The sequence below is a fragment of the Pantherophis guttatus genome, chromosome 3 (assembly GCF_059756535.1).
Source record: "Pantherophis guttatus breed Tessera chromosome 3, ASM5975653v1, whole genome shotgun sequence".
Taxonomy (NCBI): Eukaryota; Metazoa; Chordata; class Lepidosauria; order Squamata; family Colubridae; genus Pantherophis; species Pantherophis guttatus.
Genome location: NC_142065.1, coordinates 83,857,186 through 84,001,364, shown reverse-complemented (window position 1 = coordinate 84,001,364; position 144,179 = coordinate 83,857,186). Strand labels below are relative to the sequence as shown.

The 144,179-nt window shown below is 40.2% G+C and overlaps 2 long non-coding RNA genes across 2 annotated transcripts; one reads left to right on the top strand and one right to left on the bottom strand.

Annotated features, from left to right (window-relative positions):
- Window positions 1-57,685: 57,685 nt before the first annotated feature.
- LOC117677210 (uncharacterized) lies at window positions 57,686-62,079 on the bottom strand. Its single transcript, XR_004594694.3, has 3 exons — window positions 61,947-62,079; window positions 60,065-60,174; window positions 57,686-59,507 (listed from the first exon to the last, which is right to left on the bottom strand). It is a non-coding gene; the product is annotated as an uncharacterized LOC117677210 (long non-coding RNA).
- Window positions 62,080-69,037: 6,958 nt separating this feature from the next.
- Window positions 69,038-124,644, top strand: LOC117677357 (uncharacterized). Its single transcript, XR_004594770.3, has 3 exons — window positions 69,038-69,189; window positions 122,740-122,938; window positions 124,493-124,644. It is a non-coding gene; the product is annotated as an uncharacterized LOC117677357 (long non-coding RNA).
- The last annotated feature ends 19,535 nt before the right edge of the window (window positions 124,645-144,179 follow it).

Below are 144,179 nucleotides of genomic sequence, written 5' to 3'. Positions count from 1 at the left end.
GAGAACAAATCAAACAATCTCTAAAGTTCTCATAAGCCTAATGCATTCATTTTCACTAAAAAAAAAAAAGATGATAAAGACAAAAATGTGCTGAAAATTCCATCATCTATTTAAGTTATCCTTCTCTTTATATCTTGTAGGTCTCCAGGTTAAGAAGGGGCGTCAAACAGGTGGCCCCAGAAGTCGGAATGCGTCACACGCAGGCGAGGCCCACCCCAGCTCCGCGAAGGGAAAAACATCATGGAACATCACATGAAGGTAACGTGACCCCACGAGTTTGACACCCGTGATCTAGAGGAGGCGGAAAGGGGGGGGCTTTCTTTCTGACCTGTTTAATTAAGAAAACATCCTGTACAAGGGTGAGAGTGAGTTTAAAGCAGAAAAATCCATCCCCAAAATTCAAGCACAAAAGACATTTATGAAAATATGTACATTACTACGATCATCTGCTACTCATCATCTCTCAGAAGATGCCTGTTACCAAAAGCTTCATTTTCCATCTGCTGCCACATAGCATTGTTTTAATTTGCAGGTCCTTTTGGGGGGGAAAAAAATCCTAAAGTGAATGAAAACTGGAGGTAACAAATGTCAGTTAGAATGCCTTGACCACGAAGGTGTGATATTAACATCCTGCTTGGGATCTATTTCACGCTATTTATTAATCCACAATACAATAAAGAGGATGGAGATCTGTATATTTCAGAAAAGTTGTGTTTATTATTTATTCCTATTTATTACTGCTGCAGGACTGCCGATGTAGAAAGCCATTTGAATAGGACACTCTGCTCCAAAGATGCTGCTTTCAAAAATTCAACAAAAGAAGGGGTGAAGGGAAATGGATGCAAGATTTTAAAAAGGGGAAGAGTATGTGATCAATTTAGCTGTATATCTGAATTTTCCTTCAGGATTAGTTATAGTAGGAATGGCAGCAAAGGGGCTGGATCAACAACTAAAAGCAAAAAAACAGCTGTGCTTTTGGAACCTACCTTCCTGCTTGCTAAAACATCCTCTGACATATTTCCCACCAAAGCCTGCGTGTTCACAACATGAGCCGCTCACTTTCCCTATCACTTAGCTTGCAGCTACGTCCAAGAATGGCCTTAAGGAGGGTTGCAAATATAAACAGTAGCTTTTGAGGAAGGTTTCTGTAGGAAGAAAGAACAGGAGATGAGGAGGCAGCTTCACACATCATCAGTAGAAGTGGGAACAGGGCAACCTTTCGGAAGGAAAAGTCAACTGGAGTAGAGGAGTTGGAGGAGCAAAGGTCACAGGTAGGGATGTATGAGCTACGAAAGAGGGAAAAATAAGGAAGGGCTTGATAATAGGACAAGAGCAAGAATTAAGGGGTAGCAAGTTAGGGGCATCCATAAGGGGGTGGGGTCAAAAAATTGAAGATCAAAGCCCTGCCCTTTTTTTAAATATGAGGTGCACATTACAAAGGAGTGAGGCTTTGTCCATGCCAGGAGAATCTATCTCCTGACCTTATTAACTCCCCCCACCAATGGACATCTTGATAGGGTTTGAAAGAGGAGAAAGATTTAAAAATGGCTTGGAGCTTTTAAATCCAGATCTTGGTGAACTGAACCCTGGCCCCAGGCCTATTACTGAGAGGTTGCCTTTATATCCTTGTCATATATTATTTACCAAAGTGAACTCCTCCCACTGCAGTGATGCTTGTCTGAAATAAAACCATAGAGCAGTTGAAGCTTTTGTGGGTACTTCATTCTCCCCTTGTGATTTTGATACAGAATCCTCATATTATCGTCAGAGGCTGGATGGTCAGGGAGACAGAGAAGAGGACAATAATAAAGGGCAGATCAACAGCATCTGGTCTGTTTTATTGTCCTCATTAACAGGAAAGGATTCTGAGCCATTGAGTGTGTTTACTTTCTATAAGGTTTGTTAAAAGCCACTTACAGCTTTCTCTTCCATACTACATTGCTGTGTGAGACTTAGTTTTTACTGTATCTTCTAGAGAAACCATTTGTTTTCCCCCCCTTTCTCTCTCTCTCTCTCTCTCCCCTCTCTCCCTCTCACAAGTCTCCCCGAAGTCATTCTTGCTTCAATTTACATATCCCTAATGGAGGTAATTTCTGTATGATTTTGTACCTAAGCTTTTGAAATGCTACATTCTTTTCCAAATACATCTTTCCTCCATTATGGGGTGTTTTTTTTTTTTTTGTCTTTCCAAAAGGGAAGCACTTACAGGTTTTCTATCTGACTAAAGAAAAATAGGAACTAGTGGACTTCATGCTGCAGCAAATTTCATAAATTCGCTTCTACACAGAAATCTGTGACATATTTCTTTTACATCTCTGGGGGACACTGACAAATGATAAGAAGAACTAAGCTTGTTTGGATATTTCCTTCCTTCCTTCCTTCCTTCCTTCCTTCCTTCCTTCCTTCCTTCCTTCCTTCCTTCCTTCCTTCCTTCCTTCCTTCCTCTTCCCTTCCCTTCCCTTCCCTTCCCTTCCCTTCCCTTTCCTTTCCTTTCTCCTTTCCTTCTCTTCCCTTCCCTTCCCTCATAAAAGTATTACGATGGATTATTCCCTTCAGTCAGTAGAGCAAAAGGGATGCATTTCAGGGAAAGCACTAAGAAAACCAAATGCAGGGCCCTGACAGCAAACTGACCTAAGCAGCTGATCCCTCGGCGTTCTATGTGATTAATGGTCAGTGTCCAGAGCCTAATTGGTCTGCTTGCTTGTGTTCATGGAAATTAAATCCCTTGGCTATAATGCTGAGAATAAACCAAAAGGAAAAGAAAAGCAATACTGGAACTGACTTTATATCTGAATGTAATGGGGCCACCGGGCTGGGCTGCAGAAAATGAGATAACCACAAGATGGGAGCAGAAATGTTTTAATTTTCTTTTTTTTTTCTTTTGCTACCAGATAGTGGTCACCTGGATTTTTACAGCCCAGATCTGGTTCTCTTGGAAGTAGGATCTTGCAATTGTGATGTGCTTCAGGTTTTCCAGCAAAGAGATTTAATAGCAGGATAACAATGAACCAAGCAGGCAACCAGATTGTTGTGGTTGTTTTAATTAGGTGGCAACATTATAACTAAGTGGGATCACCTCATATGTTTGTATAAAACTAATACAATACTACCAATTTTATTTCTTATTCCATTCCTAATTTTATTTTACAATAAGAGATTTTGAATTAGTTACTAAACTTATACAGTATCCCAATGGTGAACATGATAGTCATTTGGCTTGTTTTTTTCCTACCATGGTCAGTTCAGTTTCCTTTAACATACAAGTGGTGTTTGCATTGTTCTAATTTTCAACTCCGGCAACAACCAAATGCAAGGACTTCGGCTCTCAAAATTCCCCAGTCACCATGGTGATTGCCCAAGCAGCCTGTCCATATACCTGGACAGTGCCCAAGTTGAAAAAACATTGTGTCTTTATTTATCCCAATGCCCATCACTTCTTTTCTCCTCCTGTTGTGCTGTAGCTGCTATACCAGGAACTCTGTTTATGAGTTGATTTTTTTTCCCTTCTTATTATTTTTTGCCTTTCGAGTCCATGTCGATGCCTGGCAACTGCCTGCACAAGTCCTGCAATTTTCTTGGCAAGATTTCAGAAGTGCTTTGCTATGGTTTTCTTCTTCCTAGGGCTGAATGAGTGACTGGCCCAAGATCACCCAGCTGGCTTTGCGCCTAAGGTGGGACTAGAACTCACAATCTTCCATTTCTAGCCAGGTGCCTTCATCATTTAGACCAAACTGGTTCTCCCAGAAATCTTATACGGCCAGGAACTCAAGCTAGTTCATTCCATCTTCCCTCCATGTCCAGATTTCCTGTTTTATCTTCCAACTGACTCTGCAGTTCAGGATACTCAGTTCTCACTAAGCTATTTTAGGTTTCTCTCCCCCCCCCAATTCCTTATGTTGTTATTCTGCCCTTTTTTTTTTTTGCATATCTTGGGTTAATCAGAAGACGCTTCTATTCCCCATTAATCTCTGTGGTCTCTTTATGACTCCATTCCCTATGAGGATTCACAGTCTGACTTTGCAATTCAAGAGTGTAATTGAGGCATTCATTCCTGATGTCACCTTTATTATGGTTATTTATGAAATGGACCCAAAGCCAGGAGCGTGTGTCATTTCCCTGCAGAAAGGACCCAGACTCTGCCCTTTTGGACATACTGAACAGCAGACGTAGTTTAAAGGAACCTAATCAGTCCATCCTACAATAAAATAAAGAGACCAGAAATGATATATTGACGAGTATGTTCTTCCCTAACCAGAATGCTACTAGTCAGTAATTTAGAACCGGAGTCTCCAAACTTGACAACTTTAAGACTTCTGAACTTCAACTCTCAGAATTCCCTAGCCAGTGTGTGGCTGGCTGAGGAATTCTGGGAGTTGAAGTCAGACATTTTAAAGTTGTCAAGTCTGGAATCCCCCGATTCAGGTAGTAGGCCGTGCCTCCTAGATACCTGGGTGTGAGAACTATGACCCTCCCATCTTGCTGACTGATTGATCATATTTGTATAGCCACCCATCTTTTACTGTGACTCTGGACTGCATACAAAACAATTTAAAAATAAAATTAAAACTAAGTTTTAGTTTTAAAAACAGAATGGCGGCAAAGCATACAAAGAGTGCATCATCATACAGCCAACTAACAGGCTCCAGTCTATCAAGTTTGTTGGCATAACCATGTTTTGAGGGCCTTCCAGAAGGCCAACCAGGTTGGGATTGGTTTCATCTCATGGGGAAGGATGTTACACAGGGTGGGGCTCACAGCAGAAAAGCCCTTCCTTCTCAGCCCCACCCAACAAAACTCCCTAGTTGGCGAGAGCTGTAACATTGCCTCTCCTACTGGACCTGATAGGATGTGTAGTTGTAAATAGTAATCCCAGGATCTTTAACCAGTGATTACACAGTTTAGCCAGCGTATCCAATAGTAAAAGATGCTGGTAGTTGGAGTATACCCACTTTTGGAGACTGCACACCCCATATCAGGGGTGAAATGCTCCCGGTTCGGACCAGATCACCTGATCCAATAGCAATGGTGGCGGGTGGTTTGAAGAACTGGTAGCAAAAATCCCTGCCCCCCCATGCCCAGCTGAGCTGCACAATCATCAGAGGCTTTTTTTTTACTTTTAAAAGCATTTTTCTACCTCTTCGGCCGAAAAAATGCTTTTAAAAGTAAAAAAAAAGCCTCTGATGATCACTAAGCTGGGATCATCAAAGGCTTTTAAAAGAAAAAAACCCTTTTTTTCACTAAGCTCAGCTGGGATCATCAAAGGCTTTTAAAAGAAAAAAACCCTTTTTTTCTTTTAAATGCCTCTGACGATCCCAGCTGAGTTGCCTGATTGGCGGAGGCTTTTTAAAAAAGCCTCTGCCGATCAGGCAACTCAGCTGGGATCATCAGAGCCTTTTGAAAGCATTTTTTACAACCTCTTCGCCAAAGAGGTTGTAGAAAAAAATGGTTTTAAAAGAAAAAAAAATTGGCCACGCCCACCCAGTCACATTACCTCCCCAAGCCACGCCCACAGAACCGGTAGTAACAAATTTTAGATTTCACCACTGCCCCATATATGTGACAAGCTTTTACTGCTAATTCTAACATCACGTTTATAGACCCTGTACAGTCATGTGGAATCTTCCAGATGTTTTGGATTTTGATTTCCATCAATTCCAGTCCAGTTTGGGGTGTGGGAGTTGTAGGCTATCTGTCTTTCTGGCACCAAGTGTTTTATGCCCAGGGAATACTAATGAAGTTACATTTCTAGTTACCTTCTGAATTCTCCTTATCTAAAATCTTCAAAACATCAGCCCACAGATACTCAGAATTCTATTGGACACACCGGCTGAGAATCCTGGGAGATGTTATCCAGCACTTGGAGGGCACCAGTTTGGCAAGTTATTCTGCATTAATTCAAAAGAGACATGTTTTTCCCTCCCCTCGCACCAAGCTGGGAAGAGACAGGTTTAGATGGAGGTTTTTAAAATGCAGCAGAACCTAATTAATTCAAACAGCTTTGTGGGCTTTCAAAACATTCAAGCAATCAATGGTTCAGCTAAATGAGACTGTTATTTATATCATGTCACATTGACCTGGGGCTACAAGAAAAGAGGAACACACTTGATGAATTAAATATCTACAGGATTGTGGAGATGTTAACACTGGGATAGGCCAAATGTCCATGGGGTAGTGAGGATGTTTCTGTGTTTTCCTGCAAGCATTCAACATCATTATAGAAAGAATTCATTTGCATGCAGAATGTAATAGCCTTTAAAGTCTGGGTAATGACATGTTGGTGATGGTGGGGCTACCTTAAGTCATTCTCTTCTCCCCTCCCCACTCTTCACATTATATAAAACAGCTATGAATTCTTCTTAGAATGTCTAGGAGAAGGAGGTATTTGCATGTACACCAGAAGGAGATTTATACTTATTTATTATTTATTTATTTATTTTATCAAATTTATATGCCGCCCTTCTCCTGTAGGACTCGGGGTGGCTCACAGAATAGAAACAACATAACAATAAAATAGTGCTAAAACAAGCCAATTTAAAATCCCCAGAAAAATTAAAACCTCGCGGCAGATCAGGGAATTTGCTGAAAAAGCCATGTCTTTAGGTCAGCGCGGAAAGTGCGGAGGTGGGGGGCCGTACTTGTGCAAAATCTGCTTGCATTTGGGTTTTTTAAAATTTATACGCTGTCTATTGATGTGGTTGCTAAGAGTTGACATTGACTTGATGGCACACAATCAATCCACCAACGGTGGGTTTCAAATTTTTTTACTACCGGTTCTGTGGGTGTGGCTTGGTGGGCGTGGCATGGCTTGGTGGGCGTGGCTTGCTGGGCATGGCAGAGGAAGGATACTGTAAAATCTTCATTCCCTCCCCAATCCAGGGTAAGGTTACTGCAAAATCCCCATTTCCTCCCGATCAGCTGAGACTTGGGAGGCAGAGAATGGATGGGAGCGGGGCTAGTCAGCATTTTTACTACCGGTTCTCCAAACTACTCAAAATTTCCTCCAGAACTGGTCAGAACCTGCTGAAACCCACCTCTGCAATCCACCAATGTATGTCTGTTGGTTTAAGGATGATTAGCAGTAGCCAGTTTCAGGTGAGCTATCCCTTAACATGCATCTTCTTGCCTGACCATGGGTCAAATTTATTTACTGGGAAGAAGAATAAGCATCATCATTTCCAGAATACCTGAAGCTCTGCTACACTGGGCCATTGTGAGAATAACAAAAGGATGGGCATTTCAAAAGTGCTTTATGGAAATCATGTGCAATTTCCATGCATTGCTATTGCCATCAATTGAACCATTAAAGTAAGGAAGTTCCATTTGGGGGAGATAATAGTTGTGGAGTTCTTGGTGTTGTCTGAGCTTGGTTGTTTGCTTGCACATATTTCATTACCTGACTATCATCAGTGCTAGTGACTGTGAGACTTGCTCCTTTTTCAGTAGCTTGCCCTCCCAGTGTTAGCGGGAATGTGGTTTTCTCCTTGATGATGGTACCTAATCAGGTAATGAAATATTTGCAAGTAAACAACCAAATTCAGAGAGTATCAAGGACTTCCACCCTGAATAGATATATTGCCTTCTATTGGAGATAATAGTTGGCATTTTCTCAAGGATTTCTATTGCCTCTGTGATTTTAGGTTAATACGAATCTTTGTTAAAAAAGAAAAGTGGCTATTCAGTAGTCATTTGCCTCCCAAATGTCTGTCCCGGATGTAACATCTATGAATGGTTAGGTGAATACTGAAGATCTAAAAAACAGAATGGCATTTAGCTGTAACAGGTACTGTAACCATGCTGAAACTGAAACTAATTCATTGCAAACCATTCAAACATCAGCTAGCTGCTGGCTGCCAACTTTCTCACATCTAGATTTGGTGCAACCGACTCTACAGTGTGTACAATAATTGCTTCAGGACATGCACCATCTTGCTGCAGAAGATGGGGAAGCAATCTCATAGCCTTTGCTCCTCACACACTGGAAGTTGTCATTCCCTGTTGTTGACAAGGTGTTCTTGAGCTGACACCTTGATAGAGCCATATTCAATGTTGTCAGATTGATGCTTAGCTAACGGTCCGGCAACTAAGCTGATGGTTGATCAGTAAGACATCACTGATTTTTTTTTTTTTTTTTTTTAGAATTAAATACAAAGCGCACATGCTGGGGAAGGACGCAGAAGAAATCTGTCTTCTTGCTGCCCCATATTTAATTTTTAATCTCTCCCTCACTCCACCCCCTTTTTTAATAATGACTAACTAACTGATTTTTATTCCCAGGAGTTAATAATAAAAAGAAACGCTGTTTGGTATAGCTAAGGGCTAAGAGTGGAGAAAGGAGTCCACTGTATACATTGTCTTGGAAAGACACGGAATATAAATCAAACACAACAATGCAGTTTCTTTTTCTTTTATCTCTTTCCTTTTAAACGGGGGGAACCATCTTGACTATTTTATGTCACCCACTCTCTCCTACTCAGAGTCTACTAGCAACTGCCTGATTTAGGCAAAATAAATCCAAGATAAATAGGTCAATAACTTGTCTCCATGTAGGGGTTCCAGCTAGCCATGGTGACTGATATCCCAATTGGCAGTGTTGGCTACAGAGAAGTCATTGCATATTTTTGATAAGTCATAATCGCAGCCTTCCAGAACACCTGCCTTATGCCACCTGCGTGTTTTCCTCCACATTCCATTTTAAGGAGCATTTTTTTTAAAAAAAAAAATTCTACAAAGCCTTTGTTTCCATTCTCTGTTGCTCCCGTTCTGTTGCATCTCAGCCTGTAATGGCGTCTAAATGCCCACAATTCAAGCAACCCATGTCTCCCGTTTCCCTTTTTCATCTCATCTCCACTTGCTGCTTCTTTTATTTTTTTTCTTCTTCTCATTTTGCTTGTGTGTTGAATTAAAAACTGTAAGCTACTTGGGGTGTGATTCATGCACCCTGGTAGCGCGACATATGTGATAATAAATAATGATAATAATTTTGTAGGATAATAATAAGATCACAGTGGAGATAAGACTGAAATTTCCTGTTGTTTTATATTCAACCCGAGGTAAATAAGGTTAGCGCAGCTTTTCATCTTTAATGGCTCTGTTTGCTGCAGAACCAAAAAATTTCACTTTGAATCACATTCTTGGGAGCTTCATCCAATTCATGCCACATAACTATTAAGTATTTTTGGTTTGTTCTGGTTTGTTCTTCTGTAGTTTCCCTGATGGGTAATTTTTTTAAAAACAAAACAAAATGCCAATAGCTATTATGTTCCTTCTTTGTCTCTTATGGTACTTCTAGGGCGTTCAGCTCCTCTCTCATTTGCCTCTGTAACATATCTGTCCATCTGAACCCATTTATGACTGCTAATACATTTTTTTCCACCTTCAATTAGCATTTTTAATGAAAAAAAAAATAGGATATGACCCTTAAGAAGCATATGAAGTTGATTCACAGTTAATTAATTAATTAATTATCCAAGTGTTATAACCAAACCCCCTTTTTGCCCAAACTGCCATGTGGCATGACACTGTTCTAAGCAGGTTTATTTGGAAAGAATTTGATGGGTTTCGTGGGAGCTTGCTCAAAACAAACTGGAACTGCAGTTCTACAGTACATTAAATGTTACATTGATAATAGAAGTAATGGACATTTTGAGAAGTTTTGCTTGTCTATATAGGTAGTCCTCGACTTATAACCATTTGTTTAGCGTCCGTTCAAAGTTACAATAATGCTAAAAAAAAAAGTGAACATTCCTCACAATTGCAACCATCACAGAATCCCTTTGGTCACAAGATTAAAATTCGGGCGTATTGCAACTGGCAAATGGTGACAGCCTCCTGCAGTCATGTGATTGCCCTTTGTGACCTTCCTGGCTGGTTTCTGACAACCAAAGTCAACGAGAGAAGCCAGAACCTCATGATTCACTTAACAACTGTGGTAAAAAAAAAGCCATAAAATTGGGCACGACTCATTTAACAACCGTCCTGCTTAGCAATGGAAATTCTGTTCCCAGCTGTGGTCATAAGTCAAGAACTACCTGTACACAAATGCGTCATCATCAGAAAACAGATAAGACGGGTATGCAAAATTATTGAGCAGTGTTCCAGAAGCACCGTTTCAGTGGATTGGTTACAGGAGTGTAGCTTATGCTTTTCTTTCAATTTGCAACTATAGAGCACAGTGGTCTGGGTGTGCTGATCCAGCTCCCAAACATGACAAACCCTCTGTAGTTAAATCAATGTTTCCTTTGTTAGGAGCGCCAGCAGCCCCAGCAAAAGGTCTCTCTCTCTCTCTCTCTCACATACAGCACGCTAACAAATCTGTCCGGCAGGGAAATTAATAGTTGTCTGCCAAACCTATTCATCTCTGCCCCCTGCTTTTTGTCCCCAGAGCTAGGGTCGGGCTTCGCTAGCTGCGGTGGCTCTTCCATCCCAAGGATTGGCCCAAAGATTTCCACTGCTCTCCTCTCCTCTGCCTTCTGAACAAATGCACGTCAGGCACTGCACCCAGCTGTTCCTCCTCTTCCTTATCAGCCACCTCCAGACCTGGGGGCTGTTGATTTTCTATCTGAGGGCTGCTGGGCAGCCCAGGTTCCACCTGTGTCTCTATCTGTGACAGCTCCATTCCCTCTTCCCCCTCGGAGCTCTCAGGTTGCCTTGATGCTGGTCCTGACTCCCACGCTGCCTGAGCTCTACTATGGCCCAATAGCATATCCTGGCAAGTTAACACTCATTATATTATCTCCAGTGGGTTTCTGCCCATTCTGCTAAAACTGGCAGAGTGGGCATACTCCAGTTGCCCTGAGGGAAACTGGGTCACCTGGTGGGGCTCTGGAAGCATGCTTCTCTGTCATGACACTTTTGTTATTAGAGATAGGGATGGTCCTATCTTGTGGGCCTTCATGTAAACATTGGGCTGCAGTATTGATGGAGTCAGCATAGTGGGTTGATGCCAGTTTTATCTCAGTGGTTTTTAGATATATATAGTTTTAGCTCTTATTCACCACCCAGAGCTCCTTCTGGTAAATGGAAGGCTATAAGTTTGTTTCCTAAATAAATAAAATACATTATCTTTTTTCTTTTTTTTTTGCTTTTCTGTCCTCTCAATGGGCAGAGTGGGTTGATAATTGCCAACAATATGGATCACTAACCTGGCAAGCAGAGATTTTGAAATCTTACTGACTGCAGCATTTACCATTCATAACATGGGGGCTGGCACAAAAAAACCCCCGAATTGTGTTTCTTTGAGGACACACACACACACACACACACACACACACACAAATACTTTCTGGCATGAGTTTGCTAAGGTTTCAGGCTGCTTACATAAATTACCGTTGACTTAATTTTTATGCATCAGGCAGAAGCTTTTAACTGGCTGTAGGAGAAGATTAAACACAGCCATTTGTAAATGTTGAAGACAGAATGTCTCTCCTATGCAATTGGGTTATCTAGAAGGAAATTTGGTGGAATGTTTTCTTGTGATGCTTTCCTCCCCCATATAATATTAGGGGAATGCTGCAAGTCATCAAGTCATCTTTCTCTTCTAAAACAAATGGTACAGTTTAATGAAATGTTATCTTTGTTGGTAATTTCTTGATGCAAAAGGTTCATATTATGTGTATCCAAAATAGATACCTTACAGAGACCCTAAACATTTTAGTTAAAATCCACACTAAATGCAAGCGTAGTAATCCTTTAAACATCTGCAGAGAAGCAGGTATTAAGCCATAGCTCAATTGTACTTTGACTTGCAAGCCAACATCATCATAGATGACTAAGATTATAATCAAATATGAAAAACAATATTATAAGTATTGGAGACAGGCAAAATTGGGAAGAACTTACAAATTACACAGTTTACACACATAATGTTCATTCTAAACTTCTATAATCATGAACTTCTATAATCATTGTCTATACATATCTGTGAGTCTTCCTGACCTAGGCATCTATATATCAGGTAGCTCTTTCCTTTGATGTTCACACATTCAACATCCAGTTCCATAGATATGGAGCTTTCATTATTCCTGTTTCTATAACAGCTTCCACATAATACAGCCATCCCCCATCCTGCAGATGCATGGAAATCCTTCGGAAGAGATAGATACCTGCCAGGTGTGACATTGAGAGACAGCAGTTTTCTATAGCATTTGGACAATTTCAGCCTCACCTGGAAAGAGTTTCTACCTGCCTATCTCCCATTTCCTCCAAATCTGATGTATTGGTGGAAGAAGAATGCGATCACAGAAATACATTGATCCAAAAGAGAGGAGGCATTAAATAAAAAGAATCAAAGTGAATGAAGATGCCATTTTGTGCACAACATGTATAAGTGCATCAGATGAAGGGCTAATGATAGCATTCAAACAGTTCAGCTCAGCTAGGGGTTTTTCTTTACTATTTTTTTTTCTTTAAAAAATACTTTTGTGGTTTAGGGTGTGGCATAAACCACGTCCACCACAGTTTTTAATGATGGCTTTTTAATATTGCACATACCCATAACAATTGATTAGTTCATTGATTAGGTATATTATGTAAACCAGGGTTATATGCATAAATACATATTTAGAAACAACTGTTAAAATTTAAATAGAAATATGTCTAACCATGATGACCAAGATTGCAACTTTGTGTCTTATTTGTTCTGGACTATTTACTGATAAGCAATTTCTGTTCTTTTTTTTTAATGGCTCTTCCAAGATTTGTACCACTACTAGACAATGTTTTAAACAGAGTGGTGTTTTTCTGCAGCTCTTCAAATTGAGGACTATCCTCTATGACATAGGACTATGATTCAACCTTTAAAATCAAGAGATTTCAGAAAGATCTTAGCAAAAAATCCAAAAAGGTTTGGCAAGATGTTACTTTTAGGAGTTACCTTCTACCTCTGAAGGAAGGAAGGAGGGAAGGAAGGAAGGAAGGAAGGAAGGAAGGGAGGGAGGGAGGGAGGGAGGGAGGGAGGGAGGGAGGGAAAGGGAAAGGGAAAGGGAAAGGGAAAGGGAAAGGGAAAGGGAAAGGGGAAGGAAAGGAATCTACAAGTCTCTTTCTCCAAGAAACATATCTGTAGCCAATTTATCTCAGGTCTGGGAATGTAGCCCCAGTTTAGGAAACCATCCATTAAGTTGCAAAACTGGAAAGTTATTCAGACCCTTACAGGTCCTCTTAAAGCTTAAACTATGGCCCTTTTATGACTTGTGGACTTCAACTCCCATAATTCCTGACATATGCTGGCTCAGGAATTCTGGGAATTCCACCTCTGTCTTAAAGGATAGAGAAGCACGTCCTTCTTTGTCAATCTAGAAAATGCATAAAGAAACACTAGCCTATTTACAGGAAATTCTGTGAATTATATATATATATATATATAATATATATATATATATATATATAAAATATATATATATATTTAAAAAAAGAAATCCTACCAGGATTAAAATGTAGTAGGAGCTATCAGTGATTACAAAAACATGCCTCAGAGTAGGCAAACACTTTCACCGAACCACTCAATCATCAATTCATGAAGTGTGTATATATAGCATCTACAGAGGGTAATGGAAATTTAGTTTCTTTCAGAAGGTGCATAGAATGCATTTTAATGGCTGCAGAAATAGCCAAGTTATATGAATTAGGCAGATTTCCAATTGGTGTTTTTTTTTTTTATTATTTCCTCTGCAGATGGGGAGAGGCCAGCCTTCTTCAGATGTTTTTAAAATATAACACTGGTCAGAGTTTAAGCTCTATTAAATTCAACAGAGCTTACTTCCATGTTGATACGTACAGAATTGAGCTGTGAGGGAAGCATACCAGATCAGTGTTTCTCAATCTACTCAACCTGAAGATGTGCCGAGTTTACTCCTAGAATTCCCCAGCCAGCCATGTCAACTTGAAGATGGCTGGGGAATTCTAGGATTTGAACTCCACACATCTTCAGGTTGAGAAACACTGCACTAGACTCAGAAGTGGTATTCAGCAGGTTCTGACCAGTTCTGGAGAACCAGTAGCGGAAAGTTTGAGTAGTTCAGAGAACCGGTAAATACCACCTCTGACTGGCCCCACCCCCATCTATTCTCTGCCCCCCAAGTCCCAGCTGATCGGGAGGAAATGGGGATTTTGCAGTAACCTTCCCCTGGAGTAGGGAGGGAATGGAGATTTTACAGTATTCTCCCCCTGCCACGCCCACCAAGCCACACCCACAGAACCGGTAATAAAAAAAATAGAATTCCACCACTGACTAGACTAGACCATGCTAAAGTAGATTGGGTATTTTGGGATTTAGTGTGTTGCAGGATTCTAGCCATTCTTAGCATACTATATGAACCAAGCCATCATACTGAGCCTAAATATGGTTTGCTTGGGCATCGTTGTATATGAACACAGCAACTGTGTTTACTGATCTGGTTTGGAATTAACAAATTGTAAGAAGCCAGCTATGAGATATCTCAGAATATTCCAATCATTCAAGGAAATACTTCCAGTAGTAGAATTCTTCCTCATGAACAGGTTGACATGTTATTCCTCCATCCTTGAGCTATATAGACAATTAAACAGGGATATCTGCTATCACAGGTGTTCCCTATACTGTCACAGATGCTATGTTGGCAAATGGTGCTGCCCATATTTATGGGGCACAAGACACACTAAGGTTAGGAATTAAGTGGATTCCATCTACTTTATTTCCCTCTGTTTCCATCAACTGTCACCAGCCAGTGGGAAAGTATTCACTCATCATTCACTTTTAACATCATTTGGAGCTATTGTAGAGAAGACACGACTATCAACAGTTGCCGCAATTAGTGAATAAATGCTTTTATCAAAAATCATTTGCACCAGACCAAATATCTTTTGTTTTTTACACTGGGATGTGTGTGAGAATAGTGTCATTCCCAACAATCAGCTGCTATCATTTTATAGTTGGGGCTGCCTTTGAGCGCATTTACCCAAAACACCAAACCAGGACTGATTTTGGAGGTAGCTTTTAACTCTCATCCACAAGAGCACTAAACCCATGTTCAAAACAGCCTGAACAACATCTGACAAGTACAAAAAGAGTTGTTTTGTGACAGGTAGAAAATCGGTGAAAATCAAGATTCAGAAATAAATAGATTGGCAGAGAAAGCATAGCTCCTTCCCCAGCTGGGATTGGCTTGAAATCCAGATAGGTAAAGGGGGAGAGAGGCCTATTTGAAAGAACTGGACTACCCTGTTGTCCCAACTGGAAGACAATGTCCAGAGGGATGGAGACATCTCTGTACCAGCTTATTGGAACCAATAATGTGGCTGATCTCTCTCCTTAAGGGTCACTTGACATTGTGCAAATCAGCAGTGATTTGGAACTATAGCAAAGTTGCCATGGTTTACTGTCTTCCAAAAAGAGAAAACACACTGGTAGAATTAAGGACAATTTAAGCTATCTCCTATATGGGTTTGGGAGGAGATAAAATCAACATCATGGGGACATGGGAGGAAAAGGAGATTGATGGACCGTGTTTGTTCTATGGTTAAGAGGCCCTTAGATACAGCCACTATAATAACAGTATTTATCATGGCTGCCTGAATAAAAACAGGAAAGGTATTAGCAAATGTAGGTGTCATCCACTGGTATTTCTGAACACCAATGGAAGTTTTCTCCAGGAGTGGGAGGACTGATTTTCATGGGGGATTGCAGCTGGAAGTGGAAAGGATAAACGTGGGTCCAAGAAGACCATTTCATGTGTTCTTTTAGAAGGATGTCTAATTGTGTCAAATGCATTTATTCCCATCAGACAAGTGAGCACAGAGAAAGAGAGAGAGCCAGTTTGGTTTAGTGGGGAAGGTACGAGGCTAGAAAGCGGGAGGCTGTGAGTTCAAGTCCCATCTCTGCCATGAAAGTCAGCTGGGAGACCTTGGACCAGTCACTGTCTCTCAGCCCAACCCACTTCACAGCCTTGTTGTAGGGAAAAGAGGAGGAGGAAGGTGCTTGGATATGTTCACCATCTTGAATTATTTGTAAAATAATAAAGGCGGGACACAAAAAAGTAACTATGCGTATCTAGGAAGAACTTCGTGGAATTCAATGTAACTGACAATATGTGTATGCTATAACACTGGAAATCTATGGTTGAATTCTTATTTCCTTAAAAGACTTATTATTGGGCAACTCTGGACAAATCACTCACCCTCCTATAATATGAGATGATGCTATTTATCTATCTTAACAATTGTATTAAAGAGTTCTGGGATAATGCATTAATGAATTACTGGGGATTGCTGTGTTAATCACGCTAGGAAAAATTGAACACAAATGCTGCTATTATACAGAAATTCTGCATGTTTGGCTGCAAGACATCACATGACAAATGAAGCTACTAGGAAATTTTGGGGAATGGCAGTCCGATCCTAAACATATGTTTGCAGAAGTGATGCTCCGATTCCAAAATAAATGTATATTTGTGCAGAATTGCAGCACGTCATGTTTGACTAAGATTTTCTTAGACATAGGATAGGAGTAGATATGCAGATGTTATTAATTACAATAATTATCCTTGGCTGGGCTGGTTTATGGGAATCAGAGGAGAGATAATAAGGACATATGTCTAATGCATCCTAGGAAGAATTATTCTACCACATTTATAATTTAGAAGCTGATGCTTGCTGTCACTCAAGGCATCCAGATGCTAGAAAAAGATCTGCCTACTCTTCAGACATAAAAAAAAAAATAGGTAGAAACTCAAATGGTAGCCACTGAAATGGTGAAAAGGTGGTTCACTTAAAATATGTTTCCATACATCAGTGATGGCAATCAAAAGTTATTCAGTCTGATCTTTGACTTTTCCACCAATATTTTACTGAGACACAGCATTTTTTTTCTCTGCCCAACATTTACCGACAATTTCATTCACAAAGGAAATGGCAGGTTTCCCAAACAAAGAAAAATACTTCACACCTTGTCTTACATCCATCTTTGAGATTCATGTTGGAGCACAGATTTGTACTTGTGGCTTGGCAAGGCCGATTTCTTGGCAATTCAGAATCTGATCACAACCAACACAGTTATTTTGTGCAGCGAAATATGTTCCCGGTTTCTTGAGCACTGTCTGGAGAATAGCGCAGCCACTAAAACTACCAAAGGTAGCCATTCCTTCTGTGAAGGATTTATGACCTATCATCTTTCAAGAGCAGGCATCCATCTCGCAAAAGGAAACGTGCAGATTAAAGCTAGACATGTCTATCTCGTTTCCTGGGTAAGGAGAGAACGCCAGTTCCAGGCACATAAGAGCATTTTCCAACTGAAAATGGTACTCAAACTCTGCAAATGCCTTCCAAACACAAACTGTGGCTATTCTATAAAGTTATGTGTTTGATTTATGGAGTGTTCTCAACAATATTTTCTGCAGAACACTTTGCACTGTTCTCTTTAGTCAAAATTCCAATAACAAAGGGTAAATCTGCAAGAGAACTAAACTTGCTTTCCAAAGATAGTGAAATTTCCTGTCCCATAAAATAATTTTGTCCCATTTTCCTTTTGTCCTTACCTACTCTGAGATGACCACTGGAATCAGACTAGTTCTTAAGAAAGCACACAATCTAGGTACAAGCACCCCCCACATCATATGAATTCTAAGGTAGTGCCTCTTTGTCAATTTAACCCACTGGTGACAAAATATAGTTAATAATAAATGCATGTTAATAGGTCAAAGGGCATTGGAACTCGGTGGACAGTAAATGTAAAAAGACGATGTTGATTCTTGCCAAATATCAAATATCATGCTTGATTATTAGCAGATCTGAGGAATATATTAACATGAATATATCTCTGCATTGATCCATCGTATTGTTCGCTTCTGGGTCTCCAATTCCTGATGGAACCTGATGAATCAGAATTTAAGAACAAAAATTATGAGCACCTGTTCTCCTCTAACTTTCCATCTAATCTCTCATTTGTGTCCATCTGAAATCCCTAATCTCAGTCCTGCCCTGGAATGGCATTTTGCATTCAGCCACCAGCAACAACTTCAAAAACTGCAAGAAGGAAGGAGGGCAGATTGGCCAACATTTATCTTAAAGAGTTTTCTAATTTCTTGCCTACGTAAAACCTTACTTTTCTCAACAACGAAATGAAATTCAATGGTGAGAAAAGTAAGTTTTTATACTTAGGTAAGAAAAGCCAAATGTTGTGGTATAGAATAAGTGGAACCTGGCTGTATAGCAGTAACTGAAAGTGGGATCTTGGAGTCCTTGTGGACAATCACTTAAATATGAGCAGCAGTAGAAGGCAGCCATCAAAAAAGCCAATGCAGTTCTAGGCTGCAATAACAGAGGGATAGAATCAAAATCATGTGAAGTGTTAGTACGACTTTATAATGTCTTGATAAGGTCACACTTAGAATATTGCATCTAGTTTTGGTCGCCATGATATAAAAAGATGTCAAGACTCTAGAAAGAGTACAGAGAAGAACAACAAAGATGATTAGGGGACTGGAGGCTAAAACATATGAAGAACGGTTGCAGGAATTGGGTATGTCTAGTTTAATGAAAAGAATGAATGAATTGGAAAGACAGCTTGGTGTAGTGATTAAGGCACCAAGTTAGGAACCAGGAGACAATGAATTCTAGTTCCCACCTTAGGCATGAAGTCAGCTGCATGATCTCAGGCTGATCATACTCTCTCAGCCAGTGGTGGGTTTCAATTTTTTTTACTACCGGTTCTGTGGGTGTGGCTTGGTGGGTGTGGCTTGGTGGGCATGGCAGGGGAAGGATACTGTAAAATCTCCATTCCCTCCCCACTCCGGGGGAAGGATACTGCAAAATCCCCATTCCCTCCCGATCAGCTGGGACTTGGGAGGCAGAGAACAGATGGGGGTGGGACCAGGGGTGGGTTCTAAATTTTTTTACTATTGGTTCTGTGGGCGTGGCTTATTTTGTGGGTGTGGCTTGGAGGTAATGTGACTAGGTGGGCATGGCTAGTTGGTCAGAGTCATTTCTGGAAGGTCCTCGCACTTACGACCAGTCCTCGCACTTACGACCCAATTCATTTGTTTGCTTTTAACACTGATCAGCTGTAGGGCGGCCCTTTGAAGCCCTGTGGCAAGAGTTTAAACAGTTTTTTTCCCTCTAGTCATCAGCTGGGACTCAGGAGGCAGCAATAGATTGGGGGTGGGACCAAATAAAAGGTAAGAATAACGTGGGGGGGGAGGGCGGGGGGGGAGAACCGGTTCGGTGACATCATATCGTCACCGCTACCGACTCGGCTGAACCGGGAGGAACCCACCACTGGGTGGGACCAGTCAGAATTTTTACTACCAATCCTCCGAACTACTCAAAATTTCCATTACCGGTTCTCCAGAACTCGTCAGAACCTGCTGAAACCCACCTCTGCTCTCAGCCCTAGGAAGAAGGCAATGGCAAGCCACCTTCAAAATCATTGCCATGAAAACCACAGTCACCAAGACTTAACAGTGACACAAAGGCACAACAACATTAATAAATTTGATAAATAAATCATCACCAGTGTTCACGTTTAAAGAAAACTGTTTTTTTTTTAAAGGCATATAATTATATCCTACCTTCTTTTAAGGGATGGTGCACAGGATAATGCTCTTTTATTGATATTGTGGTTTAGCCTAAGGCCACCTAGTGAACATCATGGCTAAACAAGAATTTAAAGCCAGACTTTTATGTTCTAATCTTAAAGAGATGTGACAGCTTTGCTAGAATATCATAGATAGCCCGAAGCCATATCATTTGGTTACAGGTAATATACAGTGAAATCAGAGGATATAACAAGAAGAAATGACGAGAGGGGGAAAAGTCACTTCTGTTTGTCGGTTTGGAAAGGCTTTGTTTCCCAGATGCTGTTTTTAATTTGGCACAGAATGAATGTCAGGGAATTAGATTTCAACAGGGAGATGCCCAGGGACACAACTGCCTCTTTTTCAACTGAACAATATCCAGGATTACAAACTTCCTCAAAAGGTCTCTCTGCTCAAGATCCAAGCCAGGCCTGATCTGTTCCATTGCTAATGCCATGAATTAAATTAAGCAACCAATATATTTAAAGCAGAAACGGAAAGGAGGGGGAGGTGCTTACGTTTGCAACCAGTCCTTACCAGAGTTAGATTTTTGGTGTCTTCCCCTTTAATTTTTTTTTTTAATTTGATTTATATGCCGCCCTTCTCCGGAGACTCAGGGCGGCTTACAATGCGTTAAGCAATAGCCTTCATACTTTTGTATATTTATAAAAAGTCAGCTTATTGCCCCCACAAACTGGGTCCTCATTCGGGGGTAGGTGTGATAACAACCGTAAAAGATTTAGCCACTGATGAATGCTCTGTAATAGACCAACTCGAGATGCAGAAGGCCTCTTGCTGCATATCTAATTTCCTACTTTCTCACTTGCTAAATGCTTAATGCCGGGTCAGAGTGGAGCTTGTCTGCAAAAGCTTATTGGCATCAACACCTGCTAATTTGAATCTCCCATTTTGATGCTCGGAGTAGCTGAAAATGCATACGGGATGCAACTGGAGAAGTGGCACATAGATTCTATCATTTCTTGTAGGATGAAGACCTCTGGGAGATGAAGACCTGGAGGAAAAGGAGAGCCATCTCATCATGGGAGGCTCTCCTATTCATCCAGATGGAGACAGGAAACGGGCTTCCCATCGCCTCCGCCACCCCAATTCCCTTCTCTCTGTCCAAATAAAGACAGAAGGCTTTGTACAATAGGACACCATATGCATCCAAATGCTCGCATGAGGATATGCCAAACAGCTCTAAACCACCAGCAGTACCAATTCAGGCTTAATGGTTTCTCTTTCTCTGAGACAAGAAACAGTATATAGCTGTTGCTGTTGTCAACAGTCCTACTGGATTTTCACAAACCCCACTTATCTTTCTCATGAGAAATACAAGGGTTGATTTGTAAGAAGCACCTATACTGTTAACTCGCTTGTACCCCAGTCCTTGTCACTGAGAATAATAAGGAAAAGAAAAGAAAAAAAACAGCAAGGACTCACAATTTTAGAGGATTAATAGATTAAAAAATAATTAAGCTTTTAAACTGGGCAATGTGCAAATATATTAGTGGATGAGGTTATTTACCATCACCTCCTCTTGATCTAAAGGAGTTGTTATTATTTTAAATGCTGTCCTTGTTGCATTTCCTTTCCCATTAATTCAATTCTCTTTCAAGAAGAGATTGGACTGCCATCTGTCAGGAATGGTGTAGGCAGGTCTCCTGCGTGGGCGGGGGTTTGGACTAGATGACCTACAAGGTCCCTTCCAACTCTGTTAATCTGTCTGTCTAATTCTTTTATTCCATCTCTTTCTCATTGGCAGTGAGATGAGATAGATAGATAGATAGATAGATAGATAGATAGATAGATAGATAGATAGATACTCTGTTTCCCCTAAAATAAGACATCCCCTGATAATAAGCCCAATCAGGCTTTTGAGTGCATGGCAATAAGGCCAAGCACTTATTTCAGGGTTCAAAAAATATAAGACAGGGTCTTATTTTCGGGAAAACACGGTAGGTAGATAGGTAGGTAGGTAGGTAGGTAGGTAGGTAGGTAGGTAGGTAGGTAGGTAGGTAGATAGATAGATAGATAGATAGATAGATAGATAGATAGATAGATAGATAGATAGATAGATACACATACAGTAGTTACTGAGGGAAGCATAGATCAGAGTGTTTGTTGGAAGCTGCATCATTTTGTCCCAGATTTTAGATTTCTAAAAAAAGAAAAGAAATTACAGTATAGATGTGGCAACTGCTCTGAATGTTACGATATTCAGTGCTTCTATTTCGTGACCTACACAGCTGGCTGTGCATATCTCCAGTATATTCCATGCAAAGTTTCTTCCCCTCCTCCTACAGTTAGTCAGTAAATGCTCCATAGCTCGCCTGTCATTTTTAGTTTTTGATTTTTTTTTTTTAAAAAAATGTTTTTAAATCATGGGGTTTACACTAACCAGATGAAGCTTCCCTTTTAGGTATGAATGGTACCTTTTCAACAACGTCAACACCAGCCCTTACAGCATGGATGTCAGAATAAAAGGAAAGATTTAAAATATACATTCTTTAGTGTAATTTTTGTTTTATTTTGAAACTTTTGCTGCCGATTTCAATGGGCTTCATCTCCGGCTGAAAATGCACTTCTATTTAAAATTTAGGAAGTGATTCAGTGTCTATTTGTATGCCAAAGTGGCCAGAGAGAGATGGAGTGGTAAGAAAAATGTATTAGCAGAAATCTAGATCACCATTAAATAGCAGCAAAAAGAGTCCCTGGGCTACCAGGTGGTGGCCATCAATATTTTTGCATCCTAGATTTGGTAGCTCTAGAGTGAGAGGTACTCAACATTTGATCCCTCTGTTACTTGGCCAGGGATCCCCAATGTCCAGGCTGTGGACCAGTCCCGGTCTGTGGCCTGTTAGGAACTGGGCCCTGCAAGCATATAATACCCGTGGGCTTATTTCTTCTTTCCTTTATGATTTTAATGATTTTACTATTTACACATTTATTTCTTGTTGGCTTTTTTCCTTGCAGATAACTTTTCTCTCTCTCCATTACTACAACTGTGTTCTTCGCTATAATATTAACGGGTTTGCGCATTGGAAGAATTTCTGTTCCACTTCTCAACTCCCAAATCAGTAATATGCAAGTAATCCCAGTCTACAGGTTACGGTTTTAAAGTATGGTCTTCTCTTAAAAGATCATATATTCTTCCCCAATGCCCTGCCCCGAATTGAGTAACAGTAACAGTGTTGGAAGGGACCTTGGAGGTCATCTAGTCCAACCCCCTACTCACGCGGGAGACCTGTACTAGGGATTCGAACCGCTGAACTGCCCCCCTTTCTGATTGACAAGCTCAGTGTCTTAGCCACTGAGTAGTAGCTATTTGTTTTCATGAGATAAACTATGAGGATAGACTTGGGGGAAAAAATCACTGGGACAACAGTACAAGTCAATATTCCAACATAGCAGGATTTGGGGACAGATTCAAAGGGTTTTGCTAGGAGAATTGCCAAAAGGGTCCCAGATGCAATAAAGTCAGATCTCTCTAACTACAGTGAAATCAATGGCTGCTCCCTAAAGATCATTATCTGCCAGCTTTGTTCCTACAACCCCTTGGAAAACAAACCACATTGTCTTTCATTGGCATTGAAGGTAGGACTTTCAGCTGAGAAAGGAATACAGCAGTGAAGAGCTATGAACATTCTACCAAGAAAAAAATAAATATTTACATGCAGAACAATTTACACACACACAAAATGAATATACATGTAAATAAATAAAATATATGAGAACCAGTTTGGTGTAGTGGTTAAGGAGTAAAGGCTAGAAACTGGGAGATGGTAAATTCTAGTCTTGCTTTAGGCACAAAGTCAGTTCAGTGACCTTGAACAGTCCTTCTCATACATACTATACATACATATATTTGAGTCAGTATTGACTTCTAGTGATTGCAGAGAGACGGGAAGAGAGAGAGGGGGGGGAGAGAGATAGGGAGAGGGGAAGGGGGAGGAGGAGAGAGGGAGAGGGAGACAGAGAGAGGGGGGAAGGAGAGGGAGGGAGGGAGAGAGAGAAGATTTATTCATGGAAATACTGTTATGGATAAAGTTATTGAATACAGATGCTTAAAATATTTGTATTCTTAAAAATCATACAGGTATTGTTAGCTAATATTCAGACATATTCTCAATTAAGTTTTTTTTTTAAAAAAAGATTCATATTTTTGATTTTCTTTAGTTCAATATCAGTATCTGCAGTTTTGCTCTCTGGATATTTATTGCATAAATAAAACATTTTTTTTAAAAAAAGGGAAACAATACACGTTGCCATCTACAGGAGGTGGAAGTGTAACATGATATAACCTGAAGTCAAAAATAATCTAGCTGCACTGCTGCTCCCAGATTAGGAAATTGGTGATATCTAGTTAAGTTTGACACTTGGTGACTCAGTGAACAAAGGCTCATACAGTATGTTCCAGGTCCCTCCCCCTCCCCCTCTCCCTCTCCCTATCTCTCTCCCCCCCCCTCTCTTCCCGTCTCTCTGCAATCACTAGAAGTATATCCCAGACTGCAAAAGTGCTTTTTGTCCCTTACAACTTATGGAAGCCATTCCAAGCTGTGGTGCTTTTCTTTAGCATATGCCTACTTTCTTAATCCTGCTACTTTAATTTGGACAACAATTTCTTTCTTTTCCATGATGTTCCCCTTTTCTCCTTCATTAAAAGTGTTCAGAATTGTCTACAGTGCTCCTTCACCCTCCAATTATTATTATAACAACAGCGTATGTTAAGGTAAAGTGAAGGAGAATGAATGGCTGAATAGAGCTGAATTTAATTTGAACATAGTCCTTATCAGAAGTGTTAAGACAGATAGACATCTCCCCAAACAAATAGAAAAATAAACAGGAGTGGGAAAGCCACAGTTCCAAGTTGGGTGATGCCCCCAAATTCATTTCATAGCCTCTAGTGCTTTTCAACCAGGCTGACAATTTTTAGAACAGTGATTACCGTGAACTGACATTTTAGGTGGAAACCGCAAAAAAGACTTTATCACAGTTAAGAAAAGAAAATGAAAGAAGTTCAGTTTCTACAAAGAAACTGGGAAAAAAACCCAGCCTCCCAAATTCTTGACTCTGCTATATAGATAAACTAGTCTCACCTTCTTTCTGTTATGAGTTGCCCATCGCTGCTATCAGTCTTCCTAAGATGGTTAAGTGCTCTTCTAGAGGCTGGAAAGTTGCCCACTCTTGAATTACACCAGTATGAATGAACAGTTTGGGACCTAGGCAAGCCATCAACCATGCATCAAGAGCTGCTCCTTAATGCAAGGCTTAATTTAGGCAAGGACCACACCCCTAGATAATGTCAGTTCTGATAATTTTGCAAAGGAAAAACACTGTAGAAGAAAGAATAACTCAAATCTACCTAGCAGAGGTGGGATAGAGGTCCTATTAAGTTTCATGTTGAGCCTGTCAGATGCTAAGCCAGGTTTCTCACAAATAGTACTACGGTACATTTAGTTTTATTCAGCCAGTTTAGATGAATTAAGTCCAGTTTAGATGATAAAATCCAATTTCAACCAGCTTAGAAACAATCAAAATTTGCTGGAGCCTTTTAATTTACAAGGAACACATTTTAAAGAAAACCAATCCCCCATCTAAAAAGGGAGACCTTTGAGCAGATAGGCAAGGTAAGAAGCTCCTATAAAATGAGAATGCAGCCTAGGGAAGGAAGGAAGGAAGGAAGGAAGGAAGGAAGGAAGGAAGGAAGGAAGGAAGGAAGGAAGGAAGGAAGGAAGGAGGGAGGGAGGGAGGGAGGGAGGGAGGGAGGGAGGGAGGGAGGGAGGGAGGGAGGGAGGGAGGGAGGGAAGGGAAGGGAAGGGAAGGGAAGGGAAGGGAAGGGAAGGGAAGGGAAGGATGGACTTTTCTTTCAAGGAACCTAAAATCTACCACCTGAACCTTTTTGCTTATTCACTTATCTACACAGCATGATTAATTTCCTATGCAGATATATTCCAGCAAATATTTCTGCTTGACATTATACCTGAAGTTTTTGCTGCGGGAAGCCTGGAGCTGTTGAAAACAGCAGCATCTGCCTTAGTTAGGGACAACATCTGGCTAGTTGTGTAATTATTTCCAGACCAGTCAGAACCTAGAAATCCCGCAGATGACAGTCAGGGTGTCTGAGGATTGGGATGAGAAGAGGCTTGAAATTCTTTCCACCTCTTCCTCCTATGGTTTTTGTGTCAAATGTCAGAAGCCTCGAGAAACATCACAGAATCAAATAGTGCCGTTTTAATCATTTTGTAAAACATTCAAGAACTCTGATTCGTTGGCAGGTAAAAACATTTCAAATCAATAGTAAATACGATCCTGACTCAAGATATTGGGAATAATTTCTATCAAAGCAGCCCTATGCAGGGATGCGATAGGATGGCACTAACTCAACCTTCCCCATTTGGTGCCTCCAGATGGGATGAACTAAAAGTTCTCAGATTTTGCCAGGCAGCCATGCCAATAGCTGTGCACTTGTGTGTAAGGCTGCACTAACCCAAACTAAAATGTATTGACTTTCTTTTACATATGTATCTACAGTACATGACGTGGACCCTTATACAAGACAGTTTGAAAGCAGATAAATAGCCTAACCAATTATTTTTCATTTAGAAGAAAACCGTAGGTTAGATCATGCAAAACCTAAACATATAATTTCATTTTGCAATGAAGATTCATTTAATCGCACTTCCCCCATCTCTTTTGCCACCCTTGACAATGGGAGCAAAACCAACAAAATGCAAGAGCAGATTTGCCATCTGGGACTTTCTCCACTGCCAGACATCCACTCCAGAATGTCTCCTTCTTTTCTTCCTCTCTACAAGCCTAGATCTTATGAACCGAATGGGCCAAACATTCCTTTAATAATCCTCCGTAATTCAAATCTCTTGGAACATGGCCACTGATTTTCCTCTTCCTGGTGCATTAAAATGTTGTGTACTCCACATTCTTCCTTGCCTGTGTTGAACAATAATGGGCTCCTATACTTGGTAAGACTCAGAAACTACACTGTATTTCACCAATTGCATTACAATTACAATTATTGCTTTCAAGTGAGACTTGCAGTATGCGGAAACAGAACTTGATCTTAAAATGGGGAACAGCTGAAGAAGCCGTAGGACTTCGCTGGATGCTTACCTTTCTTTAGATCGGTGGCTATAAATACCTGAGATGTTGTAATGTTTTCTAAACCTGTTATACTAAAATGATGCAAATTCAGTAAGAAATTTGCAAAAAAGCAACCAGTCCTTGCTGGAGCTGCCATGGCACCATTAAATGACTTCTTCCCTGGCTAATGCAAACAGATGTTGAAAAATGGCAAAGGCTTTAGAGGTAATAATTGGCAACAATCGGTCACTCGATCCCATCGTTTTTCTGCTTGTTAACAATGAAGGGCTGGTAGTTAAGAAGGTTGCTGACCTTCATGTAATATCTAATATACGTTTCATGCTATATGCTCATCTAGGTTATACATGAGTAGGTGAAACGTAGAGGAAGCTGCCTTCTACAGAGGGAAGCCATGGTGGGTCTATCTATCTAACTCAGTCCTGTCCGCTCTGATTGATAGTAGCTCTCCCAGCTCTATTTGAAAGCAGGAAGGGCCGAACGTGCAACCTTTTGCACTCAAAGCATGTACTCCAGCTCTGAGCCAGCACCCATTTTGAAACTCTGTATTGACAATCAATATTTTTACAAGGACCTAGGCTGAATGTCAGCAGGTTGTCTTAGTCTATTGCAAAAAGCAGGGGGTGGGGGGGTGGGAGAGAAAGAAACCCTCCAAAAGAGAAAACTGAGAACAAAAAAATTTCACATAACAACAGCACCTTTCATTGATGTTTCAGGTAAGAGGGATTCATTTTTATACTCTGTTCAAAATATAGCCGTGCAGGAAGGGTGGGTTGCAACCAATTAAATCTGAGGGAACTGAAATGAATGAAACAACTTGGATTGTAATTCTTGCCAATGGCATATATGGATTAAAGGTAAAGGTTCCCCTCGCACATATGTGCTAGTTGTTCCCGATTCTAGGGGGCGGTGCTCATCTCCGTTTCAAAGCCGAAGAGCTAGCGCTGTCCGATGACGTCTCCGTGGTCATGTGGCTGGCATGACTAAATGCCAAAGGCGCATGGAACGCTTTTACCTTCCCACCAAAGCTGGTCCTTAGTTTTCTACTTGCATTTTTTACGTGCTTTCGAATTGCTATGTTGGCATAAGCTGGGACAAGTAACGGGAGCTCACCCCGTTATGGGGCACTAGGGATTCAAACAGCTGAACTGCCGACCTTTCGGTCGACAAGCTCAGCACCTTAGCCACTGAGCCACCGCGTAGCCCTTATGTATGTATATCCTTATATATGGATTAGAGCTGGGCAATCTTTTGGAATCAGTTCCTAAAAGGTGTAAAGGAGTAAACAACAAACACAGTATGGCCCCTGTTTGGATCATAGGCAATATTTTTTTCAAATTTGGCAACTTTTAAGATGTGTGGACTTCAACTCCCAGACTACAACAACATTGAAAAATGTGACTTATGACCATTTTTCACAGTTACAACCTTTGCAGCATCCCCACAACCGGGTGATCAAAATTCAGTTGCTTGGCAACCGGTTCATATTTATGACCGTTGCTGTGTCCCAAAGTCACGTGATCCTCTTTTGCGACCTTCTGACAAGCAAAATCAACGAGGAAGCCCGATTCCTCTAGCAACGGGATTACTACCTTATCAACTGCAAGGATTCACTTAACTACTGTGGCAAGAAAGTTCTTAAACCGGAGCAAAACCACTTTATCAATTGTCTCGCTGAACAACAGAAATGTGGGGCTTAATTGTGGTTGTAAAGTCGAGGACTACCTGTACAGCAAATACAAAGATAAAACCACATGAAAATCTTCAAATGGTTAACAGTAAGAAAGGGGTACCAGTCCTTTTCTGAAAGCTGCGGCTATTGATAGGAATTCTACCAACTACGAAATAAAAATGGTCAGTGTCTTTTTAAGAGGGTTCAATTTTGGTCTCCCTTTTCCTTTAGTCCCACATTTGCTCCCTTAAGCCCTAGGTAAGCTTAGACGGCGAGCCTTTTTTAAATGCCAAATGTTGCCAGCAGCCTAAAGTCCGTATAGAAATGTCAATCATGGTGCTAGCTCTCTGATCTTACCTTTCTTCTTCAAATAATAATATTGCAAGGTAAATTACAGAACAGGCAAGAAAAAAAAATTGTTATTCTGACCCTGAGAGAGCTTTTCTTTTCAAATATACTTGATATGCTGGCATTGCTTTTCCTCCTTTAACATCCTTCTGCAGAGTCGCACAGGATCTCAAGGTAAGTGACTGGTGGACATATTACGGGGTCAGCTCTATCATTAGGCAAGGGAAATGACAGACTTGGTTGGTGATTCTACTACCAGGAAAGGCAGCAATTTTTTAAAAAATTGCAATTTGCAGGGAGTGCGGGAGATGAATGTGGGACTACTCTGCCCCAAGGACTGATGTCACTTCAGCTACTACAGGAGCTAGGCCCTAGTAGTGATAGTGGTGGTAGGGGGTGGCCTACCTTACACTGCTGAGAGAAGATACATTCATAGCTTACACAAAGAGAGAAAACATATGATCCGAACAGCCTTGCATTACTCATGCCAGCGAGGGATGGTAGCTATTCATCCCCGTCACTTATTTATTTGTTCATTAAATTTAATGTTCATTAAATTTATATGTTTATATGTTATATGTTATCGTCTCACTGTTTTACCGGTAATTGGGAGGTACGAAATCATAGATATAAAACCAGTAAAACTTTAAAGTTAAGTTTAATTATAATTAAAGCCCTCTTTTGAAGGAAATAGGCAGCTCAAAAGGGTAAAAATTAAAGTAAAAAATTAAAGTAAAATAAATTAAAATAAAAGTAAAATAAAATAAAATGTTTAAAACCAAGAGCACAGACACGGGTGAACATTTGTCTCTCACACCAAAATCGACAAAAGGCCAATTTTGAATATGTAAAATTTGATATCCCCCCCCCACCCCTGTCCATTATTTTTTAGAAAGGAATATTTGCATTCTCAGTCTCCTACCTGTATTTGGAATTTTTTTTTTCAAGATCTGCAAGAGATTCAATAAGCTGTATGTGTTGTTTAGCTCTAAGTTCCCTCATGCAGAATCATGCAGACAGAGAATGGCTGAGTCTGGTTTTAAATGGAACAGACTCCCTGAGAGGGTCTCCAGTTAGATATGAGTCATGCTCCTCTCCCGTGTAGTTAAGGACAAACAAGGCCAGAAGAGAATCCACATCTTTCCATATGTGCAGCAATCGCCTATACAGCTATTTCTAACTAACAGTAGGTGACCCCACATGCTACTCTCTCTAAATAATAATGTGTAATGGAGAAAAACATTTGTAAATGGAAATAGGTTAGAACATGGGGTCACTGATGTTATTTTCAGATCTAACTTGAACACCAATGCCAATTTTGGAAAGAAAGCTTACTGGGTAGCCGGTCTTGCATCTAGATCAGATTTCCACATTTATACGGTTGGCATATAAATTATGAACAGGCAAGGAAAAGAAAATGATATTGAAATTACAAGAGGGAGATGCTGCATTAATGGATAACACAGGTATACCAAAAGCATTGCATCAATATTATGCCAACTTATTATAAAGGAACCGACATGCCTCTGGAGGAAATTGGTAAACATCTAAAAAATAATTTTAAAAAAGCTTACTTTGGATTACAGAGAAACAGAGACAGATTCCCATAACAATAAGGGAAGGTTCTGAAGTTATAACAGAAATATTAAACCAGGAAAAGTGGCTGGACAAGATAGACTATCAGATTCCTATCATAAATGTCTTGAGGATGAAATTTTACAGCGTTTATAAAACATAGTGAATTCTATCTTATAGGGAGGAAAACTACCAGAGAGTTGGAAAGAAGTCAATACCCTTAAAAAAGGGGGAGAAGATTGGACTTTGACAAGTAATTTTAGGTTGATTATCATTACTTAATAATGACTGTAAGTTATTTACAACAATTCTAGTTGATAAAACGAAAATAATTTTGCAAAAATTTGTTCATGTGGATCAACATGACTTCAGCCATCTTTTAACGTATGAAACAGTTTTTGTGGCCGAGTCAGTTTATAGGACATTCGATCAAACTGATTCAAAACAGGTGCCTTGGAAATTATTTGCCGAAATTTGAAAGTGATTTGCAGATCTTATGACGTTTTGGTCTTACAAAATAGTATGATGGACTCTCTAGTACTGTTGTGAGTAGCCAACCAATTAATTTTGTCATCTTAACTAATTGGATCTATCCAGTGCTTTGTGGAACACCGTGCTGCCTTTGGTGTCTCTTGTATTTTCTTTACAGAAGGTTCATTGGAGGAAGAGAAAAAACAGGATTTAGACATATTCACCAGTAGTGGGTTTCAATTTCGGTCGCTACCAGTTCGCTCGTGGGCATGTGCACACTCACACTCACACACATGCGCAATGCTTCTGTGCATGCGCAAAATTTTCTGTGCATGCGCAGAGACATCTGGGCGGGTGGATGGAGCCTCCCACCACCGCCGTTACTGGTTTGCCCGATCTGGAGTGAATTGGTAGCAACCCACCACTGATATTCACTGCTTGAGTTGAACTGTGATAGTATAACCTACTCCATATACTATACAGATTATTTCTTTACATCAGGGGTGTCAAGCTGGGGGCCCATGGGCTGAATGCGTCACGTGCAGACCATCCCCACCCCAGCTCCACAAAGGGAAAAAACGTGATACGTAACATGACGGCAGTGAGTTTGACACCCATGTTCTACATCACAGTGCTTTATATCCATGGTAGTAATCCAATGAATATGCTTTCCAGATTCTTTTTTTTAAAATTGTTGCTTAAGCAACACAAAATAAGTTATTCCCAGAAGAGGCTAACCTTCTCAATAACCTTTCTCAACAAGACTGTCAACCTTTATCTTTAGTACAGGCTTATTCTAAATAATGTTGGGGGGGGGAGTTGGAGTAAGACCTTTTCTGCATTAATTCTTTATAGATGCTTGGTTGTACAATTTGGAGATTGTGCTGGTAGCAGGATTTTGCCCCCACTCCCTGCCCCGCTCCTCATTTCTGCTATCATTTGCTTCAAAAGAAGTGAAGGGAAACCATTTAAAAAATGATGGTGGAATAATCCTTGAATCTGGTTAAATGTTCTCTAAAGCACTTTTTAAAACTTTCTTTTCCCCTCTCAGAATTCCTTCCCATTTTTAGAAAGTATGGGAGAACCCCAAAAAGGCTTTTGCTTGCATGGAATATATTTACTAATATTTATTGCATTAAACAAAATAAAATTGACACATCTGTTGCTGCTACCACTTCTCACGATTATTTGATGGGGTTTTAATATAGTATTATTTTTCAACATAGTCTGGCAAATAATTGTGGTTTTGGGAATCTCTGAGAGGGCCTTGTGGGGTCCTGCAGAGGTGCTGGGACCACACTTTGAGAAACACTGTTCTAATGGATCTATCATTTCTCCTGTCTTGATCCCAGCATGTGGAAGGATGGATGGATGGATGGATGGATGGATGGAAGGAAGGAAGGAAGGAAGGAAGGAAGGAAGGAAGGAAGGAAGGAAGGAAAGACTATCTGCAGGTATTTTCATGGTTCTCTATCATAGCCTGTTTACTGAGACTTTCATTTAGTTCTTGAATTGATTTGAATCTAACTTTGCTGCCTTTGAATCTCATATTCAAATATACCTTATCTTGAATCCGAATTGGAACTTGGCTGATTCACACACCCCTTTAATGCAAATGCTATTTCTCCACAGCAACGATTGCTTATATTCTAATTTTTGAAAGAAATAAAACTCCAGTTCTACAGACTAACAGATCAAAATAATTGCTCTTTTTTTTTTTTTTTTGCCTCTAGAGAGATGAATACATAGCTGAGCGGGAGTCGTGACAGCAATTTGCTAAATTTCTAACTTAACATAACACCACCTGTTTAAAGCCATTGCATCTACTTTATCAAGCACTAAGTTAACTTATATAAGTTCTAACTTTGTGGAATACTTTTTGTGCTATCAAAGCAGTGGTTTCAACTCTCCTTTCCTCATCTTATTCAACACTTAAGTGGTTGATACATCATAGAAATATTTTAGAGATTTTTTCTTATTTTTGTTAGACTGGGTACTTTAGATTCTACCTACCTTGATAGACTTGTCTATGATGCTCCGGCATGCTTCATGTTTTGTGCTAAACTTTGGTTTTTAACCATGGTGTATTAAATAATCCCATAATTGTCTGATCCACACATTGCAATAAGATACTAGCTTTGCTCGATAAAACACAAGGTTGGCTTCGGAAAATATGTTAAATCAAAACCAAGCTACTTTATGGTTTAACATAATGAATTACCGTATCAGGAAGTGTTTACTAATAAATAAGCTAGCCTGAATTCAGTGGGATATACATGGAGGCTAGTGTATATAAGACTTATATCTTATATATTGTCTTATATAGTGTATATAAGACAAGCACATAAAAAGCATAAAGGACACAAGAAAACCTCAGTTGCTTTCCTTGCAAAACCTTCGAGAGTCTTTAAAGTGAAGCCTATTTCTTGGATCGAACAGGAGAAGGACTGATTGTAGAGTCACAATACAAATTAATTGGCCCAAATCCAGAAGGATGACAGAGGTGTTAGCGGTGGCTTCCCTTCCTCCCTATTAGCTAACATCATCCCTATTTTCTCCTTCCCAAAACAGAGGGTAGTGGAAGGCATAGAACTTCTGTAAAATGTGCATATGTGTATTTATCTGCCTAGAGGTACAATACTTACAATAGATACTACAAATTACAGATAGTCCTCGATTTACAACAGGTCATTTAGTTCAAAGTTACACCAGCACTGAAAAAAGTGGCTTGTGACCGGTTTTCACACTTATGACAGTTGCAGCAACACCATAGTCACATGATCAGAATTCGGGCACTTGGCAATTAACTCCCATTTATGACGGTTGCAGCGTCCCTGGGCAATTTGAACCCCTTTTGCGACCTTCTTACAAGCTGAGTCAATGGGGAAACTTAACAACTGCAGTGATTCACTTAACAATTGTGGCAGGAAAGGTCGTAAAACTCACTTAACAAATGTTTCGCTTAGCGACAGAAATGTTGAGCTCAATTGCGGTCGTCTGTCGAGGACTATCTGCAAATATCAATAGAGTCCAGCTTGCCATTACGAGGGAAGAATATTATCAAATAATCCATTTGCTTCAAAATACCTGCCTGTGGGTGGATCACTTCTAGGACCCTGCCCAGCTATGGTAAAGGTAAAGGTTCCCCAGCACATGCATGCTATTCTTTTCTGGCTCTAGGGGCGGTGCTCATCTCCATTTCAAAGCCAAAGAGCCAGCGCTGTCCGAAGACATCTCTCTGGTCATGTGGCCGGCATGACTAAATGCCAGAGGCGCACGGAACACTGTTACCTTCCCACCAAAGGTGGTCCCTATTTTTATACTTGCATTTTTTACGTGCTTTCGAACTGCTAGGTTGGCAGAAGCTGGGACAAGTAACGGGAGCTTACCCCGTTACGCAGCACTAGGGATTCGAACTGCTGAACTGCCAACCTTTCGATTGACAAGCTCAGCGTTCTTACCCACTGAGCCACTGTGTCCCTAAGATAGTGTCAATATCTATCTTAGTACCTACCAATTTTGAGTATAAACAGATGGGACTCAAGAAAATTTCCTTTTCCTCTGCATCCCACGATCACTACAAGCTGCCTCCATTTTAGCTTTCCTAAGACTTTGAACAAAAGGAGGCTGAATGAAACAGTATCCACAAAAATTTTGCTGATTTTGTCAGAGGGACAAAGCAACCCCATGGCATAACAGCTCAAGCAATGCCCTTTGCTTTTTCCTTTTGTGTATTTTATTTCAAGATTTTTCAAGCATAGGCGTGATATTGTAACACACATTGAAAAGAGGGCAGGACTTGCATTGCAACATGGATTTTGCTTTCATTAGTCCAACTCCCCTTTGCCTCACCATGGACGGATAACCAAGTGTTGGAAATGCCAAAGTAAGATGGCATTTATCTAATCATTCTCATATTTTCTTTTCTGCATCAAAGCTTTCTGCATTCTGCATTCTACTACATTCCTTTTATTTCTAAAAGATACATACATTCTGTTTTCTTAATAAAAACTGATGTTTGTTTTTTAATTGGAATTGCATATCCATGTCTGGGATTAATAGCAATGTACCATTCACAATTTGAATGGTACATTGAACTATTTGAACTATCGCACAATTTGCGATAGCTGCTCAAAAGATGGTAAGGTCTTCTGACCAGATCTTGACACCAGGAAAGGAGAATAGAGTTTTGGAAAACTGAAGTGGGTATAAATAGTGGGAAATCTGCCTGCATGCTCAATGATGCAAGATCGTCTCAAGACATTTTCATTTCTACGGTGAAGGACAAGACATCCACCATCCAGGTGGCCCTTCCTAATTATTATTATTATGAATGTTCATTGTTCAATGTTTTATCGGCTTTTAATGTCTGTAAACCACCCAGAATTACTCCTGAGGTGAGATGGGTGGCAAAGAAGTCAAACAAACAAGCAAACAAATAAATCTTCTCACGCGGAAAAAGCTGACTGGTGTGGCTGGTACACCTTATTTTTTTAAAAAAATACTTTACACTCGAGGACAACTGTGTAGTTAGTTTTAAGGACAGGGTGTTGTGAACATATTGTCCTGTCCTCCAGGATCTAGTTGCTGTTCCCAACTGCTTAGCATCTTCAGCCTGAGATGGCCATCCTCAACGTCTAGTAACAAAGTCAGTTCCTGGTGCCCCAACAGAGATGTGATTCTCCTTGCTGAGTTGGTTGCCCACCTCAGCTAACTTCTGCCAGAAAAAAACATACCATGTAATTATAAAATATGTGGCTGCCTTTCAAGACCACTCAAGATAATTATATCATACTGTTATTTCAATTATATCAAATTTAGTTCGTTGGGTATTTATTACTGTTATTCTTGATAAGTTTTCACCTGCTCTAACTCATATTATATATCATATGTTATGCTGTAAACCAGGGGTGTCAAACTCGCATCGTCACGGCATCGTCATGTGACGTGTCGTGACTTTTTTCCCCCTTCGCTAAACTGGGCGTGTACGTGGCCAGCACATGACACATTTGGCCCATGGGCCACGAGTTTGACACCTCTGCCATAAACTGATTGTTTAGAAAACTAAAATGGCATGGGAGCCATAAATAAATAAAAGTGATACAGAACCCTTTCATAATTCTTAAGGCACCCTTGTTTTCTGATTATACTTTTCTTGCAAAAACAAATACAAAAGAAAAAAGAAAAAAAAGAAAGCCATTTTAAATATTGAAGCCTGTGCATCAGAAACACCACAGAACCTGGCTGGCTGTTGACTAACATTAATTGGAAGGCACTGTTTAATATATACCAGTGGTGAAATCCAATTTTTTTAACTACCGGTTCTGTGGGCATGGTTTGGTGGGCGTGGCTTGGTGGGCATGGTATGGCTTGGTGGGCATGGCAGGGGAAGGATACTGCAAAATCCTCATTCCCTCTCCACTCCTGGGGGAAGGATATTGCAAAATCTCCATTCTCACCCCACTCTGGGGTCAGGCAGAGGTGTATTTGCCGGTTCTCTGAACTACTCAAAATTTCCGCTACTGGTTTTTTGAACTGCTCAAAATTTCCGCTACCGGTTCTCCAGAACTGTATCATAACCTGCTGCATTTCTCCTGATACATATTTATTGCAACAAATTACTGGTGGATTAGAGGCCAATCAGTTTTCCACAGTCAGTGAGATACAGGTCACTGATCATAAGATACAGTATAATTTATGGGAGCTGGAAAGAGGTTTGACTATGTTGCCTAAATCATGCAGATATTTTACTTGGAACCTCCATCTTCCAAAGATTATTTCTGCACCTCCTGCAGAGATAAATCGGATTCCTTCCTGCTACACTTTTTAGAGTTGCCAGTTCCTACATTCAGCTGTCGGTCGCTGCACATTGAGTAATTATGCTTTGTTTCCCGCATGTGTGAACCAGCTCACAAATCCACCTCGATTCAAAATATTTAAGTGACTATAATTAATAAAAAACAGCATCCATTTATCTCTTACGTGGCCCTCTTCTGACGACAACCTTCTGACACACTCCAGATGGATTTTTTTTTTCTGACTATGATACTGTTTCACAAATTGCATATCCGACATCTATCAGTAATTTTAACCATCTTCAGTTTGGGCTGTTCCGTAAGCCTAGATTGTGAAATCCTGCTTCCCCATCTTTTTACACTTCAGTGATGTTATATACTGCCTTGTGATAGCTTTTACATAGCCTATATTTTCAACTGACTTCTCAAAAAAAGGCAATTCCCTAGAATACTATACACTTAGGGATTGCGCATTTTTTCTACAGCACTGCGTATTATGTATATGCATAGGTTATCTGCTGGGTTACTCTGCATAAAAATGATTCCGGAAGTGGATGATTTCAACTGTTCAAAAAACCCTTTCTAACTGTTTGCCATTTGGCAAAGCTTAGCCTGTCAGCCATTGCATCCGGGGCAGCAGTGAAATGCACTTACCTTTGCTACCGGTTCGGGAAAATGAGTGTGCGTGCCTTTTCTACGCATGCACAGAGGGTGAAAAACGAGACATAATGATGTCCCGGCGGGTGCGCGGAGCCTCCCACCACCAGCGCTACCGGTTTGCGCGAGCCGGATAGATCCGGTTGGATTTCACCGCTGATCCAGGGTTATGATATCCAGCAGTCATTATATTTAGAAAGTCTAAAATCCTCACATGTTAGAGACATGATCAGGAACTTCCAAGAGCTCCTTTCCTCTTCTTTCAAACACTTCTCCCTGGTGAAAGCATCTGCTTTTTTTAATCAGGATTCATCAGAGAAGCATAATACATCAAGAGCATGTGGTGGAGTCCATTTTTCTGAGTCAGAGTGAAGAGCCCATATTTAACCTGTGTCGCAAAACTAGAAGTCAAAGATTTCTCAGAATAAAATTTTAAAAAATCAATGGGGATCGAGCGCGGCTTTCCTTCCTCTAATATAAATAAAGTGATTAAAATAATAATAATAAAAATAAAAAAAGAACTTGTCCCCTCCCCCTTATTCTTTAGAATAAGCATGGCCACCTGAGAGCTGAGGATGCAAGGCAGCATTGAAATCAAATTTATCAGGAGCCCCAGCATGTAATCAATACACAGTAAAAATATGCCCTCACAGATACATGCATTTTTAAAAATAGGCACGGGGTGGAAATTAGACTATATTTCATATAATTATGTTCCCTTATCATCTATATTTTAACTGACATCATTATCAGTTTGCTTGGGGCAGGAATATTAGCAAGAGAGCTTGTTGTTTTGCATGCTGCCCATAGGAATTGCATCATCTTGGTCTAGTTTGTGATCTCTAGTTTGTTCTAGAGATCAAGGCTCTAGATCTGAGGTTCTCAACCCCTGAAGCAATCTTTAACAATGCAGAAATGTTGCCCCTATGAAATATATGTTTTACTGACACAAATGTTTACTGACAAAAGCGCCTCTCTAATTCTATGCGATCTCAGTTTATAAGAATGTGTATTTTGGTGTCAGATAAAGAAATCCACGACTTTACGGTGTTTTATTACGTTTTGTGTATTGTTGCTACTTAGGAGGAAGATAACTTCCATAGTAACAACAATAGTTTTGCTTAATGAAAGAGGTTCACTTCAGCAGAAAAAGAACGGACCTGATGCTCAATCCAGCCAACGTAAATAAGAAAAGACTTATTTAATGGAAATTGCTAAGAAATCGCTTCTGCTCCTCTTCATTTTCCAAAGTTTTATAATTTATAGATAAAAGCAGGTAGCTGTAATAAATATCACGGTGACATCAGAGTAGGACTTAAGAGGCAGAAAAGCACGATTCCTTTCAGCAAAAAAGCGAAGACGGCATTTTTTTAAAAAAATATTTTGAAATATGGTAATATACAGTATCATTTAACGGCACCTCTTTGACCATTAAATCTAGAGTTTAGAATGGATAAATGGCATAACTGAGAAAACATTTGGTCCCTGCACAGATGAACTCCCACCTAAGGATTAAATTATGGTGATCAGAAATCAGTACTCCTAATGAAAACAGATAGCATAGGAGGCTTTGCTTCATTTGTGGTTCAGTTGTGTGCCTTTTCTATTTTGATTCCTTGCTTGTTAACCATGAAAACTGAGTTGGGGAAGCATTAACAGGCTAATCACCCCAAGGGCCAAAAATCTACAATGGAACAAAACACAGATAACAAAGGTTTTTTCCCCCTTTCTAAACAGGAAGAGTTAAAATATATGTTACTCCTGTATTCTCCAGCTGCAGTCTCAACCAGTCCATTTAGGATTTTCAATATTAAAACACACACGCAAAACACACACACACACACAACCCAAAGGCAATGGTGCTGAAAGTTTAGTTGGGTCTCTTAACACAGTTTAGTTACGTCTCTTAACATGAAGGGTTAGTTACCAAATGGCTCAGAGATGGTAGCAAAGAGGCCCAGGAAACTATCTATGCTGCCACCTAGTGGGTGCCTAGAGTTTTGCAGCTTGGTTGCGGTAGCGCTAGCTAAAACATTTTTCATTTTCGTTTTCTCTGCCAACACTTCTTTAATGCAAGCTTTTCAAAGCCAGAGAAGAAGGAATTCTGCACTGGTTGAAAGCCACACTGCAACTTGTGTTTTAATGTTCGTGGTTGAAGAACATTCAGCTGATTGGACAAAGGTATTTTATGGTTGGGGTTGTTTCACAAGTTATGTGAAAAGAAAATAAATACTTCTAATTCACGTGCGTATCAAGACAATACAGTAACTCTGTGTGTGTGTGCTTGTGTGTGTGTGTGAAAGACAAGCAGCATTTCCTCTTTCCCTCTCCCTTTTGTGGGCCATTATTTACTTCCATTGCTATGGACAAAACAGTAAGCGATGGCCAACACCTGAATAAAACAGCAGGTGCTCAACTGTATAATTTTAGATTTAAAGGCTGCTTGTTCCAAATAGCAACTGGGGAGATCATGCTGCTTTTCCATGTGCTTAGCAAAATTCTATGATCGTTTATTTCTTTTTAAAATATAATTAGGCTGTATTACCATTTTAGATGCCGAACGATGATACATTTATGGAACATTAGCGACTCGCACGATGCTTACCCACCGCCATGTAACCCTCCCTCCCTCCACCCTCTTCGGTCTGAAGCCAAGCATGTTTGAAATTTGAACATTTCCATCAAGGAACCTCGTTCCACTCATCAGTTGAAAGGAAAGGAGCAGAAATGCTTTCTTAAAAGTGGCATTCTCTTCTAGTAGTAATCATATGACCATGAGTCATACTCTTTCTCGGTATTTAATGCAAATATTCACAGATGATACAATTTGATGCTTCCTCTTTCTGGGTCATATCTGGTGGGTGTCATTTCACCCACATAGAGCTTTTGACCGTTGTAGAAACAGAGATTTATCCCTTGTGAAAGTCTCATGCCCAGGACCTTTATTCTACTTGGGTATGTCTCTAGCTAGCTGCTCCATATACCTCTTCACAATATGATAGTATATATTATGGGGATTTTTTGGTGGGTGGGGGAATTAATTGGCAATGGTTGACCCATGTGTCCTGCTTGTGTTTGCACAACTGCTAGCAAGGACTGGTTTCCCCCCCCCTTCCCTCCCTCCACTAATGTTCATACAGCATTGTGGATTTTATGAATAGACTGTGGATTTAAATTTCATTAAGTTCTATATATTATTTTCCCCAGATATACAGTTTGGGAATCTTTCAGGCATCTTTCGAAGAGCAAGTTTTAATTACTTTTTTTTTTTTTTTAACAACTGACTCTAGGGCTGATTGGATCTTCAGGTGAACAAAAAAGCCTGTGCTTTTTTTTCTCTTTTCCTGCCTTGGTAAAAGGACAGCTATAAAATTATCCACCAAGATTATGAGTCAGCAGCTTTAAAAATAATAATAATAATAAATCAAAGAAAATTCATCTTTGGTATTTCAATATACATGTCAAAATCGACTATTTCCGGAATATACACTGCATTCTTTCTTTAGGTATACAGAACTATGTAGCCATAATTTAAGATGGGGAGGGGGGAGGAATAAAGATTTGCTAGCAATTAGCTTTGAAGGGGAAATGAGAAGTCAAAAGCAGAAATGGATTTTCTACGGTGTGGCTCAAATACGTTTGCTACAAAACCTTTTATGTATTTATTTAAAGCCCAATATGGCTTTACTGTCTGTTTTATTCTCTCTCAGAACACAAATACTGGTAATGGCATAGGATCACTTTGAGCTCATGAGAAGTTATTCTACAAGAACAGAAACGTTAAAGAATTAGAATTAGACCTCTAATTCTCCAGAATTTGCTCTTTAGTGCTGAATAGGATTATTTTCTGCTATACATTATAGAACATTACAACTAGCCTTATTGTGGGAAGCCTCTACAAACTATGGACGACTGGACAATACCATTTGTGTGGGTGGGTGGGGTGGGCTGAGATTTATCTATTAGATTATACCTACACATTGCAAGTTAAAAGCACCACTCTTTCTTGAAATGTAACTTCCCATCTACAGTTCTCTCCCTTCTCTAAGCCAATCCCCTTGAGGAAAAGAAACACTGTAGTTAATTAGCACCAAAATGTATGATTAAGTCACAGATAAAAATTTCATTTTAGGCATATTAGAACACAAGGCAGGAATCCTAGTCTCACCGAGTGCAATCATCACTGGATGACTCAACATTGCCTTTCCACTCTTTCTTTTTCGGTCTTGTTTCTGTTTTTCTCTTCCTTAGGCTATGAACATATACTTATGAGTATTCACAATACAAAACACAGAATGAAGTTGTTTAATAAAGGTATCCTTTAAAAAGCAATGTGTATAAATACACTAGGTGTACTTCTATGCCCAGCCACGTAATTTCTTCTAACTGGTTTCCTAATAACCTTGTTCCTGATGGCCAAACCGAGCTCAACTTACATTCCAGGATGTATTTCTTTCTGATTTTTCCTTTTACTGTAAAAAATGCAATAGTTCCTTAATTTTTTAATAGGTTCCACATCTCATGAATCCTAACCCTCATGACTAATCCAGGCACTTCCAGGGATCTCCAATCAGCATGGCTAATGATCAATATATGCTGGTGAAGGTAGCCCAAGACTTGAGGAGAGGACATACATTATTCTTACAATCTGTTCCCAATTGCAAGGAAAGCTAGGGATGCTACGGTAGATAGGTTTGGACATAACAATTGGATCAATGGGATTATAATACAATAAAATACAAGTAGACCTCAATTTATGACCACACGTTGCAATGGTAAATCATTGCAGTTGTACGTTGAGGCCCCAAGTCTTCAGACCCAATTTTATGATGGCCTTTAAGTAAGTCACTGCAGTTGTTAAGCAAACCACAAGGTTGTGAGTGCAAAATCATTTTATCCAATGGGTGTTTTGGACTGTTTTTTTCCCCCCTGGAAAACAGCAAAAAAGTCGCAAAAGAAAAAAAATGGGACCATGCAACAGGTTATAAATGCTAATGCCAAGAGCCCAAAATGCAATCACGTGACATCATATGTATGTGTGGGTGGGGCAGTTCTAACTTTGAGGATGGATCATAAGTAACTTTTTCAGATCTGTCATAATTTTGAACTGTTACACAGCTGGTTGTAAATCAAGGACTACGTGTTGTTTTGTCAGCAGATAGCGACTGATTTCATCTCTGGAACAACTTTTTTGTTACTGCTACACTAAAATTATTTTGTTTGTCCCTCGAGTGGTCTGTTCTCTAAGCCTGGCCAGGCAGCAGATATCAAATTTCAACCCATAGACTCCTAACACAAAAAGGGGGTATGTCACAATTCCCTGCAATCAAAGCAATTTTTATCAATCCTTCCATCTTTGATATTAGGGAGACTATCAGCACAAATATTAGACTGGCCAAGTGTCACACTCAAGTTATGCCTCAGTATAAATGGGGAAAATCTGTTTAAAGAAACTCACAAGTCATTTGTTAGGGCTTTGAATGGTTGTATATTGTGAATTTAGTGATTTTAACAGCTTGGAATAGCTGGAGCCAACTTGATACTCTTCAGATGTTTGGAGTTTTCATTTCCATCAGTTCTTCCCGATATGGAAAATGTCAGAGGACTGTGGGTATTGTAATTCAAAATATTTAGGGGACACTATGGCATCTACCTCTCATAGACAGCTTGTATATTTAGCCATGTAGCATGGCTGTAGTATTACTATCATCCTTCTTATTATCTTCTTTACCCACTCTTATTGGTATGATGATGATGATGATGATAATTTGCATGTACACTGAGAGCTTCTGCACCAGAGACAAATTCCTTGTGTGTCTAATCACATTTGGCTTGGCCAGATAAGTGTTCTGTTCTGTTCTGTTCTGTTCTGTTCTGTTCTGTTATTCTATTCGATTTGATTTGATTCGATTCTACTAAGCAAAGGTTATTTTCAAAAAAAATGCAGCAAATGGCCTTCATGAAATGGACGTTCAGGCTGGGAGCAAAGACAATATAGAAGTGATTTGGAAGAGATCATCTCTACGGCTCCCTCCATCACAAAACGCTAAAACTGCTGGAATTGCCATTTTGAAACAAAGAGCAAATTCACTCCTCACGTCTCTGCAAAAGCAGCAAAAAAAAAAAAAAAAAAAAAGAGCCCAGAAAAACAAAGATCAGCTGTTATAAAAGCATTTTGCAGCAAAACTAAAAATGATCATTACTCATCCTCTGCCCCCATAACTTTTCCAGAGGGATGTGGAGGAAATGTTCAAGCATGGGACACATTTTTTACTAATGTATCTTAGTAAACCCTTTTTTTTTACTTAGCAATCTATTTTTGATGCTTTGTAAAGTGGTATCATTTCTGAAAAGGCGGGAGTGGGGGACATTTTGTAAAAAATTAACTTCAAAATAAAATCAGAAGTTGATCTTTGCTATTTCTGAGAAAAAGGTACATACCAGGATAGACATACACACATACAGACAGACACAATCCTCTACCCAATTCAATAATGTAGAAACTATTTGATATAGCTCAAAGGATATCTTATCTTGTCTTGGATACTGTCACCCAACACAGTGATATTTGCTGTGTAGGCAGAAAGTTAGAATCTGTATAATCTATTCTAGAGTCGACAGAACGGGTGATTGGAAACAATGCAAAGCAACAGAAAAAGCATTTAAAGCTATGAGTCCTTATGCAGCAAAATAAAAATATTATGAAGAAGCCTAGCCTAATTAAGAACATCACCTGATGGTTTCTGCCAGTTATGGTTTCTACCAATTATTTTCAAGATTCAATCATCAGGAAAAATACAGCTGGGATGGAATCAAATTCTCAATAGATCTTTAGAAGTTTAATGAAACAGCAGTTTGCAAGCATATTTCTTTCCTACTCTGAAAGATTTTCACATAAAATAAGAGTTTTTAAAAAAGTATTGAAAACCATCAATTACATCCTTTGGACTAGCCATACTGCTAAATTAAATATACATGTAGTCTTTGACTTACGACCACAATTGGGCCCAAAATTTCTGTTGCTAAGCGAAATATTTGTTAAGTAAGTTTTGCCCCATTTCACAACCTTTCTTGCCACGGTTTTTAAATGAATCACTGCAGTTGTTAAGTTAGTTACACGGTTGTTAAGTGAATCTGGCCTCCCGATTGACTTTGCTTGTTAGAAGGTCGCAAAAGGGGATCACATGACCCCGGGATACTGCCACCGTCATAAATATGAGTCACTTGCCAGGAATCTGAATTTTGATCACGCAACCACGGGGATGCTGCAATGGTCATAAGTCACTTTTTTTCAAGTGCTGTTATAACTTCAAAAGTCACTAAATGAACCGTTGTAAGTTGAGGACTACCTGTGTTTATCATGCCTCTTGGACTATTTTGTTTTCTACAGTGTCATTAATGTTCCAAGGAAAACTATAGAAACCTCAGAATTAAAAAAGGGAGTATTGTCTTAATTGATCAACAACATCCTAGGCACATCATGGCAATTTATGATAACATTTTCTTCATTGCCTGAAATAGGAAGCTTGAATCTAGACTCAAGCTAAACAAAGGGAAGTATAAAAGGAGAGAACGCATTGCTCAATGAAAGTAAATGCACCCCAAAAGTTAAGCAACACTATTGGGAATGATGAACTAACTGAATATTTATAATGCTTTCCAAAGAACCTCATGTTATAGTGGCAAAGATATATTTTGATGTTAAAACCACAGAGTCTGTACCAATGCAAGCAATTATGAAATAGGTAAAATTATGCCAAAACTCTATAACTGCCTTTACAAATCATAGGTATCTATAAAAGGTTTACACGACCTAATCATTGCAAGTTCATTGACTAGGGTCTAGACATGTAATCTCATAGATACACTAGATTTACACTTCTGCTAAGTCTTCTTACAGACCACAAATCCTTGTTTGAACTTCTAGCAAACATTTACAACAACACCGAGATTCTCATGGCATCTTCCTTAACTAAATTAATGGAATGGTGCAAAGGGAATTGGATTACAGAAATATTAGCAGCTGGACAGGGTCACTTTATAAGGCAATTTATCTCAAGGTTCATTAAAGCAGATTTTTTTTTATCTTCTTGCTAACTGCTTATTGATGCACTGGGGAAGTGACTAGCCGTTTTCATCATAAAGGGGAAAACGTGCAGATAATCTGCTCTTCCAGTATTTTGCAAATTCTCTTTCCCAGGCTCAGAGAAGCTCATAATATCTTGGTTACCTTAAAAGATGATTCAGAACAAGCATTGTGCCACTTGCCAATGAGACAGTCAAATAAACTGTAGGAAACAGGAGACAATTTGATATGAATACTCACAATTAAAGAAAGTGTGAATACTCACAAAGAAAGATTAGCCGTACTTTATAAGCTCCAAATTGCTATCCATAGAAATATAGAACTTCACAAATCCATACACTAATTAAGATCAAATTGGCCTGAAGTTCTTAGCAACGCTGCAGATGTGATTTTAAAGTACTGACAGATAACTGAGTAGAAGGTCTAATAATAAAGAGATTCGTATTATTTTAGCACAATCTATTAAGAAAGTCATCCTTGATCTTGTTTAGATAGATAGATGATAGATAGATAGATAGATAGACAGACAGACAGACAGACAGACAGACAGACAGACAGACAGACAGACAGACAGACAGATAGATAGATAGATAGATAGATAGATAGATAGATAGATAGATAGATGAAAGTTAGTCTCCCATCAGTTTATTATTCTTTATAAATATTGGACATCAACTCCCATCAGTTCCTGCCAAATCATCAAATTGTAATAATGCAATCTTGCAAAATGACAGAAGCACAAATAAACATAGGCTGATACTGAAAGAATCAGTAAAACATTTACCCTAGAACTACAGTGGAAGAAACAGAAAGGAAACTTAATCATACCATCCAGTGGTGGGTGTCTGAAAAGTCTATTAATATGAGAATTTGGGGATCAATACATTTTGAATTTTGTGACCACTATTCCAAATGCTTTGAGATATTACTCTTTTCTTGTATCCTCTGCTGCCCTGTTACTACATAGCTGAATTCTTCAGTTTGTTCTGTCATTCCACATAAATATCTAATACAATTTATGGCTAGAGAAATTATTCCAGGTATTATACAAATATTGTCACATTAGTGTAAATTACACTCAAAAATATCTTGAGACAAAATGACCCACAGGTTGCTTTTTTTAATTTTTTTAATTTTTTTTTTTTTAGAAATCAGCATCATCAATAGTTTCTTGATACAATCAAGACCGGGAGAGAGGAGGAACCAGCAACTACATGGAAGACAAGTCTAAGTACCTTTCTAACACAACAGAAGATTTATATACTGGAAAAACTGTATTTAGCATCAGATTATCAAACTAAGAAGGGTTAACATTACCACATTTAGCCCCAAAGTTGATAGAGAAAAGGCACAACATGATCTCAATACAATAGAATGAAACAAAATGACCACGCAAAATATATTCAATGGGACCAAACTCAGACTGCTAGTAACAACTGACAACCTGCTAACCTGGTAATGTATCATTAAAAACCAATCTAGAACTTAAAAACCTAATATAATCTATGAAGACTTTGCTTTACAAAATTAATAACAATTAAAACTCAGATCATTGCTTTTTTCCGACATGTCACTTAGAAGCCTTCAAGGTTAGAAATAAACAACAGAATACCTTAACTACCAAATAGTCACCTAAAGTGAAGAGATGAGGGACATGGATACTGTCATTATTGAAGGCAAACACTAGATGGCACTTGAGATTCTTGTTACAATTATTTAAAAGCCATAATGACATCCTGACTCAGGTTGTTTTCCAAGCATTCCATTAGCAGGCTCTAGAAGATTCTTAAAATTTGCCTTGTGATCTAAGGAAACTACAGGGTTATCAGTGATTCAAATAGCCAGAGCAGTTTCTGAATATTAATGGGTAGATTATGAACATCAGTTATAGCCTCATAATTTATATGTAGAGAGTAGTTTTCAGTTGTCTGACGCCAACAAAATTTTAAATTGTATGATATACAAACGCCAGAATCATAACTGCAATTTTTAGCTGAAATTGATGATTGCTTCCAAGAAAATTCATTTAAGCTTTATTTCAAATAAGGCTTGAGATAAAACAGACGGAAGTATCGTATTTACACATCCGGGCTAATCTTTGATATATGGCAGCAATCTGCAACATTAGAAGTGGAATTTCTAACACACTTTCTAAACAGACGATGAAGAAAAATCTATAAAATCTTGAAGTGATACTAAATTTTTCCCTGAGAATATTTTATTTAAAATACATTGGCAAAGGAGGACCCTAAAACACCAATTCTTCCATAGCCGGTACGTGGATGTAATACACAACTATGCTTGAGGGAGAAAAAACACGCAGTCTCATTTTTTGTCTAAAGTACATAGATTAGGCTGCACAAATTCTTTCTATATCTTCGTTTGATTTGAAATAAGTCAACCCTCAGTGACCATCTCCATTTTTACATCTTCCTGAACTCAATCAAGTCTTCTACTGCATCAAAAGGGAGATCTACTTTAAACATGGTCTAACAACAAGACCATTTCACACAATGCAAAAGAAGCTAATTTAGATCCATTCTTGAAAGATGCAGCTCATGTTGGGTCTTTAATAATTAGATGAAAGACATTCTGAAACATCAATTGGTGTCCTTCATCCTTTATATTGAAATCCTATGCGTACATCTTAAATATGTGAACAACTTCTCATTTATTTGAAAGGCCCAAGGTGACACCAAGATAATCAGAAATTTGACTGTATGAATGAGTTGTTATTACGGAAACCATATAACATAGACAGAAGTTTTAGATTACCAATGTGTAGTATCAAATACATCTTTGCCCTTAATAACAATTCCCAATCACTGTAACATTTTGTTGTTTTGAATGTTAATATTTCCACTTCTACTTCTCAAGGTTCCTTTGAACAATTCTTATCTGGATTCATTTTTCGATAGAATTGGAAATGGATGGTTACATTAAGAAATAAATACTATTTGGCCTTCATGATATTTCTGCCTTTACAGAATATCTTTCAGCTTTATTGAATACAGTAAAGGGAAATTGGATTTAACAAACCAAATGTTCCCTTGGAAAAAAAAAAAGAACATTATTTCACAATGAATTAGAAGGGCACACTTGTCCTTGGTTTTTTTTTCAAAGTGCAACCCAACCCTTTGCACACTTACCCTGAACCAGAACAAGGATAAATTTAGAACAAGAATTTAATGGGATTCCTTCGCAAGAAAATGTACAGAGAACTGCAATCAAACCTGTACGATTAGGTATCAGATGTTAGCCGTTAAAAACCACAAGTGTGCATTTTATGGGCATTTGACATAGAGGCCGCTCTGTTTTTGTTTGTGTGCCATGTAATAAACAATGCAGGCATGGAAGGAGATAGTGGCTGTCCTTTCTCCTTCCACTCCCCCCTCCACCTACAAAGAAAAATTATTGACCCCTTGTCTGTGTCAGGAACAGTTTATTACCGAAATGGGCTTCTACACAAAATCAGAATGGAAGCATTTGGTTCCAGCTAAATATTTTCCTTTTGCAATCAAGGACTATCAGATTTCCCTCCTCTCACCCCCCCCCAAGATAAAATACTGCCTTTGCACCAATCTATAGTATACTTCTGGTGTTTACAACAAATTTACACTTGAAACAAGGGAGTCTATTGATCTAGAGACGGTGGTCTGATTTTGCAGATTTTGCCTACGTCAGAGAGAAGGATGCCGAAAATTGAGATTTATATATATATATATATATGTGTGTATATATATATATATATATATATATATATATATATATATATATATATATATATATATATATATATATATATATATATATTGAAACAGAACAAGCTGGGAGTAACACGTTCTTAAGGATAAATCAGTTGCCCCCTTTAGTCCAAGATTGCTTTGTTGTGGACGGTAGTGGTAGTGTTATGATCCACGGAGTCCACCCTAACTCATGTGACTGCAGGAATGGGTCTGTGCAGTTTTCTTGGCAAGCTCATCGGGCTAATTTGTCATAAAGCAGACAGCCTAGTTTTCACTGAAATGCACTCCAACTGTAAAATTACAAAAGGACGGGTTCTGCCAATATTTAACAATAGATGCTGCTGTTCTTTATTATGACAAGATCTCCTTTCCATACAGAAATTCATTGCCTTATGGAATTGTTTCCCCCCCCCATGCTTTACTATACAAACATGCACTTTAAGCAGAATTTCCAAGACTGAAATCAAAGATTAATAGGGATGTTTAGCCTTGAAGATAGAATCATATATTGCATTGGGAGGGTCACACCCAGTACTATATTAAGAAAAAGCTCCTAAGTGCTGGCAGGATCTAATGAGTAAATAAACTGCTTCCATTTAAACCTTGTTCATAGGCATTAGAGAAGAAAGACTATAGTTCTGTGTGGGGAGGAATAATTTTTTAAAGGAATTTGCATCATAAATGGAACTAGTCTTGTGTGTAATAGAACGGGTCGGATATATCCTTCTAATTGATATGTATATATTATAAAAGGCTGCTTATTTTGCCAAACAGAGCAATCCATTTTTATTCAAAATGAAGCCTTACCAGGGCACTCACCCAATTCAGCATGTGTAGCGTTCAAATCTAACTACAGATATGCTGATCGAAGCATCCAAATAAACAACATTTTGAAGGAGACATGAACCATAAACATTGTTCTTCTTTCAAAATTATTCTTCAATTTTACAGCAGCGCTTGTATTTTTTAGGGGTAAATCGGGATGTTTATTCTTTAATTAATAATGTTAAAACTTTAGATAGCTTCCTATTAATCACACGGTGATAATAAAATAATTTTGCCACGTTTAAAATGCAGCACCTTAATTCAGAGATGCTTAGGTAGAAATTGGGTCTTCTAGAAATTGGGCCAGAAGAAAGGAATGGGAACATTTCCATTGTTGTTTTTCCTTACGATGAAGAGATCTACGTTATTTTTATTTGGAAACCAAATCACCAAAACCCATTCTTCCTTTTTTTTTTCCCCTTCCCTCTCCACCTTGAACAATTGCAAAATTGAACTTGGGATCATGAATCACACATTTTGAGAGATGACTCATAACCTTGTTTTCTAATTAATCCTATCCAATAAATGATCTAAAATGGCTTTCTTGACTCATGAACATCCTCTTTTAGGGAATTTCATGAGAAGGTGAAATGAACTCAAGAAATCTAGCTTCAAATTCTCATATATGAATTTGAAATAAATGGATCAGCCATACCCTAACCCTCGTTACAAACATATCATGATACACTAGATATGCCATTTATTCCACTGTTCCTTTTTGGAAAAAAAGTAGGTTCCTTTTGGGAAAAAAAAAAAAGTAACGGGTAGCAGTTGGTAGAAATAACAAATTATTGGAAGATTGAGAATTTAAGTTGTTTGGGACTATTGGATCATCAATATATTTCCCTACTCTAGACAAGAATTTGTGCTATTCAGACTGGCAAGGTGTTTAGAGTAGGACAAGGGATTTTAATGTATTTTGTCACTGCAATATAGGTTTCCTTAAAATCTGTGGTCCTTAGTATATTAGGTGGGATAATTAACAGGTTACTTTCTATTGACAGACCCAAGCAGTGATATACAGATAATTCTCGATTTACAAACATTCATTAAGTAACCGACTGAATTACAATGGTACTGAAAATAGCGACTTATGACCATTTTTTCATGACTATTGCAGTGTGCCCGTGGTCACGTGATTAAAATTTGGACGTTTGGCAACTAGCATGTAGCTATGACGACTGCATTGTCCCATGGTCATGTAATCACCTTTTGTGACTTTCTGACAAGCAGAGGCAATGAGGAATCCAGATTCACTTAACAACTGTGGTAGGAAAGGTCTTAAATTGGGACAAAATCAGGGGTGAAATTCACTTACCTTCCCTACCGGCTGCGCAAAGCCTTCTGTGCATGCGCAGAGGCTTAAAATGTTGCAAAAAAGCAACATCATGACGTCTGCGTGGGTGGGCGGAGCCTCCTACAGCCACAGCTACCGGTTCGCCTGAGCCAGACAGAACCGGATGAATTTCACCCCTGGGCAAAACACACTTAACAAATGTTTCACTTAGCAACAGAAACGTTGGGCTCAATTGTGGTCATAAATCGAGGACTACCTGTATGCTGGCTAGGTTCATACAAACATTCATGAAAATTGGAGCCATAAAGATACTCCAAGCTCCTTTTTTTTTTTGAGTGTTTGTTTTTCATGTCACTTAAAACGTAAGCCATAGTGGTTAAGGGTATTAGACTAGGACTGGAGAAACCCATGTTCAAGTTCAACCTGAATGATAGAAGTTCACTGGATGATTTAGGACCATTCCAGTGAAAAGATGGAGAAGGGAGTGCCATTAATGACACCTTGAGAAACCTCAAGATACGAATATACGAAGCAAAGGATACAATACAACAGAGGTCTTCAAACTTGGCAGCTTTAAGACTTGTGGACTTCAACTATGCTGGCTGGAGAATTCTGGGAATTGAAGTCCACAAGTCTTAAAACTGTCAAGTTTGGGGACCCCTACAATACAAGGACAATAAAGTGTACTTCTACACCTCAAGTAAAACAAAATAAAACTTGTTCTACTTAATCCCAGTGAGTGTCTGTTAAGGACAGTGCATTCCTCATGTACCAATAGCGGGCTTCATTTTGTTGTTGTTCCACAGTAAATTAAATTTTAATTACAATCATTAGATTGCTAGCAGTTAAAGTAACATCATTTCGTTGTACTTTCACTGGGTTCTCACTATCTATGCCAATAAGAAACACATCACTAAATCATTCTGTGATTTGAATCTTGGGCATTGATAAATGTGCAAATTGGTCTCAAACTTGGAGATCACAGCAGCTCAGATCCTCACTTAGCTGTCAGCAGGCAACTTTTTTTTGTCTTTCCAATCTTCCTCACAGAGTGATTGGGCACAAATGTATAATCCCATAAATACCGTTTCATATAGTCACAAATATTTTTGTGGAGAAATAATTTGCACGAAGAAGTTCTGGATTCCTGAGAGATAATTTTTCCGAGTTTAGTACTAGATCTAGATGTTTGATCCCAGAAGAGACTAGGCAATTTGCTAAGAACAATTGTTACACGACACCACTGCAAAGATATAGGTAGCCCTTGACTTGCAACAGTTCATTGAGTGACTGTACAAAGTTATGACGGGAGTGAAAAATGTGACTTATAACCGTTTTTCACAGTTATTACCTGTTTTGCAGCATCGTCATGGGATCAAAATTCAGATGCTTGGAAACTGGTTCATATTTACGACTGTTGCTGTGTCCCAAGGTCACGTGATCACCTTTTGCGACCTTCAGACGAGCAAAGTCAATGGGGAGGCCAGATTCACTTAACAAGTGAGTTATTAACTTATCAGCTGCAGTGATTCACTTAACAACTGTGACAAAAAAGGTCATAAAATGGGACAAAGCTCATTTAACAAATGTCTCACTTAACAATGGAAATTTTGGGCTCAATTCGTAAGTCAAGGACTACCTGTACTAGTTGCTACCTTTGCAACATGAAGCAGTTCTGAATACTCTACATTTCTGAGCAAAGCATACATGTCTGTTCATGTAAAACAAAATGCCAGAAGAAGAAGAAAGAAACCCAGCGTCATCAAAATGTTAATTTTGACAATAATTGTGTTTAAAGATATTGAAATGCATCGGACGTTATCATTATATCATAACGATAATCATCATCATCATTATGGCTCTACTGGAGCAGTTTTTAAAATCCCAGTGGATAACCAAACTAAAAAGAAAGTCATAGCCAGAAATACAGGTTGAAAGCAATGTTTAACCAAACTTAAGACACCAATAGCCCCAAAAGTCCATAAACCCATAAGATTGACAACCATGTCACAGAGGAAAGAATTTGAATCAAAGAGAACCTTTCTGGTATGTTCTACAGATTTGATCACATCGAAATTTGTTTTAAATTTTTCAAAACTGCCTGGAATTTTCTTTAGTTTTTTCATTCGTGCAAGTCTTGGGGACTATTGTTGACCGAATGGTTTAAACAAAGCGTAATCCTGAGTGTAAGTCCTATTGCACTTAACAAGGCTTATTTTGGCAACTGGCTAGACATATATGTAAGATTACCTGGTATAATGTAGTTTGGATTAAAATTGCCAACATTAAGAAGGTGGCATTTTTTAAAATGCAAAATGGATTTTTTTTTAAAAAGTAGAGTTCTATAATCAAGTCATTGAAGAAGGAACATTAAGATCACAGAAAAGGAAAAAGGAAACCGTATTGCAGTCATAATGGAATACAAAACAGAAAGATGTTTCTCTTCAGAAACATAAAAAGAGATCTGCTTTGCTAGTTCACACTTTCTGATGGGCAAGAAAAAAGAGAGGGGGCGACTTTTTTCCAAGATCATCATTACTCTTTTCAAAGATATTTTAGAGAAGAGAAGGCTTTGAACTGACTACACAAATTTAGGCAACAATGAAAGGAAGCAGAGCTAAAGGATCTCTTTGAAATTACGAGAGAAGCGCAATTCAGGTAATTATTCACATCCAGATACCTGGATCTGAAAAGAAAAGAAAAGAAGCTAATTTATTTAACCTAGTCCTCTATATAGGCTGCCACAACTGGTTACCACTGACTTTTTCTTCCTTGCATATTTTAAAATGCTGCATCATTCCATCCAGTCAATATTAAAACAAATATGTATCCATGACATCTGTGTATTAAAAAAAATTCCAGGAAAATATGTTAGTAAAAATTAGACAATGAGGCATATATTATATTATTAATGAATAATAATAATAATAATAATAATAATAATAATAATAATAATAATAATAATAATAATAATAATAATAATTTCAAGGTACTGACAGAAAGAAGGGAGAAGTGTCCATGATAATTCTCCTCTATCTACAGTTAAACTGAGAATCTAGGGTGTGGTCCATAGGTCTCTGCCCTCCTTCTCAACAGTATGGTCATGTCTACACAACACAATTAACCCTACCCAGTTTTCTTTCCATTTGAACTTGAAGCTTTGAAACCCTATCTAGGGTTAACCAAACACAATTGCTGGGTTCACATAAGATGCTGTACCCAAACATAAAAGTCACCATTTTATGTCTTCACATGGGGATCTGGTTCACACAACATGCAAAGGCAGTGTCTGAGTTTGCTATAATATATTCAGCCACAAACTACCCATCCAAGATAATCAAACACCTGGTGGGAATCCAGCCTGTGTGTTCTTCTGCCTTTTATTGCTTGAATTCCATGGGAAGAAAAAAAAAGAAAAAAAGGAATGGACTATTTACACTTGGCTGGGAGCACCAGCTCATCCAGTTTTTAAGCGATGACAATATAAATTCTTGTGGCTGCAACTTAATAGAGCAGAACCTCCTGCTATTTCTTATATGGTTTTTGTGTGTATGTTTATCACGCCCCGAATGAAGAACGTTAACTGTAACTAGCACTCAGTATCTAATGGAAATTGCTTACATTTAACCCTTGCTGTTTTGAATCTTTTTCTCTTGTCAAGATTTATCCCATTTCCTTAGTAGCAACTCATAGTGTATTCATAGCTTTATCCAGCCATCATTGAAATGATATAAAACCTGTCCTCATTACTGTTACTTTAGCAGAACGATGGCTGGATAACTAAGCAATTCACAATAAGTCACTAGTTGGACAAATGACCCTACAAGGGAAACATCTTGAATTTAAGAATCTGATGTTTCTTTCTCAATGTCATGCACAGAGACATAATACAAATAGTCCTAGTGGTACTGTACGCGAATGAAAAAAAAAATATTTTGTATTTCCCTGCTAACATTTTACATTTTATATTTTTATATCCGCTTGATAGATTTCTACAACTAAGAGAAGCTATAAATATTCTAAACCAAGCCATAAATATCAGAGCTGCTCAAAGTCCATTGTGTCCAGCATTCTTTCTCTACTGCAGATGCCAATGAAAAACGTTACAAAGAAGGTTCAGTGGCAATTGCATTCTCCTGATGTTCAGCACCATCTGTTAATCAGAGGTATGCTGGCATCTTATATTCATATTTGTAAACCGCCCAAGAACTTTTTTTTTAGGAGAGCTATATAAAAACAGCAAAAGAAAAAATAAATCCATATGACTTCTATACTAACAGTATTATCAATTATTTCCCTGTCTGCTCCTCAAATGATGGGTTTCTTGGCTGATGAAAGAAATTGAAGGCTATTCTAAAGCCACCCTATGTACTGTGGCTAAAAGAGGGCCATTTTTTTTCTTAAGGGTGGGGCTAACCCAGTCCACCTTAGTTGCCAACTTTAAATGAACCCAAGGGTGGATAATTTGCAATCCTTCAGTGGATGTTCAGTTGCATAGTTGAGTGTTTTGACAACTTTAAGGACTTCAAAAGCACATTATCCTTCAACTGAAATATAAAATCACAGGAGGGAAAGAGGATTTGAATGAATTCACAGGATTCAAGAAGAGACCTACATCAATCAGAACAAAAAGGCAACATCCCTTGGCCAAGAATTCTGGTTCTTCAAACCAGAGGCCAGCCATCTTTGGAGGCTGCTGACATCCAGCCACTCCCAGAACTCATTATTAGCATGTTCCGCCTTTCCAACTTTATAAATTGGTGTTGGAACATTCAAATGCTCACTTTGAGCTTCCATTAGCATCGTCTCTGACATTTAGCTAAGAATATTCTGGATTTTGAGTTTAAATGGTCTCCGGGGGATGGTAGAGGACAGGAAGACCTGGAGGAAAGTTGTCCATGGGGTCGCGATGGGTCGGACACAACTTCGCAACTAACAACAAATTCTGGATTTAATTCTGAACTCTTTCTTGTGGTCTTAGGACATTTAATTGCATCTGATTCTGAAGATGGGAAATACACAAACACACACAAACACACTCACATAAACAGTGGTGGGATTCAAGTAATTTAACAACCGGTTCTCTGCCCTAATGATTTCTTCCAACAACCAGTTTGCCAAACTGCTCAGAAAGTTAACAACCGGTTCTCCCGAAGTGGTGCGAACTGGCTGAATCCCACCACTGCATATATACCTGCACACAGGTGAAGGGGATGAGCAAGGATTCCTATAATAAAGCTAACTTTTAAGAATCTCAGCCAATAATGAACGCCAAGCATTCCAAGTTTCTTCCCACAGTGGCACCACCTCTCAAGGGAAATTAGACACCCCCCAAGGGCCCAAGATCTGCTGTTTTAAGTTTAACCTGCTCCTAAGTGATTAGTAGGGCTGGCTTTGATTATAGGAGTTTGGCTCCATTGGATAAAGATCAGTCAATCCACCCTTTATCACCAATCACTACACAGGCAAAGAGGTTGGGGATTGGGTAAAATCAGTACCATCTCTTCAATGTCTACAAGGTCAGATAAATATAAATCAAATCTTGGACAGGGGAAAAAAAACCCTTTTGTTGGTTCTCCATCAGTTTTGCCTACTCTCTTTCTGTTTCTTGACCTTTAAGTCACATTTGACTAAATTCTATTATTGGGATAGTCAGTTGTGGCTTCCCGTGGCTGTTCAAAAAACCCTTTTTCTTTTCTCTGCCTTCAGGAAATACCTAGTCTCCTATTCGCTAAAGTTGCGTCCCGCTTAAAGAAAGGCGTTTCCTCTCTGCGAAACTTTAGGCCGCGGCTCAACCTCATGTGGGCCTACGCAATTCTCCAAACCCTTGGGCGGAATTGACGTACAGGCAGGCATGTGCCTGTAAAATCGCAGCGGCGGCCCCGAAGCTCTTTAAAAACCCACGGTGTGGTGTGCCTGGTTCTCCCGGCTACGGGGCTGATTTCGCCAAGGCTGCACCTACCTCAAGGGCAAGGCCAGAGAAGAGGCGCTGGCGCAGGCAATTTTTTTTAAAAGCGTGGGCAAACTCTATAAATTGTATACTCTATAAATTGCGAATAGCCCTGGGTATGGGTATACTTAAGGGTTCTCTTTTCCACTGAGGGAAAAAAAAGAGTCCAAAATTGCTGCGGAAACTTTGGGAGAGATCTCATTCGCTTTTTCTCTCATTTTAGGAGTCAGCAAAGGAGTCTGAGGAGAGACCGGACGGGCTTGTAGAGCACTTGTGGAGCTCAGACAGGCGGAAAACGGGGAGATGACCGGGCCTAGACTTTAATCCATGGGAGAAACCTGCCTTGCCCAGGACCTGGTTAAAAGGATAATCCAGAGATTGTTATTAAGAAGGGAAACGGCGGGCCATTCTTCCAACATTCTTGCATTCTCTTCAATCTCTCTCCCCCCTCCCCCCTTTTTCTCCTCCCCTTCTTTCTTTCTCCCCCTGAAAAACTGCGCTCCTCTCGGCAGTGATGGAAATGAATCTGGAATTTATTCGGCGCTGCGATTGGTGCTTTGCGGAACCTTGTCTTTAAGCGACTGTTTTTTTTAAAAAAAAATATATTATTTATTTTCACCAGGAAAGGCTGGGCACGAAGGGAAATGCCTTCCTTTGCTTTTTCATTTTGGAATAAATCTTTCCCTGCTGTTTTTTTTCCTTCTTGAAAGCGCCTTATAAACTTGGGGAGAAGCGGCTTCTAAGAGTCCCCTCCTTGCACATGCCCTGTGCTCAGAGTGCGGGGAGTGGGTGGGGGGGGAGGAGAGAGCCCGGATCCTTTGCCCCAATCACACGCGTCTTTGTGTCTTCCTTTCACATGGTCATTTTCGGCGGAGAAAGGAAAGATGCTTCCACAGCAAGTTGCAGTCTCAACTTGAAAGTTAAGTGTTCCAGGAAGGCGAAAGATGCAAATGACTCCTCTTCCCCACCTCAGTAAATGAAGTTGATCTATAAACACAATCGTACTAAAGAGCGATTGTGGCTCCATGACTCAAGAGAGCTGGTTGTCTGTGGTTAAGCTATGGGTCTGTTTCCAGTACGGCCGCAACCCCAATTCTTCCTGGGACACCTTACTCAACAAGATTTACTTCCCAAGAAATGTGTTTGGAAAAGCAGCCTAGCTTCTGAATAAAGCTTGTTGGTGTATACACTTGGCTTTATTTCTCAGCAAACACACAAGAGTCTAGGCATATAATAACTTCCTTTCAAGTCCATTGGGCTTGCTCCCAAGTTTAATATATTTAGGATCCATTACTCAAACCCAACAGAAATGTATGGGAACAGCTGGTCAGATCTCCAGCTTATTTGATGGGAAGAAGGAAGGCGCCCCCAAGCACCAGGGCTAAACCAAATAGAGATGGACAGGTGACAAGGGATGCCAAAATCCAAAGGAGGTCGCCCGCGCTCACTTATGCTTTGCTCTCAGCCAACACACTGCCTTTCCCCCAAATCTCTCATCCAAAATCAAAATACAGAGATAGAGCAAGAATAATCGTAGTAAGCGGGGTTTGGTAACCAGGATATACTTAAACTAGAGATTACAGTGGAACACTTTAGTCCGCTAGTCCTCGCTGAGATCTACTTCAATTTCCATCTTCGGTTCACATATACTCAAATCACCATCTTCCACTCTGCCATTCGTTTACTCAGACAAATTGCTGTGGCCGCCAGCTTCTACCCTCCCCATCGCTTAACGCAGATTAGACTTCCCCCTTGGCAAGGCGTGGAAGCATTCCGCTCTGATTGTACCCATTGATCTGGGGTTCGATATAATCCGCATTAAGCGAGTAGACAAGGCAAATGCAGAACGGCAGGACTTCGCAGGCATTCCCCCCTCCCTTCTCCGCAGTCTTGGAGTGGGAAGCTGCAATGAGACAACCCCGCCCCGGTTGAGAGGTGGCGGGTGGGGGGAGAGAGATCTTATACAGCCGGAGGTTGCGAGGTACCACAAAAAGAGAAGAAGAGGAGCAAAAGAAAAAGAAAAGAAGAGAAAATGATGCGCTACCTTGGCAACTAGAGCCGTTTAAGGAACCACTGGGGGTGGGGGGGCGGTCGCCCCCGCCTGCCGCGAGTACTCTCCTCGACTACGCGTATTCTTAAGCAATAACAACGTAATCCGTATTATCCACCCAAGAATACCCGTCACCGAAGAGAGTCAGAAAGCTGCTGCTGGTGGCGGCGGCGGCGGAGGAAGAGGAGGAGGAGGAGGAAGAAGAGGCGGCGGCAGCGGCGAAGAGGCGGCTGGAGCTGCACGCACCGCGGCAATAAATCCACAACTGTACGTCCTGTGGCCCGTAGGAAAGGAAGGAGGAAGAGGAGAATCCAACAGAGAAGCGCCGACGAGCGGTGATCTCAAATCCATGCAAGGCTGCTGGGCTCCCACGGCCTGGCAAGGCAAAGGAGAAGAGGCAGCCGTCAAGGATGGGCTCGAGGCAGTCCCTGGGAGCGATCGGCGGGGCAGAGAGGCTGAGGCACAGGAGGCGTAGGCAGGCAAACGCCGCACGCAGTCCGCCGGATTCAGACCCTGGCAAGCGCGGACGCTCGTCACATCACAGGCACATGCGGGCTCCTGGACCGGTGGCAGCTGAAGTCAGGCAAGACACAAACGCGCGCGGATTGACAGCGAGCCGCACCAAGCATGTCTCCACCAAAGCCACAGGCGTGCACTGCTACTCCCGTCGGAGGACCTCTAGGATGGAGCGGAGGAACGAACTCGTGGCAGCGGTGTGTCATTCATTCACACTCACGCGCACACACTCACAACCGTACGGAGTTCATAGGAACCCACGCAGACCGAATCTTCGCACAGAACGCGTCAGTGAGCACGAGGAGTGCAGCCTCTGCATGCAAAAAAAACAAAAAACAAAAAAAACACCACGGCCACGCATGCAGCCCTCTGCGTACCTCCTAACCGCCTTAGACCCATTGACTTCTCCAGCATACCTGGCCAACTTCCGACTTCTTCTCTCGGGTTTGCTCGCCATCCGCTTCCCTCTCGGAGATTTCTCCCTAGGTTGTATTTGAGCGGCTGTGAGCGGCAGCCAGCGCGGTTTCTGTAGAAGAGAGGCACAGTTAAGCACACAAATGTAACCCAGCTTGTTTGCTTAGGTGAGCTGGGGAGAAAGCGGAGAAGTGAAAAATCTGATTAAGGAAACCAAGCACGCCTGGGAGAATTTCAGTGAGTCGCTTGGAGAGGTCCCGGCTCAGAGGAAAACAAATAACTCTCAGCTGTTGCCACTTACTGAAAAGCTCCCACGGAGCTGTCGGAGGAATAGTACTAGCGCTTCTCTGCTTCAGGCCTTGCTCGCAGAAGCTAAGCTCCCGGGAAAGCAGCCCTTCCGAGTTGAGGAGCGTGCCTGACTCTGTGTATGAAGGGCGCATTTTTTTCTTTCTTAAAAAAAAAAAAATCCCTTTTCCCATGTGCCCCTTTTGGTATCTCCATACGGCAGCACTTTTGAAATCGCCTGTCAAAGGAGTGATAGCACATCCGAGAGGTGCTCCCCATGCCTCCCTATCTGGCCAGCATGTCTTCAAAGAGCACGCTTAACCAAGCAGCCCACCCCACCCCAAAATCTCTCTGTCTGTCTGTCTCTCTCTCTCTCTCTCTCTCTCTCTCTTACCAATTCTCCATATTCTAAAGAATCCACCCAGATTTCTTTTTCTAAAAAAAGTTTTATTTCCTTTATTGCCAAAATGGTTTGTATTCTCCACAATCAAGACCTGGAGTGGTTGGCCGTAGTAGAAAAGTCTTTGTTTGTAAAGCCCATTATGGTCGGTGCCCAAATAAGAATGCATTGTTCCATTCTTCCTAAAGAAGGGGGGGGAATCAGCCCCACCGAACCCTAACTTTGGGCTGTTTCTATTCCGTGTGTCAAATGCAAGGAAGCACCGCTAAGAAACTGGGTGTGGGTCCTGCCCTCGTCCCTTAAGCAAGAGTTATTGCAACGCCTCTGCCGAACCAACCAGCTTGGCAACTGTCGAGCTTGTAGATCAGATTTCAAGGGACATTCACACAACATGTTAGCATTAATTCCATCCCAGATCTCTACCGTTTGTACCCGCTTCTGCCCTTAATGTCAGTTCATTGCAAGGAGCCAAACCAGAAGAGATGCTGTTAAAACGTATACTTCCACCGCCCAAACGATCTCTAAAAACACACACTCCCCCAAAATTGAAAACCACGCACAGGTCACAGAAAATAACTTCCACATTTCCTCCCCCCTCCTCACAATTTCCAGCCACATCGCTCAGTCTCTTTTCCAGCCATAGAAAGAAGTCTGTGCCTGACTTACAAAAATGTCAGCTATGAGAAAGAAAGAAAAAACCCTCATCGGTTCATGCAGATTCTTTTTTTTTCTCCGCTTCCTAGAAACGGGGAGGTTGACACGCTGACCAGAGAGAGCTTAAAACCGAGGAGGGAAAAAGGATAGAAGCAAATCTGTCCCTTCAGTTCACATCCACAAAAACAGCTTGAGAGAGAAGTCCGCGCTTCTCTAATTTGCGAACAGAACTCATGTGTTTTCTCGTTTATCCTGAATTTGAAAAGCAACCCACCCCAAAAAAATTCTTCCGGGGAGAGGGGAGGACAAAGAAAGAAAGAAAAAGAGAAAAAGTGCAGGGGGAACTAAAGGCTAAGTGGAAACACCCAAACTTTTCCAGATAGTAATATTGTTGTCCTGGTGCAAAAAAGAAAATACACACAGAGACGCTCACAGAAGCCCAGGTTCTGGACTACGGAGGAACTTTGCCAATTCTTCCCCGGGTTTCCAAAACAGCTCTTGCTATCCACCAGTGCTCGTAAAGTGCCTTTTCCAAACTTGCTTACCCAATCGTGCCTGGCTTCTCGTTTCAATGCAGCGATGATGACCAGGCATGGCTCTCCAGCCCGAGAGCACCTACCAAAATGGTCGCGCACAGTTCAGCACCGGGGCGAATGGACAGCGCCGTCCTTGGAGACTCCCTTTTCCTGCCGCACTAGCGAGCGCTCTGCTGAGCCCCTAAAGCCAACAAGCGCGGCAGCTCCTTCAGCAGGGCAGGATGACTTACGAGAACGCGCCATCCTATCAGACTGCTTGCCTCTGGGCGCATATTCAATTCAAACCTGCTTAAACTGTCGGCTCCTTCTCCACCCCACCCCACCCCACAACTCTCACCCCAGACACACTCACGCACATATCACTCCACGCCAACCCACGGTAAGAACGAACCATCTCTGGCGCTTTTGTTGCTCCGTCTCTACCTTTTGCAGCTTTGTGGTGCCCGGAGCGACGCTCAGCTTCAGCATTAACTACCTTTGTTCATCGAAAGCCATGTTGATTAGAATCTTCCTTCCCTCCTACCGTAATAACTGGAGGGATTGAGCCCTTCGAAAGCTCCTGATTGTCATCGAAATGGGAAAGGAAAGCTTCCACTTAAAATGTCAAATGCGTCTCAGTGCCGATTTGGGGCGGCAAGGGTAGGAGGGAAAAAGCGTAAACCATTGTCAGCAACGAAGAATGAAGCTTGAGCACTGCATATGGGGTTGTCACTCAAAGCAGAAAGACTAGGAATAGAAGTCACCAGTATTACGGACTTATAAGAACTCTGGAGCACACAGGATAGGATGGAAGTGCATGGAGGCGGTTAATCAAAAGAATTATTTATCTTGCTTAAAGTGCTGCCTCCTTTTCAGGAGCCGGGTCACTCCTCGCCACTTCCTCCCCATGCAGCTCCCAGAAATCCACATCTATTGAGGCGCTTACCCTTTAAGTCCCGGTTTCAAGCTGAACTCCAACTGTGTATAAAACCCAGGGAGGCATCTGATGACCTAGGGAAATAGGCTCTGGGCAATGGAAAGCTGATTTTCTTTTCTCTTCCCTCCTGGCGCCGGATTATAGTGTTAACAAGCCCTGGGAAAGAGACCTCAGCGCCTCTGGCTGGCTTTGTGTGCTCTGCTGCTTCCCACCTCGGCGGATGCTGGTGCTCTCCAAGTCCCCAGTGATCGCCTTTCAGATGCTGCGGGTTTCCAGAAAAGAAGTGATGATGGGGGTGGGAGGGAGAAGGGAGAGAGAGAGAAGAGGAGGGTGAAAGAGAGAGAGAGAGAGAGAGAGAGAGAGAGAGAGAGAGAGAGAGAGAGAGAGAGAGAGAGAGAGAGAGAGAGAGAGAGAGAGAAGGGGGGGAATCGCCTAATGCAATCAAATCGATCTGATCTACACCATCTGTCGCCTGCCACTACATACAAATGTTAAAATAAGGAAAAACGGGAGTCACTGACAGCTCAGGAAAGGTTGGTCTTGGTGAGTTCATTCCGAGCTGTGCTTAATTGGGAATGACCAGCACATAGTTTCTCAAACTGCTGCTGTTAAGCCATCAAGCACTAGACCCCAAATGTGCTAATGGTGGATTAATTGAGGAAGATTTGACGTGCAATCTTCATAAGGCACTTCCCAATGGGAAAGGGCCACTGCCGGGTGGTGCCATGTAAACGTGCAGTCCCAAAAACAAGCTAAGAAAAATGGCTCACTGTTCTCTGCCTCCCTCTCTGATAACAAACATGTGCCAAGCAGAACCGTTTAACAGGACTGGTGTGTGTGTGTGTGCGAGTGAAATGTTTTTGACTCTCTCTCTCTCTCTCTCTCTAAAATCTCCCTCTTTCTCCTGCACACACAACCATACACCATAAACATCTGTAAATAAGCTTGTTTCAGATTCTGTTTTTTAAAAAATAATTAAGATCCCTTGGAATTCATATCATTTTTTTTTCTTTACAAAAAGATCTCGGTGTTATCTCCTATGTGAACAAAATACATGCAGACGGTGTCTTCAACAACGCAATGCTATTAATTTCACTGGGATCAATGGAAAGTCAGTTTTATGCCAACAGACTTTTAGACTTTTTCTCCCCCCCACCCATCCCTCCCCACCCTGCCTCCGCCAACACCCCAGGGAAATGGTTTTTTTGAAAAGGACATTTTTTCTCATTGAAATTTGGACAAAGATTCATTAAATATGAGTTTTCCACCCTCTTATTGAGACGGAGACATAAGAGGGAGGGGAAGGAACCGTGTGTCTGCGTGTGCACGCGCGCGCGTATGTGCATGTGTTTTAAGACTGCATTTACTCCATCTGCCAACAACACCCATATACACACGCGCATACACACACAGAGGGAGAGGGAGAGAGAGAGGGGGGAGAGGGAGAGAGAGAGAAACTCGAGTTTGCTTCCGGCTTTCAGTCCGTCCTGGGTGGACGTCTAAATGTATAAAAGATGCAGAAAAAAAAAGTGAGACGGAATAAAGCAGTCTGCTGTTGTTTTCTTTCCTCCTCTCCGGTAAACACGTTATAAATGGGGAATGGGTTGTTTTTTCCACAACCTAGTAATGCATTCATCCGAAGAGTCTTTTCATAAACACACGGCACAAATATATTTGCGTGTGAAGCCGCATTTCTTCACAGACAAACAACACAGGGGGAAGCAAGGAAAACGGTATGCAAATAAGCAAGTCGCTGTCCACCACGGTGGTGCTGAAAGGTAAAGATGAACCCAGCGGAAAAACAGACAATAGCCAGACAGAAAGTGAACTGCAAATTTATTACTAAAAAGTGGAACGTGGTCCTTGATTTTCTTTTTTCTTTGTTGGGGAGGGAGGGGGGAGTGTACCCTTCTTATATAAAGTCTACATGTTTCTCTTGTCAATTGCTGAAGTAATGAAAATTCTTGTCATTTTTTTTTTACTTAGCCCTATTTGATTTGCAGAGAATTAAAGGTTGGGGGTGGGGGTGGAATCCAATGGATGAAGTTTAAATGTTCCGGTAAACAATGAAGTGTTTAGGATAATGTTAGAGTTAACTGGATGTGTCTCTTGAAAGTTTAGGTTAATCTTTTTAGAAAAACCTTACAGTTATGAATCAGATTAGCCACTGAAAATGAAGCCTAAAGGCAAACATTCCCCCCACCCCAATCTTTTGTTTCAATATCCATTAATTATGCACCGCTGCCTACCTACGCAGAAGTCCGGGGTCTGAACCACGTGTCTGAGCCTAATCTCCCCAGCTACATTTGTTATCATTCGTGTCCAACGATTGCCCTCTGCAGGTCAGCCTTGAGTCCTCCCAGGCAAAGCTGCTGCAAAAGGTATGGAAAAGACTTGGTGGCGAGGTTTACAGGCAGAACACAACTTTGCAAATGTTCTTGCAGGATGAGCACGGGGATTTCTACATATTTGTTTAGTAAGGTGTTTTTTCTTTGGCATGTACACTTCTTTTGGTGTCTTCAGGAACATCTCCATTTCCTCCTGTTTTAAAATTAGATTCCTTCTTTCATTTGCGTTAATCAGGAAGTTGAGTGTTAACAATACTCTGCACAATGCTGAGACATTCTTTGCAGAGTACTCCTTTCCTGGAGATCAATATGGAGAACAATGCTTAGCTTGCCCATCCCCCACACAAGCCATGAGTTTCTTCCTAGTCACAAGATGGGAAGTTAACACAGAGCTAAATCAAATTTAAGTTAAGAGGGATTATTTGTCAGTCCTAGAGGAGGAAAATCTGTTGATCATCCAGGAAAGGGATTCAATTTAGACACTTCTTATTTTGAGTTGCACAGGAAATATTGCTTACAGTGGTTTATTAATTTTAATGCACGGTAAGTCTCTCACATACTGTCTATATTGTTTTCATTTTCTTATAGACAACTGCCAGGTTTTTTAGAATTATTCTACACAGGAGGTGGAGATCCCAGCCTTGTTAGTAATTACAGGGAAAGGGAGTGCCATTATTTTCTAGATAAATTATCCCAGGAAAAAAAAGCACCAAGATATGTGTGCATGTCTATAAAGTTGAACCTCTAAATTGGAAGTGATAAGCTGTAGAGACACATCAATGAATGGAGAGTTAGGGAGAGAAAGACACCCCCCCCAAACTGTGTTTATTGCTTCTTGGTCAAGGTTCTTTTATATTTCTGTAAGGAAGATAGTAAATTTTAATTCTCTATTAGCATTATTACTGCAGTGAAAGTTGGGCACACTTAATATAGCGCAAAGGAAGAGTTAATCAATAATATGCAAAATGACTGGTTAGGAAAGACTAATTATTAATCACTAGCATAAAGGTAACTGAAGAATATTTGATTTGTCCGTTTAAAAATATTAAAGGGGATAAAGCAACAGGAATATTTGTAGGAAGCTGATTTTCTTTATGGTGGAATTACATATTTTGGTTATATAGTTCAGGAATCAAATATTTCTTTTGAGAAAGGGGGAGGGGAGGAAGCCAGTTGGAACAAGCAGTGCATTCACACCCTATAAAAAGACATAAAATTTGAGGACTATCTGCTGCATGACTCTCTCAGAAGACAATTGCCAAACAGCCTTTTTTTAAAAAAAAGCTAGAATAGTGAATCAGTAATGTCACCTGATCTTGCACTAGTGCTTTAGAATGCTTTAGGAAACAAGTGCAACAATGCTTGGTGTGGAATTTGGTGTCTCAATTAGTTCTTCTTGCCAAAGAAAAATACAGATGAAAATTTGCCATGAACTTAGCACATTCCCTTTAACAATATCCATAGGTTCCAAGAAGTTGGATGCATGTTTGAGAACACAACTATGCACATATGCATCTTGACGTAAATTTAGGTAAAGTTTTGCTGGGAGTAATCCTAACAGATTTTTCCTTCTTTTTTTTTTCTTCAAATGTTGAAAGGGCAGCAACTTAAAACAAGTCCTGCCTTTCAGAAGGATGCTGAAATATCTATAAGCTGATACTTATATCTCCTGGGAAACAGGATTAACCAGGCTATGAGAGCAAGATATGCAAGATTAGCAATGACTTATGCTCTTCTGATGGTGTTAATTACCCTGGCATGATGAGCTAGAGTGAGTTCCTTCTGGTGACCATGAAGAGTTTTTAAGTTATATTATTTTGGAGCTAGGCAGAAATGGTTTACTGGTTTTCTCCCAGATTTTCTAGATTTCCCCATCCAGTCTAGTCCCTGGAGTTTTCTTCTGGTCTCCCATCCAAAAATAACCATGACAGCACAGGTGCTGCCATCTGCTGATAGACAGGCTAATGTTCTTTCTTAATTGGAAGGATTGTGATTTCTATAATTGTTAGATCGATGAGTACCCATCTCAAGCCTGTTTACCTTCTAGGCCCTCCTGAGCTACATGTTAAAATCTGATTATTTTCTGATTACAGTATTCTCACAAGAAGGAAAAAAAAAAAAAGCCAAGCCAAAACTCTTTGTGTGCTCAGGAACATCCTTTTAATTTCAATATTCAACCAGGTTTCACCTTGAAACTGAACGATAAGCAAGTCTTTCTTCTAACAAGAAATCACAACAGGGGCCGAAAATGTAAGCGTCTGGAGCGACAGGTGGGAAGCCAAACCCAGATCCAAAGCCCAGCCCTTTGCTCTGGGCGCAGCCCCTCATCCCCCCAAAAAGAAAGGCCCTTCCGCAGAGAGGCCAAGCTCTTGGCAAGAGATGGCGTCGACGGCATCTCATTGGCCGGAGAGTCTCGGACCAGCGAGAGGCCAGACGCTGAAGGCCAGCCCAGAGCGTCCAGAGACGCATGGCGGGCGGAGCTGAGGCAGAAGGGAAGGGAGGCGAGTCTGCAAAGGAGAGGCGACACTGTGGGGCGTGGTGGGGAGAGAAACACCCCCCCCTTTTCTCATGAACACACAAGGAGCACACACAGAGAGAGAGAGAGAGAGAGAGAGAGAGAGAGAGAGAAACAGACAGGCAGGCAGGCAGTTCGCTGTCTGGCAATGAAGAGCACCCCTTGTTTTGAGGGGTGCCTCAAAACTGCCTGCTCTCTGGGCAGTTTAAGGCTCGGTACATAGTTTTAACCCTTTGTCTTGTTGTCCAGTGGCCGCCTCTGCCTCCGGACGCCCTTAAGCGAGAGAAGATCAACCTACCCACCCCTTGTCGTTTCTTCCTTGCCAGTTTCGGGCTACCCAACCTCTCTCGCCTTCCCAGGCCGGTCAGCGGCGAGCAGAATTCTCCCGCGCCAGGGAAAGACCCGCGGGCATAGACTACGTAGCTGCCTAACGCACCGCGCTACTTAATCCGATTATTCCCCGGGTTTGTCCCCGAAAAATCTAAACCCATCGTAAAATGAACCCGTCTCAGTTTGGGTTCAAACGTGCTCTTAACTGAGCCGGTGGAAGCGCGGTAACAGTTACTACAAAGGGCTGGAGCCAAATCCTCGCATCCGCTCCGCGGCGAATCTGGGAGAGGCCGGATTTTCAGTCCCACTTTTTAGAAGTCTGTATAAATAGTCTTTGCGTCGAGAGTTGTGCAAGCGTTTTTGCCGTTGCTGAATGTTGTTAGTCGTTAGTCTTAGAGCAGCCTTTCCCAACCTTGTGCCCTGCAGTTTTCCCGCAGTCGACACTACATGAAGACTAGATACTGCGAAAAGAGGTTGGGGAAGTGTTAGATACTACAAAAGACTAGTATCTGCTACCTAAAGGACATAATTTCACTCAAAGTGGACGAATAAATCACTCGCGCGTGGCTATAATTCGAACTGACACAGCAGCCGAAGGCTCTGAGGCGCGCATTGGTATATACCACATTTCCACTTGCCTGGGTGCCTCCCTCGCCTTTTCCCCTCAACGTCAACAGACACCTGCTGATTCACATGTATATATATTAGGTGCGTGTTCAACTGGCAACTTTCCATCCTGTTCCTCCCGAGCCGCGTGTTGCGATTAACCTAACAAGCCAGCCCGTCGTTGGGGAGGGCGGCCCGCTCGGTAGCCAACCCCTAGTGGGGAATCATAGCAACAGGCAGGGGCAGCTGAACTCCTTGAGAAGCGGAGCAAAGCTTCTACTGGCGGAAAAATCGCGGGGGAGCCGCGCCCTCCCTTCCCTCCCCCCCCACCCGCGCGGGGAGGCGACTACTTCCATTTGACTTCCCACGCCTCGCTTCCAATCCCAGCGGCGTGGCAGCCCGCCTGCCCGCTCGCCTGGGCCTGACGCCCACGCGGAACTTCGTTCGACGGGGCGAAGGAGCCCCCTGCTGGTCAGACAGTGGCAACGGCGCAGCGGCGGCCGCGTCTTCCCAAAGATCCGGGGAGGATCCCAGAGAGTAAGTGGGAGAAGCTGGGATCCGGGGATCTACGGGAGTCTGCGGCTTCTGAAAGTAGGTCCGGCTTAACAGACGCGTAGGTTGGATGCGTGAGGCGGAAAAAAACCGTAGCCCTTGGGATGGGGATCAGCAGGAGATCCTGAGCAGGATCTTAAGAGTGGACTGGATGTTGCATTTCTGGCTCTTCTCATTTTCCAAAATAAAATATTTCCCGTGCTCAATGCATTCCGGCCCACGTCGTTATTGTTGTTATTATTGCAGAACTTTAGTTTCTTTGTATATTTCTATATAAAATATGTATTTCTGTGAATTCCATTTCTGCCTTTAAAAACTGCCCATACATAGGATTTTTCAACAGAGTTGTAAATATTTACCTATGGTGAGACAGATGTTTACAGAATAGCACTGTGGGCAGCGAAGGGGAAGGTTGCATGTTCTCCCAGATGCTGGGTTGCAATTCCCATCATCCCCTCCTTATTGCCCAATTTGGAGAAGATGAGAGTTTGAGGTTAAATATCTTGGAAGTATAGCCACATGATGTTTTTCCTCCATTAAACAGATACGCTATATGAGTTTTATCTTTGATTTCAGACACACGGTATTTATTTGGAAGTAGTTGTTGAAAAATGCCTGAGGAAGGTAGACTTGTCTCACATTTAGCTCAGATATGGGAAACCATGAGTTCAAGTCCCACCTGAACCCCAACAACCAACTGTGTGATTTTGGACCAGTTATTTTTCCTCAGCCCAACCTACTTCACAGGGTTGTTGTTGTGAGGAAAATATGAGGAGGAAGGTGTGTTAGATAGGTTTGCCACCTTGAGTTATTTGTAAAAATAAATAAAATAAATAATAGATAAATAAATACTATTGCTGAAAGTACCATTGGCATCAGAGCTAAACTTACAGATGTGTAACCCTTCTGACAGAACCATTTTGGTATTATGGTTAAAGGTATTAGGCTAGAAATCAGAAAATTGTGGTGTCTAATCCTATACTGCTCAAAAATATAAAGGGAACGCAAGCAGAAGATATCCGAGATCTGAATGAATGAAATAGCCTTATTAAATACTTTGTTCTTTACATACGGTAGTTTATACACTGCTCAAACAACTAAAGGGAACACAAAACTATTGTATGTAACAAACAAAGTATTTAATAAGGCTGTTTCATTCATTCAGATCTTGGATGTCTTCTGCTTGTGTTCCCTTTATTTTTTTGAGCAGTGTATTTTGGGTCCAAAGCAGTTGGGTTACTTTGGGCTAATTATTCTTTCTCTAGGAAGATGGTAATGCAAGCCACTTCAAAAAAAACCCTCTGCCAAGAAAACTGCATGGATGGGACCACGCCCCCTCAGCCCCACCCACTCAACCACCATCCGTTGTCAACATCCAGTTCCTTTACAGCAGGCAACTCGGTCATCCATATAGTTCAGGAGTGCGGAACTATAGCCTCTTATAACCTTTGGACTTCAACTCCCAGAATTCCTGACCCAGCATGGGATTCTGGGATTTGAAGTCTATAGGCCATAAAGGGGCCATAGTAGTTCCCCACCCCAGATGTAGTTACTAGGAGTCAAAACCAATTCAAAGGCACCAAACCACAACCAACACCATATTGAGCTGTGTGGGTCTTAACATCTCAACAGATGAGAGTACTTGGTCAATGCTGTCTGGGCTGAGAAATTAGGCAGGGGTCAAGCCTAGTTAGCACTTGGTTAGATCATCTGCCTGAAATGCTAGATTCAGATGGTGGGAAAACATCCTGGAACAAGGCAATGAAAAAAGCACTTCCATATTGGCACAGATAAAATCATCTTGACTTTATCCACGTAATCCAACAGGAGACAAGCTTAATTTAAGGAACATTCTCTCTTTCAAGCATTTTTGAATTGAGATTTAAATTGCTTCCGAATGTCATTCTTGTACCACAAAAAACCTATATATTTGTCCTTATGTTAGCATATTTATATTTCCTGTGACATACTTTAACACTGATTTATATTTACACCAGGAAAATTATTCTACTCTACCTCTCTCTTATACACATCTGCACATAGGCACACAGGTACACACATGCTAACACAAACTGGATGACCTATAGTGATCACAGTCCTAAAGGAGTCCTGGTGGCACAGTGGTTAGAACGCAGCATTGCGGACTAACACTGCCCACTGCCAGGAGTTCAATCCTGACCGGCTCAAGGTTGACTCAGCCTTCCATCCTTCCGATATAGTTAAAACGAGGACCCAGATTGTTGTGGGCAAAAGAGCCTTGGTAGTACAGTGGTCTAAAGCACCCTGTTATTAAGACCAGCTGCCTGCAATTGCTGCAGGTTCAAATCTCGCCAGGCTCAAGGTTGACTCAGCCTTCCATCCTTTCTAAGGTAGGTAAATTGAGGACCCAGTTTGTGGGGGCAATAAGCTGACTTTGTATAAATATACAAAAGGATGAAGGCTATTGCTTAGCGCATTGTAAGCCGCCCTGAGTCTCCGGAGAAGGGCGGCATATAAATCAAATTAAAAAAAATATATGCTGACTCTGTAAATTGCTTAGAGAATGCTGAAAAACACTATGGGATGGTATATAAGTCTAAGTGTTATTGCTATTGTATCACATCTGCTATGTTCCTTAATTCCATAGAGTCAGTTTATACCTATTTCACCACCTTTCCTTTACCCTGAAATAAAGGACAGGATAGTACCCTTACCAGCAATTGCCAGTAGATTCTTCAGGAATTAGCATCTGCCACCATGCCTGAGGGCAACAGGCCAATTTACAAGCTGCGGGCTCACCTCATCTTCTAAGTGAGGGAAACAGTGAGTTGGGTATGCAGAAGGAATCAAAGGGAATTAATCCTGCTGTTGCCTCAGTTGCTTGACTGTTTAATGATAGGGCTGACCCTGTTTTGTCCCACTCAAGGTTTGATTATAAGCTTGAGGAGGCTGCAATCTGATGTTGGGGTTGTTTTTCCAGGGCCTGTATCATTAATATGATGATGGGAGTGACAGTTCTTGAATGTTATTAAACAATCAACAATGATCTGGAATTGGGAGGGAAAGGATTCTAGTCGATAAGACGCCGTTGCAGAATTGCATTCTGATTCTTCTCGGCTTTTCTTTTGAGCATCACTCCAGCATTTTATCTATCGTTCCAACCTCTTTATTGTCGATCTGCTCTAACCTTTGAAAAATTCAGGATATTGATCAGGCGTTTCTTTGAAGGATCCAGTAAGATTCGTGTGAGCCCTTGCTTGAGGTATGCCTTTCAGTAGGCTCAAAGGGTCGTGTTTTCAAAGGCTTTAGTCATGAACGGGCTCCAGTTTGCAAAAAACAAAACAAAATATGCGTGAAGCCACTCGTAATATGCTCCTGGATTTAACTGGAATCAGGCTTAATTAGCTTAAGGAGAATAGCCTCTTTCTCTTCCTGCAAAATTAGCTGAGTGGTTTCCATTGATGGGATATGGTGGGATGAGCGAGGAAGAAGAAATCAAAATCTGAAATGAGTTAAGAAAAGTGAGGGATTTTATTAAAACAGAGAGAATTCTAGAGGGTGTAAATGAGTAGAGGCATCTCACTCCATGTGAGTGTTTTAAGCTTTTGCATTAAGCACAAATAATATATTTTTAAAGAAATTGTGGTTTGAGTGTCATCATGGCATTTCCACCTTCTTTTTGTACAGGGAAATAGAATGGCTGTGATATAAATGGGTTAGGATCAGGGGTGAAATCCAGCAGGTTCTGACAGGTTCTGGAGAACCGGTAGTGGAAATTTTGAGTAGTTCGGAGAACTGGCAAATACTACCTCTGGCTGGCCCCAGAGTGGGGTGGGAATGGAGATTTTGCAATATCCTTCCCCCAGGAGTGGGGAGGGAATGGAGATTTTGCAGTATCCTTCTCCTGCCAAGCCAAGCCAAGCCACACCCACCAAGTCACACCCACAGAACTGGTAGTAAAAAAAATCTGGATTTCACCACTGGTTAGGATGTGAGTTTTGTGCTTGTGATTTCTTACTGGTACGACATGACATGTTCTGATGGCCTTAATCCAGGTGAGAAGATAACTGTAGTCCTTTAGGTGCTGCTGAAATAAACTCTAGAAGTCCACTTCTGCCTTGTTCACTTGTGAAACAATATTTGGAACTGTACAGGTAGTCCTCGACTTACAACAGTTCATTTAGTCACGGTTTAAAGTTACAGCAGCAGTACAAAAAATGACTTATTACCATTTTTCACACTTGCGACCGTTGTAGCATCCCCATGGTCATGTGATCAAAATTCAGATGCTCGGCAACTGGTTCATATTTATGTTGATTGCCGTGTCCTCGGGTCATGTGATCAGCTTTTGTGACCTGACGAGCAAATTCAACAGGGAAGTCAGGTTCACTTAACAACTATGTTACTAACTTAACAACTGCAGTGATTCACTCAGCAACTCAGCAAGGATCAAAACAAATAATGTTTATAAACTATTTTGCACACCCTTAAAACACTTTGAACACCCTTAAAATGTTTATTAGGAAGAAGGAGGAGGTAAAATAATAGTGAATGTTAGAATGTTAGATGCATTGGCAAAATTGAAAAGCGTCCATCTATGAAGAATTGATTTTCCCCCTACCCTTCAATACTAAAATGTCCCAGAAAAGTTGACTATTCAGAACAGTTGGCAGGATTTAGAGCAGGGGTGTCAAACTCAAGGCCCGCAGGCTGGATCTGGCCCACAGGGTGCTTAGATCTGGCTCGTGGGGCCACCCTGGAAACAGAGAAGGACCGGCCCGCTGCCAGCAAAAACGGAGCTCGGGTGGCAGAGGGTTGCAGGAGGCCGTCACAGCCAGAAACAGAACTCGGCAGCCCGTTTTCACTGGCAGAGTGCTTGGGCTACCATAGGTGCCCCTGACATGAGTGACACTGAGCTGGCCACACCCACCCTGGCCATGCTCCCCTGCCCCCCCCAAAGTCAAACGCAATCTTGATGCGGCCCTCAATGAAATCGAGTCTGACACCCCTGATTTAGAGGAATTCTGTCTCTAGGTCAGTGGTGAAATTCAATTTTTTTTACTATCAATTCTGTGGGCATGGCTTGGTGGGCGTGGTGTGGTGTGGTGGGCGTGGCTTGGCGGGCTTGGCAGGGGAAGGATACTGCAAAATCTCCATTCCCATCCCACTCCAGGGGAAAGATACTGCAAAATCCCCATTCCCTCTCCACTCCTGGGGGAAGAATATTGCAAAATCTCCATTCCCACCCCACTCTGGGACCAGCCAGAGGTGGTATTTGCCAGTTCTCCAAACTACTCAAAATTTCTGCTACCGGTTCTCCGAACTATTCAAAATTTCCGCTACCGGTTCTCCAGAACCTGTCAGAGCCTGCTGGATTTCACCCCTAGTCTAGGTCCACGAGACATGAGGCAGATATGAAAGGCAGAACTTCTGTTGTGACTTCACAACACATGTTGCTATTTTGACATTGGCCTGGTTAGAAACAGATGCTTATGCAGGTGGGAAGAAAAGAAGGTCCTGTTCAGAGCTGAAACCAATTTGCGTATCACCCCACGCATCCTTCCCAATTCACAAGCTCACATATTTGTGTTTGTGTTTACATCTTATGGGTGGTGTGTTTGTACAACACAGCTGACCAAGTCTGTTTATGAGTAAAAATGTATTTATTTATTTATTTTGTGGCATTTCTATGCCGCCCAATTCCCAAGGTACTCCCAAAAATTCATCTGTACATACCGATGGCAAAGAGCCAGTTTGGTCTAGTGGTGAAAGTACCAGGCTAGAAACCAGGAGACTGTAAGTTCTAGTTCTGCCTTAGTCATGAAAACCACCTGGCTGACCTTGGGCCCAATCACTCTCTCTCTCTCAGCCCAAACTACCTCACAGATTTGTTGTGGGAAAAATAGGAAAAAAGGAAAGAATATAAAATATGTTTATTGCCTTGAGTCATGCTGGTGGGGGAATTCTGGGAGTTGAGGTCCACATCTGGGGGTGAGGATGGAGTCTAAAACATATAAAGAACAGTTGCAGGAATTTGGTATGTCTAGTTCAATGAAAAGAAGGCCTGAGGTAACATGATAGCAGTGTTTTAATATCTTAAAGGGCTGCCACAAGGAAGAGGGGGTCAAGCTATTCTCCAAAGCACCTGAAGGCAGGACAGGATGCCATGGATGGAAATTAATGAAGGAGAGAAGCAACCTAGAATTAAGGAGAGATTTCCTGACAGAACAATTAATCAGTGGAACAACTTGTCTCCAGAAATTGTGAATGCTCCAACACTGGAGATTTTTAAGAAGAGATTGGACAGCCATTTTCTGAAATGGTGTAGGGTTTCTTGCCTGAGCAGAGGGTTGGACTAGAAGACCTCCAAGGTCCCTTGTTATTCTGTTATATCATTATGTCTTCAAGCTGCCTTAACCTATCCCTGCCATAATAAATTGATTAACAAACACAGAGACACCTCAAGCTCTCTGTCTCCACTCACCTAAGCATGTGTTCATATTTCTGCTCTGAACAGCTCTTCACTACTATTTTTTTGCTTCAACTTAATGTACCTGATCCCTGCTTCCCATTTTAAAATAATGTATGTATATACAGTATATATACATATACATATACATATACATATACTGTATGTATGTATGTATGTATGTGTATGTATGTGTATATATATATATATATATGTTGTCTCCTTCCATTTATACCTGCCTTCCCCTCTGCCCTCAAAATAGCATTCCAGGTAGTTAATAATAAAACACAAATAAAATAACCAAGTCATAATTAAAACATTAAAAACCACAGGTTTAAATCTCAAATATAACCGCATCAAAGAAATGACAGCAGCCAGCGTATGAAGATCTTCAGCAAGATGCTAGTTTAAATGCCTAAAAGTGTATCATAAAATCAAAATAGCAATCTTTGTTTTCTACCTTTGTTCTCCTCTGGACATCTGGGACAATTTCTTATTTGATCAATATTTCAATATTCGCCTCAGTATTTGCCTGAGCAATGGTATGCATTACCCCGTATGATGAAAGGAAGCAAATTAGAAAAAAAAAACAATGGATGGTCAAGAGATGGGCTTCAAAGAAGCTTATCATGGCCTCTAAAGAGCCCTAAATATTGAATATCAGAAATGAGCTTAAAATAGAAGTAGAGCTACCATTTGTAGCGGAGCTGAGAATCTCTGTCTGTTTGTTTTATTCCTGTTCTAAGTAGGTAGAAGAGGCCATGTGAGCCCTTAAGCTTAAAGCAATCTTTTTTTTTCCTTTTTGAACCAAAGACTGTTCTCCTCTGCATGGCTAATGCATTGGAGTGAACATGCCAGTGATGAGCAGGGCTAAAATAGTGGTGGAAGGCGCCACACATTTCTGCTAACGATCTATGGCAGTGATGGCTAACCTTTTGCCCGTGTGCCGGCACCCATAATGCAATGCGGCCCCCCTTGTGTATGCATGCATGACCCCATGCTCCCCCTGCCCTCCCGTGCACACGGGACCCCTCCCCCATGCTCCCCGCATATGAGTGCATGACCCCCCTGGCCCCCATTTTGGGCTTACTAGGCCGCCCTGCAGCCTCCTGGGCCCAAAAATGGGCAGTGGAAGGGGCATGCCGCACTCCCCACGCCCCGTTTTGGGCCTAGTAGGCCTCCCTGTAGCCTCCTGGGCCCAAAAACGGACTGTGGGGGTTCGCGCCGCATCTCCTGCATGCACCCCGCTCCCCCCTGCATCCCAAAAATCTGCTGGCCGGCGGGAGGCGTGCACGCATGCGCGCTGGAGCTGAGCTGGGCAACGGCTCGCATGCCCGCAGAAAGGGCTCCGCGTGCCATAGGGATCTATGGGTTGGATCCTAGGACCAATGACGCATTCAACAAGCAAGGGGAAAAATAATAATAATAATAAAGCTATGGCTTTATTTTGAGGCATGTTCAGAGAATAAGAGGCCTATTGATTGTCCTGAAATCTGTAAGGAAAAAGCAGGTGACAATGCAGTTAATGGAAAGATTTTTCCATATAACTTTTTTATTAGTTTATCAAAGTATAAAATACAAAGGGGGAAAAAAAGCATGAAAAAAGTAAGAAGAGAGGGAGAGGAAAAGAAAAGATATAGTGTAACGGGAGGGGAAAAAAAGAAAAGAAAAAGGCACCGACTTCTGACTCTCTTTAGCACAGCAGAAGGCAACAACGTTACGACCACAACTTTTTGCTTTTATACAACAGTATGCACAAGCCATTTCTATAACAATAAGCTTAAGGTTTTTCCAAGGCTCTTCAAAACTCTAAATGGGGGCCTGTGGACATCTTGCCTACTAAATATAGGTGATTGTTGGGAACGAGAGCCTGGGTTTCCTAGGAAGTAATGAAGACCTCTGTCATAGGAGCTAGCCTGTATCATCATCGTCATCTTTTAATGACCCCATAATCCCTTGAGGGGTGAAGTCCAGGCAACTGAATGGAGCTGAGTATTTACTGGCCGGATGCCTTTCCTGTCACCAGTGCAGAGTTATATTCAGCAGATACAACCTCAACATGCCCAGAGAGAGAAATATCTGCCTCTACTTAGGATCGAACTCACAGCCTCCTGATTGTGAGGCGAGAGCTCCACCTCTAGGCCACCACACCACTCAGGAGCTAGGCTGTATAACAAGCTAAATCCTGCAGTGTGGGCCAACTGGCAGAAGTGGAGCCCCTGTGGCCTCTGGAATTGTTCCACAGACACGTCTGGGGTACTAAATTGAACCATATAGCAACTTGGGTTGGATGCTGCCCACCTGCCTTCTCTGGCTTAATTTGAGTGTCTATTCTTGGCTTAGAAACCACTGATTTGGGCTCTTTGTAAGACTCAAAATGCTGTACTACCCTTTCATTTAACAGCTTCGAATGCCATTCTATCTTTCTGAGAAAGCTCTGTTGATTCCAGCGTGACTACAAGGGTTTCCTTATATGTGGAGAGGATAAAACATAAATGCATTGAATTACCGATAGTAACATTTCAAGTTAGATCAGTTCCCTTGTTCAAGATACATAACTTGTCTGTATACTCAACAATAGCCCCCTCAAGGTTTAAAGGGGCACGTGGTTAATTTATAATCTGCTTAAACCGCAGCCATTGACTGTAGCATCATCTCATTAAGTATGCAGAGAGCAAAGTTTATGGAAGTGATCTGATCCAATTTGATTTGATCATCAGTACTTAGAATTGGAGTGTGAGAAAGTATCTGCCCCCCCTCCCCCGAAGCCAACCATCACAGGTGGTCTTTGGGTTATGATGGCAACTGGAACCGGAGTTCCCATCAGTCAGCAATGGGGGCATAAAGCGTGACATCACATGGCCGCATCTCTTAGCAACCACAATCTTGGCAGTCCTGGTTGCTGTCATAACCCCAGCACCACCCTGGTTGTTAAGTGAGAACTTCACCGGACCATAACATTGGGAAGGAAACCAGGCCGGCAGGTGATATTTAAGAGAGGCAGGCAGGTGGCATGAGCAAGTGCTATGGAGCGTGAGAACATGGAAGAAAAAGCAGGAATAGGGGCAACCTGGGACTTCCTGCCGGCTTCCCCATTGACTTTACTTATGGAAAGTCATCAGGGAAGATTGCAAATGGCATTCACTGCAATGGCCACTACTTTGAGAACCACTTATAAATCCCCCTTGTTCGATGGTGTTGTGATGTTGGAATGAGTGGTCATAAGCTGGAGACTGCTTATTTTTCAGGACTGAAAGTGGATTGGAACGTGGCTTTCCCACACCTAAATTCAGCACTTTAACCCACTACAGCACACTGATCGTACTGCCTCTGGGGTGGCAGAGTCGACAGTGCAGAACATGGATATGTTGCTGAAGAAATAGACTGGATGGAATTAGAAAACTTTTGCAAAGCCATACTACTAAAATTCTGATTCCTATGACTTTTAACTGGGCAAAGTGGTGTAGTATGGGCAAAACTTTTTTGAGCCAAGATGCCTCAAATGGCATCTAACTTCCAGGTTGCGTCCAAAATCTGGAGCCCTTGACTCCCATGGAACTGAAATTTGATAAATTTTATAAAACGTTTTATGATGTTACCATAAAACATTTTATGACATAATACAAAATCTCATAAAACATTTCCTGCACCGATGTTTGACAGTACTGTGCACTTCACCGTGGGCTATTTTCAAGGCAGGTACATCTATGAAGGTCCCCCAGAATTTTAAAGAGGTTTTCCAGTGAAGGCAGTACATGTAGTCCTTGACTTATGACCCTAACCCCTTTGTGATAAAAGCCTAAGAGGTAGAACAGTAGGGACAATGTTCTAGAACTCGGTTGGAATAAGTGAACTCTCACTGTGGGTATTGTTCCACAGCCTTCTCCAAAATAGAGAACTAGATTGGTATGTTCTCAAAAACAGAAAAAGAAAGATAGGGTAATGGGGGACAGCATGCACACAATTCTGGACATTTAGCTGACATATGTCTCATTATCTTATAGTAGGAATGTGACAATGAATGACAGGAGTCCACAAAGCAATCTAAAGCAATTATAAAGGCAAACGTCAGATCTACTTTTTAATAGCTTCATGCTTTTTTACATGCATCCCAATAATTTGACATTTATAATTCACCTTACTCTCCCTCCCTCCTTCCTTCCTTCCTTCCTTCCTTCCTTCCTTCCTTCCTTCCTTCCTTCCTTCCTTCCTTCCTTCCTTCCCCCCCCTTCCTTCCTTCCTTCCCCCCCTTTCCTTTTCCTTTCCTTTTCACTGTCCATGTCTTCACATTTGGAAATGGATATCATTCTCAAACTTTTCCTGTAAGTGAGATTTTAACCTTCAAAATTTTGTGTTTGAGATATATATATATACATACATACATACATACATACATACATACATACATACATATATATATATATATATATATATATATATATTTATTTATTTTTTCTTAGCTTCTCTGAAAACATTGGGGAAGCTTGAGTTGAATGCATTTTATAAATTAGCAGGTCTAGAAGTCAATTATTATAAATTGTCTGTTATGTTAATCAACACTGATAGAGAGTTACAAAAGAGACTTTGAAAATCTATGGCACTTAATAATAGTCCAGGTGGATTTAGATATTTAGAAGTAATTATTACAAAGGATTGGCACCAATGAAAGAAACATAATTATGACCCTCTTCTGCAGATTATGGCAACATCTTCCTTTAGCACTGCTTGGTGGAATAGCTACAAATTAAAATGAGTCTTCTTCCCAAAAATCAATTTTTGTTTAAAATATTTTCTATTTCCTTGCTTATTGCTTGTTTTCATACATGGCTGATAATTGTTTCTTCATTTATACACACACACACACACACACACACACAAACACACACACACACACGTGTGCGTGCACACACATGTATATAAATATATATACCCACTTGAATGACTCAAATTATACAAAATAACCAAATTATTGGTTATTATTGGGATTGTAGAGATTGAAGATATACCAAATGTGAAACATGATTTCGATGTCTTTCAATTAAAATAATCAACTCATGTCATTTGGAATTCCAAATGTTCACCAGATACAAAGGGAATTAACAATGGAGCCAGTCTTCTAGAACGATAGCATTCCAGCCTGATATTTATGTATTTATTGACAATATTTGTAATCTGCCCCAAGCATGCAACAAAGCTTAAGAACCAAGCAGCAGTAACAACAAACAAAAAATGACTTTATTCTTTAAACTCAGTTAAAAGTATTAAATGTTAGTTAATGTAATTGTGGTAGGTTGCTTAAAGTCACTTATAGGCTATGCAAATAATTGTAAAAATAGAAAATAAATACAAGCAGTCCTTGACTTAAAACTACAATTGAGCCCAACATTTCTGTTGCTGTTAAGTGAGTTTTGCCCCATTTTACGACCTTTCTTGCCACAGTTCTTAAGTGAATGACTGCAGTTGTTAAGTTAGCAACACAATTGTTAAGTGAATGTGTCTTCCCCATTGACTTTGCATGCTGGAAAAGTTGGTCACATGACTCTGGGACACTACAACCATCATAGATACGAGTCAGTTGCCAAGCATCTGAATTTTGATCACATGATCAAGAGGTTGTTGTAATGGTCCCAAGTGTGAAAAATGGTCATAAGTCACTTTTTTCAGTGCCATTGTAACTTTGAATGGCCAATGACGGTTGTAAATCAAGGCAGCATTTAACATTCAGCATTTAACGTTCAAATCTCACCAGGCTCAAGGTTGACTCAGCCTTCCATCCTTTCTAAGGTGGGTAAAATGAGGACCCGGTTTGTGGGGGCAATAAGCTGACTTTGTATAAATATACAAAAGTATGAAGGCTATTGCTTAACGCATTGTAAGCCGCCCTGAGTCTCCAGAGAAGGGCGGCATATAAAAATAAATAAAATAAATAAAATAAATAAAAAGTGTCCTGCAATAGGGCAGCCATCTCAAAATCAGTGTGATCATCCTTTGGTAGGTTTATCCTATTAAAACTTTGGCCAACTCATTTTGTTCCAAAAGCAGCTTGTGAGTCCTCCTCACAGGCAGACCCAACATGAGTTACCCTAATATCTACAATCGCAAACTGAAATGTGAAATTTACCTTTGAACAGGTGAAATGAATGTATTGCTTTTGATCCTTCGCTTTTCTCTCCATTCCTCAAGTTTAAAACACATACAGGATAAATAGTTCCAGGAAACCTATTCCTTCTAACTTTAACTTAACAGAAGAATTGATTGCAAGTGCCAGCATGCTTTCAAATGGGACAAGTGTAATCATTTAGTAGTTTTATTTTTCATGGGCCTATAAACAAGACACAGTACAAATTAATAGAATTTAACATCAAAAATTAATACAGTGATTCACCACAATCCTATCTGTAGCCAAAATTAGCCTTTGTAATCTTATCTTGCCAGACAAGAAGATCAGGAATATTTGAAGGGGAATGTTTTTTCCAGTCTTTTTCAAAGTTGGCAACTTTAAGACTTCGGCTTCCAGAATTTTCAGCTGGCTTTCCCCAGCCCAAATTCTCATTCTGTGTTCTTTTATTGTATATTCTATGTTCTGAAGCATTACATAGAACACAAAAAGAGACTTTTAGGGATTTTTTGGGGGGGAAGAGACTGAGAATTTAATTTGACAAGTTGATTTGGAAATAATGACGGTGAAAAATCCTCTTAGAATCTACTGTGGTAAGTCTTCATGAAAAGGACTCACAAGTACTTACCGTATTTTTTGGAGTGTAAGATGCACCATAGTTTTTGGGGATGAAAATAAGAAAAAAGCTGATTTGTGGGTAGATTGGCCTCCCGGAATATCCCCAATCAGCTGTTCACAAGTCTTAAAGCTGCCAACTTTGGGGACCTCTAGTTTACACAGTCAGGAAAAGAAATCTGAATAAATAGCAACAGTAACAAAATGAAACAAAAGTTTACTTTGATACACTTAGTATAGAAGAAATCCTTGGTGTATGTGTGCATGTGTACATGCACAATCTTGCAATCAATAAAATACTGCTGAAGAAAATCTGAGTGTCTTTATGCTTTCTATTATCTGAGTCAATTACATTTAGAACCATTTTTCTGTAAAATCATCACTATATTTCGGATTAGCTATACTTTTAGCAGACAAGAGATCTTATCCATGGTTAATATTTCCTTGGCCTTATCGTCATATCTTTGGGTAATAAGGGAATGGTGTATTTTCCCCCCCATTCTGCTGTAATTTGAAAGTTTGCTGCTAGTAAAAGTAAGACAATAATGTTCTTCAAAATTGGTGCAGTTAATGTTCTAAATGCTATCACTTCCCATCTAAATAAACATGAAAGAAATACAAGTCAGCTCCAATCTAAATTGTTTCCTTGTCCATTAATATCCAACCAAACAATTTTAGGATTAAAAGGCAATAATACCTGAGAATTTCTTAAAACAAGTCTATGTCTTTGCCTATTGTCTTGGTCTCCTAGAAATCTATCCCAACCAACAATGAACATTTGATTTTCTTTGGATGCATCTTTTCTAATAAGAATTTGCTTGTCTCTAAATCAGGGCCTCACATGCCCTCAAACTCCAATCCTGATCATACTTGACTGGATTACCTGAGATTTCATTCTTCCCTTTGAGTCCAGAATTATTCATTCATTTATTATTTTATTATATCCCACCTGTATTATTTTTATAAACAACTCAGGGTGCCCAATATGCCTAATACTCCTTCTTATTTTCCTCACAACAATCCTGTGAGGTGAGTTAGGCTGAGAGATAGTGACTGGTCCTAGTGACCCAGTGATGGCTAGCCTTTTTGGCACCAAGTGCCAAAAGCGTGCCTGCTCACACACCCACAATGCAATATGTGTGTGACACGTGTGTGCGACCCCTGCACATGTGCATGTAACCGCCCTGTGTGCACCCCACCCCCACGCACACACTCACAACTTCCCGCATACGCCCCACCCCACCCCCGCATACACGTGCGTCTCCTGCATGCGCCCCGCCCCCACACATGTGCAGCAGAGACCCAAAAACCAGCTGGCTGGCAGGAGGCACACGCTCATGCGCGGTGGAGCTGAGCTGGGGCGATGGCTCGTGTGCCTGCCGAGAAGGCTCTGCATAGGTTCGCCATCACGGCCCTAGGACATCCATCTGGCTTTCATATCTAAGGCGGGACTAGAACTCTCAGTCTCCCAGTTTCTAGCTGGTACCTTAATTACTAGACCATCCTGCTGTTTGGAATATTCAGGAGTTTCTTTCTTTTGCCCATTTAATTTTCTATTAAAATTTTCCGGCAGATTATTCCATCCGTGGTAAGAAGACAACTGTTTTGACCGAAGGAAAATCAAAGCTCAGGGATACTGAGCTCTGAGCAAAAAATGCTTCAAAATACAGAAATTAGAAGAAAAATGATGATCCTCCTCTGTTTCAGATTACAGATCCATAAAGGACCAAATGTTGTAACTGGAAATATTGATAGTCCTGTAGAGACAAGCTTTTCTCTCTGTTCTGTAGTTCGCTTATAGTAGGATGTGCAAGTGACTTCTTGAAATTCTCCATCCTGTTTGTGGACAGATAAAGTAGGAGGGGAACCATTTCTTTGAGAGAAAGAGGATTACTTTGGGACTGTTTCAGTGGTAGGATTCAAATAATTAAACAACCGGTTCTCTGCCTTAATGATTTCTTCTAACAACTAGTTCACCAAACTGCTCAGAAAGTTAACAACCGGTTCTCCCGAAGTGCAACCAAATCCCAGAAAATCATCTTACTTTTCTGGTACAAATGAGAAGAAGAAAAATCTCAGAAATCTGAGAACCAACAAAAACAACTGATATAAAATTAGCTCGGTCTAGAGGTCTTCTTTAGTTCCAAAGAAAAGACTGTGCTGACAGGGAATGCTGGAAGCTCTTTCTCTGAGCAGTGATTGCCGTGGAGAGGAGAAGGGTCAAAAAAGGCAAAATAGTGAACTCATGATGTAAGCGCTAACCTTCTTATATATAAAAAGGTAAAGGTTTCCCCTGCCCAGTCGTGTTTGAGTCTAGGGGGCAGTGCAATGGTGGGATTCAGCCAGTTCACACCTATTCGGGAGAACCAGTTGTTAACTTTCTAAACAGTTCGGAGAATCGGTTGTTGGAAGAAATCTTATTTTGTTTTTTTCCACTTTACAGGGCTAATCCTGTAAGGAAGGCAGGAAGGAAACATTCTGGTGGTGTTTCTAGCTTAATCTTTATTGCCTGCTTACAGAAACTGCCTCTCTGGTTAACCTTTATTACATTGTTACAGCTAAGGTGAAGCGCCCATCGACCTGAGTGACGTTGAGTTGGCCATGCCCACACAGTCACATGACCACCAAGCCACACCTACCTAGCTGGTCATTAGGGCAGAGAACCAGTTGTTAAATTATTTGAATCCCACCACTGGGGCAGTGCTTATCTCCGTTTCCTAGCCAAGGGAGCCAGCCTTGTCCGAAGATGCTTCTGTGGTCATGTGGCCAGCATGAATATATGCTGAGGCTGTATGTAATGCTGTTACCTTCCTACCATAGTGGTACCTATTTACCTATTCACATTTGCATGTTTTCAAACTGCTAGGTTGGCAGGAGCTCACCTCATCACATGGGTCTCGTACTGCCAACTGCTAGGCCATCATGTCCTTCTTATGTGCATGTGCAATGTTGATGCATGTAAGATTACATCATGACAGTTCATTATCTTGCCTTTTTTTTTTTTTTTTTTTGATCAACAAACTTGCCTCCCCCTTGATGCAACTGTTCTCAAGATGCTTAGAGAGCACCAGCTGGAAGCAAGCTGTGATAGAATCTAGTAAAATGAGCTTAGTTCTTCAACTGACATGACTCAGAAATTTTCCTGGCAGGAGGAAAAAAACAAGCAAACCTTTTTTTTCCCTTTCAAATATGACCATTGGGAAAATATTTATGATTAAAGAGAGTGTGCTCCTGCGTCCCGAATCTTCGAAATAGACACCCAAAGCTTTGCTATTATACAGGGGAGTGAGGCCAAAATCAATATTTCTTCCCATATTCACAGACATCTCTTTGATATCAGATCTATTTCAAAATAATAACATATCCTTCGGATTGGAAAAATGGTGTGATATACCTGATATACTGAATTCCACAACACTCTTTCATCGCCAGAATATCTAAGATAGTTTAAAGGTAACCTAGAGTATTTGTTATTTTACATCAAAATATCTGCCTCCCTCTGTCACCTCTGGATTATACTAGCAGGAAAGCGTACAGGATGGATCTAGTTAGAAAATGGATTTCATCTTTTTTTTAAAAAAAATAAAAAAAAATAAAAGCTCCTAATGGCTTTAATTTTCGATGATTGTGACAAGCTCCATTTGTTCCCATTGTGCAAATCTCAGTTTTTACAATGTTCTTTCATAATTGCTTTTCATCCATATTGGAAGCTGGATGGTCTCCCAAATATTTCCAAACGTTATTCATCCATTTGTATGGAAATTAGGACTGACGGTGGTATTGTACCTGTCCAGGAAAAAATAATAATAGGCATAATCACTGCTTTGACCAATTTACATTAAAGTGAGATATTTTGCCATAATTATACATTACTTCACACCCAGATGATAGGAAGATTCATATGAAGCATGTGTTTCATTTCTGTAGTTGCCTGTGGGAAAACTGTGAGACAGATGAAGAAGAAAAATAGCTGCCAAATGTAGGATCTAATTTTTCCTGTGGCTCTAAGACTAATATCAGACATGATGACTCACAGACGTGACATCCCCACAACAACAAATCTTCGCCCTGAAGAATTGACAGGGTAACTGTTGATAGTGGGAGGTGTAGAAGGAAAGAAGAGATATATTATTTTAAAAAGTTTGCACAGAGCTGGGAGCGCTGCAGAAGAGAGTAAGAAAAATGTGTGGGGTGTGCACATCTCTAGGCTGAACGCAAGGGAAGAGAGTGTGACAATTTTTGCTCATTTAATGTGGAGTGAAAAAGGAAGAGATGCAAAGAAGATTCTATAATTAGATGTGGGGTATATGGGAGGGAGATCTTAAAGAGAGCTTTTCTTCAAATTCCAGCAGTTCTAAAACTAAGGTCAGCCAAGGACACCAACAGGAGTTTGGGGGATCTCTAAAATTTACTTCCTCAGTAGCAGCATCTGAAGAACTGAATCAAAACTGTCAAATGGAAATTTTAATTGGGCACTCTAGCCGCCGCCCCCTTGATGTTTTTGATTCTCCCTATGGTTCTCCCCACCCCTCAGAATGTGATGATAGTGATCAAGTTAGGGTTCAAATGATAATTAAATGATTTCTGGAGAACAAAGTGGTGGTTATGGTAACTATAAGTCCCATTTAAGATCAAAACTAGAGCGCCTGAAAAAAGCAAGCTCCTTGGAAACATCAAGGAGAGGAGAAGGGCATTGCTTAAATATTCTGCTTGTGAGTTTTCCAGAAACGTATCTGGATCCAGTTGGGCTCTGTTGGTTTGATCCAGCAGGATTCTTATATCGTTGCAGCTAACATAAATACATTGCATGTACCTTTGATAAGATCCAGCCTGTGGCTCATAAGAAAACATTATCTATTATTTGCGATTAGGGCTGAAAAAAGCACTTTTGAATAATGCAAAAATCAGTAAGGAATAGTTGCTTTGGGAAGGTTTTTTTTATTATTAATTTATATCTACCCAAAACAAAACGGCAGCCCCAAATGGCAATACTCCTTAGCCTGATACATTCATCTCCAGGCGTGATTTATATCTTCTATTTTCTCCAAATCAGTGATGAGAATGCATTTGTAAGGATTAAACATAAAGAGACAACTATATCCCATTAAATATTTTCATCTGCTGCAGAACTGGGAAGCGGGACGATTTTCTTCTCGTCGCACTTCTCAGATGGTTTATACACATACAATCTCAAATCATTTCAATGTATTGCAAAGCACTGCCAGCTAAATTACATGAATATGAAATGCTGTCTCCTCCTTCTCCTTGTCACAAGCTTGTAGAAAGAATTGATGAATTTCTACTATGGTATAGCTGGGTGGGCAGGGAAGTTTCTATGGGAAGTCATAAAGCATCTCTGCAAAATTTGAGATGCCAATTACAGCATCTGGCTGTAATTGCAATTAAGGTAAAGGTAAAGGTTCCTCTCGCACATATGTGCTAGTTGTTTCCGGCTCTAGGGGGTGGTGCTCATCTCCATTTCAAAGCTGAAGAGCCAGCATTGTCAGAAGACGCCTCTGTGGTCATGTGGCTGGCATGACTAAACACCAAAGGTGCACGGAACACTGTTACCTTCCCACCAAAGGTGGTCCCTATTTTTCTACTTGCATTTTTTACGTGCTTTCGAACAGCTAGGTTGGCAGAAAGTGGGACAAGTAACGGGAGCTCACCCTGTTATGTGGCACTAGGGATTCAAACCGCTGAACTGCCGACCTTTCGATCGACAAGCTCAGCATCTTAGCCACTGAGCTACCACGTCCCTATGTAATTGCAATTACTGCAATGCAATTGCTGGCATTGCAGTAAAATAATAATAATAATAACTTAGAATTTGGACGTTGGATTCCTGTTAGTATGCAAGAAGCTTTACGCTATATTAGATTTCCTTCTGGGGAGGAATCAAGCCTTTCTGGCTGTACTTAGGACTTCTTCCTGATTCATAACTTTTGCATACCTATCAAAATCAATTTTTAAGGACTCTTCACTTCTTCCTCCTCTTCACCTATGCCCTCTTCCCTGAAAATAAGATTCACTGGATTCAATAGGATTTACTTTTGATTCACCATGCATAAGATTGTGCTGAAGGACAAACAATCAGTCCCAAAACATTTCTGGATGTCTGCTCCATTTCTGGAACTTGATCCCTCTTGGACTTGCTTCCGTCCAATATTCCTGTTTCTTATTCTTTTAAATTAATGAAATGACCCCCAAAATTTACCTTCACCACCCACATTGGCTTTTTTTCTTCACCCCCAAATTTGCACTTAGGGAAAACAGATGTAATTCTTTTTCCTTCCCTCGTTTTTGTTCCAAAGAAGTACGATAGTTTTACCCAGCACCCAGGTCTTTATTATCCTTCCCTAATTAGAAGTTCTCCACATATTCTGGACTTCAAACCTCAGGATCTCCATCTACAAGGGGGTGTTTCCTTCTATCTTCTGTTTTCTTTCAGTAGGCAAGCAGCAGCAGGAGCAGCAGTAGTAGGAAGAAAATTGTTTTCTGTATTTTAATTAAATTGCAAATGACCAATTTGTTTCTGAGGCCTTCCAGGTGTGAAGTGAATGACTTTTGGTGAGTTTTGGCCCTTGTCTCTTGGTCAGACAAGAAGTGAAAAAGTTTGGGTAGCAGCTATTACATCCTAATATAAATGAGTGAGATTCCATACCTAAGCAGGTTGTCTTAATGTACTATTAACTACAATAGTTAATATTATTTAGTTGTGTCCTGTCTTTATTATTTTTACAAATCATTCAAGGCGGGAAACATATCCAATACATATTCCTCCTCCTATTTTCCCCCACAACAATCATCCTATGAGGTGAGGCTAAGGCAGGACTTGAACTCACAGTTTCTCAGTTAATAATGTGAAAATTGTCTCTTGTATCTGAAAATAAACCAGAGACAGGAGCTGTTTTTTTTAAAAAACATGCCACCATCTTGCAAAAAAAAAAACCCTAGAGACTGTTCCTGTGAATCTAAAATTGCTACAATTAAGGGGGTGCCTAAAGCACAATTTTCAGTTCAGAAGAAAAATTTGGAAGATTTTTGGAAGCGCTTGGAAAAGAGTTGCACAGGACTGATTCAGAACTCCCTTCCTTCAAATTCAGTTTGAAGGCTGACTCCACTTGCTTTTCCCATTTGACAGAACTGGTTGAAATTTTCAGAAAGTCCTTCCTTTAGAAGGGAATAGACAAGATAATTCATAACTAAGCTGAGATGGCTGTTTCTCCTAAACCAATTAACTGAGTGGTAAAATGTATGAGTTTAGTCCCCTCTGGAGTACAATAAACATGTATGAGATCAGAGCACTATATAGAGCAGAGTTTCTCAACCTTGGTGACTTGAAGAAGTATGAACTTCAACTCTCAGAATTCCCCAGTCTGCCATGCCGATTAGGGAATTCTGGGAGTTGAAGTCCACACTTCTTCAAGAGGTAGAGGTTGAGAAACACTGGTATAGAGTTTGGAACTGTCTACACATGATCACATGAAGTACACTGTGATCTTTTCCCTTTTCAGTCAATATTGACTAGAAGGATTGAGCAGTGTATCGTCAATCTTGGCCAGTACATTTTGTCTTGCTTTTGTTCTCTGAGCACAGATTGCCTGGCTTTGGCCTTGGGTTTTTGAAACACACTGTTTACAGTAAAACATACCGTTTTGCAATAAAATCAAATTTTACTTCTTGCAGTTTTAATGAATGAAACACTGCATCAGTTACTGGCATTAGCAGTAAACCTGGAATTAACAATGCTGAGCTGTATTCAATTTCCATACAATGGATAGAAACACTCTCTACTATTACAGCAATCTGTTGCCTTTTCCAAGTTGGGTAATTGAATCCTCTAGAAAATTTGGAGTATCTGTGGATCGATTTGGCACAGTTAAAAGTAATCATGCCCAGAAATAGGTTATAAAGAAGTTCTCAGTTAAAAGGATCCGGTCCGGATCAAATGACATCAATATTTTTTATTTGTATTTCTATAGTGTTCAGAAAGTAAAGCAACTTAGATGGCTGAGAAAACAAACTTTGAAGTACAAGATACATAAATATAAAACTATGTAAATTGAATTGGGCCCAAAATATAGGGTGATTTTGAAGCCTTAGGAAAATATGTACTATAAAATGGTTAATAAAATGGGCCTTAAATAATATGAATTACACAAAGGAAGACTATAAATATAAATCTCACAACTAATTAATCATTTAATTTGTTCTTAAATCAGAAAGAAATATTTCAAGGAGGGTGAAATATTTCTTGTGTACGGTGGTAAAATCCTTGTGTTATAGGAGTAGCATCTTAGCAATCATACATCTGCATCAATTCACATTATTAAAATTTATTTTTAAAAAATGAACTGGAATTGTTCACAATTACTTCTCATCATCTAGGATTTCTGGGAATGATGGACATCATATTGTCCCATTCTGAGGATTTTTTAGTACTTCTTGCAAAAAGGTTGCCTGTGTTCATAGATTATGGATACTCTTGGTCTCGACTTAGATGAACTTAATCAGCTTCCAGTTATCCCATTATAAAATTAAGTCATTTTGACTGCATTGTATTGTCATCAACCTCAATTACATGTATCTGCTGTCATTAATAACATAATATAGCCAAATCTGATTGCCCATAGCATTACGAGAACAATCCAGTCAATAATGTGAATTGTAGAGTTTTTTTAACTATTGCTTTTTGATATTTTATCTTTTAATTTTTAATTTTTTTTCATATTTGTTATCAGAAATACATTTACTTGTATTATCAATTGTAAGTTAACCTACCACTTTTCCTGAAGGACAGCACAGAAATCAAAGATTTTCTAGAGATCATTTTTGATGAATCCAAGCAAATGTCAGAACCAGTTAATTAGAAGCTACTGTCACTTAGAAATTTTATTTTTTTTACCAAAAAATAAAAGTGTGTATTATCCATTTAATAGAAGTTTGACACCACTGAAGAGGATTTAGTCAGGGAGGGCCTTTTCATTCAACCAAGGCTACTCAACAAACGTTCAACTCATTTTGTAGGCCAGTTATTGTTTGTAGAAATAGAGTACCATATGTATGAACATGGTTCTAAAAACGCTGCTTCGGATGGCTGTTACTTTCATTGTTAACTTGCCTATTTTGCAGAGAGATCAGTACGTGAGTTCTGATGATTCCAAAGATATGATGCAAAGTTGAGAATTTGAATGTTACCATAGCTCCACCCTCCATGGTGTTCTTTGATGCATGCCATTAGCAATAGCAACAGCCCTTAGACTTATATACCACTCTGTAGTGCTTTACAACACTCTTGGAGTGGTTTACAAATGTCAGTATATTGCCCTCAACAATCTGGGTCCTCATTTTACTGATCTCCGAGGTATGGAAGGCTAACCTTGAGCCTCATTAAAATCAGACTTCTGGCTGTGGGCAGAGTTAGGCTGCAACACTGCATTCCAACCACTGTGCCACCAAGTCCTGTTCATATATGAGCAGCGTGAGTTGCACTGGCTCCCAGTGGTCTTCTGGGTGCGCTTCAAGGTGTTGGTTATCACCTTTAAAGCGCTCCATGACATAGGACCTAGTTATCTTCGAGACCGCCTGCTGCTACTGATGGCCTCCCATCGACCCGTGCGCTCCCACAGAGAGGGCCTCCTCGGGGTGCCATCAACCAAACAATGTAGGCTGGTGACCCCCAGGGGGAGGGCCTTCTCTGTGGGGGCACCTACCCTCTGGAATCAGCTGCCCCCAGAGATAAGGAGAATCCAAGATCTCGGTGTCTTCTGCTGTGCCCTTAAAACCTTCTTTTTCCAGCAAGCCGGGCTGGCCTAACACTTTTAAAAATGTTTTTAATTGTTTGTTATTGTTTTTAATCATGGGGCCAAATTTATATATATCTTTTTAATTGTATTTTAATGTTTGTAGTTTATGCTTTTACTTGGCTGTTCACCGCCCTGAGTCCTCAGGGAGAAGGGCAGTATACAAATTTAAAAATAAATAAATAAATAAATATATATATATATATATATATATATATATATATATATATATATATATATATATATATATATAAATAGATAAATAAATAGATAAATAAATAAATAAATATATGAGCAAAGGAAATGCATGGTTTCTATTCAAGTTTGGAAAAATTCCATCTAGGCTGAACAACAAGGACCCTTTAAATGATGTGTAGAGAGATCTTCTCCTTCTCCTTCTCCTCCTGGTATACACACACACACACACACACACACACACACATACACACACACACATACAGTGGTGTGATTCAAATAATTTAACAACCGGTTCTCTGCCCTAATGATTTCTTCCAACAACCAGTTCACCAAACTGCTCAGAAGATTAACAACTGGTTTTCCCAAAGTGGTGTGAACTGGCTGAATCCCACCACTGTATGTACACACACACACACACACACACACACACACACACACACACAAAACATGTTCACCATTGAGTTGTCTGTTCCTGTTCTCTTGCAGAACTTCTCCATCCTACTATTTTAAAGAGATATGCAGATTATGCAAATGGTGTACAGCAAAATATTTAAATTATGTAAAGCCTGTCAGTTAATTTTGCCCTTTTAATGTGGCCCAAGAATCCCTGCTTCTGCCTGTATCCATGCAACCATCTGGTAATTGCATTGCTACAAAGCATGATTTAAAGACACACAGACACACACTTTTGTGTTGCTCAAAAGTATTTTTCACTTTCTTCTTTCTCATCCTCTCTCCTCTCCCAAACCCCTTAAAAATAAATTAAAAGCAAGGAGGGAGAAGGCGTTGATGGACAAGAAGGGGAAATACATAACAGCATCCTTTGAATGCAGTTTTCACAACACAGCATATTATATGTGTCTACTCAGAAGTAAGTACTACTGAAATCAAGGGTATTTACTTCCAGGTAAGTAAATTATCACGATGCAAAAAGAATAAAACCATTCACACCAGATATTCTTCTTAAAAATTATTAAAATTCATAGCTCAGAGGTGTGAATGCTTCTTTAAGAAAGGTACTTATGTTATCCCCAAAATAGCACCAGTACCATGTGATGGTTTCTGTTGCTATGGTTACTACACATTTGTTATTTAATAGCAAAGAAAATAGATGCACAAAACATGCTAATTATAACTGGTACATTTTTTTTCCAAATGTTTTAGATGAATATGCATACATGTTTTATGCATAAGAGACAGGAATGTCCTTCTCCAAGAATGCTGGTGTGTGTGTACCTGCTTGGGAAATACTTATATGGCTATTTTAATAGAGACAATACAACACTGCAAAATTCTAAAGAAGGGTGTTTTTTTAAAAAAATATAAAAATACTGGAGCACCAAGAAATTGTAGCATTGATATACGGAGGTTTGCATAATTCACTCAAGTTTTTGCATGATTTTCTTTCAATTCTGAAAAAAAAAGCTGAATACTTATTATTCATATTAGACATATATCCTACAATATATAGTTTAGGTCCTGCTGGCTGAATGGGACTTCAGTGCCCAGGACAGCAGTGGCTTTCCAGAGGGAGAATAAGATGACTAGTGTAATGCTTAGGTTTGTTATTTGAGCAAGTATAACATTAATTCCTTGGGTATTTCCACACCTTCTGGGTTTCCATTTTCTCTCCATCTCTCTGAACTTGGCCACTGGTCATCTTTCCTCCTTCTGATCTTGAAACAAAGGGAACCATAAGCCAATCAGTTTTCATCCTTTTAGTTGACCAATAATAGCCCATGACTGAGGCTCAATACTTACCCCATTCCCAAAGCTGCCACCACCAAATCCCTGCTAAAGAGAAAGAAGTCTCATCTACATTTGCTTTTAGTACATTTTAGGAAGAACGTCTTATTTAGGAAGAACGTCTAAGCGCTCCATGGCTTAGGGCCAGGGTATTTGCGAGACCACCTTCTGCCGCCAATAGCCTCCCACCGGCCGGTTCGCTCGCACAGAGAGGGCCTCCTCAGGGGGAGAGCCGGCTGGCGATCCCCAGGGGGAGAGCCTTCTCTGCGGCGGCACCAGCCCTCTGGAATGACCTACCCCCTGAGATACGCATGATATCAGACCTCCGGACTTTTCGTCGGGCCCTGAAAACACACTTATTCCATCTAGCCGGGCCGGCTTGATCCCATCCTCTCAGTTTTAATTGAATTGGGTTTTAATTGGGTTGTTTTAAATTATTTGGGCCAAAATTATTTAATTGTTTTTAAATTGTTTTTAAATTTTGTATACTATGTTTTATTTTGGCTGTGCACCGCCCTGAGTCCTGCGGGAGAAGGGCGGTATAAAAATAAAAATAAATAAATAAATAAATAAATAAATTCCTTGAACAGGAAAAGAGGGAACACAGTAACTGGAATTATAGAAAAAACACAAAAATAAATGAGGAGGGAATGAAAATACATGTTGGAATAAATATATGGAAAAAAAACCCCTTAGTTCTTAAAAGAGAATTAATTAAAACTTGATTATACTAGGCTATATTGATTTGGACTTTCCAAGATAGTGATAGGAGACCATTCATACGTACAAACTGAGCACGCGTCTTCCTTCCATGTGTGACAAATCCAAACTTATTCATGCTTTGATACTTTCCAAAGTGTGGGAATATAATCTAATATCAGATTTAGATCTTTATATTTCTTTTCCTAGCATAACACTAACCATCATATTAATATCATAGCCTTGATAGTACAGTGGTTTAGTGCACCCTGTTATTAACACAGCTGCCTGCAATTTACTGCTGGTTCGAATCTCTCCAAGGCTCAAGGTTGACTCAGCCTTCCATCCTTTCTAAGGTAGGTGAAATGAGGACCCAGTTTGTGGGGGCAATAAGCTGACTTTGTATAAAATATACAAAAGTATGAAGACTATTGCTTAACGCATTGTAAGCCGCCCTGAGTCTCCGGAGAAGGGCGGCATATAAATCAAATTAAAAAAATATATATATTAAACCCAAAATGTACCATTGTACAAGAAGTCCAACTAATTGTTTTGTTAGAACAGCCTAGCCTAAGTCTTCATTCTAATTATCCACAGGGGATTATCCACAGAATTTCCAATGTTTTCCCCAATAATATTAATGATTTAGGCCAATGATGGCTAACCTTTTCTGGACCGAGTGCCCAAAGGGTGCGCCCAAAACCCCAAAATGCAATGTTCACATGCCCCCCACGCATGCACCATGCCCCCCGCGCATGTGTGTGTGCCCCCACACACGCCCCCGCATGTGCAGCAGAGACCCGAAGACCAGCTGGTCGGTAGGAGACACGCGCGCATGTGCAGCAGAGTTGAATTGGGGCGATGGCTCACATGCCCACAGAGAGGGCGCTGCGTGCCACCTGTGGCACGCGTACCATTGGTTCTCCATCATGGATTTAGGTTTTCAGGCACTGCTAATGCATCAGATCCAACTTGTAAAGTCAAAAGTTGTTTGACTTGACAATTTGTTTAGGCAATCCAAAACCTTTTTGCAAAATATCAGATGTTTTAAAAGATTGATTAACAAAGAACTGATCCAAAGTGTTAATATCAATTTTTTGCCCAGGAACCACCAAAAAAGAGAAAGATTGAGCTACAGTTTTCAGTCTAGGATTATCCCATTTAGTCAATTCCCATGATGGCCAATGCTCATAATGTCAAGATAAATTCCATGGGGAGACAGAAATAAAATATAAACCCTATGACATAGCTGGAAATTGGGAAAGTTAAAAACCATATCCATATATGAAAATGGTAATTTAAATAAAAGCATCCGAACATAAAACACTTCTTTTAGTGCATGTACCCTGCATGTGTGTGGTGATATAGAAAGAAAGGAGCTGTTGCTATTAGGGGAAGTTTCCCAGCTGCTATGCTATAATTCCAATTATGAAGATGAAATGATAGCATGATGGCAAATTTATAACCATCTGTTTTGTCCAAATATTTTAACTCTTCAGTGATTGAAGGGGAAAGTCAGATAAATTCTAAAGTCTAAATTCTAAACAATTTTTTAAAAAAATTCTTAAAAATATTTTTTGCTGGAAAAAAAGTCCCTGGAGTCAATAATTTCAGTAAGACAAGCATTTCTGCTAATGGGAATACAACTGCCTGTATGATAGAGGCTAGAAGGGGGTGGAGGAGACCAGTTTTTCTGGGATCACAAATAAACTAACCAAGGCCAAACCAAGATTGACTTCCCTAACAAAAGAGCTGAATTCTAATATCAGAATGAGCAGGAGCTAATTCTAAAGTTATGCCAAGCCTTCACATGAAAGGAAGGCTTCACATGAGGAAGATGACAGCTGTGCCAGAGGGTCAACCATACTGGAAAGGTCTCATTTAAGGAACCAGATAAAGAGTGTCTCTTCCATAAATAATGTTTATGAGATGTAATTTACCGAAACCGATACCAGTTTGGTTGTCACTTGGGTCAACAAGGACTGCTCTAAGTGTTGGAGTCCATGGACATCTGGTGATGATGGGCTATACAGGACTTGGATCTATTGGCTAAGCAAACCAGGCCAGCAACTGCAGGATTAGTAGAAAAAAAGTTGTTTACCTGTTGCATGTATACAAAGTTTAAAAAACAAAGAAATAATGTTCTGCTATTAAAAAAACAAGTCCAATGAGAGGATATCTATGGAGATTCTCAGTGATCCAGGTCATGGTTGTCCCAAAGGTGCTTTTTCAAGAGCCAGCTGGACTTTCTGGTTTTTCTTTTCTTCAGCTCTGAGCTGAAGAAGTTTATTGGATGAGAAGTCAAACGGCATCAAAGAAAAACCAGAAAGGCCAGTTGCCTCTTGAAAAAGCACCTTTGGTCCAACAAAAAGAGGATATTGGAAAATAGTGCCAAACTAGTGAAAACTGAAGGAATCCTGATGCCCTATGGAAATAACATCAAGAGTCTAGTTGAAGACAGTCGCTGCAACATCAAGCACACTGAAGTCAAGAAAAAGGTTAGAAGTGAATACACCATGAGAGTGAAGAATATCTTAAAGGCCAAACTTAGTGGAGGAAATGTAATTAAGGCAATTAACACCGAGGCCATTCCAGTCATTAGATACATGGTTGTAATAGTGGGTTAGACTCAAGCAAAACTAGAAGCCCTGGATAGGAAGACCAGAAAATTAATGCAGTTAATCATATCCTTCATCCATACACCTATGTTGACGGACTCTACTTACAAAGAAGCATAGATGGACATGAACGGTTGTGAGTATACCAGTTAGTTGAAGAGGGAAAAAGGAATCAAAAGAATATCTGAAGGACAGTGAAGATGTACTAAAGTTGCAGGGAAGAACTGGTGGGACCACAAACTAGACAAAGTAATAGAAAGGGAAGACGCTAAAGTGCTCTGGGACTTTAGAATTCAAACAGACAAATAATTGCCATATGACACCTTAGACTTAACACTTTTTTATAAGATAGACAAAAATGTCAATAGTGGACATGAAAAAAAAAAACAGAATAGAAAATAAAGAGCTGGAGAAAATTGCAAAATACAAAGACCTGCAAATAGAAATGGAAATAGAATGAGTGTGGCAAAAGAAAGCAAAGATAGCATCACCTTGGGTGCAATCCCAAAACAACTGGAGTACAACTTGAATACCATAGGCATTTGATAAAATCACCATCATTCAATTGCAGCTTTACTTGGAACAGCTTGCATCTCGCGACAGTAGTTTCAACACCACCAAACAACAATGTCTGCCTATCCCAGGTCCCTGGGAAAGACTCGATAGGTAGATAAAAATGCCAAATCCTGTCTAAACATTTGGCCGGCCAACCATAATAATGCAAAATTCCTCTTGTACTATTTTGTGCTCTCAGACATGAGTGTTATTGATAAGGGTGTGATTAAAATGATTTCATGCAGCTAAAACCTAGCTGAATGCGAAATGGCCAATGCATTGAAAACAATCCTTGCTGCCTTTAGCTTCTTTGTGGTAGGACAGGCTGGTGATTAAGCAATGGTTGAAAAGTCTAATGCCTCAGACAATTTTCTGCCACTCTGAGATGGAAATTGCATAAAAACCGTAGTGGGGACTCTAAAATGAGCCTAACAGTATTTTTTTTTAAAAAATCTGGAAAAGAAAAATTGAAGTTTTAATTAAACCTGGGGACTGGGAGAGGAGGAACCTGCACCTTGGCACCATCACTTTGCATACTCCAGCCCTTGACCCTCCCCAAATGTCAACATGCCTCACGAGTCTGTAAACAATGGCTATCTCATTACTATGGATGAATAAAGCAGTGTTTTGTGAGGGAAGGGGGCTCCCCCGCCTTCAAAAGAGAGATTGATCGTAGTCTTAGTTTGACTCCCCAAAATTGTCTCCTGCTAATATCAAATGCTTTCCAGATAATAAAGATAAAACCAAAAGGACAAATGTCATGCTGGAGATCTTTAAGAAAACGGAGATGTCAATATGATAACATTTATACCAATCAATAAGGACATTGCTGTTGGAATTCTGGTCACTTCAGAAATGATGCTGAAATATGCAGAGCAAAGAATATTATGAAAAGGCTAGAGCAACTTCTTGTGAAAGAAACTTGTGAAAGAAACTTAGTGATTCCAAAGCTTCAGAAATTGGTGAGGGGAAGATACGTTACGGTTGTGTAAGATTAGGTATTGTATGGAGAAACCAACTAAGGAAGGGATTTTTTTTCTTCCTTTATTGAAAACTAGAACTTCAGATCAATCATATACAGTATGGATTACGTTAATAAAGAAAAGAGCAAGCAGCAAATAGCTAAATCGTGAATTTGCTAGCAAAAGATTTAATGACAGCTGCCCCTTTGGACAGCTTTAAAAGGAGATTATGTAGATTCATTATGGGTAAATCTGGGCATTATAGAATTGTAGAGTTGGAAAGGACCGTTCAAATCAGGTCCAGTGCAAGAATCAACCACCCCTGACTAACAGCTAGCTAACATCCAAGGAAGGGATGATAAGGGAAGATTACCAACTCCTTGGGTAATTGATTCCGTTGTTAATTTAATTTTCCCCCTAATATTCAACTGGATCTACTTTTCTATAACCAGAATCCTTTACTTAATATACTGTTGAGAGATGCAATCTTTTCCTTCTGGGTGATAAACTTTCAAGTATTTATATACTGCTGCCTTATCCATCTTCTGTTCTGTTCTGTTCTGTTCTGTTCTGTTCCCTTCCCTTCCCTTCCCTTCCCTTCCCTTCCCTTCCCTTCCCTTCCCTTCTTAAGGCTGCTTTCTTCTTTCTTCAATCTCTCCTAATGGAACTTAGTTTCTAGCCTCCTCGTCATCCTCACTGTCCTTTCCTCAGTCTATTTCTATTTGACTGAACCTTTCTTAAAGGGTGGTGAACCCCATAAGGAAGCAATGCTTCCGATGAGTCAGCCTAACACTGAACGTTCTGTTTCTGTAGTGATAACATGCTGCTGATTTGTAATTACCATTCCCAGATCGACAAGTACTATTATAAAACTAGGTATCACCTACTTAGTATCTATGTATCTGATTACTGGTTCCTAAGGGAAGAACTTTGCATTTCTTTCTTAACTTTCAGGCTGTTATTTTCAGCCCATTTCTCTCACTTGCTGGGATGGTTAGTATGCGTAGAGACAATATTCCTATAAAAATATAGAAGCCTCAATTTGGATTGAGGATCCACATTTTTAAATGGATGTCATACATGGATAAACTTTAGGTAGAGCTTCAGTCATACTGCTTTGGTGGAGATCTTGCCTTTTTTGACAATATCTTTGTCTAGCCCTAAGTGTTATCATTTCCTGCTTATAAACATCCCAAGGACATCTGATAGACCCAGACTAAATAGACCTTTGGCCTGATTTCGCACAATTCTTCTTATTTTCCCAAAAGGCAAATAAAAAGGGGTAAAGGGAAACAGATGATAAACTGAATGTCATACTACAAGTTCTGCCCCCCCCCTTTAAACACACATAGTAACACTCATGCACAAATGCAAGGGGCGGAGCCTGTGGCATCCCTCTCATTTAATTGTTTTGACAAAATTGTCAGATCCTACGGAGTCTGAATAGGCTATCAAACACTTTAAATCCATACTGGAAATCCCATAATCCTTGACTGCAAAATTGATCTGCAATGAGCTGTTGCTTAATCCATTACAGTAGTGGGTAGTTAAAAGATTTATCTGTTGCTAAGTTCATTAGAGTCAAAAGTCCCAAATGTAAAACACCGCAAAATATAAATATTACACAAGCCTAGTTAGCAATAACCATAAAATATTCAACAATGATACATTGCTAATAATGTATTGAGAAACATAATTCACACTTTCCTAATTAATACACAAGTTGTATCTTTTGTTTAATAACCCCGGCAAACAGTTCGGCTGCAGCAAGAGTCACCTTGGAATTTTTATTTATTCAGAATGAGATCTGCCTCGTATTGTTTATAATAGAGCCCAGAATTAAACTATTTACAACTGCACAACATCTGAATGGTAAGTCATGACTCTACTATTCTGAGTGGATTGGATCGCTTCCTTTTCCAGAACATCTTGTGAACTGGAATTAAAATATCCTTAGACGTCCCAAAGGTGCTTTTTCAGGAGGCCACTGGACTTTCTTGTTTTTTCTTTGAAGACATTTCTCTTCTCATCCAAGAAGTTTCTTCAGCTCTGACAAGATGGTGGGGAATGGAAGGATTTATATTCCTTGGCAGACAGCTGATCATTTGCATCCTTTTAGAGGGTCATTGAAACACTTGGAGGTTTATTTGTCTCTTCAGGGTCACCTGAATAATGCTCCTGGTTCCTGTAGTTTGCAATTTTTTCTCTTGGAAAATTCTCTTGGAAATTCATTCCTACTCCCACACCATTCAAAGGGTGCTCATCCTAAATTGTATAGCTAAAAGTCTGTGGAGATTCTCAGTCATCCAGGTCATAGATGTCCCAAAGGTGCTTTTTCAGGAGGCAACTGGACTTCCTTGTTTTTTCTTTGAAGGCGTTTCACTTCTCATCCAAGAAGCTTCTTCAGCTCCTTAGACATGCATCACCAAGAACTTGAAACATCATCAGTTCTGATTCTGGGTATTTGGGTCATATTCTTGGGCCTTAATTTCTGCCCCAAAGCTACTAGAGCATGACTCCATTCTGTCTGTAGTGCAGTTTTGACAGGACCAATGAATTTTTCGTTTTGAAATGGGAAATAATTAGAAACTTCATATGGACTTCACAGTTCTCGTGCAATACATCTCTGGATCACTGTGAAACTGGCTATGTTGTTGCTGATGTTGCTGCAATATTTCATCAGTAGATCAGTTAATATATACAATTTTTGGTTCCATTAATGTTCTATTCTGTTCACTGTTTTGGTTCTCTACTGAGCCTTAAATTGCGAGCACAGGTAGCCCTCATCTTACATCACAATTGGTATCACAATTTTCATTGCTATGCAAGGCTGTTGTAAAGTGAGCCACATCCAATTTTACATTTTTGGTCATGGGGTTTTAAGCAAATCACTGCAGTTGTTAAGTGAATCATTCAAATGTTAAACAGATGCAACTTCCTCCATTGACTTTGATTGTCAGAAGCTGGAAGGGAAGGTCACAATGGCAATCACATGACTCTAGGAGTCATAAATACATGCCAGTTTACATGCCCAAATTTTGATCAGAAACCTGTGGGGATGTTGTGATTGTTGTGTTGGAAGACATGTCCATCTGGGTTCAGTTCCAAGTGGCGAGAAAGACACTGGAAACATGGTGGCTGTTTGGAAAGATGGTTTTTAATGGCAGACAAGACCACATAGCTTGATGATGTTGGGTGAAGAAAAAAAAAAGGGCAGAGATGCTGAGAGTGCCTGAGTTTTATACCCTCTCTGGGCTTTTGAATTTGAGCTTGTATTCTGATTGGTTGTCAGACTCCCATGAGGCCATGTAGGCTGTCCTGAGTCCCAGTCTTGGTTGAGCCTTGCTGGGTGATGTAATCTTCCCAGGTGCCATGTGGTGAGATGGGTAGAGGGCTAATCCTATCATGTCCTGAGGGCCTTGTCTTAATCCCATCACCCTAGAGCTGAAGGGGGCGGGGCAGGGAGCTGCAGGAAGCTGCTTTGTCTTTAAAAACATGTTTCTCCTTTTCTCATCCAGGGAAACACAATAGTCTGTCTTTTTAATATTTCCTAAAATATTTCATTCTTCTAGGAGAGGGGTGGGTGCTAACCTCCCACAGTTGTTAGTGCAAGAACTGGTTGTAAATCGCTTTTTTTTCAGTGCCATTGTAACCTCAAATGGTGTTAAAGGAACGAAAACTGGCAAAAGTGGTTGTTGTTATGCGAGATCATCCAAAGTTAGTTTGTCTTCCATGGTTTATTACTCCCTGCCTCTTTTAAACAAGGAGAAATAAAGAAGATTACCAGAAGCCTACCTAGAAAGTTACTATAAAATATTCGGTGACTATGTCCTCGAAAGGGAAAATGCCTTTAAGTTCTCCTTGAGGCTCCAAACTAATCTTCTCCCCAATGTGCCTGTTTTCTATAGCAGAGATCTTTTATGAGTGGGAAGAGCATTCTACCATGTGACTCTAAAATGGTTTAATCCCAAGAGGATTGTATTATACAAGAGATCCCCGAATGTGCAATTTGGCTCCTCTCTAGTAAGTGGAGAAATACCAAGGCATGCCAGAGTCTTATTTTCTTAGGACCGTTCCATGTATTATGTGTGTGTGTGTGTGGGGGGGAGAGATGTAAAATTCCTTCATAAAGACACCCTATCTCCAGCATTGTAAAAATACGCTTGGGCAAATCCACATACATTTATTGCATCTGTGTGCTTTCGAATATGCACACAGCTTTGAATGTAATTAGAATGGCCAGATTCTAAAACTTACAGTATGAAAAAAAATGCCAACTTTGCAAGGATATTATTACCCCACAGTTGCAGCTATGGACATCAGTAGCAATTTTTTAGGGATGAAATGCCAGGCTGCAGCCTCTTAACATCTGGATTCTTGGTCTGTTCAGTCATTTTAAGCTCAACAAATTAGCTGTGTAGCACGCATCTGGTAAGAAATTGGTCAATTATTTAAGACTTAGATGAGCTGATGTGGGGAACAAATCTGTCTCACAGTTTTCAGACCTGTTATGCTTTGTGGAAGTGTATACAATGCTATTCTCAATGGATGTGTGAATAGGGGAGCCACATTTCTGATTACTGCTTAGCTGAACTATTTGCATAGTTGCTTCTAGAAGTGTGCAGCAAAGGATGGGTTGTGGGATTAGCACATTTTATAGCAATTTGCATGAGAGTATCACATCAGCATAGAAACCATGGTTCCAACATGTCTGCACTTGATACATACACACCAAGTCACTTCTCACTTAGCCACACACTGTGGTGTTGTATGCATTTCCTAGCCTCAGGAATGAATGGGTATTTTTGACATAACTGGTGCCATTCCCTCAGAAGGGTACTAAGCAGATCTGTCCAGATGGTTATGGGATTCTTAATAGACTTATGCATCCAGAACATGGCACATAGGAAGGAGGATGAGAGGCAACATTGGCAAAGAAGAAAGCAAGAGCAGCAAGAAATCATCTCCTGGTAGCTAAGTCCCTTAAACGACCTGGAAGTTTTACTAGGTTTCAGGAAATATCTGTAGTCTTTTTCTAGGCTATTGGTAAAGAAACCTTCCTTAGATAATACAGCTTGCCTTTTGCTCGACTAGAGATCAATAACAGCGTTTAGCTTTAAGCCTCTTAGCTGCCAAGTTCAAGACTTATTATGGGCTCAAGTCTTGATATCTCTAGGCATTTTAATGTGACTTAATCTGAAAAAAAAATCTGCCAGGCTTCGTGCCTGGAAGCCAATGAGGCTGGAGAACTCCATAGAACTTCAGTAAGGCTGTTTTTAGAATAGATGGACTTGTGGTTTTGATACCGGGTTCCTAAGGTTTCTTGATGGAGCCCAGTGGTAGATGTACCTTGATGATACCAGTATCAGTGTCAAAAGTTATCGTTGTCACATACATAAAGTCTACAGTTCTCATAATCAATTATTCATGAGCCAGATTGCAACAGGCATTGGACTAGGGCAGGGGTGGGCAAAGGTGGCCCTTTTACAACCTGTGGACTTCAACTCCCAGAATTCTTGAGACAGCTGTCTCAGGAATTCTGGGAGTTGAAGTCCACAGGTTGTAAAAGGGCCACATTTGCCCACCCCTGGACAAGGGCAATGTTTTCCTTTTTATGTTGCTGCATCCAGTGGTTGTAAAAGGTCAGGGCCTTATCATATAGGATGAGCAGGATGCAAATACAAATACTCTAAATGCAAGCAAAATTGGCTTACCACATTCTGGTAAATGAGTAAATGACTTGGCTACCTAACGAGGTGCCTCTTTAAGTCACTATAGACTTTTAGAGCACATTGTTACCTAACTGAACGCATGACTTTAGAGGCATCAGGGGAATTCTGGCTGGGGAATTGTGGGAGTTGAAGTCCAATGTCTTAAAGTTGCCAAGGTTGAGAAACACTGCACTAGTGTTTCTAGGATTATGATTGGCCCTCTGAAGTCTTGAGTTCTTGAAAGGTACCCAGCCATGGCAACATCGACAGTCATATCTATTTTTACAATTCTCAAGGAGGGCAAATATATCACAGCATTCCTCTTCCAAAAAACTGTAGTGAGGAATATGAACCCTTCTGTTCATTCCTTATTTCTTTCAACAGCTGTTTCCATCCAAAATACATGGCACTCAGTTAGGTATTCCAGCATGTCAGTAACATTGACTGAAAAGTTGTGTATAGGGCTTGCTGTCAGACTGATTGATATTTAGTGTAACAATATCAAACGTTATGGCATCATAATTCTATCTGAAGAAAGAAGAAAGCATCTTCTACTATCGAGAGATTACAATATATCCATGGATAAAGAATACCTTTCTTTAGCCATGAAACAGCTAAGTTCTGAAATGAATAGAATAGAATAGAATAGAATAGAATAGAATAGAATAGAATAGAATAGAATAGAATAGAATAGAATAGAATAGAATAGAATAGAATAGAATAGCTTTCCATCCTTTCAAGGTAGGTAAAATGAGCACCCGGATTGTGGGGGCAATAAACTGACTTTGTATAAAAAAGAACACCGCTTGGGGGGGCCGAAAGCCCTACTAAGCAGGTATATACAAAAGTATGAAGGCTATTGCTTAACGCATTGTAAGCCGCCCTGAGTCTCCGGAGAAGGACGGCATATAAATCGAACCAATAAAGAATAGAATAGAATAGAATAGAATAGAATAGAATAGAATAGAATAGAATAGAATAGAATAGAATAGGTGTCAACTCGCAAAGCATCCCTGGCCTGATCTCGAGTTGCCATAGGTAAGGGGAGGAGGGGAAATGAACTTTGCAGCTGCATCAAGAAGCTGGTATCTCAGTCAAAACAAGGCACATTCCAACCGATACGCCAAGGTCATCTCCACGGAAACCCACAGTGGCCGGAGTGATCTGTACAACCCGCGAAATTGCTTCGTTGGAGAATGTGACTGATGACACACCTTAGGGGGAGGGGGGAAACAAGGTCAAAGCTGGGACGTAAATTAAGTGAGGTCAGAGTTGGCTTCATTTGGTCTGTGTTGACATGAAGCTCCTAATAAATAACTGGATTTCATGATTTAATTAGGGCATCAGTCAGAACCCTGAGGAAGGGAAGGGAAGGGAAGGGAAGGGAAGGGAAGAGGAGAGGAGAGGAGAGGAGAGGAGAGGAGAGGAGAGGAGAGGAGAAGAGAAGAGAAGAGAAGAGAAGAGAAGAGAAGAGAAGAGAAGAGAAGAGAAGAGAAGAGAAGAGAAGAGAAGAGAAGAGAAGAGAAGAGAAGAGAAGAGAAGAGAAGAATCATTTATTGGCCAAGTATGATTGGACACACAAGGAATTTGTCTCTGGTGCATAAGCTCTCAGTGTACACACAAACAACAAAGTGATAGGGCATACATCATAGTTACAATAAATAATCATAACATACAATGGCAAGTGATAAATCATAGATACCAATAGAAGAAGATAGTAAGAAAGATGAGAAGATGAGAAGATCCCAAATTCAAGGGTGTCACTTTGAAAACAAAGATTACACATTGATTACAATACATGCAAAGGACAAAGCATAGCAAATACTATAGATTGGCAGGGAATGTGAATAAGTTGAAAATGCCTTCTCAAAATGGAGATATTTGATAGAAAACTATGAGCCAGTGGTAAGATTGTCTGTGGGGAGGTATGACTGCAATTTTAGTGCAGCTGGGTTTCCAGGAAGAAAGATGCATTTTCTGGAAAATGTGAACTCTGAGATTTAAAACAAAGCTGTTTTTTGTAAGAATATGTGTGAAAGGATATGTAAGAGTATTAGAAGAGGTGAGAAAATGGATCATCATTGCTTGGGGAGAGAAACCAGAGAGCAATTCCCTTGGTTTGATTAAAATCATTGAACTATCACCTGAAGAAATCTTATAGGGCACTTAGTTCAACTTCTTGCTTAGACTTGGATGTTCTGGAGATGTTCACCTTGACATCAACATACAATTTTCTGTTTTATTAGCTATGTAGAACTCTTGAGTAAGGGAAGGAGAACAATTTATTGATTTAGTCAAGGGCTCCACATCTCAGTACTTTGAAACCTGAAGTATTTCTTCTGTTCAGAATAGGAAGATATTCCACACATCTACAAAGAGAAGAAATATGTTTCTACTGTGAACTCACTGCTGAAATCTTTATAACTCTACAACATCCTTACGTGCCTTTATTGGCAAGATGTGGTATTTAATTGGATTGAAATTTAGAAGAAAAAACAAGGCTTTATTGACAATTCAGTAGTGTGACAGAAAAGATTGCTCCCTGTTTAGCCAACAAAACTTTTCTTTATCAATACATTAGCTGTTCTACAAAACAGGATTGATTGGGGTCATCATAATCCTTTGTAACTTTATATTGGCATTAAATGCTTGAGCAGATTGTCTGTAACTAATTGCTAATATAGATTTCAACAGAGGAGTCAGTCTGCTTTGGCTCTATTGCCCAGGAATGTTTACGCTAGAGCTAACCTATTGTTGAAAAGAGGAGGAAAAATAAACATAGTACTTAAAACACAACCACCTAATATAAACTAACCGAAGCATCCTGTGCTGTGAGTCGCTTTGCCATGATAAGAATAGTAACCATCTGTAAAAAGTGTACAGTAAGGGGTTAGGAAGGTCAATGGAAATAGCAAACTCCTACTCAGGATAGTGATTCATAAACCTGCTACTGATTTTTATCATTTTATCATTCATCCAATATTCTCTCTCTGTATGTTTGCGTGCATAAATATGCAGATGTTTTTTCTTGAGTTATCAGTTGTTGGGAAAGGCTGCAGAGTGATTTTCATAACGAAGACTCCGCAAGGTATTTAAAGTTGATTTTGTGTCTGTATTAGGGAACCTGATTTTATGACACCGCTTTGATTACAAAGGTAGCTAAGCTGGCTACCCCACTTCCATTTAGGTTCCATTTTAGTCAGGTTCTAAAATGGAGCCTGTCACTTCCATTTTAGATAGGCAGCAGCAGAGGGAGTATTCAGCAGGTTCTGACCAGTTCTGGAGAACCGGTAGTGGAAATTTTGAATAGTTCGGAAAACCAGTAAATACCACCTCTGGCTGGCCCCGCCCCCTTCTATTCTCTGCCTCCCGAGTCCCAGATGATTGGGAGGAAATGGGGATTTTGCAGTAACCTTCCCCTGGAGTGAGGTGGGAATGGAGATTTTACAATATCCTTCCCCTGCCACGCCCACCAAGCCACGCCCACCAAGCCACACCATGCCCACCAAGCCACGCCCACAGAACCGGTAGTAAAAAAAATTGAATCCAACCACTGGGCAGCAGGATTCAATCTTTGATCTCCACTTAAGCCAGTGATCCCCCAACCTCTCAGGCTCCAGGGATCAGCTTTGGAAGAAAAATTGTCTTCCACAGATCGGGTGGGGGGGATGGTAGTATGGGGGGGGAATGGTTTCGCACATACAATGTAGATGTGCAGATGAAGTTTTGCTCACTTGCCTGCTGTGTGTGCGGCCCAGTTCCTAACAGTCCGTGGACCGATACCAGTTCCATGGCCTGGGGGGGTTGCAGAACTCTGACTTAGCCAAGATGGTCCATTCCATACCACTGAGGCAGAGATATAGTGAAGAGGAGGAAAAATGGCATCATTGGTGCAGTAAATAAAAAACAGCATTCTTGAGTCCTGTTGACAATCCTGGCTAACTTGAGATCACATTTTAGATTTATTTATTTATTTACACTATTATTATTTTTTTTATCCTGCCTTTGCTACTTTTTAAGTAACTCAAGGCGGCAAACTTACATAATGCTCCTTCTTGCTCTTATTTTCTTCACCACAACAATGCTGTGAGGTGGGTTGGTCTGAAAGAGAGTGACTGGCCCAAAGTCACCCAGCTGGTTTTCATGCCTAAGGCAGGATCAGAACTCACAATCTCCTAGTATTATATATCTAAAATTTTTGGATTTCAGGGAGAATGAAATGGGAATATAAAGGAGTAGGCTTTCATTTCACAGGCATCGCAATGGAATGCTTACAACCTTGACAACTTTAAGCCTGGCGGACTTCAACTCCCAGAATTCCCCAGCCAGCAAAGCTGGGAATTGAAGTCCCCCAGGCTTAAAGTTGCCAAGGTTGGAGACTCTTGGTTTAAACCATCCACCTACTCATCCAATCTAAGTATCAAAATATTCATGAAATGCTGTCTTTATTTGGTTCAGTCCTACTTAGTATTAAATTCTATATGGCAGAGCCCATGCGTAGGATAACAAGGTAAATGTATCAGTTACACAATTCGGTTGTCCTTATTCTTACAGGGGCATCAGTTACACATTTCTGAGTTTGTTTTAAACTGGTGCATAAATTTCCCAATTTTTTTCCTAGCTAGAAAATATAGAAGCCTAATTAGTAGGAAGTTTCCCAGAGAAGATACAGAGGTGTGTGTGTTTGTGCATGCGCTTTCTGTTTCTGTGCACACTTTATAAAGTTTTAATAAGGTGTCTGAATTTGAGCTCCAGTCTCTCTCCCTCCCTCCCTCCCTCCCTCCCTCTCTCTCTCCTCTCTCCTCTCTCCTTATGTGTGCACGTGTGTTGGCAGTTCTATTTTTCATGGCCGTCAGTTATTGAGTTAAAAAGATCCTGGCCTTTCTATATGAAATGTGGGGGGAAATGCCATTCTTTAACAACGCAGGCTCCAATTCCATATGTAGGTAATTGAATTTCTGCCCCACAGGCTACCATTCGATGCACATTTAATTAGAGCTGGGACAACTACTCCAGTTGAGAAGTTCAAAAGATGACTATCTTCACACTGCTGGAAAAACAAACACATAAAGAAAACCAAATAAAATGACACAGTAAAGGAATGTTTCTTCATTCCTTTAAGATGGGTGGACTTCAACTCCCAGAATTCCCTTAGCTAGCTTGGCTGGGGGAATTCTGGGAGTTGACGTCCACCCATCTTAAAGTCGCCAAGTTGGAGAAGCATTGCAGTAAAGGGCTCAGTTTGAGTCATTTCAGAGATAGAAACTGTTGCTGAAAGAAAGTCACAAGTTTATTATCTTGATTCACCAGCTTTCTGTCATTCATGAACTATTCCCTATATCTGTAGAATCAACGAATGAATAAATTGATAATCAATCAATCAATGTTATTGATTGTGCTTATATTATATTATACTAATATTTTTGAGCGTGCTTAGGGCTTCGTTATTCTGTCATCTTTTCTGCTACTTGTCCCATGATTCTCCCATGATTCTTGAAGGCAATGAGTGTTCTGAGTATTTTTAAGTATCTGAGATTTTTTTTAGGTTCAACTCAGAGCATCCCCTGCCAATTTTTTAATACAGTAACTGTTCTTCTGCCAAATCAAGGGCATCCCTTTCTATTTGAGCTGAGTATGTCAAAGCCATTTTTTTTTAAAAAAAGAAATCCATGGGAAGACATGATAGAATGCATTTATTTCCTTAGCTAAGGGACTCTGCTACACAGTCACAAAAATGGGTCTCTCTGGTGGTGTGTAAGCTGGCTCTTATCTACGGTATGTGTCAAATTCGGAAAATAGAATAGAATAGAATAGAATAGAATAGAATAGAATAGAATAGAATAGAATAGAATAGAATAACAGAACAGAACAGAACAGAACAGAACAGAACAGAATAGAATAGAATAGAATAGAATAGAATTCTTTATTGGCCAAGTGCAATTGGACATACAAGGAATTTGTCTTAGGTGCATATGCTCTCAGTGTACATAAGGAGAATAAAATACATTCATCAATAAAAAGATACAACACTTAGTGATAGTCAAGGTTACTAATAAGCTATCAAATCATACTAGGAAACAAATAAAAACAATATAAATTGAAAGATACAAGCAACATGGTTCTAGTAATAAGTGGGAAGAGATAGATACTAGTAAAGAAGAGAAGAAGAATAGTAATACATTCTTAGTAAATTATTTGACAGTGTTGTGGGAATTAGTTGTTAAGCAGAGTGATGGCATTAGGGAAAAACTGTCCTTGTGTCTAGTTGTTCTGGTGTGCAGTGCCCTATAGCATTGTTTTGAGGGTAGAAGTTGAAACAATTTATGTCCAGGATGTGAAGGGTCTGTAGATATTTTTGCAGCCCTCTTTTTGACTCGTGCAGTATACAGATCCTCAGTGGAAGGCAGGTTGGTAGCAATTGTTTTTTCTGCAGTTCTAATTATCCGTTGAAGTCTGTGTTTGTCTTACCTCCAAGAGCCAAACCAGGCAGTTATGGAGGTGCAGATGACAGACTCAATAATTCCTCTGTAAAACTGGATCAGCAGGTCTTTGGGCAGTTTGAGCTTTCTGAGTTGGAGCAGAAAGAACATTCTTTGTTATGCTTTTTTGATGTTAGGTGTCCATTTTAAATCCTGACATATGATAGAACCTAGAAGCTTGAAGGACTCTACTATTGATACTGTGTTGTCTAGTATTGTAAGAGGTGGTAGTATAGGATGTTTTCTTCTAAAATCCACCACAACTTCTATGGTTTTGAATGTATTTAGTTCAAGATTGTTCTGGTTGCACCACAAGGCTAGTTGTTCAACCTCCCGTCTGTATGCAGATTCATCATTGTCTTGAATGAGACCAATCATTCTTGCATCATCTGTAAACTTCAGTATTTTAACAGGGGGGTCTTTTGAGATGCAGTCATTGGTGTATAGAGAGAAGAATAGTGGAGAGAGCACACAGCCCTGGGGGCCTCCTGTGCTAATTGTGCAGGTATCTGATGGGATGTGAAAGCTCTCTTGAATTGGCAATGATGAGACAAGTCTTCAGAAGCACAGATAGCTAAACACCTAATATTAATACTAAACCAAATGCAAGGAACCAGGCAGCCTAGAATCATACAGTCTAACATTCCGTCATGGCTCCATGGGAATGTAAAGTTAGTAGGTATATCCCTGAAATATTTCCTAACACCCAATTTTTATTCCTCAATTCTCAAGTCACAGACTGCAAGCATTAGAAGCTTGTTCCTGAATTATGGTTCCATTTGGTATTCACTTGATACCACCTGTTCTGATCTAGGCTTCCTTAGAAAGTATACAGCACAAACTTAGTCCCGGCAAACCTCTTTAATTCATACGGCTGTGAATTATTGTCATTCCCAGTCCGAAAGGCTTCTCAAACAGTCTATCAGGGGAGTATTTACAAACCTACCTTATCTCCCTTGGAATGCTGCCAGAGAACTAATTGCCACACGCAAGGCAAGGCCAAACTTAGCACAGAGTCAAACAGAACTTTTCTAGAGCTTTTACCGACCAGATGAACTAATTGCTTCCTGCAAAAGCTCACATCCCATTCGCTTCTCTTTTATGTCTTATGGGAGGGGCCAATCATCTCCAAGCCTTACTCCCAAGCCGACCCTATTTTCTTAATTGTTCCTGTCTTCTGGCAGCTCTGCGCATGCGCACACTGGGAACAGACCGATGCTGTTCTTCTGCCTCGCTGATGTCAGACTCTGGAGACTCCGAAGGCAGCAAAGAACTACCAGATGGCCTTGGCCCCCTCTCTGCCTCTGACTCAGAGCCCTCATCCAAGCCTTCCCCAGACTCCAAGACTGGCCCATATTCGTCCCCAACCTCCTCACTGTCCGAATCTGGACAGCGGGCCACAACACCACCTGACTAGAGATTTTTCTGGATATGTCCCTGGGATTCAATAAGGCTCATCTGTATTCTGCTGAATCTTGAATCCTCTCTAAGATCTCAGTGTATAGTTTCTCAAATACCTCATTAGATTAAAACAAGGGGAGGTAACAAGATAGAGAATGAGTTTGGTGTAATAGTTAAAGGGACAGACCAGAAACTCCAGCTTCCATGAGTTCTAGTCCCACCTGAGCCTTGAAGCCATATGGGTAGCTTTGGGCCAGTTACTTTCCTAGTTCTAGGAAGAAGGCAATGGCAAACCACTTCCAAAAAATCTCGCTAAGAAAACTGCATGTTCTTGTCTACATAGTTGAATGCTCCCACATACCCTAAAGAGATGACATGGTACTTCAACTGTTTTGGACTTCAAACTCATCAGTCCTAACTAGCATGGTCAACGGATCAAGAAATTACAGCGATATACTAGTATAGATGTTCCTGGATAAAGTCCTTGTCTTAGTCGTGAAGTTCCCGATTTGGCTTTTAGAGTTCATGAAAATTGGATGATGGATGCACATGTTACCATCATCAGCACATCATTTAGAAACAGTTACCTTTTGCTACTTTTCAGCCCTGCAGTCATAAATCCATTTGGAGAAGTTTGCACTGAGAAGAAGGAGGAGGAGGAGGAGGGGGGGGAGGAGGAGGAGGAGGAGGAGAAGAAGAAGAAGGAGAAGAAGGAGAAGAAGAAATTGTTAACCAAGCAAGCTCTTGTATATGACTCATAAATAATCTCATTACATGAATTACTGAGCTGCTGATAGAGAATACAGATGCTAAACCTCAGCTAGCAGAAGCAAGATTTTGGCTTCTGGAATAAGATTAGACAAATCTCTGGGATAACTAGGTTTTCCATTTTTGTGTGTGCAGAAACACTGCAGACCTTGAGAAAGCATCAAAGAAGATTGAACTAAACATTAGACATTTGCAGATTTTGCCCTGTAAGGGAAAAACAGATAATAACTGGAAATTGATTGAGTTTAATCATAGGAGCTCAGTACATCCTAATAAGCCACTGGTCTCCCATTTCTGATAGCATTAAAACCATGCTGCAAATTTTCCTTTTGCTCCTCACCATGAACCACAACTGTAACTTTGAGTGACAGCCAAGTTCTGTTCAAGGATGGGAGGCTTATTTCCCATCTGTTTCACCAAATGCATGTACACCTGGGCAGAGATGTCCTTTAAAAAGGTAATAAAAAAGAGACTTTTTTTTTTAAAAAAGTAAAGTTGGGGGCCAGAACTGCATGGCTGAAACCCAATCTCTCTTTCTCTTTTTTTTTACATATATCCTGCAGGCAACATGCCTAAAAAAGGTGTGAAGGTTTCATTGCATGATCATGACCATCTGCCAGGCATAAAAGACCAAAATGTGAAGGTTCAGCTAAGCTGATTTATTTCTAAAAGCCTATGCACAGGAATCTTCTCAACTAACACTCAGCACCTGATTAGAGCTAGTGTCAAAGGCACTCAGGGGTGGGGGGAGTTGGATTTAGTTTGCTTGTGGCTATGTAGGGATTCTAGGCTGATCCCCTTTTTCACTCCCCCCTCGATTCTGCTATTCCTTCTACTATACCACCCCTCCTAGGTGTTCTTCTACCATCCAGACAACAAAGATAAAAAAAAAGCCTGCTTGTATCAATTGTATAAATTTCCACAAAATAGAAAAATGCAACATTTTTTTTTAATCCTTGAAAAAAATATGGTTACTGTACAAAGAGCTGTTTATCCTCTAATTATCTTGCAGTTGATCCAATTACAGCCATTACACCAATTAACTTCTTTAATCTTGTCTTTTCCTATCCCTACTAGAAGCTCACACTTCATCCGATCCTTACGATCTCCCCAGGATCACCAGTTCAGTTTCCACCCAAGCTGAATGAAGCATCTCCATGATTTTAGTCAGGGGTGGGTTCTACTTATCTTTACTACGGTTCGCAGTGGGGCTGTGCATGTGTGTTTGCTTCGCTCGTGCGCACGCTCTTCTGCACATGCGCAGAAGCGTTCTGATGATGTCAGGATCGATGGGTGGAGCCTCCTGCCGGTTTTACTGCCATTCTATAGAACCGGTCCAAACCGAGGGCAACCCCCACTGATTTTCATGGAATTTAATGCGGGTCAGAGAGAGAGAGTGGCCTTCATTATAGCAACTATAATAGAGCCTGAGTGGCATAGGAGGCTAATGCCTCCTACTAAGGCAGCATTTAACATCCAGCTGCCTGCAGTTACTGTGAGTTCAATTCTCACCAGGCTCAAGGTCGACTCAGCCTTCCATCCTTTCTAAGGTGGGTAAAATGAGGACCCGGTTTGTGGGGGCAATAAGCTGACTTTTTATAAAATATACAAAAGTATGAAGGCTATTGCTTAATGCATTGTAAGCCGCCCTGAGTCTCCGGAGAAGGGTGGCATATAAATAAACTGCTTGGATTTGGGGGGGGGGAATTCATTCAATTACATCAGCCAGTGGTGGGTTGCTCCCGGTTCAATCCGGTTCTATAGAACTGGTAGTAAAACCGGCGGGAGGCTCCGCCCACCCGCCACGACGTCATTATGGGTGATCTGCACATGCGCGTGCACTCCCGCTGCAAACCGGTAGAAAAGGTAAGTGGAACCCACCCCTGACATCATCCCATCCTACCCGAACAAGAAGGGAAAAAATATGTTGCAGATCCCATCAGGCAGAATTCCAACTGGCAGGGTCCTAAATTTTCCTTGCCTTTGCCCCTGCCCTGTGGAACACTCTCCATTCCCCCTCCCTAAAGTGAGGCTGGCTTTCCAGAAAAGTGTAAAAACATGTTTGTGCAGCCTTATTTGGGGCTCGCAAAGCAGCATGCAGCCATGGGGCTGGTTAGCGCTTTGAAAGCCTCCACCCCTCACCCCCGTATTTTAATTAACATTTGGTGACTTTTTTAAAAATTGGGTTTTTAATTCATCCTTGCCATTTGCATTTTATATTCTTCTTTTGTGGTTTGATATTTTATCTGTACACCATCCAGAGTCCCTCTATGACGGAGGTAGTTTCATAAACAAACAAACAAACAAACAAACACACAAACAGGGGAAGAGGTAACACACTGATTCTATGCTATTTTTCATTGCTTGGACAGCACTGATTGATTCACTTATAATTTTCACAGCATTCCCAGGCTGGCAGCCATGAAAGTTCGGTCTACCATATCTGGTCTGCAAAAAATCCAGGAACCAGGAGATGATGACTAGGAGATGCAAGCAACTGTACTGCCATATATTGGCTGTCTGGATTTTTGCAGTCCCGCTGGGATAGCCTGAGATCAGTATTGAAGATCTGTTCTCTTTTTTGCTGAATTCTATAATTAACCTGGTTGTACTGTAAAGGGTTATCTTGTACTGCTTTGCCATGGTCTGAGAAGAATAAGTAATAAAGAAATTCAATTTTTGGAATTGGGATAGCACACTAGCACTTTGTTCCTTTCCAGATGCTGCTGTTTCTTCTTTCCTAGTCACACCTCCACTACTGTTGTGGGGGAAATTATTCCTACTGCCTTCTTTCCTTCAGCGAGCAGAGCAAAAGTGGAAGAGAAGCAATGTCTGGAAACAAGCACTGTAGATGACAAAGTGGCAATAAATTTCATTGAGCAGTATTACCTAAAGGTAAAAGTACCTTTTCTGGATTGCAACTTTCTGTCCATTCGATCAGGAATGAATGAGGTGGGGCATTGTCGGATTACAGCATCCATCACTCCTGGGATATGGCCACGGGGCAGGGGGAGGGAGAGAGAGCCAAGATAGAGATAGAGACAGCAGTATCTGGAGAGCCGACCGAAATGCGGTCTTTCCTGGTTTTATGCCCTCCAGATGTGTTATATTGCCACCTCCATCTTTCCTAGCTTGTGTGGCCTACTGTTGTTTATTCTACATTAATTAGACTCGGAAAAAAATATATGTAAATTTTGAAATGGAAGCCTAGCTTTTCTGGTTCTCGCCTAGATGAGAAGGTGACTTCTTCCCGCCCTCCCCATTGCTGGTGGTCTGGCAGCTGCATTCTTGCTAATCTTAGCTTCTGGGCATGAGGGAACCTTGTGCTAATGTATGATAATAGTCCTCTCTTCCTGGAACCAGCTGCTTTGCTTTGTATGAGAAAGCTTTCCTCTTCCTCTGACTCTCTCCCATCCCTCGAAACTCACCCCCCAGAAGCCTGTCAGATCAGTTTCATCTATTGAATCCCATCCTTAAAGCAGAACTAAATTCTAAATGCAACACTACAAGCCACAACATCTGTAGGATCAATATACACCAGAGACAGCAAAGACAGTTTTTTTTTTAAAAAAAGGAGCATAAAATAAATGGCTTTCAGACAAAGATCTCCCTCCCTCCCTCCCTCTCTCCCCCTCTCTTTCTCTCCCTCTCTCTCTGTCCCCCTCCCTCCCTCCCTGCCACCCCTGGTCGATCTCCGTCTCCTTCTCTCCCTCTCCTGTTCCCTCTCCCTCTCTCCCTCTTCATAGGCAGTCTAATGTCACAATGGAAAGCATCTCTTACAACTATCTTTGTGCTATCTGGTCAGTTAACATATGACATTAATAAGGCACTAGGCAGTTTACCCAAATGAAAATGTGTAAGAATCTGCAGCAGTGGCAGACATTTTAATTGTACAATGTTGGAAAGTGTGATTTCCAGAAGAACTGAAATATATATTGTTATATTACCATTCACATGAGATTTGAAGGGCTGGGGACCAGCTCTCATTCAGACAAATAGCAGACAACACACCGTGCATTATAAACACTGAACTCAGACACATTTTTGAAAAGTTAAAAATAAACGATCGAATTTAAATGGAAATCCCAAGTACTTTATACCAGGAAGTGAAAGAGAAAGTGGGAAGAAAAGATTAATGAAAGGGTCATCATCCACACTGGTTGATTAAAATATATATGCAATAAATACTCTCCAATCTGTTGAGTAACATATGCTAAGTTTCAGAAAATGGCAAATTGAGTTTCATTCCATATTTGCATTTGCAGTTTTTTAGAGTACTCTGCTTCCCCCCCCCACCTTCTCCTTTTTTCCAGATCAGTTTTCATTTTAACGTTCTCCAAACAGCAGGGATAAATTAGGGAGACTGGATGGCTTAACCCAGTGTGTCTCAATCTAGTCCACCAGATGTTGGGGCTGTAGCTTCCAGAATCTGGAACCTGTGATTGTATTACATCTGGAGGAACCTGTTCAGAGAAGACTGGAGATACACACAAAGTTGAGACTAAGTTCTTTTCGATTTAGTGATTTTTTTTTAAAACACTGTAATTGCATACTTGTAGGCCCATGTTATGCCTGTATTTGTAGCATAGAACTTTGTGAGGATTCTTTTCTTATACAGTCAGAACACCTTTACCAAGTCAAGGGGGGAAGGCCCAAGATTCGGTGTTTCTATGCAGTTAAGTTATTTAGACATTGAGGTCTTTAGTCTGGTTTTGGGTTATGCTCAGAGAAATGTGGCTATCACTTTGTGGAAAGAACATTTAAAGGGCAGCTGCTTCTCTCCTATGGGTGCCATATTGTCTTTCTAAGCAATGCTGCAGTTTCTAGGGAGATACCAACAAAAGAAGGAAGTTCTAAAGCTTTATTGAGATATGGAGTAGGGTAGAACTACACAGATTAGTGCAGAGTTCTTCCCTACCTTTACTTAACTGCTTCTTCGCCTCTCCAATATTCCCACGAAAGTGCGTTCATTTCTTCCCAATCTCACAAGTCAGGCTATCCTGAGTTGTTCTTAATGGTATTAAGTTTAAAACCAAATTTCTATGGTTTTCAAGGTACTAGTCCTCACTTAATGACCACAATCAGGACATGCAACTCCATCGTTAAGCAACACAGTCAATAAGCAAAATATTACATGACTGTGACAAGACTATTGTCAAGCAAGACATCACATGACTGTGACTTATAATTTTACTGCCATATTCTCTATTTTCTTTCCCATTGTTTTTATTAAGTTATAGAGTATTACCAAGAGTGGTGGTATTCAGCCGGTGTGAACCGATAGTGGTGACCTGTGGGTGGGGGTGGGGTGGGGGTGGGGGTGGGGTGGGGTGGGGTGGGGGTGGGGTGGGGGTCTTCAAAGCTCGACGGAAAGTATGGAGGTCCGGGATCAGTCGTATTCCTGGGGGTAGCTCGTTCCAGAGGGCGGGTGCCCCCACAGAGAAGGCTCTCCCCCTGGGGGTCATCAGTTGACATTGCTTGACCGACGGCACCCTGAGGAGACCCTCTCTGTGGGAGCGGATTGGCTAGTGGGAGGTTATCGGTGACAGAAGGTGGTCTCATAAATACCCAGGCCTTAAGCCATAGAGCGCTTTAAAGATGAGAACCAATACCTTGAAGCGCACTCGGAAGACCACCGGGAACCAGTGCAGCTCGTGCAGGAGAGGTGTTACATGGGAGCACTATGTCGCCCCCATAATTACCCACGCGGCTGCATTCTGGACCAGCTAGAGCCTCCGGGTGCTCCTCAAGGGGAGCCCCATGTAGAGAGCATTGCAGTAGTCCAGGCGAGAAGTGACGAGGGCATGAGTGACCGTGCATAAGGAGTCCCGATCCAGAAAGAGACGCAACTGGCGTATCAATAGTATGAACAAGTCATTTCTATAAAGATCCATCAGCCTAATCTGTAAAACCCAAAGTCAGAGTTTCATTCTTTTCCACATCAAGCACAAAGTTCAGAAGCGGTTTCCATGTGGAAACAAAAGTACTTATGTTCTTTTTTTTAATCAAAGTACTCCGTTTTGCCATTTCAGCCAACTCCATCCACTTCTGCCAACCGTTCTTCCATGGTAGGAATTGAAGTGTCCTTCCATTTTTGTGCATACGGTAGTCTTTTGTGCATATGGCATACATATATAGTAACAAAGTTCCCAATTTTTTCTCATCCATATTCTCTGTTGCCTCTGCTTGTCAGAATCCAGCTGTGAAGCATGCAAATGGTGATTGCGTGACTACGGAGATACTGCAATGGTCATAAATGTGAGGACCTATCATAAAGTTACTTTTTCAACACTATTGTAACTTTGAAAGGACAGTCTTTAAGCAAGGTCTACCTGTATACAAAATCTTGTAAGCTTTGTCTCCTTTAACATGAAAGAGCTGTGCTCACTTAAAACAAAGCAATAGATGCAGGATAAAGATTAGCACTCTTAGGGGGAGCCTGGAACCCCCACAGAGTGCATCCCTGGGTGGCGGATTGGGGGCCTCTACCCACTATGGCTTTTATTCTGTAATGATGGGTTGGAGGAAATCAAATACCGCTGGTGTACCAACAGGCCTAGTGAATGGCAGCTGACTCATCAATATCAACTGAAGGCGGAGACCACATTGGTCAGAACAGCTTCTGAAGAAGGGCACATGGTATGGTGGCAGCCACTTGAACAGCATGTGCACAGTGGTATAGAAAGCTAAGGGAAGACTACTACACTATACTGTATATTTCCCAGAAAAATCATGTTAATGGCGGCAAAACCTAACAATGGCCCCGAGTACAGCCACCCCTTAAATGGGGCAGGGGTGCTAAGGATCTCCTGGTCTGCTAGAAGCATGATAAACCCAAAACGGCATACTTCACTTAATCCTTCAAGGAAAGATTGAAGGCAAACAAGGTCCAGGCAGAAGAACATCATGGCTTCAAAATCTAAGGGACTGGTTTGGACAAAACTCAGCAGCAGTTTTCTGTGTTGATAAAAATAGGATCACCAACATGATTGCCGATGTTCGATGACGGATATGGCAGAAGGAGGACGAGGAGGAGGAGGAGGAGGAGGAGAAGAAGAGGAAGAAGAAGAAGAAGAGGAAGAAGAAGAAGAAGAAGAAGAAGAAGAAGAAGAAGAAGAAGAAGAAGAAGAAGAAGAAGAAGAAGAAGAAGAAGAAGAAGAAGAAGAAGAAGAAGAAGAAGAAGAAGAAGGATTAGCAATGGAACCAGCACATTTGGTGCCAACCACCCAAAGAAACCTAACAGACAAGATGGAAGAATGTAAGATTTTGTTACAATTAATTGGGTGCAGAACTGGTTGGACAATTATGCCCAACAAATGTGTATGAATGGCTCCAGGTCAATCAGGAAATATCAAGTGGAACATAGCAGAAATTGATTCTAGGTTGTATAAATCATTCTGTTTATAAATGATTTGTATGATGTGTTAGGAAATATGGTTATCAATCATATTTTTGCAAGATGAATGACAAGCTGAACCATGTCCAAAGGAGGGCATCCAAGACCTAGAGGAAAAATATTATGAGGAATGGTTGGAGATACTGGGTATTTTTATCATGGAGATAAGAAGACCATAGGAAGGAATAATAAAATATGGATTAGATTTATTCACTGTTGACCCAGGAAACTTGACATAGATTTCAAACTGCAAGGAAGTAGATTTCAATTGGGTGAATTTCTTAATAATAAGAGGAGTTCAACAATAAAAGAGATTACATCACGATATGTGGACTCTTCTTTTCAGAAAGCGCTTAAATAGAGTCTATATGGCCATCTATGGGAATAATAGAAAATGGATTCCTGCCTGGATAAGAAGACGATTACCTAATTTCCAAGATTTCTTCCATCTCTTATATTCTATTATTGTATGGTCCTTTTTCGTTAATTCAAGGACTGGCAGAAAACACTAGCTCTACTCAATAATGAGGAAAGGTCCTAAAAACCATTCTTGAGTTTTGAGTAGTATTCTGGGGACACACACACAAAAAATCTATGGGGCCAGAACAAAGAGATAGTGATAGGACAAAAACTGAATTTGATTGAATGTAAATCTAATTAAAATTACAATTAACTCAATTAAAATTAACATGTATCTAATCTTCGGCCCTTACTGACTCATTACAAATTATAATTGGCAGCAGTTTTAGAGACACTCCAGGCTGTACCCAAGGTTTTTGGGGTATTCTTGTGGCTCTAGGGACTCAAGTTGTATACTTCAAAATAATTTATACATAACATGAAAATCATGTAGAATGTATTCATTTGATAATCCTTCTGTTGTGATGGTGGTTTTCTTATCTCATGTATTTCTCTCTCTCTCTCTCTCTCTTTCTCTCTCTCTCTCTCTCTCTCTCTCTCTCTCTCTCTCTCTTTCTCTCTCTCCAATATAGTAAGGAAAAGTCATTTTTATGTCACTTCATATAAACTAGAGGGAGGGTATAAATACTTTCAAATGAATCCATAAAGCAAATTCTTAGCTAGTTTTACAGATGTAAACTACTCATCAAAATGGATAAAATGTATAAAATGTTTTTAAATGTCCTAATTCAGTGATGGCTAACCTTTTTGCCGTCACGTGCCAAAAGCGGGGGTCGTGTGGGGGGGGTGTCGCGGGTGCGTGTGCCCACATCCATAATTCAATGCACCCCTCCCTCTTGCGCATGTGCATGTGACCCCCCCATGCTCCCCCCTGCTTTTGGCATGCGATGGCCCGGTGGGCCCGGTAGGCCTGTTTTTCACCCTCCCCAGGTTCCAGAGGCTTTCTAGGAGCCTGGGGAGGGCAAAAACAGCCTTCCCCATCCCCCCGGAGGCCCTCCAGAGGACAGAAACAGCCAGTTTCCAGACATCCGGTGGGACCAGAAGGCCTGAAAATCAGTTGGTCGGTGCACGCATGCGTGCTGGAACTGAGCTAGGGCCACAGTCGCGTGCCCACCAATATGGCTACGCATGCCACCTGTGGCATGCGTGCCATAGGTTCGCCATCACGGTCCTAATTCATCCTAGACAGGACAAAATTGTACCAAAGGTGTAGTATCCAGCCAATTCTTCTCTTTTCCTCTTACATGGAGTTTAAAAGCTTTGGGGGGCGGGCAATTAAGGTGAAAATCTGGTTGGATATTTGTTTCAACAAAATATTTGGATATTATTATTGAAAAGAAACAATATATTTTTGTAAAAAACAAAACAAAAGATAGGCATCATCATAAAAAAGGTCTGATAATATTTCCACAAAATGTCTATATATGTATACTTGTACATCTGTAAGGGAATTTTTAAAAAATTACTATGATCACTGAAATTCATTTCTTTTAACACCTTTCCTGATAGGTATCAGCCTAGCTTTGAAGTGACTTTGCTTCTTGAACTGTGGATGGGCAAACATCTCCGTTTGTTTGTTTTTTAATTAAATTTAGACACCGCCCATCTCACCTAAGTGATTCTGAACCAGTGATGAAATCCAGCTGGATCTATCTGGCTCGGGCGATCTGATAGGGCCGGTGGTGGGAGACTCTGCCCACCCACCCAAACATCATCACGTCCCATTTTTGAACCTCTGCACATACGCAGAAGACTCTGCTCATGCATGGAGGAGGCGCGCACGAGCGTAGCAAGGTAAGTGCATTTCACCCCTGCTCTGGACACTTTGCAACAACATATGGTTTGAAATGTACAAGATGGTTAACTAAGCCAGAACCTTTTACATTATGGGATCTTTGCTATGGAATGCTCTGCCTTGGAAGAAGACACATCTGAATCAACCAACAAAGGTATTTCACTAATTGCTCAGATACATTTCTTGTCCCAAGCTGTTACAGGTCCTTTTTAGCGACTGCCTCTGTTAAGGATATCGTTGTTGTGTTACCAACCAGCAGAGTGTAAAGCACAGAGAAACGTTGCTGAGAGCAATGAATAAGAGATATGCAAACTGGTTTATCAAAAGTTTACTTTATAGTGAAAAAACAGTCTCATAGTCTTTAAACCAGTGATACAAAAACTCTTCTTACCACACAAACAGTAGTTGGTTAGAATAACAAACTCACTCTGCTTCACAAACCACGATGGTAGCAGATCAGGGGTGGGTTCTAAATTATTTTACTACTGGTTCTGTGGGCGTGGCTTATTTTGTGGGTGTGGCTTGGAGGTCATGTGACTAGGTGGGCGTGGCTAGCTGGTCAGAGTCATTTCTGGAAGGTCCTCACACTTACGACCAGTCCTCGCACTTACGACCTGACTCATTTGTTTGCTTTTAACACTGATCAGCTGTAGGACGGCCCTTTGAAGCCCCGCAGCAAGAGTTTAAACAGTTTTTTTCCCTCTAGTCATCAGCTGGGACTCAGGAGGCAGCAATAGATTGGGGGTGGGACCAAATAAAAGGTAAGAATAACGTGGGGGGGTGGGGGGGTGGGAGGGCGGCGGGGGGGAGAACCGGTTCAGTGACGTCATATCGTCACCACTACTGGTTCGGCCGAACCGGACCGAACCGGGAGGAACCCACCACTGTAGCAGATCCATCCAACCGATGATAGCACAATGGTTGCAACTCCACACACAATGGTAGCTTATCATCAACTGAATACTTTACAGTACCTTTCTTAAATACGTTCACAACCAGTGATTATCTAATTACAGCATGACTCAGCATTACAATGAATCAGCAGTAAAACTTTAAAGTCACACAATACATATTCATATTAAAGTCACAGAACACATATATTGCCTGGACAACTTGTTAGGCTCAAACCATATCCTAACAGCCTCATTTCACAACTGTTTCTAGTTTCAATGGTGATGAAAAAGTAACTTTGCAATCATTCCTTGCATTTACCACCTTTGCAGGTCTATAAAACACAGGAAAGCTGAAGTAAGACCATAAGCACAGTCGTACTTTCATTTAGTGACTGATTTGCTCAATGGCTGAGTTTCCAGTTGCAGTTGTGGTCACTAAACTAGGACAACCTATACTCCTGTTCATCAGTTGTTTAATTTTTGCTGTCTTGTTTCCCCCCTCCCCTGATCTATGTGTGATTAAATTAACAGCAATAAAAATCTAAACAGGACTATAGTTTATTTCAGCATTGTGTTGAAGTCTGAGCCACAGGTTTGCTCAGTCTGTTTGCTATTCTTCTGTTAATTAGTAATTTAAGATGCTTGTTCTGTCTTCTTCAGGTTTCGTACCTTTAAGCCAGATTTGGAGACATCATGAATGGGAATCATATTCATCCTAAGGAGAGAAAAAAATCAGAAATACAAAAATGGTTTATTTGCAATGTTTGAAACTGATTTCATATATAATCCCTGGAAAGCAACATCTTTTATTATCTCAAAATGATTTTAAATAAGCTTGGGAAGAGGGAGGTGCCATGCATTTCATATTTCCTGTTCTCTTTAATTCTTTCCTTTTAAATATCGAAAGCCACTAAGTACTTCAAAGCTAGCTCATTTCGTCTGTGTTCTACCTCGATCTATTGCAGGATGATATTACAACTTCCTTAGCCTGTTTGGAAGCATTAAGGCTGGAGGTATAAAGTAGGTGGTGGAGAGTGAGTTATGATGATTAGATTGCATGTGGCTCAGCAGATACTCAAACATAGCCTCAAAAATTTAACAAGGAGCAACAGTAGTGACTTCTTAGTCTGGTATTCTGGAAAGCTGAACAGATATCTCAGAGGAAGGAAGTAGAAAACCACTAGTTATCTATTTCCTTTTCTACTTATGACTATAACTTTGTTGCTTGTATCTTTAGGATTTATATTGTTTATTTAGTTTCCTAGTATGATTTATGTTGATTTCTTATTTAGTGTCCTATGACTATTGCTAAGAGTTGTATCTTATGATTCATGATCAGTGTATTTATGATTACTATGATCTTGATTTATCACTTATATCTTTTATGTACACTGAGAGCTTATGCACCGAAGGCAAATTCTTTGTGTATCCAATCTTTATTGGCCAATAAAGAATTCTGTTCTATTCTGTTCTGTTCTGTTCTGTTCTGTTCTGTTCTGTTCTATTCTATTCTATTCTATTCTATTCTATTCTATTCTATTCTATTCTATTCTTGCCAAGAAAACTGCATGGACATATCTAGGCAGTCATCAACAGATAAACTTGATCCAAAGGAGGTCTTACCTTTTTAAAAAGCATGAGATATGAATGAATGGCACCTCGGTCTAGATCCCTTTTGCAATAACTGCCATCCAAATGAGAAAAATGGGTTGGTTTATTCACGACAGAATATATTGTGCTTACATCCACAATATTCACAATATATTCAATCATCTGAGTCCCATCACACATTCCTTGACTTCCAGCATTAGCAAGGAAGGCAGAATCTTTTAAGTGGTGACTTAGAATTTTCTTCTGAAGGACTCCATCTGATTCTCTGTTCCTTTAAATGGATGGAACATTTGCTGGGAAAGTATATACTAGCTCTGATACATATGATACATGATGTGAATGAGAAAGAGAGAGATAAGTGGTGGGCTTCAAAAATTTTTACTAATGGTTCTGTGGGTGTGGCTTGGTGAGTGTGGCTTGGTGGGCATGGCAGGGCAAGGATACTGCAAAATCTCCATTCCCACCCCACTCCAGGGGAAGGATACTGTAAAATATCCATTCCCTCCCCAATCCAGGGGAAGGTTACTGCAAAATCCCCATTTCCTCCCGATCAGCTGGGATGTGGGAGGCAGAGAATAGATGGAATAGAATATATATATATATATATTTTCCATAGGAAGGGAGCCCAAAGTTACATCTGAGCTCTCACATGCTGCATCTCATGGGTGGAATGATGGGTGAATGGATGACTGGATGGATGGATGGATGGAAGATGGGTGGGTGAATGAATGGATGGAGACTTTTAGATTATATTTTCTGCATGTATGTCATAGATTAGCAGATTCTATCTGTAGTTGATGATCTCAAAACTAGCCCACCTCCAAGCTGTGCTATCCCACTCACTCACTCACTCAATCAATCAATCAATCAATCAATCAATCAAAAACAAACAAACAAACCTTTATTGTCAATGCACAGCATGTGTACAATGAAATTGAATGAGCCTCCCTTGGTGCAGCCCACCCAAGGACACAGAATATATCTCAATAAGAGCACACATTTACACACATTTACACACACACACGCGCACACACACACACGCAAACACACATATATAAATATTATATTATACCCGTATATACATGTTGCACAGTGCACTGGCACTTTAAGTCTATCACATTAAACCTGATTGTGGTGTTACGTTGCATTTAAGAGTCTGACAGCCCATGGATAAAAGCTATTTTTCAGCCTATTTGTTCGGCTGGCTATGCTTCTATATCTCCTGCCCGATGGTAGGAGAATATAAAAATGCTGTCCAGGGTATGAATCATCCCTAAGAATTTTCCTCACTCGAGACAGCAGGACCTGGCAATTTCATCCAGTGGGGTTAGGGGGCAGCCCATGATTTTTTTGTGCTGTGCTCATCACCCTCTGTAATGCCTTCCTATCCGTGGCTGTTAAGCCAGCATGCCATGCCGTGACACAATATGTGAGGGTGCTTTCTATCATGGACCAGTAAAAAGAAGTCATCAGGAGGTCAAACACACATGTTACCCTGGTTTAGTGGGTTTATTAATATTCCCCAGCAATTCCCTTCACCAAAAGCCCAGAACTGTCCCAATTAAGTCTAGCCACAAAGCAGACCAAAGCTAGTCCACAGAGCAATGACCAATGAGACCACAAGGCACTTGAAAGTTTCCCAATCAAACTAAACCCACAAGGCAAAATTAAACCCACAATACAAGAGAGTTCATGACAAGAAAAGGCCAGAGTTCACAAGGTAGAATCCAAGTCAAGGCATGGTGTCAATCCAAAGCAAGGCAGGGATCACAATGACCAGAAATGAACATGTTGTTCCCAGAATTGCCTCCATCTCTTTACTGTGCTGAACAGCCAGCTTCCGGTGCAGCCCATCAAGAAGGGCAAGGCTTTATCCTCATGAGTAATTTGGCTGTCTTTCACTGCTCCTGCCTTTTCTCTGCCCTACGTGTTCTTGGATCAAGCGCAGAAGGTAGTTCCTCTTCTTCTTCCCTGACCGGCTGCAGCTGTCCCCATCTGACGCCTCAGGGCTAGCCTGCTGCAGCTGTGCTTCAACCAAATCACTCTCAGATGGCTATTTGGAGCCATTGACCCACTCCCCTCCTGATGTCCCAGGAACTGGTTTATCCTCCTCAAGCTGACATCTGAAGAGGTATCTGGGGAAGCGTCCAGGGGAGTCATCACACAAGCCCTTTAGAACTTTATAAGTCATGACCAGCATGTTGAATGGCATTCAGAAACAAATCATCAACCAAAGTAGTTCCCACTACATAGTTGTGACAGAGTTTTTCCCATTGTCTTGCAAGTAACTGCAATCAAGTTTCCCAATTGTTTTCAAGGGCAATCCCACGTAGAGCAAATTACAGTAATTCAGACATTGGGTGATAAGGGCATGAGAGACCACTAGAGATTTCAACCCTGACTGAAATGACTCGGGATAACTCATTCTTCCAGAGCCCTGTGTAGTTTATATCCCAACATCTTCTTGACTTCCCAAAAGAGAAATAAGGGTAGTCCAGGATTAGAAGTAATGTATATTACAAAAATGGTGGCAACTCCTCCTGTCATAACAATCCATAGTCTGGGCCAGGCCCAACCAAGCACCCATCCCTTCAACAACAGTTTATCCTAGACAAGCAGGATTGAGTTTAAGCCCACAGTTAGGGGTGTGGGGTCAATTTTTAAAAATGAATTTGATTGCAAAAAGCAGAAGAAGGTTTTCTAAAAATACAGAATATGCCTCCAGATGTAGAAGCATCTAGATTCAACTTTTAACATTATATAGTAGGGGAACTTTCCAAATCCTAACTGGAATAAGCAACACTGATTTAGAGAAATACATTGTCACTTTCCAAAGAGTTTTTGTAACAAAATCATTTTAAACCTGATTTTTTTGGAACTGTTTTAAAGATTGGGATTGCTATTTACCATAATTCAATATTTTCTGCTTGGCTGTATTAATCAGGTCCATACAACATATGGGCTATTAAATTAAATGCAGTTCCCAAGGTATGGTGGGCTACCAAAAATTTAATAACATGCTGATTTTGCTTCCTAAACAGCAAAACAGGAGAGTTACTGAGGAAGGCAAGGCTGTACAATAGATGCATTTAGCATGGCCTTGTTTCCTGCTAATCCTCATTTTAGTCTTAACAGTAGTGTGTGCGTGTGTGTGGCTTAGAAATAGAATTTTACCAAACATAACTTTGACCTAAGTTTTCTTTTAGACCCTTTGCTATCTTTCTCAAATGGGCATTTGTAAAAAAAAAAAAAGAGAGAGAGAGAGAGAGAGAGAGAGAGAGGGAGAGGGAGAGAGAGAGAGACCACACATAAGTATTTCCAAACATCATTTCAATTATTTGTGTCATAGCTTTGGAGGACATGGCTATAGTGCCTGAATAATGAGATGAAGAAAGCATTTTAATTTTTTTTTCCTCCTCCTGTTTTTCTCCTCACAGATATCTCAAGTTCAGTTTGAGAGAGATGGTTATCTTTTCCCCTTCAAAGTCCTTGTTTCCAAGTATTCAGAATATTCTCCTTATCTCAGTTCCATTAAAGTGCCTGTTTCAGGGTATTGTTAGCAATGGCTCCCTTGGGCTAGCTATGGGTGAGGCACCAGCCATGGCATCATCCATTTCTAAGCAAAAGAATAATTTACTCTTGTCATCAACAAGCTGTTTACAGAGTTCTTCTGTTATTGCTTCAAATTTAAATAGGACTGGCCTCTCTCTCTTTCTCTTTCTCTCTCTCTCTCTTCCTCCCTCTCCCTCTCCCTCTCCCTCTCCCCCTCCCCCTCTCTCCTCCCTCTCTCCCTCTCTCTGCCCCTCTCTTTTTAAAAATGTACTATTAAGTTTTCTCCCAAATCTTTTTTCCTTCTTTCCTTCCACCATTTTTATCCTGCTTTTCTCTTTTAAAAGCACTCAGATCAACCAGCTAGGTAATTAAACCACAATTAAATGCATATACAACAATTAATTAGTTTTTAAAATGTGTATATATATTTTGATCGAATGTGTATACATTTTCTAAAAAAAAAAAATCAGTTAGAAAGGTGGGACTGGTTATAAAAGAAACCAAATGAAGGGGGAAAGGTCAGTGGAGCTAAATAGGAGCAAATTTACAAAATGGGAGCAGCTATTAAACAGATCTGCATTCATATAAAAATTATTTTGGTTTCTGAGGTGTGGGAATTTTTTAAGAAAAATCTCTTTGGCTTGGCGAATTCATGGAAATACGGGCATTTCCCAAGTACTTTGGTCTCAACCATTTAGAGATGTAGAGGTCAAGCCCAGCACTTCAAAGTGTCCTTAGAAGTGAACTGGTAACCAAAACAACTGGATGAAAGCATTTCTGTACAGTTTGATCTCTTAGAGATAGTCAAAACTCTACCTGCTGGGTTTTGCATCTATGAGGTTCTAAAGGGTCTTCAAATGCAACCCAATATGGAGACTATTACAGTAACATTGCTAAGAAATGATAAGGGTGTGAGTCATTCTCATAAGGTCACCATGTTCCAGAAACAGCTACAGATGTTGTCACCACAGTCATCTGAGCATCAAGCAATGAAACTCAGTCAAAGAACATCCTTAAACTGTGTATGGACACACAGAGACAGAAAGCTATTCCAATAAGAGTTGACTAAGCAGCCAAATCTGCATCCATCTTAACTATCACCAAAAACAGCTTTACATTTTCTGGATTTCATTTCATCCTATTAAGCTTTGACGAGATGGCTGCCACTTTCAGGAACCAGTTCATAGATGTCAATATGAGAGACACAAATTTACAGGACTGGTTTTCTTTTCTCTTTCCTTCCTTCGTTGGTTTGCTTCTTCCTTTCTTATAGAGATACACTCCCTCCAAGAGTTATTCCAGCATGAGCAAGCAGAGATAAAAGACACACATTTTATAATGGTGTTATTAGCAGCATCGGTGGCAAGTTGAAGAAGTTCAGCTGTCGTACTCAAATATTAATTACAATTTTGGTTGAGGGAATTCTGAACAGAGAGCTAACACTTAAATGTGTCTGCGCAGATGGGGCATGACACTAGTCAACAGACAAGGTGCACTGCTGTTTTGTGACCATCACCCTACCAAGCATGCACATCTTGTACACATACACACAACCTAATTATTGCCCAGAATGTGAACTCCTCACACTACCACAACTACTGATATGTTAAAGTAAACTTATGGTGAACTATTTGACTGTTCCTCAATGTAAAATCATTTTCAGAAACTGAGAAGAACATCTGGATTAGATTCTTAAATTGTTGAAATTTTTAATGTTCATTAATATTCTTACTGTGTGCTTGTATGCTTTAGTCTCTGTGTTTGTATATTACTACTCTTTTTTTTCTCAGTAATGCTTTATCTGTATTGATGCTTGAAAACCAGATGGCAAGTGAGGTCAGGCAGTTCACTTTTGTGCCAGTTGTTTCCATTTCTTGACCAGGAGGCATTTCAGATGGTCAGTCATGCTTAGTCACCTCATGACTGGTCTACTGCAGTATGATGTACATGGGCCTACCATCCAGAAGCTACAGCTTTAAGTTACAGCTTGAAGACTATCCAGAAGGTATAGCTGGTAGAAAATGCAGTGGTGATGTAGGAGATGACCAGACTGAGCCAAAGCGAGTGGACAAACATGTCATAAGTCACGAGTCCCCGTGTGCCCACAAGAGAGCTAAATCCAGTCCATCTTGAATGCCTGTCTTATCTCTTGCTCATGTCCCTTAATGGCCAGTTGGTCAGATTATTGTAGAAATAAATCTTTATACCAGAGGTAAAATCCAGCAGGTTCTGGAGAACCGGTAGCGGAAATTTTGAGCAGTTCGGAGAACCAGTAGTGGAAATTTTAAGTAGTTCAGAGAACTGGCAAATATCACTTCTGGCTGGCCCCAGAATGGGGTAGGAATAGAAATTTTGCAATATCCTTTGCCCAGGAGTGAGGAGGAAATGGGGATTTTGCAGTATCCTTCTCCTGGAGTGGGGTGGGAATGGAGATTTTGCAGTATCCTGTAGTATCCTTCCCCTGCCATGCCCACCACGCCACGCCCACCACGCCACACCACACTACGCCCACCAAGCCATACCCACAGAACCAGTAGTAAAAAAAAATTGGATTTCACTACTACTTTATACTCATTTGAACTGTCTGAATATTGATTATGCACTTGACAGGCATAATCAATAACATGCTATATATGCATATTCCAAAGTTGCCCAATTCAGAAAATTAACACCAATTGTTGGCTTCCAATATTTAATACTTGACAATACATAAGCACGATGATACAGCCTCAAAGTCAAAAAACCAAATCCTTCTTCATTGATTGTTATTTGCATTTTCTGTAAAAAAAAAATATTCTCAGAATTGAAAAATCCCATAAAAAATTCTAAACAAAGAGTTTATTTTCTGAAAATATTTTCCAGAACTGGAGTTACAATTATAAATGGAATAATATTCATTTTGAGACCGTTTGCCTTTCCCCAAAGGGTAAAATTCCCCAGAGAGTTAAAAATCGATATCTGAAGAAATCTCATTATACATTTCATTTATGTCACATGCTATTGAGTTATGTCTTTTAGTATACACACCTTAATATTTAATAAATTTGATACAAATACAGAACTGAGGTTCCTTAAATGGATTATAAGCAAATTTTCACTGATTGGCATCAATTCCAATTTGGACCCGTTAATAGAATATCCTGCTATTTTACTAAAGACATTTATTATTTGCATCAATACTGGAATAGTGTGAAGTGTAGAAATGAACAAATGAATGTCATCATCAAATAAAACCCATTTGTGTTCAACTGAGTTATGTAATACTTTATTAATCTCCCTAGGTTGTCTAATACCACAAGCCAAGAATTCCAAGTGGATATTAAAAAGCAAGGATGAAAGTGTCTAGTTCCTCTAAATAGTGGGAGAGAAGTGGGAAACATGCCCTTAATCTTTACTTTAGATCAGTGGTGAGTTTCAATTTTTTTTACTACCGGTTCTGTGGGTGTGGCTTGGTGGGCGTAGCATGACTTGGTGGGCGTGGCTTGGTGGGCGTGGCAGGGGAAGGATACTGTAAAATCTCCATTCCCTCCCCACTCCAGGGGAAGGTTACTGCAAAATCCCCATTTCCTCCTGATCAGCTGGGACTCGGGAGGCAGAGAATAGATGTGGGCAGGGCCAGTCAGAATTTTTACTACTGGTTCTCCAAACTACTCAAAATTTCCGCTACCGGAACTGGTCAGAACCTGCTGAAATCCACCTCTGCTTTAGATGTGGGTGATTCATATAATATCTCAATTCATTTTAAGTCCCAAAAGTGCTTTTTCAAGATGCAACCAGACTTGTTTTTCTTTTGAAGATGTTTCACTTCTCATCCAAGAAGCTTCTTCAGCTCTGACTGGATGGTAGGGAATGGAAGGATTTATATTCGTTGCAGACAGTTGGTCATTGGCATTATTTTAGAGAGTTGTTGAGGCCACTTGGAGGTTTATCTGAGTCCTCAGGTCACCTGAGTAATGCAAATGGGTGTGGAGCCTTCTTGGAACTGCTGAAAGGCCTGTGTTGTAGACTGGAAATAGATGATGTCTTTTGAGAGAGGGCTGTTCAATTTTGACATATATGACCTCTTTGACCCCCCCAGAGGTCCTCTCTGTCCAAAATGTGGACTTTGCTGTCTTCCAAAGAGTGGCTTTTGTCTTTTGAATGAATTTTATGAATACCGAAGAAAATCCAAACCTGTTTGGTACTGCAAACATATACTATTTCTACATTTGTCAAAGGCTTTTTCAGCATTTAATAGTAAAATTACAAACTGATCTTTATTCAAGTCTATTACATCTACAACTAACCTAATATTGTCTCCTGCTTACCTAATTAATATAAATTCTGCTTGGTCATACTTAACAACCAATTGCTGTAATCTATTTGCTAACATTGCTGTTACTATCTTTGTATCAACATCAATCAATGAGATTGGACAATAATTAGCACACTGAATGTGGCCTTTACTGCTTTTGGTTTGTTTGTTTATTTATTTATTTATTTATTTATTTATTTATTTATTTATTTATTTATTTATTTATTTATTGGTTCGATTTATATGCCGCCCTTCTCCGGAGACTCAGGGCAGCTTACAATGCGTTAAGCAATAGCCTTCATACTTTTGTATATACAGTCCCTGCTTAGTAGGGCTTTTGGTCCCCCCTAAGCGGTGTTCTTTTTTATACAAAATCAGCTTATTGCCCCCACAATCTGGGTCCTCATTTTACCTACCTCATAAGGTTGGAAGGCTGAGTCAACCTTGAGCCTGCTGAGATTCGAACTTGCAGTAATTGCAGGCAGCTGGCAGCTAAGTGCTATTTAACAGCGCTTTAGTCCACTGCTTCACCAGGCTCCTGATATACTAATATAAGCCTGATTAAATGTTGTTCGGTAAGATTCCCTTAACAAATATCTCATCATACAATTGATGATGTTTTGGCACCAAAAGTTCTATAAATGTTTTGTACCACTCAATAGAGAATTCATCCAATCATGATGCTTCATCACTTACGATTTTTAAAATTATTTGTTTAATCTATCAAGGAGCAAATAAAAGTTGTTTATGTGTGTTTAACCGGGGTAGGTTAACTTTATTTTTAAAAGCCTTTATATCTTCATTTGATACATTTTCTGGTTTGCTACATAATTCTGAATATTTCTTTTAAATGATAATTTATATCCCTTGAAGTCTTATAGATGTCATGTCTTTCACCTCTGATAATTGAAATCATTGCTTTTTTTTTCTTTTATTTTAAATAATTAGCCAAGATCTTATAACTCTCCCAGTATCACTTTTGTAAATGTATTAGCATAAATTCTGTTTGCTGTGATATTAATTAATTGCTGTAGTTAATTTCCTTTTTCTGTATTTCTCTGTACAGAATTGCAGATGAGCATCAAACCATCTGTATCCATAAATGTTTAAATTCACCTTTCAAATTATATTCCCTGTTATCTTTAATCTTACTTTTGTATGATACATAAGCAACAGTTCAACTTCAGATATATGCCTTATATGTTTCCCAAGGTTCCCCAATAAAACTATATTATTTCTCATATATGACTAGCAGATATAAGACAATAAAGTAACAAAAATGTAAAGTTAGCATCAAGGGATGCTATCTCTTAGACCATTAGCACTTGCCTTGGGCCATTAAAATTGAAGAGATTCTGAATTGTAACATATTCCATTATGAATGGGTCAGTAAAGCATACCTGTTGTGTGTTAATTTCAGATTATGAGAATGTGGTCAGAAGTGGAGAGTATAAATATCTCTTGATGGAATGGCAGTTGCTTTGTGATGGTCTTGCTCTGGCCCTCGCAAAATGATTGAAGACTGCTGAGCAACACATCTTTAACAGAGTGGTATCAGTGGTGCAGACTGGGAATGTTAGCTCCTAAACTTAATGTTCTAGTCCATTTCTATTTAGTCACCATATGCCTTCCTGGAGAATAAGCACAATTTTGCTTTAGGAGAAAAAATACTTTCAAAAGAATGAGAATGTTGGGGTTCTGCAAAGCTTCAATTTAGAGATTTTCTTTGAAGGGAAGGCTGTCTGAATCCAATCCACTTTTGAAATCAGATCAATAATTTAGATCAAACTGTCAACTCATATCAGATGTCTTTGAATGAACTGGATTGTATTTTAAATGGATTCAGGAAAATCAAATCAAATCAAGCTGATTCAAGTCAATTCTCTGAATCAATTTGAATTGTCCATTTAGAATGCCTATCTGTGTTATTTTTATTCTATTCTATCATTAATTCTGTAGCTGGCTAGCTTTTCATGACTATAAAAAGTTTTTAAAACTTAAATGGAAGGGGTTAAAAAATAGATCACATGACAAGTGCTTTTGTGTTTTAGTAGGCCACAGCTGACCAATATCAGTCCAGGCCAACTTATTTCTTACTGCTCAGCCTCGTCTTATAACTTAGATAGTGAGATGGGTGGTGCCTAAATTTGATAAATAAATAATTCCAAAGATCATTTGGAATCTACTTAGGGCCTGGGACCTGGACTTTCACCACAAAGTCTACCTCCAGCAGCATTATTGAATAATTATGCCAACTCAAAATGTATAAACATGCAACTTATTAATATGGTCTGCTATCTTCCACCTCTTTATGTAACTTAGTAAGATGTCTATTGGATGAGGAAGAGGAGGAAGAAGAGCTCATGAAGTGACACCATACAAAGAGGAAGAGCATATTGATGAAGAGCATATCTTCAAAGAAGTAACATTTGGTCATTTAGGTCAAAAGTTGAAGGTAATGCAGGAAAAAATGTGTGTTTGTGTGTGTGTGTGGAAGAGAGAGAGAGAGAGAGAGAGATCTTATATGTCTTTATCTGGTAGGTGAATGTATCATTTCAATGCCAACAGGGCTAGAAAAGACATCAATCAAGCAACCAATTAACATGGCTTCCCGACTTGCAAATTGCAATTCTGGGTGGATTACATTGGACTAAATTCAGTAAAAAGACAAACTATGAAACAAAAACATGACACTATTGAAGGCAACCCATAATCTTTCTATAGCAAATCATTTCAGATGGGATGATTCACCACAATGGCTCAGCCATGGGAACTTTTCTCAGCAGCAGTATTAGGTTACCCACCTTTACCCATTGGTCAAACATGAAATAGGAATTATTAAGAATTAGATTAGAAAAAAATAAAAACAAAGTTATGTAGAATCTGAGATATCCCCAAAAGAGCAGTTCATTCCCTCTTGTTTGCACCTCAGAGATATAGCTGCTAGGAGTTAATTTATGACCCTTGCTATAAAAATATATTAGTGTTTTGCATACGCGAATGCTCTGTTCTGCTAACCTACTTTTGTAATCCTTGCCTTTTAAACAAATCTATAATAGAATTATGCTTTATGAAAAAAGAGAAATCTCAACTCCACAAAACTATTTAAAGATAATCACTATATGTCTAACACCACCAGGAATGTGTTCAGGAGCATTTCATGTGCACTTCATGTGCAATAACTCTAAATGTGTCCCATCTTTGGTAGAGTAATGGTTTTGCTAAAACATAAATTGATGATGATGGTGGTAATGATTTTAATCATGATGACGATGATGATTGGTCACACAGTTAGATTTTTTGACTGAGGCATTTTTATTCACCTAATCATCCTAATGGGATAGGGAGATATTCTTTTTGGATGGCGTTAAAGGTATTGTCACGCAATATAAGCTGTTCCAAGTAAAGCTGCCTTTTACAATTGACTGATAGTGATTTTGCTAATGCTGATCGTCTTCAAGTGGTACTTCAGTTGTTTTGGGTTTACACCCAAGGCATCTATCCCTATTGGTACTATCTTTGCTTTATTTTGCGACATTTGTTCTACTTCTATTTGCCGGTCTTTGTAGTCTGTGATTTTTTTCCCCAGTTCTTTTTCTTCTATTCTGCTGTCTCCAGGTATTGCAATGACCTCTATCCAGACTTTTTTTTTGGTCTTTCTTACAAACAATATTTAATTTGGAATGTTATAAATAGCAGGTAATTGTCTTTTTGAATTCTCAAGTCCCAGAGAAGTTAGTTTTCGTTTCTATTATGTTGTCTATTTTGAGGTCCCATCTATTTTTGCTTGCGAGTAAATGGTATTTCCTGCAGATCTTCCATACTTTCTCCTGCCATTGTTTGTAGTCTGTATGATCTCCTTGCAGCAGGAAATTAGGTTGTCCACTGTTCCTTCAATTTCTTTGCAGATGTTGTCAGCTTCAAGGATGCCTAGAGATTTGTCGTGATCCTCTTCATCCAGTCTCTTGGTGTTATTTCCATAGGCATCTTGATTCCTTGAATTTTATATTTCCTTCCTATCAATGGTAAGGGCAGAATATTTATCCAGTCCAAATGCCATTGCAAAATCTTAGCTGTATATTCAGTTAGTTTGATAAGCATCTCCATTTCAGGTGGTGTTTTCTCATACTGCTTTACTCACCCATGTAATGGAGGCTTTTTTTTTTTTTTAAATTGATTTATATGCCGCCCTTCTCCGGAGACTCAGGGCGGCTTACAATGCGTTAAGCAATAGCTTTCATATTTTTGTATATTTTATACAAAGTCAGCTTATTGCCCCCACAATCTGGGTCCTCATTTTACCTACCTTAGAAAGGATGGAAGACTGAGTCAACCTTGAGCCTGGTGAGATTTGAACTTTCAGTAATTGCAGGCAGCTGATGTTAATAACAATGCTTTAGTCTGCCACGCCACCAGGGCTCTGGTGTTATTACTGCCAGACTGGCAGATATATGTATATATACAAACACACACACACACACACACACACATATATCTTTTATATATATAAAATATATAAAAATATAAAACCTGGTTTCTTCAGTATTGTTGACAGAGGAATTGGTGCAATGAGAAACAGTAGTGGTGATAGTGACTCCTTCAGTAATGAAGAAAAACAGTAGTGGCTCCTTCAAAGATTCTTCTCTTGATATTACCCTTTCTCAGTCTATCACCGTTGACCAGCAACTGGGTCTTCCTTTGGGCCATTAAGGATAAAGCTACTGACTTCTGTTATTTCTAACCACTTGATTATCCTATAATGTGGCAGGGAGAGGAATTCCTTCTTGTAATCCAAGTTATATTCAAGTTGATCTTCCTTCTCTTGCAGTTTTCCAAAATCATCTTGTCAGTTAAGAGTTGATTTTTGTTCTTCTGCTCCTTTGGGTGGTTTCCTTTCTGCTCAGATGGGAAGAGTTTGTTTTCAACTAGATGCTGTTGGATGGCATCAGCTCACACCGATTAGCTGTTTGAAAATTGTTGATATGCAGTACTTGGGCTGTAGTTGCCTGGTTCTGTCCCTTTTGTTGGATCTATCATTCTCAGGTAGGTTTTGCCAGATTTCAACCAATCTTCATTCTCATCTCCTTGCTGTATGTTGCTAAACTGCTTGGCAATAAGTGGGTACAATGCAGCCAGATGTTTCAGTCAGAAACCATGCAATTCATCTTCATCAGCTACTTAGTATAGTCCAATAACTCATAGTAATAGAGGACTTGTATCAATTCTGGCTCAACCTTGGCAGATTTACATGTGGTCATTTTTATTTCATTTGCTAAACTGAATTTCACTGGCGAGAATTTTCTGTTGGATGCAGAGTGGATGTGTCTCCTTTCCTTCTCCTTGTCTTTTGACATACTTTCTCCTACTTCTTCCCCTTTTCTTTCAGTAACTCAAAATAACTTCTGGGGCATAGGAATTCCCCAGAAGTAAGGTTTACAACCAAGTGGAGGACAAATGAATGCCAAAATATACACAATCATGCCATCGTACAAATGCTACAGTTTATGTACTTGTACCAAAGATTGTGTTGCAAGTACACATTCTCAGTATTTACAGGATGACCTCACAGTGTCATCATTTTTGCATTGTCACAGTTTGGTGTGGCTGCTACTGCTACTCAGGGTATTTTTTAGTATGACACATTCCATATATATGGACATCTGAAAATACACCTAGTTTCCACTTGTTGTTGTTTTTAAATAAAGGTTGTTATGTGCCATGCTGCCCGTGGCCATCCTGTTATATACCCTAAAGATAAGACATGGGAGTTATTGGTCTTGCTTCCCTCCACTTTTTCAGAAATGACAGAGAAGGCAGCAACATGATTAACAAGATGAAGCATCTCTAGTAATTGGTTCTGGCTCCTGTAGCACAGTAAATGTTTCAGCGAGTTCCCAACAGTGCCCATGACTTCAGGCAAGGAAAAAAACCAGTTTCTACAAAGATTTGAGTATTTCAGTGATGCCAAATAGAGGAAAGTCCAGCAGAGTTGCTTCCACTGGTTCATCAGCAGGGAAATTTTGCTATGAACATGTGTGTGTGTGTGGGGGGGGGGTATTGAAGAATTTTAGCAGTGAATGAATATGCATAGGTCTAAGTCTGCTCCGTCAGTGTAATCAAATCGTTTGAAATTAACTAATGTGTATTATATGTATTAGAATGCATGAAAGCCTCATGGAAGAACATGGTAATACTGCACGCTGTGTAAGGACTGAGCTTCAGTTGGGCTTCTGATCCATCCCGTCTCTGTGGCATCCCCGGTGACCTCCTTTTCAAGGCTGGCTGGCCGCCAGAAGACCTCAGGCTGACAAATCTTGCAATCATTGTGATGGATAAGGAAGCAAATATTTGCAGGAGAATGGGATTGCTGTGACAAGATTGAAGTAGTCAAAACCGAGAAGTGGAGATTACAGTAGCTGAGAAATGTTAGATAAGAGCCTGGCTAAGAATTCTGGCAGCCTAGACAGAGAGAAGAGCCTGGATCTTGTGGGATATTATGAGAAGGGAAAAGCATTAGAGGTTGGTGGTTTATGACGAATGAAATACAAACAGATTAGATTTGAAGCCAGCAAGAGTTCAGGTAAGTAAAACAATTGCCAAAGCAATATAATTAGGAAGCAGTTTCTTTCCCCTTCCTTCTTACAGGCATTTGATGTTCTATAATTTTTTTCATTGTATTCATGGCAAATAAAATAAATACAATGCTTGAGAATGACCTATAAAATCTCATACCCAAGAGATTATTTGGGCCAAAACAGAAAGCTACTCCCATTTATGTTTACTCAAAAGTAAGATCCATTGTGTTAAATGGTGTTTACTTTCTAAATGATAAAGAAATTTGATTTTAAACTGTTGGATTTTCTTAAATTAACCTGTTGTGTAAAGATAGTTTTATTTTTAAGACTATTAAATTATATTTGGGCATGACCTAAATACAACAGGTAATGCACACACAGGTACATATATACACACATGTATCAATACATCTATCTATCTATCTATCTATCTATCTATCTATCTATCTATCTATCTATCTATCATCTAGCTAGCTATTTAGCTATCTAGCTGTCTATCATCTACAAGTACAACTAACTATAACTATATATATTGGTCTTACCAAAATGCCATGTCATGGATGCTATTCAAAATTTAATCTCATAAATTGTCCTACATCATTCTATTTTATTTTCTGAAGAAAGAAGGTTGATGGGGAGTAATCCCATCGCGATAATGGAGAAACATGGAACACTTCTGGCAATGCTTGAATGTTTGACAAAATGGACACATACAGACAATGGAGACAAGTCATGTTCCCAATGTTCTTCCAATCCATTGTGGGTCAACCTCCCAAGCCAGCTGCTTTAGAAGAAATATATGTGCAAAGTGTCAATTGCTTTCATCCTTTTTTTAGACTCTTGTGGCCAGATGAATTTGACATTTAATTGAACCTTTTCTCACTTGCACTTAATTTTGACATAAACATGCCCCAGCAACTTTTTTCCCTGCTGTGTCCTCATGATGCTGCCTTCATCTGATACCCACTCATTTTTTTATTAGGTTTCACTGATGTTAAAATAAGTTTTTCATCTTATCCCAATATAGGTGCAATCCAGTTTGCCTCACTAACCTTTTTGTTGGTGGTACAGTCAATTGACCTCCCTTGGGTGGGGGTGGGGTGGATGTGGGACTGCCATGTAAAAATTTGTGTAAAACCAAATCAAGATTTTAAGAGAAGGTTAAATCTACCAATTTTGGGGCAGTACAAGTAGTCCTCGATTTATGATCACAATTGAGCCCAAAATTGTTGTCGCTAAGTGAGACATTGGTTGTGAGTTTTGCCCCATTTTACAACTTTTCTTGCCACAGTTGTTGAGTGAATCATTGCAGCTGATAAGTTAGTAACCTGGTTGTTAAGTGAATCTGGCTTCTCCATTGACTTTGCTTGTCAAAAGGTTGCAAAAGTCAATCACATGACCCAGGGACAAAGCAACCGTCATAAATATGAGCCAGATGCTAAGCTTCTGAATTTTGATTATGTGACCATGGGGATGCAGCAATGGTCATAAAGTGTGAAAAATGATCATAAGTCACTTTTTTCAGCGCCTTTGTAACTTTGAACGGTCATTAAATGAACACATTCATCTGCCATGGATCAGTAGGGGAAGACTGGCCTTTGTGCCCCTGATGTTGGAATGTGAGACTTTCCTGAGCTTTGGCTTCATGCCAGAGACTTGCATTCCAAGTCCTTAGGACCACGTGCCATCATCCTAGATCCAGCCCAATGCCAGTCTCTGACTCTAATATTTGCAGTGAAAAATACTGTATTTTTCCATCTATAAGACACCCCCTTTTATAGGACACCCCCATGTTTCATGTAGAGTAAGTAAGGACACTACAAGCCAACACTGTGCAGAAGCCATCTTATTAGAGAGTGAGTAATGCAAGAGTAGGAAATGCATCATAGGAACAATAGAGATGAAACCTAGAGTGGCAATGTGATACACAATTACAATATAGAGGAATGATAGAGCTGCATATAAGGTAGAGGCTTGTGCGGCAGAGCTGGAGGACAGAGATGGGCGATGCCTTGTCCTCTTGGCCTGGGTATAAGATGCCCCTCCATTTTCAAGTAAATATTTTAAAAGAAAAAGTAGTGTCTTATAAATGGAAAAAATACGGTAGTCGACTAACAGTTGCATATATGGACATAAGTCTTTAGAGCAGAGGTCTTCAAACTTGGCAGCTTTAAGACTTGTGGACTTCAACTCCCAGAATTCTCCAGCCAGCTGGCTGGAGAATTTTGGGAATTGAAGTCCACAAGTCTTAAAGCTGCCAAGTTTGAGGACCCCTGCTTTAGAGATAGGCAAGTGGAAAAGCTTTGGCCTTGGATAGAAGGTGTTACCGTACATGGGTAATCTCTTTAAATAAACTATTGTGGGAGAACTCAATCCACTTGTCTCTTTCCTTTGAACCTCTTTTTCTTCCAGTTGTTGTTTGGGATTTTTTTAGCTGTCAAGCACGAAAGTCCAATTAAACTGGTTTATTGCTACTCATGCCAATGCACAGGAATCTGCTCCCCCAACATTTAGCACTTCCTTGGAAGGATCAACAGCAGTCAAGAGCGGTTGTACTTGGCTTGCTTATGGCTACGTAGAGATTCTAGGCTGATCCCTCTTTTAACTCTGCCCCCAGGTTCTGCCATTCCTTCCCCTACAGCAGAGGTGGGTTTCAGCAGGTTCTGACCAATTCTGGAGAACTGGTAGCGGAAATTTTGAGTAGTTCAGAGAAGTGGTAGAAAAATTCTGACTGGCCCCGCCCCCATTTATTCTCTGCCTCCCAAGTCCCAACTGATCAGGAGAAAATGGGGATTTTGGAGTAACCTTCCCCTGGATTGGGAATGGAGATTTTACAGTATCCGTCCCCTGCCACACCCACCAAGCCACACCCACAGAACCATAGTAAAAAATTTTGAAACCCACCACTGCCCTACAGGTTGACAAAGGAAAGAGATTTTCTCCATTGCACTAAAATTACAGAACAGCGCCTGCAACTATAACTCAATTGAGGGAGAAGTGAGAAATTCCGTCTTCTTCATTTATTTTGTTTCTCAGGAATCCCTGTCTCATTAGGCAGAGTGGCAGAAACCAGGAGGTAGGAACAAGGTTAGAAACAAGTTAGCTAACCTATTCACCTCAGTCCCAAAGCTAGAAGATTTATCTTTTTCAGTATTAGTGTTGAAGAAACATTACACTGCTTTTGTACTAGGAATGACCAGATGGAAGTCGTAGTGAGGGACTTCCTGATCCTTCAAGTCTAGAAGAAAAACATGTTGAACTAGTCCCAGGGCTTCTTTTCCCCCTCATTTTCTAGCTTCTAGGATCCTAACCAAAGTTGCAAAGTTCAGGAGGTTCACATGATGATGAGTGATGCTTCTGTCAAACAATTAGTGTATAATTCAGAGCAAAACTATGCATAATATCAATGAAAAATGTTCTATTTAGGCGGAATGTGGATTGATGCTCCTCAAGGCTCTTTAGGGTGTGGAATAATGAAGGAAAATTCTTGATGGATGCATTTCCCACTCTATTTACACAACGTGGGTTCAATATGCTTACAATATATTTGCATCAAAATCGTATCTATATATTCCGCCAAAGGAAAAGAAAAGCAAGGGTCTACCAACATGCTTATACATTAATAATATTACTTGGCAATCTGATGTTTCAAGACCCAGGGTGAATTACTTATTAAAAACCCATATACAGCTATCTGTCTTTATCTTTCTTTTCTGTGTGGGTCATAATGGGTCTGATTGTTTTCAAAATTACATTTGAACAGGATATGACTGTTACATGAGAACTCTCCAACCAATATCATTTCCCTTGCTCATAAAATACATTACACTGCTGGGTGCATTGAGCCAAATCATTATAAAAAGGAAGCTTTAACCTAACCTTTGTGCTTCTCACCAGCCATTATACCAAACGAACACTTTAGAAAATGCTTTGATAAAAAGGGAAACGGACACGTTTATGAATATTGATATTCGGGTTGCTTAATTTTTCAGGAGCCTCCCAGCAATTTATTTTTTGTTATTGTTCCAAATGACTTGCCTTTTATTAGCAGCTATGGTGTCTCCTTCCTCCTCTTCCTTGTGGCATTGGCTGATTTCATCAAGTCAAATTTCACCAGGATTTTTTTTTAAAAAAAAATTGATGCACAATAAAAAAAAATATATATTATTGCAAAAGGAAATTTTATTTCGTTTGGAGATGGACATCTGCGGCACTTCATGGATGTATGGAAAAAAATCCTTTCTCATCTACTGCAGAACTACAGTATACAGTGTTTCTAAGACAATAAAGAATCAGAAAACAAAGTTCTTGGAGG